We start from the raw sequence: 135,456 nt of genomic DNA, 5'->3' as shown, positions 1-135,456 counted from the left end.
GATCTCCAGACTCGGGTTTATAGTAAAACCTCAAAACCACATATTTTGCCAAAAAGAGTAACAGGTGTACATTGAATCATTCCATGGAATTTTATACAAAAAGAGAATGGCACTATATTTTAATTACAGTTAATGATCACTGTCAGATTTTTCACTATGATTGTCCTGTAATAGCATTCCAATTGGAATTGATCAGAATTATGAGAAGGAATGCAATTAATAAAATAACAAAAAAAATATTTTCAAAAATATTTATTTTTAAATTTAATTTCATTTATTCAACTTGTTTACTTATTATTTCCTATATTTATTTGTTCTGCTATTCTTAGTTTTTTTTAAAAAAAAAATTTGAGAGAATCATTTTGAATTTATCTTTCCCAAAGTTCAGGTCCACAGGTGTCACAGGCAGCGTAATGTGTGTATTGTGGCAGAAGGGAGCGTTTTGTCCGTGCACATGAGCCCAGGGACAGAAACACCTCCAGGGCATGATGTGAGGGTGGGCAAGTCTGACAGGCAACTCTTTGAGCTTCTGTGTGTGTGTGTCCTTGTGTGTGTGTGTGTGTGTGTGTCCGTCCGTGCACTGGAGGAGGGGTGGTCAGCGTTCCGTCAGGCGATCTTCAAGTGGCGAAGCTTTTCAAAGCTTTGTTATCCACTTTGGGATGCCCTCCCTGACCTTAGTGTGGACGTGCTTAGCCCTTCAAGGAAATGGAGAGGGGTCCTGGTCGTACTTTATTGTTGGAGGGGGGAAGCAGGGTTCAACCGCACATGACCAGCAGTCCCTGAGGAACGGTAAGGGTGAAGACCCAGCACAAAGGTGAATCAGAGGAGTTGTCGTCGGATGCATGAAAAGGGTGGAAAGGCAGGAAGATTTAATGTCCACAGGCGACCCCCTTGTTTTGCGAGCCTGTAATACACAGTATCCATTCTGCTCGACTCTTTTGTCTTAGTGCTCCCCTCTGGTATAAGGTCCACATTCCTCATCAGCCCTGGAATGAGCTCAACCACCTATACGTTTTGGGTGGAAATTGGGGAAAGGGCTCAACCACCTATATGTTTCCTGAGCTATTTGGTGAGATATGAAGACATACAGAGTTGGGAGCAGAAAGACGTGCGGGCTGTTGAGATTGCAAAACAGAGTCCACTGAAACCTCCTATAACTGCAGATTCTAAATGCCTACAGAATGGCAAATATAGTTTGAGTTTATCTTTATTTTTAGACCAATTTCAGACTCTTCCAAAACCATGTGTGTAATTATGTATCTAGGCTGAGGCACTGAACCAGAAAGACCTATTCTTCTTTACTTTGTAGCACTGTGCTCACTTGCCTAATTCGTTCCCAATTAGATTGTGTCCTTCTTAAAGGGAAGCCTATTTTTATCCAATCAAATGCATATTGGGATCATGGCACTGAGACACAGTTTGTTCGTTTCCATGCCAATATGAATGGAGGTCTCGCAGGAGGATATGTCTAGAAGCAGGTGCAACACATATCCCTCTGTGACCCAAAGCAAACAGTCTCACACTCTCACCCAGCAGGACAAACGCAAAGTTACAAATATCTAACCGTGAACTATCAGGACAGATAGTGCTGAGCACATCCCAGTTTCCATTAATCATCCAGTTGTTTGAGAAAAAAATCTGTTGTTTTCAGGAGTTTTTTATTCACTCCCTGCACTTTGAGATGTTTTATAGGCTTGCTCCATAAGTCCTGGCTGCATATAAAAATGCAATTAAAAAGGGGGAGGGGAGGGGTGTGTTTGTGGGGGGGTTCCCTTTCATTCGGGGTCCCAGACACTTTCTCTGGGGCTTAATCCAACCCCCAGCCCTAAGACTCCTTATGTGATCTGGGGCACACGGCTCCCATTCACGCCGCTTCATCCCAGCCTTTTGTGTTCTTAATCGTTCCTCGGTATTAAGCGGCCTCCGCAGCCGCAATCCCCTTCCTAACACTTGGCCACTGCGCTTTGTTCTTCGGCGCACAGCCTCTCTCCACGACCAGCATTCTCAAGCCCCACACACACACACACACATAAACACATAGACACACACACACACACACACATACACACACACATGGACACACACACACAGTGGCCCTCTGTTGTCTCTCCCCCTGCCTGAGGAGACCCTCTTCTCACACGGCTGGTCTGATCCCGTGTCGCCTCGCGTGCCCCAAATGTACCCGCACGCACAGGGAGGACCCCAGATTGACTGAGGCAAGGACTCCTGAAGGGCTGGCAGCCCAATGATGTCCCATTATCATTCCACAGAGCCTCACACAGAGGGACACAGAGGGCAGAGACACATCTCACCAGACGCAACATGTCCATGCAAAAGATGTACAAGTGACTGAATGCTAACTACGTTGGAAGGAGATAGCATCAATGAAGACCCCAAAGCAGGTCATATACAGACAAAAACATAACACTTTGTATGTTGCACCTGTTACATAAAGGCCAAGAAATATCAGTTTGATACAGCATTTCAGATACAGAAAAGTTTAGCATTACATTAAGGATCACCATGCTGGTCCATTATTCCAGTCCTTCATGGCTTCTTTTGTTTGTTTGCTTCATAAAAGAAAATTGTATAATGTATTATGTTATTATGTTGTTATGTTATGCTATGCTATGCTATGCTATATAATGCTATGCTATATCATGCTAAGCTATGCTATATGTTATGTTATACCGGTATTATGTAATGTCAAGTCATGTCATGTCATGTCATGTTATGTTCCACTAACTGACTTTCATATACTTTCGTTTAGATGATATTGGAGTGAGAAAGCAGAAATGGGACCAAATGTACCGGAACTAATGTCTATTATCATTCTTGCTTACTAACATTTACACAGAGATAAGATAAAAACATTTATACTTTAAAAGTTTTAGTCATGGTGTGCACTTGCATATAGACAGAATTGGCCATGATATATAGGCTTCATATCACAAGAAATCTTTATTTTGTGTCTCATTCCATTGCATGTATTTCTTTATTTCGTTCTTTCACATTTTGAGAGCTGTTCACTTCAACGAGAAAGAAAAACAGTGTAGAACACTGCAAAAGCCATTAAAAGAATATTTTCCCTTCTTATTGTCGTCTATTTCCCTCTGTCTCACTCCAAGTGCTCCTCAACACTAACCCCAGCCACACAAACAAATGCAAATGGCTCCCAAAACTACATAATGTAACTTGGAGCCCTATTTTAGACACAGGATGAATAGCTCTTAAAGGAGGCCTAATTAATCTAAGTACAGAGGCAATGGGCCCACTTGGAATTTTTTCACTCCTTTATCTGAGAGAAGAGAAAGAAAAGGATCAAGCCACCCCTTTTTTTCTTTCCAGAGAGGGGTCTGCCTCATTCAGCCATTTATGTTAACATTTCTGAATGTTATACCCCATGGGTAAGCAAAATCAATCAATCCTCCTCTCCCCTTCTCCCCGGCATATTCCGCAGTTGTAAAATATGCAGGATGGGGAGAAGGGGGAAAAAAAGAAATATAGTGATACTCGCGGTTGTTTAGGGCCTACACAGTTTTTAAGGAGCAAAAGAAGCCTGGTCCTAGAGTTGTCAGGTGCTGGGGTGGCACAGAGGAACAATGGGAGGGGAGAAGCAGAAGGCTGGAGATGAATGCTTTGGGTAAATCAGTAATGGAGCTAAAGGCCATACGCCTGTGGGGAATTTGCTGGCTTATAAAGGAGCTTTAAGAGGCCTCCATTCATATGGACCCAAAGAGATTTGAATTGCCCCCTTCACAATCACTTGAAAGGCTGAGCTCAGGGTGTTCCGAAACAAAGTGGGAATCACGCTGCCTTTCAATGGCTCTAATAAGCTTTTAACTATTTTACATTATGGCGTTACCCTCTTCTTCTCTTCTCCTCTTGGCATTGTTTGCTGGCCATGCAGCAGGCCAACTTAAATGTCTGATTTATACTTTTCTTCATGGTGAATTTAAACAAAAAATCTTTCTGAATGCAAGGGAGAGGTCCAAATGAAAGGGAGCGATTCAGTTTTATTATTTAAGGTGGAAAATGGGATCCATTATTTAACTGGCAGCAGGGATCGAGCTATATAAGATATAGGGGGAAAAGTTTTTGCAATTCAAATTTTAAAACTCATTTCTTTCACATGCAACATTAACTTTTCGGCTATTGTCTTGTTTCTTGAATTGCATGCTTCATTGGACGTTTCTCACTAATAGTCTCACAAGATATGCATCCAAACTAAATAGCATTTTTCCCCTCAAAGATTGAACCAAAGTTGCAGGCAATATATCTGCAGGGTCCTAAGTACGCTAGGCTCTCTAAAAAAAGCAAGACAAAAGAAAAATCAATGCCGGTAGGTCCGATAGGCAGCCAGAGGCAAGCGCTCTTGTTGCTAGGGGTTGTTTTTACAGCACTGGAAATTGCCTCTTCTGCGCTGTCTGACAGAGGTCAGGGGTTCAGCGGCGGAAGCTCCGCTGCAGCTCTTGCTCTCCTGCGCCTGCCCAGCGGCCTGACCCAGGAGGACGGGTGGAGGGGCGGGGCGGGGAGGAGAGGAGAGGAGAGGAGAGGGACGCACAGCCAGAGCCGTCGCCCTCTCGATGACACTTTTAAATTTGGGTTTCCCTCGGCTGTGTCGACATTAAGAATTTCATGGTAATTGTTGAAGACAAGGAGGGGGTCTTGACCTCTGCAGCCCTGATTAAGTTCTCATAAAAAAGCCCTCACTCCCAGGTCCCAGTAATAGCCCCGGATAGTAAAACAGAAATCATCCCTCGCCGTGGGAGGGTAACCATGGAGCCAGCCCCTCAGAGGCACTACGTGTGTGACAGTCGGTCTACTGTGAAGATCAGTGATTTCATCATTTCTATTTCCATTTCCATGTCATGTTTTCTATCCACCCTGCTTCTATTTTTCCTATTTGAAGATGTCAGCCTAACATTAGCTCTGAGAGAAGATGAATGACTTCTGTTCTCCTATGGCCTGTCAGGGCATAGTGTTGGAGTTTATGCTAATGCAGACTGATTTGATTTTTATCTGTTTCAGTTATCACCCTCACTGCCTACTTTAAATCCATTAGGATGCTTGTCATTCCTTGAAGAATAATGCGTATCGTTATATTATAATTATAATAGTATTTAACCACAGTGTTTGTGTTTGTTTTTATGCCATTTCGTAACCTTAATCTGGTCCTTTCTGATATTGTTTTGGCTCTGGTGAATAGTTTTAGCGTAACATATAATTCCCAGCTCATTGTCTTAAGTCTTTACAAATCCTGAAACAAAAGATAACTTGTATTGTTTAGGCTAAAAAAGAAAAAAACTAAACAAAATAGAATCTATTACAGTGTATACAAACACTGTATTGTTTTTAATCACCAACCTAAATCGCTAAGAAAACAGACCCTCTGCATGTGCATCATGCATTATGATGCCATTGCTAAAATGTTCTATGCCCACATCCAGAACACGATATAATGCCATTAAAGTCATTATAATTATTGTTATAATAATTCACAGCTACAGGCCATTATGCAACATGAGCATTGCTATAGAGTCTCATGCTTGTTTGTAAACGATTATAGCCATTATTATAATGACTTATGATCATCATATTATTTCCTCTTTAAATTAAGAGCCTCTTCTTGGTGTGGCAGAGAGCTATTGCTCTTTGAGAGAGGCATGTCAGCAAGCCAATTATTCATACAAAATGAATTAATGACTTCACCTCAGAGACTGCATCAAATAACAAGTGTCTGAGACAGAAGCTCTGCCATCAGTCTTGGCATGATGGCATCGCTACAGGTGCAGCAGCAGCAGGAGATGGAAGGAGAGGGGGAGAGGTTATCTTGTGTCGTACCGGGAGAGCAGGGGGAGAGGGAGAAAAATCACATCTGTTTATCTAAAGCCCTGAATGGGATTGAATTTCCCTGATTTTTATCTCTGCTGTCTCTGAGGACCAGCTCCTAAAAGTGGGCGCGAGGTGAAGAAGTCATCTATTTTGGAGGGGGGTGGGGCACTGCTCCTGGAGGAGGTAGTGGTGGTGGTGGTGGTGGTGGTGGTTGTGGTTGTGGGGGGGAATCAAAGTCTGGAAAAACGGGCAGCTGCATGGCTACCCTTTTGATTGACACTTTCCTGTGACTCGGTTCTGCCTCTGTGGGCATGGGAGCATCTGGTTGTTCCTCTGGCCCTGAAGAGAAGCTGCACTCAGGAGGAGGAGGCTGGGGGTGGGCGGGTGTGTCGGGTGAGGCATAGGTGACAGTGCGTATCAACTCAGGTAGGCGCATCTCCACCCCCTGTCACCGGCCCCACTCCGGGCCACTCCAGGCTAATTAGCCAGCACTTAACATGGTCGAGAGCACTCGAGACCTACTGCCACACTCCACCACCGGGGTTGGACGTCCCTTTCAAAACTTTTTTTGTCAGGAAGAGTGCTTCAATTACAGTGCTTGTAAGAGAGACAAAACATGTCAATGGAAACTTTGGATTGGATTATCTTGTCATACTCTTCACACTGTACACTGGATATGTCTCGTGTGTCTAAATGAGATGTTTCCTAATGAAGCCTATATAGCATAATATATTTCATGATTAGTTATTTACGGACAGTTAAAAAAAACATAATTTAAAAATGAATGAATCGTCACCTTCTGTAACCTCATTGTTTCACATGTCAAGTTGTGTCTCTACCTGTGAAAAAACAATACCTCTCAGAATTGCTATTTATTCCTTACACCTCCTAAAATGAAATCCTCTTAAATAGGTATTATTTATTATTCATAAAATAGTACCCTAAGATATACCTTTTATATGCATAAGCTACATGAAAACATTGAATACTCAGCAAACATGACTTGCTCTCAGCTCTTACCCCTTTTTGAAATGAGTCATTGAAAACTTATACACAACCCAATACCCATGACAAGTCTATTTGAAAATATTCACAGCATCACCATTGGATAGGTTTATACCTGCTAAGGTGTGTTTATATTTATGTGCATGCATTTGTATGTGCATGTGTGTATGTGTGGTTGGAGGTGGGGCTGTGTGTTAGTGGCTTTCCATTACAAATGAATACAAGATATCTTTACATACTGCAGGCAGCCACTCGGAACCACCAGCCCTGGGGCTAGAGCCCTCTCTAAGCCTTTGTGTCTGTCTCGCTCCTAAGTGGACAAGTGGTCTCAAAATGTTGGCCTCTACCTCAGGTTATTGGTGACATATGCCTAATCTACCTGAGAGGAACATCTGCGCTCAGGGTCTGTGTCTTAGGTGGAGGTGAGGCTCAAATGACCGGGCAGATGATGCTGTTACAGTGGCAATGCATCACTGTGTCAACAAGGAAAAGCTTAATTCAATCTAAATGAACTTACCTGATTAACTGAGGCACACTTCATTTATCATTTGCAATATGCCAACAAACCCATCGCAAAGACAGATCAAATGTCTTCAGATCCAAATAAGACATGTTCAAACAAAGGCCATCACATTTAGCTTTTGCTTCAGCCTCTGCTCATAGTAAAGATGGGTGCCATAGAGAGTTTACTCTCAGGTCAGCCCGACTCTACAGGAGCTTGGCAGAACTACTTTCAATTCAAAGGACTGACGGATGCTTGTTTTCAGAGCATTTGCAAATCAAAGTTAGCAGGCACCCAGCATTACCATCCAAAATGGCTCTTGTTGATTTGAGTGAGTGGGGTCTGCTTTTGGGGCGAGAGTTACTGAAGTGGCTGCATGCAGCACCCCTGTGCTCTGCCCTGAGAGCACCCCTTGGGCCCTCTATGAGATGTCAAGCACTAATAGACTTATTTCCTCCTCATAAACACTGTCAGGGAGGACAAAGACAGTACACTGGGCCTGCTCACATGAATGCAGAATGCGGCTCAAGGCCAGTGGCCTTATACAGGTGGGCCGGGGAGGAAATAACTTGACACAGGAGGAGAAAAAAGGGCAAAAGGTCCTCATTGACTTCAGACATTCCTGCATCACTGTGGGTGGACTTCTTGTACAGGCCGAGACAAAAAGCTCTCGCCCCGTCATAAAAGTCCCCTGCAGTAGGAGGGCTTTGGTAGAGAGGCCTGTGATGTAGAAGCTTTATTCCCAACTGACAAAACCTATACAGTGGGTTTACAAATTGAGAACAATGTTGAGGAATTTACAATGGGGATCAGTTCTGCTCTATTGTTGGGACTGGGAGTAATTATTAATTTCAGTGGTAATGAAGACATAGGATTTTACTGCTGGGTTGCTTATTTTGTAAGTGAGCATTTCAGATTAATATATAGTAAATCATTATGTTATATTATATTATATTGTATTGTATTGTATTGTATTGTTTTATATTATATTATATTATGTTATATTATATTTTTCTTTCTTGTCCAAACTGTTGATTGTCATGTCAAGTCTTTGTGTTGCTTGCCATCCCAATTAGACTGAAAATAAGCCTCTATTTTATCAACAAATCATTAGCCACCTTAATCACCCTCCATTGCCGTGAGGGATCTCTTCCAGGACTTCATCATCAAGGTGTGAAGCCTTCTGTCGAAATGCTGAAGGGGAGAGAGGATTGGCCTGATCTTAAGCAGCACTGGGAGAGGCTTGTTCTCCACAGTTGTCAGCACTCACCTGCTAATCTCTGTAGGGGTTGAGTCCACAAACAGATTTAGTCTCACCGCTATGTGGTTCAAGGCGAACAGCCGACAACCCAAAACAAGCAATCAGGGTAAGGGCTCACTCAACTGCTGGCAGCACAGAGGATCCACATATGAGCACTGCATTAGGACTGTAGCGTTGCTGCAGGCTGACCACCTGATGGTTTGGCCTCTAACCTTCTGTTGACTACACTAATATCCCTCTTAATGAATCACCTGGATAGCCAATGCTGCATTTCATAATGTCTTAGAAATTAACTAACCACAGAAGCTGAATGTATCCTTGGTTTGCACAGACTCAGTCCAGATAATCAATGATCATTATCATATTTAAAATGCATACACACAGTCAGACTGCAAAGGCTCCTATATTATCTTTCTACTTTTATGAAGCTGCCACTGACACAATACACGGCTTATAATCTGTGCAGAATTTCTTTGCTGAAGTAGCAGCAATGCCTCCTCCCTTATCCAAGCCACTTCTGCCACCCTACCAGCCCACCTTCTGTTTGTCATTAACTTGCAGTTATTGTTTAATTGGTCCCTGTATTGTCCCCCACAGCCGTGCCGTATGACTCTCTAGGTGTCCGGTCTAAGTTTGGTGGAGGAGGCTCATCCATCTTACGGGGGGCTCTTTCCTCCCCTGTCTCCTCCTACCCAGCTGAGCCCTCTCCCCCCACAGGGTACTGTGCCCTCATGCCAGCATCCGCAACGTGACAATTAAGCCCAGAGACTCCATGGAACAGAGATGGATAAAGTGAAAGAATGCAAAGCAAATAGTTTGAACTGCTTTTTGTTCGCTGAAGTAGACATGATGCAAGAAATGATTTGTGTTTTTAGCCCAAGCAAGGTTTTATGGCACTTTTATTACACTTTAGGAAGGCCACAGGCAGCCACTGAAATGTTGCCTGTAGAGTATCTTCTCTCCTTCAGGCAACCTACTGCCTCCACCATCGTGCTACGATCAATATTTAATGTCCCAATCAAGTCTGAGGAGAGCTTATAAACCATACAGAAAATGGAATCTAAGTCATTGCCTGTCTGGCTTTTGTGAGGTTTGCTTGACAACATGCAAGGGCACCGACATTTATGAATTAATTTAGTTGTCTCATCCTGTTGTTGAAATATTTAAATGCAGGATATTATGTCAGACAATGTAGCCTATAGCTTTTTATAGCCTACTCCTTAAAGACGTGAACATCTATGCCAATGTTTAGGATCCACTTAGATATGAACGACTGTTTCATTATGCATCAAAGAGGCCATTTGGACATGATACCACTTGATTTGTGGCTGGTGCTGTAGCCAAAGGCTTGCCTTGGACCCAAGCGTAACCATGCCTTAAAATCAATATTCCCATTTATGTATTGAGCATGACTCATCTCGGTGGAAGATCAGTGGAAGAGGTCAAGGATACACATCTCCTGAGGCCTGGGGTGGTGGGCGGCGGGCAGGGTGCACCAGAGACGGAGGGACACATACGCGTGCACATGGCTGTACACGGAGAGCGGGCGGCTGTTTTGATGTTTTTGTGCCCGTTGACATGGGAGGCCGTCTCCCTGGGAGGTGAGGGGTCTCCTACCCCGCTGTGGCCCCTGACCCCTGCACAGGCCCTGCAGTTACTAGCTTTCAGTCTCCCACGTGAGGGGGGAGGGGACCACATGCAAGACAATGTCGTTTTTTTTTCTCCCCGTTTTCCAAACTTTGAATGTTCTGCCATAGTAACTACTGCTCAGAGGTTTGCTACTCCAAAGTTTAGAAAAACAAGTGGGGGAAAAAGTTTTTTTTTTTTTTTTTTTTTTTAAATAAACAAATAAATAAATAATATACAAAACAAAAAGGTATAACATTGTCTGCTTTGGTTGACATGTTTTGGGGTGTTTACAAATAGGAAACTGTTAATAACCCAACTTGTCTGGAATTGGAACATTAAAATATGATTAAGCAAATGTGTTTATACTATTGTTTATTATTATATTTATAGTAGTAGCTTAGTGAATAATTATTGTGTTGAGTGGACAAAAGTTCCACAAACCACAGTAAAACTGGGAGCTACAATTCCCTCCCAACTTCATACAACTGATGATGAGCCCTCTTTTAGTGAAGTATTGGAGTGGCAGTAATTAGTTTGCAGGTGCGAGCGCAACACGTAGCCCAGTCTCGGCGTTCATGTTGGGAATTGCTTATGGTCCTGTGCTTACGAACAAAGGCATATATTCATACAGCATACACAGATTATTGTGACTCCCTGCAATGAATTGGCACTCATTAGTTTAGAACGCGCAACCAAAACAGGTGCCATTAACGCACGCAACATTACGTGATGGTATCAACGTCATGCTTTTAATCTTCCTATTTCTTCAACAAGTACAGTAAGCCTACTTAAATTTAAGCAAACTATTAATGATGTCAAAGTTAATAGGCTACGTGAATGCGAATTCAACGTTATTATATTGGAATGATACTCAGGAGACGTTGCACACATAATCGTCTTATTGCACAGGGACAGTTTTTAGTTTTGTGCTTGTGTTTTTTTTTCTTTATAGGATGCGAATCATCACCCACCCCCCCTTACATTAGTTGGCATGTGCTCTCTCCAAGACTGGCAGCACCCCCATTATACTTTTCTATCCTCGACACGTGCAGATACAAGAGGCTTGGCCGCACCATGCAAGCACAACTCAATGGAGGATTTAACCTGAGTCACTATAGAAATAAAATGATCATGGCCCAAAGGCACAGAATGGAAGTTGCTTGAAGGATGAGATGGGGAAAACGACTCTACGGGTATTGGGAATGCTTTGGGATATCTTGGGGTAATCATATACTGTTTCAGTGATGATGTTTTCCATAAAGAAAACAGCTTGCAGCCACAGTTTTGCCATTTAGAAGATATAGGCCTATGAGAAAATGTCAACAAATCTAACAACAAATCTAAATGTAGGCTAAGGCAATGAACGAATCTGAAGCCATTTCAGATTGTCCAATGGGTCCATTCCTGTTTGGATGCTCATCAGAGAACTGGACCAATTCATCCACCTGCCACACTCAACCGTTACTATCCCAGAGCGTCATGTCTGCTTTGTTTTCATCATGCGTGGATGAAAAAGTGAAGCTCTTAGCAGTCCTGCATGACTACTTTTAAGAGACTATCGGGGATGTGTAGCCTAATTCAATTACGCAAAAAGAGGAATAATATGGATGACAAAATATAAACCTCTTTATCATTAGTGAGCACCATTGCTTTTGATTCATTTGACAGACACAACATATTATTATAAACATTATAGTTTTATTTGTACAAAAATGTTTGCAACAAATGTATAATTTGAGGTAAATACATAATAGAATAAATCTCTTTATATACAATAAAAATACATTTCATATCAAAACCACATGTTGAATAAATAAAAGGAAAAGTATGGAGTGAATGTAAAAACGAGAATCTATAGGACTGTCTAAAAGGTTAAGCAGGACTCAACAGCGTTCTTGGGGTCAACATACATAATGCATTAGACCAGATCCTTGTCTTTTGACGGCCTTTCAGTCTTTTGTCAGAGCGTTGAAACCGAATTTCCACGCTAGTTTTTCTGCATTATCACTCTACAAATTGTAAAATTGACTTTTCACCTCCGGCTGCAAACGAAAATTCGTCGTCCTCTTTTAAATTATAATTTATTTTAAATAGAGGCAGAGATCAAGATCTGTGGAGTGGACCTTGTATACGAGCTGCAAAAGTGCAAAGGCAGTGAAGTCTACAATACCAAAACAACAACAAAAACATAATAACAAAATAATGGTGAAAATATATAAAAACACAAACCATATGAAAATACAGTCAAGGCAAACAGTGAACGCGCATCTTGTCTTAATCTGGGCTTTTTGCACTAAACTGAATCTCAAACATTCTCTCCTTTACTAGCCTATATCAGACATTCTGCTACCGAACATTGACGACGATGTCTAAAAGTTTAGAAGATGTTGGGGACGAAGTTGCGGTAACTATACACCACGTCTGTTTGCAAATATCCATAGTCATCCGCAGCTGCCGGGCTGCTTGGGTTGGAAGTGCAGTATGAGGGAGAAGACGAGGAGGACGCGCCCGATGACCAGGAGCAAGCATCGCTCCCGGGGCTTGGGGCATCTGCCACGCAGGGTAGTGGCGGTAGAAGAAGCGTGGAGTCCCTGGGCTTGGTCTTGTGCTGGTCTGCAATCCGTATGGTCTCGGAGAGAGCCCAGATGTAGTTGTGGGCAAAGCGCAGAGTCTCGATTTTGGTAAGTTTGGTGTCATCTGGGAAAGCGGGGAGGATGGTCCTCAGAGTGTCTAGAGCGTCGTTCAGGTTGTGCATTCTGTTTCTCTCGCGGTCGTTTGCTTTCACACGCCGGTTCTTCTTGACCACATGCACAGTGGCATCGTTCCTCGCCCGCCCCCTGCGCCTCTTCTTCTGCTGTGGCTCGGCGCACGCCTCCTGCATGGCGGCCGATGATGAGCCAACCGAGCAGGCGGGGGATGTGGCTTGGGTGCTGCTGCGAGAGTCTTCATCGTCCGAGTGAGAGAATGAGTAGTCACAGCTGGGGCTGTCGATGTCAGAGTAAACGCTCTCCATTGCTGGGCTTGAGCTGAATGTAGAATCTGGAGGGGGAAAAAATAGGGAAAAGGTTAGATGCACATCCAATGCAATACACAAGCAAAGCACAAAGTGTTGGTTTAAAGTGTAGACTATCTTCAAATTTCCAAGGGACTTTGAAACCTACCCATATGAAGTTTGGTGAGAGGGATGTTTTGAGGAGCTTAAGTCCGAAAGTGGTGGAAGTTTAGAAGTGTGAGGCACGCGTCAGTCTTGCTTTTGCTCTCAAGTCAGCTCGTGTGAGCCAGTGAGCTTGGCACACGACTGGCCTCAGATACCTTATATACCCTGGTGGAACAATGCGCGTACCCCCCTTGCCTGGGCATTTTGGGAAGGATGAATGAATAGCTTGCATCAGGTCTGCCCCGTGCCGCACGGACATCCTATTTGCATAATTTATGCCCGTTGTTTGTCCTCCCTTCGAAGCGTGCCTGTAATCACGACTGACCAATCAGAGCGCTCGACTGCTGGCCAGCCACGCGAACAGTGCTGTTGCTATCTCCACTGCAAAGACCGTGCCCACTTAAAGTTAAACCTCTGGAGGAAAATGAAAAGGGAGGGCCTCATGACTCACGCGTTTAGCCCCCAAGGCAAGGGCACACTCCACAAGTTCGGCAGGCATTATTTTCTTTCACAGCCAGGGTCTGGAAAACCTACATTGGCAAAAGACAACCTTTACTGCAGCCAGGGTCGGCAAATAACCTATCAGTGTTGCGGTGGCACACCATCTTTTTAGGGAAACACAACTATCTTTTCGTTTTAAACGTAGGCTAATAATAAGTTCGACTTATGCACAACATAGCCTAAGTGTCTGCAGAGTAAAAGTCTCGCAAAGAGAAACAAAAAATGTGATGTTAAGTTGTTTGAAGATAAAAAAAAAAATTATAAATCCAAATTACTAACTCTTCATAAAGATATTGTTAAATTCCAAATGAGAAGATTTTACATATATTTTTTTTACAAGAACTTTTGATGAGGTCTATTAAGATTCGTATCACGGGGTGCTCTGTTTTAAAATTATACAGCGCCGTTAGGCGCATTTCTTTAGGTTTATTTAAAAGCAACTTTATGAGACAACCATACAATTGTCCATTAATTATTCCATTTATTCCATTTCTAGCATCTCGCCTCTCTTTTGAGAAATCTAGATGGGGGCACTATTTAGAAATAGTTTGGAGAGAGACCTGCAGCGCCTTTCTCTTTGCTGAATTATGTGTATAGCGGGACAGTCATTTATAAATAATTACACAATGTTTAAAGTCTTCAGGCATGTATAATATATCAAAGCGATTATAAGGTGAATTGTTCCATTGTACGCTTCTCCCCTCTCTTCTTTTCAGTCCTATACGCCTTGTCCCCCTTCCAAATTCTGCACCTCTGAGCTTTTGTCACTCATTTTTTTCGGCCTGCGACACTCCAATGGCATTATTCTTATTCAAATACCCCAGCGTGAACAAAAACACCCCTGTTCAGTGCATGTTTAGATTTTGCTTAGGCTACTTAGTGAAGACGAAATGATAGAAACTCACAAAACAACGTTGCTTCACTTTTGCGAAAATAAAGTAGGCTAATCAACGCACAGATATTAAATGGATGTAAACGTTAGTTGTTTTCGTCAGTTGCATACCCGGATACTTCCTTGGGGAAAATGAATTTTGTGGCCCTTTTAGCATAGTGTGTTTTCGGAAACACAGACCTGACGGGTAGGAGGAGATCAATTTTATTATTACAACACCAACCTGTCAGTAATAACATCAAAGACAAGAAACAGCTTGGATGCCCATTTTGCTTTTTACTGGCGGCATTAGTAACCCGTCTTGGCGACACGCTTATTGCTCTTATAAAGTGATAAAATGTAACACTTTTACCAGAGAACATATTTCCGTGTTTCTGCAAGAAACCTACAGACTTGATTATTTGGGAGAAAGTCTCGGAAGGGGGAGGGGGGGGGGGGGAAGAAAGGGTTTGGATGAAGCTTTTCTTGCGCACACTCCAGAGAGGTTTCCAAGGAGATTCCCTGACAGGATTAGGCACAAGGGCTGGAGATGGGATTGCATTTCAATAGCACAAACACGTGAGAAAACACAACAACACAATCGACTCTGGAGGGTCCAGTCTCATCCACGAGACCACATTCACACTGAGATGACCAACGACATATCATTATTTTGGAATGAAAGCGTGCGCAATGGTCTTGCTGAACAGCATTGATGCATTTAGGGAAGCGACTTGCTCTAAATACAATCCATACCAATTTAACACATTTTATTTGTATTTGCGCCACAAATAGGCTATAACATGCATTTGCATGACAGGTGCTAAACTCGCTCTGAAAACCTTGGACAGCACACTTTTAACAGAGCCGTATCCCTCCATTGAGAATTGTGAATGGGACGTGTGGAAGGATTGATTCTATTCTGTGGGGGTACATTCAGCAATTTATTTCATATCTATTTAAATACAATTTGAATTAAATTCAATTTTGCAGTTTGCACAGCATTAATCCCTGGGTATTAACGCGATTACTGTTCGCAAAAGATCTTTGAGTCAGAAAGTCTAATAGGAGTTTTCAGATGGTAATCCGTAGAATAATCCTTTCCCTTGGCGCAGAGGCAGGACCGCAGCCAGCGGACCTTTTCTACTGGTTAAAAAAGGGCAGAATAGGGCCATTACTTTTGAATGATAATTAATTCCTTGCTCCAGTGCTTCAATTGTACCAGGTTACTTCTCCCTATATCCCAAAGCTCTATTTCTTCATATGGACATTAAAACAGGAAAAGGGGAAAACTGCAAAATATTAGACATTTTGTCCTTTTAATCAGATATCTAAATATATTACAATGTTATGTAGGCTATATGTGTGTGTGTGTGCGTGCGTACGTGTGTGTGTGTGTGTGTGTGTGTGTGTGTGTGTGTGTGTGTGTGTGTGTGTGTGTGTGTGTGTGTGTGTGTTTGCATGTGTGTGTGTGTGTGTGTGTGTGTGTGTGTGTGTGTGTGTGTGTGTGATTATGTCTGTGTATGGGTCATTCCAAATACATTTTTATTATGAGCTCAGAAATAGCAACATTTCCAAATGCAGGTTCAATTGCAAGGATTGCCTGATTCTTATTTTTTTTTTAAATGCAATTTAGGTTACTTTTCAAAACCTGTCCCATGGTTGTGATGTCATGGAATCTCATTAAAGCCCAGCAGAATGCTAATTTTATGTCTTCATTGTTAGCTAGTCACAAAATGTACCAGTTCGTGAACCTGGCACTATCAATCAGATGTCCAGGCCGAAAAGCAAACCCGGGGCGAGCCATTCACTTGTCTTCATGTATTTGTACAAGTGCATAATTTACCTCTAGTTTACCCTACATTAGTGCTTACAATGAAACTTGTGTCTCTAAAGACTTTATAATTCAAAGTAACCAGGGCAACTTTTTGGTAAAACGTGAAGAAGCTTTGCCAATGTTATCCTATCGTTAAAAGAAAACAAATGTTCAACAATCCTTTAACGCTGACAAATGGTCACTACACTGACCTCACCAATCTCATTCAGTGGAACATCCGGACTACAGACAGCAAATCTGTCCTCTATCTAGTCCATTATTGTCAGTGATTTTGTTTTGTCTTTTATCTCATTAGATGTCCTTGTCAGCATGAAGGAAATAATGATTCTTCTGTTTTGCCTCTCCAATTTGTCCTCTTTTTCAGCATTTCTTCCCATTGTTTCTTTCCTTTTTGGCCACTGCACTTGTTGCTGAACTATCCTCACTGGGTAGCATTTGGTCACCTCAGTCGGCTCTGGTCATTTTTTTCCAGTAATCAACTTTGGAATAAAACAAACGGATGATTTCCATCGGTTGTCTTTCTGATCTCCGGCTTGTGGCACTCGATGCCCACATCTGAATGTGGGCGCAGGCAGTGGCATCACTTGTTGGAGACGCTCAAATGAGCCATATGGTTTGGAGTGCAATAACTTGAAGCCAGCGCCAACAATGGAGTAATTGAGAAGGGGAAGGGGACTGAGCTTGACTCGACAAAGCTGCAAAAGCAACTCCCTCTTTCACTCTAATGAAGCTGTTGTCTGAGAGACTGGGGTGGGGTGGGGTGCTGGGTCCGGTGGTGGACGTGATTTGTCATACAATCTGAATCTTTAGGAGGGCAGGAGAAAGACCTCCTCCCCATATGTCCTCTTATTTTGCATCTGAAAGCTACGGGTGAGGAGAATTGGGGGGCAGAGAAGGATGTAGGTAGCAACCAAGACAGTTCGGACGCCAGAGCTCTCTCCTTAGTTTCAGTTCAGGCAATTTTAGCACCAATCCAGGACATTTTTTTTCCATTTGTGGTAAAGGTCAGTGAGAACAGTTTAAAAATGAATACAAATAAAACACTTTTATGCACAATCCTGTTTACAAGAGTCGCAAGAAACTAGAGTTTGGGAAAATAGGCTTACCTCGTTCATGTTGGCTGATAGTAATTGATTCTCAAAAATAAAAACAATCTGATCTGATGTGAGGGTTTCACTGCTGAAACGTATGTGTGGGAAAAAGTAGTCACTGACAGCTAAAAGATTTTCGTTCACATGGCCTACTTATACATTAAGGAAAAAAAGAAAAAAGAGAAAATGTCAAAGAACCTGTCACTTTTTTTGTTGCAAAAATTGCTGGAGTGCTTTACAAATTGCCTCTGTCATACCATCACACTGTTGTCCTCAAGTGTTTATTATTCTTTAAACAAAAAAGACCCCCATGTTAGATTAGAACAATCAAAGGTCCAAAGCAGTCCTGTTTGATGGAATGCCACAAACAAAAGGAGCCTTGGAAACAAAAGCACTGCTCTTGCATTAGGTGTCCACAGTGAAGGAGTTAGACCACCAAGCAAAGAAGGTCCTCTGACTAGCTTGGCAAATGCAATTATGAAATAACAAAGGCAGCAATAGTTTCAGAAGTGTGGGCCTACTCTATTACAGCGTGGCTCCAATAACGTCCACATAGGGAGCAGGTGTAAACTACTGCTGCCGAGTGGCACTCAATCTCGGAGGGCTTTGAGATTTGGGCTTCTCAGTGAGGTGATCCGCATTGAGTGGAGAAGTTCTTTCATCCGCAAAAGGCTTCAAATAGATGTGTTGGCTGTGAGGCCCTCATTGAGATTGGCTTGCAGTGGAGCTGTATGTTGTTGCCAGTGTTGTAGCTGTTGTAGCATTATTGAGATTATAAAAGGACAGTACACTTCAAAGTTCTGAAAGAAAATGCCTTAAAACCCTTATGCCAACTAATTATCAGTTTGTGCTTTCAACATTTGTGCCATGTTATTGCTTAAGATCACAGTAACATTTTGATATTTAAACATAAAGATAGATCCTTTATGGGAACTTTCTATTGCATTCTAGTTGCACTAACTTGTATCCAGTCTCAGAAAGGTAAACTCATCCATTTATGATGACCTTTGAATGAGTATAGTTGAGTGAAATAGTGAGACATGCTAGTCAGCAGCCCTAGTCTGTTGTGATACAAGCATTCCAATGAGCATCCACAATGCCAAACAATGCTCTGTCTCTGATTGAACTGGGAGGGCATCAGGGGCCGGGGTTATATCTCGCCTCTGTCTACAATACACAAGGGCCGTGAACTTGTGACTGCAGGGACATCTGCATGCATTCTCTCATTGTCCCGTTCTTCTTTTTGATATCAAGGTTAATGATATGAGCGCCCAGCTCTGCACAAGAATGCAGCGCAGGCTAAATGAGGAAGTCCCAGAGGACGTTCCTCATGTTGGATAACTCTTTTTGTTGGGAACACCCTCGACCAACCCAAAATATTCGTGGACATCTGCCCAGGCTCATCAATATGCATAGACTCAGTCTGGGGGTATCTGACCTGCCTGAGCAACAATAGAGTAGCAGTCTGATCTATGGCAGACCACTGCTCCTGTCTTTATGCCCCAGTCAAAGAACAGCCTCTGAAAACTGTCCTTTTCAGCACAAACTTGTAGGACCTCTTTTCATCAAGAATCACTAGGACCCACAGACGTTCTCTTCACCCAAACGGTCCAGTCATTTGCCATTGTTCCTTCCTTTCACAAGACATAGATTTAGTGCACAAGACCCTATGGGGCGCAGCAAAATGACATTAAGCAAAATGGTAGCTTGATGCAATAATTCCACCTGCCAAAAATGGACACTGCAGTAGTTTTCTTATCTGGAAAGCACAGAGTAGACATATATTTTGTTTATGTTGTTTTGTTATTTATTGTAAACAAATTATAAGTATTTCTTCCAGTTCTTCTTATTTGTTGTTAATATATGACTGGAAAATACAAGAACACAAAGGCTGCCCTGACAACAAGTTAGATTGGTTAACATCGCCACCTAGTGGACAATAAGAATACAGCAACCTCAGTTTTTCAGGGCTTGCTCGAAGTTCAGACTTGATTTTCTCTAGACTCCTTCACGGTCCACGTCACAGAAAAGGTGTGCACATGTTGGAGTCAGAAAGCTTTCCATCCCATTGAACTGTGTGTGTGAATTGACTGAAATGTCAAGGAAACGTCAAGAGAAATGCTTTCTTGTACTACTTTTTTGCATGTACACTGGGCTTGCCAACCAGATAGACGTAGATGTTGGCCTAATGAATCTCTGGCCACTTGCTAACTTCGTCTACCCATTCTGTTATCAACTCAGGATCAGGCAGACAATCGCGATTAGAAAAACTAGTTTATCAAGGTACAGTTTGCGCTCCCTTGGGTAACAATGACCGTGCATAGCTTGAAAGCTCAACATGCTGGTCTACCAGCTGGGCCATTTTTCGGACCTCATGCTAGACGTGCACCCAAATAGGCTCTGGATGATTACAAACATTGAAGGTGTCTATTTGGATATGAATACACTAAGTAGAGATGCAACACATTATAGTTCAAAAAGGACCACAAATATTTATTTATATATGTATTAAAATATACATATTTTACAAAGTTTTATGTTTTTTTTCAAGCATTTCAAATATACTACATGGCAGTGTCAAATGCTCAGTTGAAACATAGAATAACAATGTAACAAATGTCACAAAACCACAGAAAAAACTGTAAACTGTAAACTGCAAAGCAATAACCACAACAAAAGATAAAAGTAAAAATGGGAGATTACCAAAAAAGAAACAGTAGCAAAGCATACTTGCTTAACAGTAGCTTTAAGGTATCATTTCTCTGCCATGTCACAAATGGCACAAAATGATAACCAACATATCTTAGCTAGTGATAGTTTCATGCCTCAACATTTCACTCAAGAATACTGAATTTAAAATGAAGAGAAAAGCAAGATGGGATATCTTCAATAGTTTTGAAAAGGTACAAATATCGCAAGAACTTTTGCATTACATATGAGTAGCATCTGACCAAACTGTACTCCTGTGCCCAGAACAAAATAGATATGGGGATAGTCGGTCACGTATACTAACTACTTCAGGAATACACACAATTACTGCTTCAAAATTGTATTTCCTCTCAGTATATACTTTTTGTTATATTTCTTTTTATATCTGAACACATTTCAATGCTTAAAATGGGCAAATGCTTAGTACTGATGTAATATTATGTAAAGTAATTAATCTGAGTTAATAATTTGGCCTCCGTGTTATTTGTGATCAACAGCTAAAGAAAAGAAAGCATAATCAAGACTGTAATAGTATTTGCCTATAGCATAGGCAAACTTTGGCAAAGCTTTAAGTGCAACAGGTGACAGACAAGTTACATTCTTCACAGGCCTGTAATCAGTACTTCATCCCAGGAACAAATTCTTTTGCATTAGGATTCAGATTGCTGTTTACCTGAAAAATAGAAGAACAGACAAAGAAAGAGACTTTAACGTTTTTAAAACGTGCTAATAGCATCAGTGAGAAGCTGTTAAAGGTACACTAGGCAGGTTTAGGTATTTATTTTTGCCGACTGTAGAGCTCCCTCTAGAGCAATATATTTTACTCTGCTGTTGTAAATAGTAAACTTCTCGTGACTTATCCCCCCTGTACACAGAGAAAATGCTTTTGTTGTAGAGGTGAAGGATTAACAAATGGCAAAAAAAACAGAGGCAGGCATTTCTGGTTCCAAAGAGTAAAAGTCCTGCCATATATTCTTTCTACCTGTGCACTTAACACAGGTGATATATATTATTTGATCTACCTATGATGAGCTGGATTCCAAAATGGTTGGATCAAATACTTGGCAGGATTTTTACTCTTGGAAACAGGAATGTCCGCATCTGGCAAAAATCTCCAAAAAGTTATATCTACTGACAAGGTAATGTTTCCCAATTCTCGCAAGATTTGTCGGGCCGCCGTTCTTGAAGCTGCATGACTAGTTTTCTCGGTAGCAACTCGCTACATCTATGCTGTATAGCTATGGTAAGTGAACAATTAGCCTATTACAAGTTCATTAACTATCAAGTTGGCTTCATAACGGTTATATTAAGGTGGGAATCTACACATACTGTATGTACATAAAGAATAACTACAAGTAAACCACACTAGTACAATATGAAAAATAGCAACTAGTATATACTCTGGTACAACATTAAGAATAACTGCAAGTATACCACACCACATTTGAAGAGCTGACTTACAACAATGTCATCTAACATGCATCCATCACCAATGACCAGTGCACTGAGTTGGTCCTGCAGTTGACTGAGGGGCTGAGGGAGATCACGTGCTGGTATGAACCAGTCCTGTTCTTCCTCCTCCAGCATCTCCTGGAAGCATCTCTCAATGAACTCTTCTTCCCACAACTCCTCTTCAATCTGATAAAAAAAAATCACACATATACCATTAAGGCGGGGCTGGTGGTCAAAGGGAATCACAAACACTTGAGATGGTGAAACAACGGCATCACACACCTGTCTGTTGAATTCTTCTTCATTTTCCATCCACATGTACTCAGCAAAGGGATCCTCTTCACTGTTCAGCTGGCCATTAAGGATGATGTCGCTTGGCCTAAAGCCTTGGCTGTTGCTGCTACGGCCTGGGTCTTTCATTTTGACTCTTTGACAAGTAATAAGATATACAGAGCAAAAATAAACACAACATGGTAGTTTTTCATGAGCTGAAGTAGAAGATCTAAGACCTCTTCCATAAAAATCCACATTATTGTTTGGACACCTTTACATTCAGTTCATGGACATTCAGCATGTACAACACGCTTCTACAAACTGTGACCTTATTATATTGGCTGTGTTCTAAGAGAAGACTGCTCATTTTCGTGCAGAGTGGCCTTATGACCATCTGAGCGGAGGGCTGAAGCGAAGCTTTCCATAGATATATCTATGGGATCTTTTGTTATATTCGCGGTTTTTAATCAGCATCATTTCATATGCTCAGGGCCCACCAACACAAGTTTGAAGAGAAATAACCTATTACACAAAATAACCCTCAAATATTATTTACTTCAGTTCATGGAAAATGAGACTGGTTTCAGTATTTTTGTTGAGTAAAATGTCAGAGCTGTATACTTTATTTAGGGCCCTATATTAATAGACTACAACTCAGCTGTCTCTAGTTTAAGACATTTTGTTTTGCAAGACGTAGCCTACTGAAGTTAAATTCTTTGCTTCGAAAACCAGTCGGACCGGATTTCACCTCAATCAAACATGTTGGTTGAAAAAGATAGGAGATCAGCTACGCGATATGCGTGATGACAGACTGATATAAAACGTTTAGAAAGAAAGCAATACAGCACAGGAAGTAGGCTACCTTGATAGTTTCAAAGGGAAACGGTCTGATGCAAACCGTCGACAGAAAAAAACTGCAAAAGCATTGAAAAGCGTCGAGTAAATTGTCTTGTGCTACACTGCATGCTAACCCAACTAAACTGAGGCACACAATGGGCATTGTATTAACCAGAAATCTGTAATGCATGTCATTTTTTTTTCAGTTTCTCTTATACTTCAGAATTTCAAAAACTACCCTTACTTAACCCACTAACCACTTACGTTAATATTTCCAGATATACTGTTTTGTTATTAGCACCACAACGGTGATCTTGCAAATCGCTTCAGTCCAGACAGACAAGTAGGCAGCGTAGCTCAGTCAGGGTAATGGCGACGACTTTCTCTCTGTTTACATTTTGAGACTGAACGAGAGGGGCCGAAACTCTTTGGCTGAAAGCCTCGGATTGATTGGTTAAATGGCACGACACTCACAGCCGCGCCCTCCTACGAGCCACTTTGCGTCAAACCAGAGAGATCTTTGGTCAAACAGCACTTCGTGCCCCACGTGAGATTCTCACAACCCACACTTTAGGCACACATAATGCAGCCAAACAGTGAACATAATTTTAATGGCTAAACACTCAACTTATTGCATACATTAACATGTTTACTGCATTGATAGAATATGCATGCCAAACGTGTATGATGTTGCATTAGAGTGCTATAGGCCCACATTGTAAAAATAACCCAATAAATAAATAGTTTGTGAAACGTTTTCCACGTCAGTGTAGCCAAATACACTCATAGACCTAAAAGAAAGGAACGTAGTTGCTCCAAAGCTGTAGAGGGCGCCAAAAAAATCAAAAGGTTGATGTTGAAGGACAAGCGCGCTCGCATCGCTGTACTGCTAGAGACTCCGGGCTCAGATATAGAAACTCAGTAAGTTTTTAAGTTTTATTGTATATTGTTGTGTGGTTGTGTGTTGTAATACTAACATCGTGAATGTAGTAATAATCTGTGTGATGATTTAGTCGCTGTTCCCACAACTTAAGAAAAACTATCGGTAGCAGCTAACTCTTCAGGTTAGGCCTTTTTCTCCCAAACGTTGCTTCGGCCAAGTTAATGTTAGGTTAAATGGCGGCCTTTAGCGTTAGATTTAGCTGGCTGTTAGAGGAATAACGCAATGCAACATAATGTGTTTGAAGTTTAATCGGCACTATAATTGAATAACCTGCTTATCTAGCATTGCAATTGTTTGTCAATCTAAATATAATCGTTAGCATCATGTTTGTCGTGCAGGTAGCTAGTTTGCTAACATTCCTAACAAGCTGGCTAATTCGGTTGACTAGCTAACATGAATCATGCCGAATGTAGTCAAGGCACAGCTGACCTGGACATAATAGTGAACGCCGTTGGCTTTTGTGGAATCAATTGTTTTATTTTATTGAGTTTTGTCCTCGTCAAATCTTGTGCATAGATTGTTGGCCGTCATATTTAAATGTAGCCGATGTTAGCTAGCTGAAGTTGATTTCATTAGCCTACAGTTACCTTTGAACCTTGCAACCTAACTAATGTCGAGGTCGATCAATTGACCAGTCAATGGCCTATCGCCATTGGTTTATCAACAAGTCGGTCAATAATATAATGTTGTTTTTATGAACATCACGTTAGTTGTATTAAGACTATCTATCGCATGTTTTTGTCTGCCTACAGCAATGTCGAAGGTATAGGTTTAGCAGACTGGTTTTCGTAGTAGTTAACGTTATGCTCCTTGGCATGCCTCGCATGCGTTTCCTGTCTTTCTTTGTATCTAATGCACACATTAGTGCGCGTCAATGCTGTTGAGCTGTCTCATTGGGCTGTTTCCCAATCCTCCCAGTTTTCCGTGGGAATCATATGTTCTTAGCGGTTATTAGATTGAAGTCTTCCCGTGCTTTTCCTAGTTATGTTAAGTTGATGTTTCAGATCTGCTTTAGGAAGTGATAATTTCTAATACGTTTATGATACTGGCTGAATGTTCATTTTGCGGGATGGGGGTGTTGGTTGGTCATCAAAACTTTCTTTTGATATAGACTTACAAGAATACTGACATCATTTGGCCTATCCTGCCTTATTCCCACCAAGCAGTCTTTGAGATCATGATGGTCATATATGCTATTTAAAATATTATTTACAGTTTTGCATTTTTCCCATTATGGAATTACTCTTTCCATAGCCTCATTTGTAGTCCTTTCGAATCTGTGATCCCTCTCAGTAGTATCCTCTCCTGTCCTGTGTTCTGGCTTTGAAAGTGATTCTTCCAGCTACGTTTTCCACAGGAAAATTCTTGAGAGTGTTATTATTGACCATATATCTACTTATTGAATTGTTATCGCTGACCTATGCCTCTGATGTCTAAATTGAAGGCATGCTAGAATTTATTGCTTCATTGTGTTTCTGCAGACTAATTTCATTTTGCCATAGAAGAGGAGTTGTCCTTTCACATCACTGATTTGTCTTTCGGTCTTTGAACTGAATTTTTCCCTTGGATCTCACTTTTGAGGACTTTCTTCAGCGGTCTTACTCTGCTCTTGCCATCCAGAGCACAACTCTTCCTCAGCAATGTCCCAGAAGATTCCGGGCGACAGTGCTCAGAAAGGCTTTGCGGTAGGGCGCGGGCTACTTGCCGCTGCTGAAACGTTGAATTACAGCATGGGTGAGCATAGCTCCAACAGCCTTTATGGCTCCACTTCCCGACCAATGAGCAACATGGCTAGAGGCCCAGGAGGCGGACAAGGAAAAGACCATGACCCTCAGCTCTCCCGTCGTGTGGGCAGTCACCTTAGCAACACTATGAAGCTGTTCGCCAGCCTTGGTCTGTCGCCTACAGACTTGGATGAGCTGGCTCAAGTTCCAGAGGAGAACATCAGCGTGGAAACTTTGCCCAATCTTATCATGCAGCTTAAGAACCGGAAGGTGGAGGCCAACCGCCGCATGTCTGGCGACCCTAGGGACATGTCTGCCCTCTCCCCAGAAACCTCGTACCGAGCAAGTAGAGACAACTGGGGAGATATGCAGGAAGGGCACCTGGACCCCTCCATGGGGCAATCATCAGGCCGCGGTGCACAAGGCGACTTTGGTTACGGTTCCATGCAAGACATGTCCTCTCGAGGGTACGACCGAATCGATTACGGCCACGCAGGTGCCAGCAATGGCAACCGAGACCGTCAGTATTCCGAGCTTTCCCATGACTCTTACCGTGGGCTTGGCATGGGCTCCTCTTCAACACCTGACAGCATGCTTATGCAGAGAAGAATGGGGTCCCCTTCCCAGGGTAAAGTGCAGGACTTCTTGGGAGTCATGCCCCACATGTTTCCACATGTGTGTTCCCTTTGTGACTTTGATGTGCATTCTACCATGGTGAGTAATCCACACCACTTTGTATTCCATATACACATACCCTAATACTCTCTGCATCGACTTCTTAAAGTGGGTGACTTCATTTCTTTTATTGACATTGGCCTAGCTGTTCAACAGAAGTCAAAAATCTGTTCTCTCTTTCATTCAACTTCACTCCTTTTTGAGCAATCATGCTACAAAATATAATCTATTCTGTTATGATTGTCTAGGTTGTCATTGGTATCTTTTCAAGTGATTTCAAGTTAAAATTAATTTCTTGTTAAGTTACTTGTTACAAGTTTTGGGTTTGAGCAGATATTTAGCAGCCTAGTTAACCAGGGTATTTTGGTATAATTTAAAAAAAGATTAAAGATAGCCTAAAGATAACATTATAATTGTTTGCGAGAACAATACACTAGCAATGGGGTTTTTTTTTTCGGTTACATGATGTCAGTTTTGCCACAGACTTGTATATGCCAGTCTAGAAGATCAACTGGAGAATGCACTGACAATCATAAAAGCTGAAAGAAAATCTGGTACCTCAACTAAACTTGCGCATCATTTCCCATCATATCTCATCAAGATGTTTTTTTAAGAGCAGATTCTCAAGCTGTGAGATGTATTTACAACGGCAAAGTGAAACATATTCTTAGGGACTCTGGTTGGAGGCCATTAAAAGATATCCAAAACAACATTGGATACCCGAGTTTTGTGCTGTTTATCTTGTACAACAGACACAATAGCGAAAATCTAAGCATCTAGTTTCTTTACCGGCAGCCTTTTTGTTTGCGCAAAATCAACTCAAGGATGCTCAGATGATGTGGATGACTGCACTGTTGCTCATCTGTCCTTCCTCGTGTAAGGCCCGCCCAAACTATTTGATTGACTCGAACATCTCTGGTAATGGCACATAGACTTCTCAATGGAGTGACAGACCGAACTTCTCAAACTCAAATTTTGTGGGCAGAGACAGAGTAAATGTGGGCAGGCTTCTATGCTAAGACACATTGCTAGCAACAAACAAACTCTGCCAAGCGAAAACATAACCGCCTCCTGGAACCAGGCGATGATCCGGATCTCTCCTAAAATTTCCTGAAAATTTCATTGAAATCCATACATAACTTTTTGAGTTATCTTGCTAACAAACAGACAGACAGACAAACAGTGAAACAAACAAACCCCAATGAAAACACAACCTCCTTGGCGGAAGTAACAAAGTAGACCAGCTCAGTTTGCTCTTGATAAGTGTGTCAGCAAAAAATGGAAGTTGTTACAACAAATTGTTGTGTTTTATTTAGCTTAGAATTAACCGATCACATCTATGTACATAGGGACTGAATCTACCTTTTGTGTTAAACAGGCTCTGTGGACAGCCCATACTCACATAAAACGTAACAAACTGTTCCAGCCAATGACCAACAAGATGTGTGTTTAGGACTAAGTTTTTTAAGGACTAAGACTTTAGGTTAAGTTCAAATTGCACAGGAGGGTTGAGGGTTGCGAGCTAGCTCTGTGTTTTGTTTGAACATCAACAGAAGTGAAGTTACCCAACATTGCTTAGAGCACATGTACACAAAAAAGCATCCTATTTATTGTACACGTGGCCCTAAAACAGTGGTCAATCTCTTTAGGAAGGTCATGAAACAAGCCGAGCTCCTTGACAATCTGAAAAGAGATTTTATTTTGTTACTGTGATAGAATAAAGAAATCAATGTGAATGTTAGCCTAGCCAGCTAGACCAACATCAAGATGTAGGGTCTAGAAACTCACCATAGCAGGGCTCAATTGGAGGGGTGGGATAAACGGTTGTCTTTCAAATTCCCTCTCCACGCAATAGGATAGCGCTAAACAAATCATCATCTTTTTTTCAAGTAGCAGGATGCTTAACGGTCGCAACTTTTGATCGTATGTCAGTCATCATTATGTTAAGCCCGCCCACCGACTTCTGCTACCACTCGACTGTTTTCCCCAAAGGCCAAATTTGATCACCGTTTTATGCTTCAAGAGAACATCAACCGACTGCAAGCACAGAGAGTATGTGGACTTTGTGGTTTTGACCTGACAGCGAAATAAAGAAATGGTTAGGGTTTATGGTAATGGGCCATATTGAGATCAAATAGCTGAGCAAACCCAAAACTTTTAAAACCTTAATGAAATATCTGCCTGTTTCCAGTCATTTAATAGCCACGTCATAGCAGTTTGAAGGTTAATCATGTGCAGATGTCAAAATAATTTTTCTTTGCTCTCCCACAGGAATGGAACCAGCATACCAATGGCTTACGCCATTCAGAAAACTGCAGACTCCTCTTGCAGATGTAAGGATTTAGTATGATTTATATAAAGAACTAAATGTATGGAGTTCATATGTTTTTTGGTCACACTGCACAGCTGTCAACCGACTAACAATGGAAAACCTGCCGTTTTTTTAGGTATCCAGATTGGGATCCTCACATGCCCTCCACCAGAATGTACGTACCTTTAAAATGTATATGTCATTTTTAGCTGATCTGTTGACGACTGAAAAAAATAAAACGTAGAAACTCGCTTATATTTTGAAGCTCGGGACCACATCCAATGGACACACCCAACCGTTCCGATGGCCTTCTAGGGGCTGCCCCACGAGGACCTGGTCTACAGAGAGGGGGCATGAGTTCCGGCTGGGGTAAGTCCATAATATCCCACCTGTTAACCCGAGGCTTAAATGTTGATTTGGCAGGCATGGTTGCGGTCAAGGCACGGTTTTGTCTTTTTTGTAATTTGCATATAGCACCGTCGTGCCGTTTATACACAATGCGGCCAGTATACAGGAAATCACTCTGTCTGTGTGTGTTCAGGCGAGGGAAAGGGGGAGAAGAAAGGCCGACTGACCGACATTGAGATAGAAAGTCCCCCCTATAGATAATGCCTCTGATCTGTTCATTGCAGGGTCTGATTCTGGCTATGGATTTTCAAACAAATCTCAGTCGCTTCCTGGACCTGGAAAGGTAGGACATGACATGACTTGTAGAACACTGTGAATGTGCTACTATTTTCCACAATATTACAGAGTTAGTATCAGGCAGTCATGCAATGCACTTGTCAACCAACAAATGAATTATGTATGTGAGCCACAAACAGTTTGGTACTTCCCATTTCTTATCCTCATTCAATGGCACTCTGACCTAGGATGACCCACAGTCTCAGCATTATTCTTTGTCTTCATGTGTCATACAGATCGATAGATAAATGGATGGATAATCAGTCACAGGGACTTAATTTGTCTTGTTAATGTTTGTCACCTTTTCCCCTTTTCTTTTCCCCCTATAGGTCAGAAGAGGCAGAGTTGTGGTGATAAAATATGACAGGAAGCCACTGTCGTCAAACAGCCTTTTTGCTCTAGCAAAACCTTTTGGGACTATCCGTGAGCATCTAGTGCTGAAAAAGAAGGTACCTGGCAAAAATGTTATTTCATATTGTGCCACATAGCCATGACATTCTCAGCTTGTCATCGTTCATATTTGAGCCATTTGAACTGGACCTGCTTTTAATCATTGTACATCTGTGTACTCTCTCACGCCAGGCCTTCCTTGAAATGGCAACTCATGAAGAGGCTCTGGCTGTGGCGGAGTTCTATACGAGGAAACCTGCAATGGTGCATGCAAGAGAAGTCCAGGTGTACTTGTCCAGAGAGATTGCTGTGATTGATGTAAGACTTTTTTTGGTACATTTTAGATAACTATTATATGACTGTCTGGAATTTTGTCAAGTCTTTGTGAGATTGTGTTTTATTTTGAATGTTATGGGAAGTATGTAAATAGCCATAGCCATAACCAAGTATGTATCTGGATAGTTTTCATTTTTAAGCCCTAATTATGAAGTTCTTATTTACTAATCTCTGTTTGAAATATGTGTTTTCTTGTGTAGAAAAGTCAAAGTGAGAAGGAACCGGCAGACCCTAAAGGCAGACAAAGCCAAGTTGTTTTTTTCTCAAATCTACCAAGAGATCACGAGAAGAAGTCCGAGTTGCTCACAGTCGCCCGTCGGTTTGGCACGGTTGAGAAGCACCTGTTCTTGAATGGCGAGGTAGATTGCTCCGTCTGGATTTCAGAATGATCTTCCCCTGTGTTCTTTGCACATGATCAAGCAGTCAAATTCTCTGTGTTCATTTCCTCACAGGCATTTATTCAAATGGAAACTCCGGATGACGCAGAAATGTTAGTGAAATACTACACCTTGAACCCTCTGACCATCAGAGGGAAAAGCATCCGCCTGAACATCTGTACTAAATACAAGACCCTAACGTAAGGAAAAACACACTTGACTTGATTTGAAACAAAACGTTTCCATATATTTTTGTACAGGTTAATAACTCTGATGGATGTTGTTGTTACAGGGTGAATCCTGGCAGGGGTGGCCAAAGCAGGGACAGAAAGGGCAACAGCTCCGTATCCAAAACGTCATCTAAGAGCCAGAGGTCCTCCACTTCCTCCAAAGGCAAGGAAAGCACGTCCGAGAAGGCGGACACATCCCAGGCCGCCGAAGAGGACGATGACGCCCAGGCTGAAGGATCGGGAGACGAAGTGGCCGGGGTCATGGAAGGGGACGACCAAGAGGAGGGCGACCAGGAACCTGACCAGGACGAGCAGATGGAGGAGCCTGCCGAAGCAGAAGAGGCAGGCCAGGAGGAGGACGCCGAGGAGGGGGGAGATGCGAAGCCATCTGCTGAAGCGGAGGGTGACGAAGAAGCTGACGCCGTTGCAGCTTCACAAGAGGAAGCCCAGGAGGAGGAGAAAGAGGGCACCTCAAAGGACGACGCTGCACAGGAGGAGGAGGAGGCAGCTGAGCCATCCCACTCGACCGAGACGGGCAAAGACGCCGAGCCAAATGAGGGAGCTCAGGATGACAGCGTTGCTGAGGAGCCGTCAGAGGACCAGGCAAGTTGCTACATCATTTGTGGTGTTCATGACATGTACTGTAGGGCATGCACTGCTGTGTCTGAGTCATTCACTTGTACACTTAATGTTTTGTAGTAACACCTAGTCTTGTGTGTTGTAGTCTGGTGAGCCAGATTTCCCTGAGAACATGGATGAGTTTGTTACTCTGGACGAGTTGGCTGATGAAGATGATGGAGACAGACTTGATTCAAAGTCTAGAGGAAGGGACTCATCAGGTTTGTGATTGTGTCTTACGTTGCACGCTTACTGGAAGTCATTTAATTATGCATTTTGTGTTAATATGAGCACAGTGTACGTTAACATCTCGTGTTAATGTTATTTTTTATGTTTCAACAGGAAGCTCAAGGAAGAGTGGGGTAAGTGACATGTTTAGTGTAATAATACGATTTTTTGAGGAATCCTCTCACTTTCTGTGGAAAAACAATATATGTTTTCCTTGTAGGGACTGAGAGTCGTCAATGTCGTTGGATTTAGAAGAGGCATTGATTACCTTGACGAAATCCTGTCACTCGCCAAGCCATTTGGAAAAGTTGTCCGTCACCTGGTTCTGAATGTTCGGCCTGAGGTGAGTCAAACTGAACATTGCAAATGAGTGTTTTAAAAAAAATAATTAAGATGATCTGATGGGATTATAGTAACGGCTTGCTCATTTCTTCTCATATCAGGCTTTCCTGGAGCTCTCAAATGAGGAAGAAGCTAGGGCTATGGTCAGCTTCTACAACAGTAATGTGCTCCCGTCTGTGTGTGGCAAAGCAGTGAAGATTTACCATTCTCAGACTTACGCAACCATTCAGGTAAGGATTTCTCTCAGTGCATTGTTTTTGTTGTATTTTCAAGTAGACTCTCTACAGACAATCTCTTCTCTACACAGAGCGGCAAAGTCATATATGTAGGACAAATCCCATACTTCAAAACATCAGACGCAACCCTCCTGAAAATTGCCGAGCCATTTGGAAAGATCAGACGCTACTACATGAATCGATCTCGCAATGAGGTAATGCAATCTGTGTTTCACAGGTTGATGGTTTCAAAAACATTATTTGAGGAATTGAGCCGTGTGCTAAAGTTCCGTTTTTCCACAGTGTTTCATTGAAATGGAGAGGGGGGAAGATGCCGAGGCGATGGCAGAGGCCTACAAGAACAGTCCACCCAAATTCCAAGGAAAACGTCTGACTGTCTACATGAGCAGGAAATACAAACAGCTCAAACATGGGTGAGTTTCCAGACCCACCACAGCAGATGTGTGTCTACTTTAATGTTAAAGAAAGTAGATGTCCGCACACTGGAGACTCCAAACCGACAAGGTTTATTTAAAAAAAAAAACGTGCAACGTTTCGACCCACCAGGGGTCTTCTTCAGGCATCATCATCTACTTTAGAGTCCCATGGCATATGCTTACATGGCTCTCTTCTCTTCTCTTCTCCCACTCAGACACAGACCGCCGAGCCCGGAGCCTGAGGAGAAACGTCCGGCAAAGAGGGAGCGCGCGGCCACAGACGGGCAGAACACGGGCGACTCGCCCGGCAAGGCTGCTGCCAAGAAGGACGAGCAGCCTCCCACCAAGAAGCTGAAGGAGGAGAAGGAGGCCGAGCAGCCGGACGCCGTGGAAACGTCAACGGCAGAAGTGCCCAGTGAGCAGCCCGAGGAGAAGGAGGAAGAGGGGGAGGGAGAGGACGAAGGGCAAGCGGAGAAGGAAGAGAAACAGGACAGCACAGATGACCAAAAAAATAATACTGAAGAGGTACACATCTGCACTACTAGTATACATACAGTACACCCAATGAATCTGAGGCTTTTGTCATTTTGTTTAGGGGGTTTTTCTCCCCCTCTCTAATGTCCTATATTTTTGGTATCAAAAGGACCCCAAAACTGGAGCCGTTGAACCACCAGCGGCCTCTTCCATTGAGGATGCCCCAAAGGCTGAAGAGGCGGCCCCCACTGAGCCTGCTGAGAAAAAGCCTGAGCCTACCCCACTTACTCTTGGTGCATATGAGCCAAACACCCCTGTTGGTAAGAGAGATTTAAAATATGCATGGACGTGTTTTTGAAAAGGAAAAACTTACTCCATACCGAAAATGATTATTTGTGTGTACAACTTCAGGTGTGGAGTTTGTGAAGATGGGTTACTACTGCCGAGTGTGCTTCCTCTTCTACTCTAATGAGGAGACCGCTAAGAAGACTCACTGCAGCAGCAAGGCCCACTATGAAAAACTGAAGGTATGGTGAAACATACACTCTTAAATTCATTAACTGATTTGTTAGTTAGTAGTCACCTTGAGATTTTTTTTGCCTTGAAACTAAGTTATGTTATTATGCTGCCTGGCTGTTTACTAAGCAAACTTTGTTTTCCCTCTTTATATCCAGAAACACCTTGAAAAGGATAAAGCAAAAGCACTGAGCTCTGGCGCGAAGAACTGAATTCCTATTTTTCTTTATTATTTTTGTTTTTTTTGCAAAGGTCTAGATTTTTTTTTTTTTTTTTTTTTTTAGAATTGTGCTCATTCAGTTCCAGGGGAAGTATTCTTTTCCATTTTATACCTGTCTACTTACTGTGATGAGGTAAAAAGGCTTGCATAAATATTCTGAGCTTGTTATAAAAGTTCTGTTTTGCATGCAGATTCCTTTGAATGTAATTATCATTGTTTAGTTTATTACAACCTTTTACCACATTTCTGTGTTTTGTGGCTTTTGTTTTCACATTTTATTAAATGCACCTCTATGAAATGTAGGGATGTACGTATGTATGTATGACAAATGCATAAAAATGGTCATTCATGAAATAGTCATTGAAGTCTTTGTACACTGGGTAACAACATGCCCAGGTTTGCCATTTATACATAAATGCATCAGTTCTCTGCCTGATGAGAGCCCTTAACACAACTAAAGATCAAGACTGGGCTGAATTTACCAGTCCCTATGTACATGTTCCTGTTTTGTATGAAAGGGGTATTAAATAAATGTTTAATTTACATTGGTATGCTTTTATTCCAAGTTGCTCTTGGTAACCATTTATGAATGCTTTGGTGTCCACATAGATTTTTAGGGGGCAAGTGTGCAAGATGAAACCAGACAGGGTTAGTAACCAAGGATTTTTGATGAAACTGCAGAAATGGATTTCAAAATGTACCAGGACTAGCCAAAATCTGAAACTTTTGGTCAGTCATATGGATTGCTGAGCTGCATTCTCTGTGCTTGTTAGATGAGAATGCAGTCCATCAGTATATCCGGGAACACCAGGCACAGTTTACTTGCAGGCCTTCTCTGAAGAGTGCAAACAGTTGAGATTGTGTCAAGTTAAAAGAAAATGCCAGGAATGAATTACTGCACTTGATGTGTGAAGCATATTTAAATCCTTTATCTATGCAATACATAGACATTCTACCAGAAATCTACATTTACTCTTCTGGGATTGTTTCAATTAATGGAACTTGTAATCCAACAATTTTATTCTTTTGGGGGAAAGAGCAATACATGCACACGCACATGCAATATTCAGAACTCTCTTGAAGATGTTACCTTTATATTAGCTTTATCAATCGTCTCAGATGTAGGCTATGGATTGAGAAGGGGCGAGAGGATTACATGGCTTTTGAGAACAGAACACCGCATAAAGATGTTGTCAAAGATTGTTGTCATTGTGTGTAGCTTTGCTCGTCTGTTACTCCAGGCCAGCTGGTGGCGGTGTGTTCTCCTGCAACGGTGGACACACCACAGCAGGCCGCTCTGTTGTCATTTGAAGCAACAGTAACGTGTTTTGACTGGTGAATTCGCCAACGAAAGGTAAATATCAAAGTATACATTTATTTCAAATCACAGTTTATGTCATGGGTAGCCTATACGGTTTGCGCCTTTGAGACAGCAAGCAGGCTGTATCTTCAGAGAACATTACAGGTGTTGCCCTGCCACTGATCTGTAACGTTAGCTAGCACTAGCTAGTTACTAGCTAGCTAACAGTTCGATTTGATATCATTTGCAATTTAGTTGGTCAACAAAAAACGTTCTTCAACCAGGTTTACAATACACAATAAAGACGTAATCGCACCCGCGCAATGTTGAAGTTAATTTGCGTTTTCACGTTAACGTTATTGTTTGGCAACTGTTAGCTGCCCGTCTTGGTAAGTCATGGCCAGCATAATGTTCCAAGTAACTCTAGTTATTTATCACAGTTAGCTGCTAACACTATCGAACAAGGATGCATTCAAGTGTTGGTTGGGTTCTTTCCTGCTGTACCTGTTGGGAGGACTTGCAAAGCTATCGTGAATAGTGATTTACTCGCACGTATATATAATGAACGTTGTCAAAGTTGCTCACTTCTACACTTCTGCCCACCTGCGGATAATCAGCGAACCTACACGATGAACCCTCTTGTGACTTCTGTAACGTTTATGTTTCGGCACTTAAAGGTGGTAGGCTATATGTCAGACATTTATTGTAATAAATTATGAGGAGGCGCCAACTTTCTCAAGTGAGAATGACCGATCCCTCTCAAGGCCCACACTATCTCAACAGAACATAACATGAATCCCAAAACACCTACCACAAATGCTAGACACAAATCACAAATCTCAATATCTCTAGTACATTTCCATTTGTGACTTGCTCACAAACAATAATATAGTGTAAATGAGCAAATATAGATAGCACACATGGTTCTTCACACACACCTCCTTAGGGTTAAAATTTCTTCCTAGAATGTCTTTGGGATTTTCGAGAACTCTCTCTTCAAATATGCTTCACAGGAACTCAAAAGAATGCAATTTACACAGACCTATTCTTCTCTCTCATTTTGCAACGTCAGGTTTCAAGCAAAGTGGAATTTTCAACAGATTTAATATGAATGCATAGGGACTGAAGTAAACGTACATTAATTGTGGGAATACTACGGCATAGATCTCTAAAGCAAGGTAAGACATTGCATCATGTCTCAGAACCATCCATATAGAAGTTCACGGACGGGATACAGGTCTCAAGATGACTTCTATGAAGACCCCGGTTCACTGTACACTGGGCAGAGAGATGTTTACCAAAGACCCGAAGACCTCCCTCCCCCCCAGAGTTACCAACCTTCCAGCCGTGCCATAGAGACCAACACATCCTTGAGACCTGATGTCCTCAATATTCTTGATAGCTGTGGGCTAGAGCCCAGTGACCTCTCTCTCCTCGCTGAAATGCCAGAGGACCTCATCACCGTGGAGACCCTACCTCATCTGCTGAAGAAGCTGAGGGACAGCAAGACCCCTGGAGCTGCGCCTCCTGCTTCTGCCTCCCATTTCACCACCAGCGCTCCAGCTCCATCACCAGCACCTCCGCCAGCCTACGAGAGGAAGCGGCTTTCTACTTCCACAGAGTACCGGCCAGTTCACGCGCCTCCTCATCCTGCTCCTGCCAGCGCACGCAATCTCAGAGAGACGTGGCAAGATCACGGCCATGACCAAAGGCATACCAGCGTTTCTGCTCACCATTCTCGACAAGGGGCCACTTCTAGCTATGCGGTAGAGTATGGTCATTCTAGACATGAGAATTTGCATCATGGCCATTCTGCAAGCTACAACGCAGAGCCAAGACAGAGCCGCATTTCAGCTTCTTCCCGGCGTGACATTGACTACCGACAGAAGCCAGTGGTCGATGATGGTCAGCCACCGTATCTCCAGAAGAAGGACGTGCGCCACACATTGCCATCGAAGAGAGAGGCATCAGATTTTCATGGCAAAACTCCATCGGTTTTCCCATACGCCTGCCAGCTCTGCAACATGGTTGTACTTTCTAACAAGGTAAGTAATGTCACTTTCATTCGTGCTTTCCCTCTCTCAGTGATCTTCATTGTGTTATCCTTTTGAGTGGGTTGGGCTCCACCGGCGAAGCAGGTAGGTAGCATAGAAGAGCTGTTATGTTCAAAACAGGTCATTTTATTATCTAGATGTTTTACAATGGGAAGTGTTTACGTTTCATATGTGTAAAAGTGTATTGTATTTTTTTTTTAAGGACTGGAATCAACACGTAAATACTGCTCAGCATGCTGACAGTCAGCTCAAGCTGCTGCAGAGGTTGGTCATTTTAATTTGTTTAACATATTATTAGAATTGGGTTAGATATAGAACACTAAGATTGTTGAATTGGACCATTTTCCGTTACAAGAATAATGGCAACATTCACGTTCAATTACTTGTTTTTATGCACATAAAGGTATCCAGCATGGGACTGCCACATCAGTTCAGTCAGAAGGTACGCGCCAAGATTTATTTCAAGTTGTTTATCTTGCAAGTGTTTTTTTGTTCTGAGTATTTTGTAATTCTGAACCTTTTGAATTTCAAAGGGGGGATGATGATCATCCTCCTACAAGAACAACTGCCCATGATCGTGCAAAAACTTCAAGACCACAGAAGAGATCTGGCCAGTCCATGGGTAAAATACAACTTCTGCTGTGTCAGCCGGCACTTAAATTGTGGAACTATCAGATGCACCAATATACATTGACTGTTTTTCTCTCAGTATAGGAATAGCTTCATCTCTACAGTCACATGCCATTTTGGCTAATTGATTTTGTAATCTTTCTAGTCTTGCGGGACCAGACCTGCTTCCAGAGTTCAGTCTGGAAATTAAAACACAAGTTAACATTACAAGGCTTTCACTCTTTTCACCTCCACATTAGCCAGTACTTTTATCAAAAGACTTCAAATACTCCCTAAGGAAACATTCAAGCTGGTTTAGATATGTCAAATGCCATTAATGTTGTAATTACTCCTACCTACATTCAGTCCACATTTCATCATTGCTGTCTACAGGCGTATGGTGGTTTTGTACAAATAAGTGTCGATAAATATGATGGGGGAAGTAATGTTTTGTAATGTAATGTAGCATGATTATTCACTCATGTTAATCTCTGATCAATTCTTTGCCTTTAGAAGGACCCTCAAAAAATGAAAAAAGACCCAACATGAAAAAGGTCAAAGAAAATCCCAAAGTAAGTATCAGTAATCCAGCTCACAATTTACTTACAGTTAATGGAAATGCGTTTGGTAACACTATTTTTTTTCCATGTCCTTGCTTCTGTACTTAGATTGTCGGGAAAGTTATTTCTGTCAAATATTCTGCCAAAAGTATTGATGAGGACTATATAAGGAGGCTCCTGGGACAGTTTGGGGCTATCGTCAAAATTATAATGTTCCCATCATTGGTAAGTAGCTCTTGCTCCTTATTAACGCCCATCACTGCTGATTAAGGGTGTCAAGTTGAAGGCCACTGGTCACTTGCTTGTCTAGCCAGACCATAGACTGGTCTATACATACACAAAAGAGTAGATGCACCGCGCTTCTGCAGCATTACATCTGGTGCTTCAGACGAGAAAAGGGACCATGTAGATATAGATAGATAGATAGATAGATAGATAGATAGATAGATAGATACTTTATTGATCCCCAAGGGGAAATTCAGGAAATATACTAAAAGTAAAAACTCGGAGCAGCACAGATGTACTATTTAGCTGGATTTTAATTAAGGTGCACAAAGGGACTAACGTTTCGATGCTTCATGCATCTTCCTCAGAGTCCTTGCATAGCATGGTCTATATACAGTCTATGAGCCAGACCAGGGGTTCTCAAAGTGTGGGGTACTAGGGACATGACCGGTGGGACGCTATGAATAGGAAGAAATTAGTTTTTCTGTGCCTATCTTTAATAACGCCTCTCTTTTTTGACAAGGAAGATCATAGATTCAAAACAAAATAGGCAGATACAAACAAAAGATTCATAAACAGACAAACATATGAATTAAAACAACATCTGATCCAGCAGACCGAGACGGGAAATGTAACGTGTAACACAAATGCGAAAAAAGATTAACACTACCATTTTGCCAGGTTGATGGGATCAGGTGAGGCTTGAAATATCCCCATCTCCAAAGTGGGGAATGACAGAGAAAGTTTGAGAACCACTGAACTAGACACATATTAAGCCCTCAATAAGACTGCAACTCTGTGCCAAAATAAACGTATCATCAAAGTTACCCTATGGAATCACTATGAAATCAGCAGTCTTCTGATATGAACTAGGGATGTCTTGGGATGTCCAGCACTTGTCCTGTTGTGTATCATGATTGTTGCCACCCTGCTAAGGTGTATAAAAGACCCTGACTATTCAATGTGGATCTCAACAACACAGGCATTTGTGGAAATGGGCTCCAACGATCAAGCTGGAGATATTGAAAAATACTTCGCTTCAAATCCATTGGAAGTGGAGGGAGGTCAGGTTGTCTTTGCTATATCAGAAGCATTTAAGTTTCTTAAGGTACGTTTTGTGTTTGCTTTTGTTTTGTTTTGTTATCAAATTAATATTTTGTTCAGGTTTTTTGTGAAGTAACCTCATGAAATTCATGAATGTGTTGTGTGTTCATTCTAGAGTTCCAAGGTGGTGTGTTTCTCGCCCTTACCTGCTGGAGAAGGACTGACCAGTGAGCTTACAGCTGTCGCAAAACGATTTGGCCCAGTGAAGAACACCCTGTTTTTACCTTCTCGGGTAACAGACACGTCCCAAGCAGCATATTAGCTAAGAGAAAAATGTGTGATGTATTTAAGCTTGATTATTTAGTTGTAGTTGGAACTGTTGTATTCTCAGTTATCAGTTGCTTTGATGCATTTCTCGAATCATTATTAACATTTGCACAACAGTTAAACTGTAAAGCAATGGAGCACTTGTGATTGATAGATATAACCATGACTGTGATTACCTGCAGCACTTGACTTACTGAGTGCCGTACCAACCCCACTTTCTCACAAGTGCAATATTATAGTAAACAATTAGTGATGTATCCATTCCTATAGGCCTATGCAGAAATGACCAATGCAGCAGACGCAGAAGCCATGGTAAATCATCATGCCTCCCAACCATTGAAACTGAAAGGGACTGTTATTCAAGTGGACTTCTCCTCAGAGTATGAAACACTAAAGTAAGGAAATGTGCCATTTTAGCATTGTCTCCTTTGGTTCTTTAAAGATTTTTGTTTTCTTTTTTCTACCATTTGCCTGTTTTTACTTGTACAGAACTGTCATTAATGTAAGCTAATGTAAGTTGAGACGGCATTACAGAATCATTAGGATTGTTTGCCTGATGTTGCATTCTGAGTTGCCTAAACACACTGAGGCCTAGATGTACTAAGAATTACTGCCAAATTACCATTAAATTATCGTATGTGGAAAACTGATCGCAGTGGATGAAATCGCATTTTGCGTGTCACTGAAGCGCAGAATGGCTATCTGTGCATAGAAGTGAGAAACGATACGAGGGTGCTCTGAAAATAGGTTAAAATGAAATTCTGCCAAAATTCTATACCCTATTTAGGTGTCTTGACATTTTTTGCATGTACACTTTTCACAGGGTGAAAGCGAGAATTCATGAAGTCCCTTAAAGGAAAATTCAGTATTGAGAGATTTATATTGTATATGTAAAATAGACCCGAACTGTCATTATTTTTAGCCATATCGCCCAGCCCACATGTGCTAATAGTGGTTGATTATGTATTTTGCCATATGTATGAAAACATATGTATCACTACATTTTTATTTGAGAGTGTTTGAATTTGTCATTTTTCTTTTCCATCCAATAACTGAGATCATGTGACATGTCCTAACAGACTTTTATTCACGTTGTCAATTTGCAATTAGTTAATAATGGCTGTCTTCGTCAGGGATTGTGCTACAAAATGTAAATCCCCTGAAAAGCACATAAGGAAAAGTCACAGCCCTAGGAGAAGTCACAGATCCAGAAGCCGATCTCGAAGTCCCAGGAGGAAGTCCAGAGACCGAAAAGACTCAAAGGAGACAACGCGTTCTTCTCAAAGCCGGAAAGATTCAAAGGAGAGAACACATTCATCATCACACCATCAAAGCAGCTCCGCTCCAAGAGAGGAGAAGCCCAAAGGGAAATCTCAAGATTCTCCCCCAAAGCCAGCTCCTCAGAACGTCCCTGAAGGGAAGGTGGGCACTGACAAGGAGGAGGGCAAAACAAGTGAGGAAGTTAAGGCGCCTGGACCCTTGGAATTACACGACTCTGATAGCGACTCAGACCTGGAGGGCGTGGCAGTGATTGCAGAGGACGACGAAATGGAGGGCGTGGAAATTCTCGATGCAGTGGATTCTGATGGGATCGAGGTGGAGGAGGAGGATGACGAGCAGGTGGCCTCCAGAGACGGAGACCAAGATGGAGAGCAGGAAGCGGAGGAGGAGGAGGCCGAAGTCCAGGAGAAGGCTGCAGGCGAGGTGGAGTCTCATCCTACAGAAGAGGGCTCAAGCAGAGCCAGTCGTCCAGAGAAATCAGAAGTGTGTGAAGAGGTGACTGACAGTGGGGTGTTGGCATCCTTTAGCAGTAAGGAGGAAGACGAGGCCCCACACGCTGCAGAGGTATCCGAAAAAGGCGAGACTCATCCTCAGTCTGAAAAAGAAGTCATAGAAGTGACTTCGGCAGGAGATCAGGAGAATGAGGAGTTAGATGAGAGCACAGCTCAGGATGTGGAAGACACAGCCGGAGACAAGGAGGAGACACCACAAGACGTGGAGGATGGGTCAGCAGAGATGGAGCAGGTCGCAGATGAGGAGGTAGCCTTTTTTGTTTGGTTTTGAGTGCAATTGCCTCCTGTTCATTTAGACGGGCTAATCAACTCTTTACTCCTATTCTACAGGACGAATTTGATTTTCCAGAGAGCCTTGAGAACTTGATTACTTTAGATGAAATTGATGATGAGGATTCATCAGATGAGCAAGGTATTGTATAACATATTGTAAACCGTGTGTGTGTGTGTGTGTGTGTGTGTGTGTGAGTATGTCTATAAGTATACAAGCAGCATATATACAAATTCACATGATGTTTTCATGAGACTAGAAGGGTGTACTACAAAGCAAATTGCTGCCTGCATCAAATTAAATTGCGTACAAAATTGTTGCTGGGTCAGCAACCATTTTTGAGAGCTTAAGTGCTCTCATAAAAACCTATGTAACTCCTCGGTCACTGCGCTCGAGGTCATCTGACATTGCCACCCCACTCCCACAGCAATCCAGACTTTTTTCATCTGTGGTCCCCCAATGGAGGAACAATCTGCCAAGCTCCATCAGAGCAGGGGCATCCCTCTCTATCTTCACAAAACTCTTAAAGACACGGTTCTACCTAGATCGAGTTGCTACAACCAACTACTAGAGCCCCCATGTTCATGCCCCAAGAGTGTAGCACTGCAGCTGCCTGGGGTTCATCATAGATCAACAGAGATCTATGTGAAAGATCGCCGAAATTGTCCTTCATGAGAACACCATCGAGGGTGAATTGTCTGAGTGGGTAATTCATGAAATAGATTGGTATTAAAATGGTATTACATTTATCCATGGGAACAACCATTTTTATATAGGCAGAATTCTGCAAGTAGCATATTTGACAGAAGCTTTCAGGTGTGGCTCCTCCATTTTCTGAGACGTTAGTAGGTGGGACTTTCATACGTTTGGAGCTCTTATCTCGAGCATAACCTGCTCAGGAGTTTGGCAAGTTTGCAGCATGCATGGCAATCAGGTTAAAGGAGAGCCACCGTCATGTCATTGTAAAGTTGGCATAACATAAACCACTAATCTTGCTTCGTAGTATACCCCCATAGGTTACATTTTTGTTGTTTCATCTGCATGCAAGTGTCTATAATTTGAACCAGACACTATGCTAACAACAATGGCTGTGAATGAATCTACTCCGTTTCTCTTTAGATTATTCAATATTAATGTAAAATACATAGATTTAGTACAGATTTCACCATTACAAAGCAATATTTAAAATATATATTGTGCAAAATGTGCTTTCTTATGTCTATCTATTTCTTTTTGTCTTGTCTTGCAGATGCAAAGAATTCACAAAGTTCGGTATGTCTGTCAGTCTCTTTTAATGTGTAGGCTCAGGGCAATTTTGTTAATGGGTTAATTTTAGAAATTAGTTCTGAAGTTTAAAAAATCCCATAGAGATGTCTTGGTTACATTTCCCTTCAATTTGCAATTGCCTCTAGCCTAAGACTTAGTTGAGGAGTTCTATACCGTATTGAACATGAAATTGAAGAATGGTAATGAACTAACCGTTGAATTCAGGTCTTCGATCAGAGAGTCATCTGCCTCAGGAATTTGCCACAGGCATATTACACAGATGAAGAGTTTTGGAAGATTGGGAAGAGGTATGGAAAGGTGGCACGCTACTTCCTAATTCGAAATCGATGTGAGGTGAGTAGAGTTCATACATGATGCAAACAGCACGTTTCACCAGGAAATTCTATCTTCAATCTTACATGGGAGCTACACCAGGTGCGTAACTGTAACTGAACTGAAGCGTTCCGTTTGCGAAGCGTATGCTGCAGCAGTTAATAATCACTATAATCAATGGAAGTAGCTACACCAGACGCGACAGTTGCGCGTACATTCGCAAAAAATAGACCAGTCTTCTAAACACGCCTGGTGTAGCTCCCCTGTTAGCCCATATGTTCTTTTTGTCTTTCCCTCTACATTCCTTCACAAAAGCTGCCGCTGCTCTCTGTCACTCAGAGCAAACGTCTGTTTTTAGTTTGATGCCTTAGACATTGTACAAAATGCTAAACTTGTTTACACAATTTTTTGTGCAGGGCTTCATTGAAATGGAGAATGGCGATGATGCGAAGAAAGCAGTGAGCGACTTGACACGAAGGAAATTTGTATTTCACGGTTACGCCTTGGAGGTCGCACTTTCTTGGAAATACAAGAAACTGGTCAACGCGTGAGTCTTGCTATTGAATCTCATGAAGTCGGGCAGTCACATGGATTTAAGATGTTCGATATTCATATCACCCCCCACACCCCAACCCACCCCCCTTCCCCCTCTTGTGTGCACTATGCTCTGGTGAAGAAAATCTGTCTGGCTATTTCTGATCTGTTTTACTCATTTTAAACTCTAGATGGGTTCCCGAACCTGAGAAAAAAGACAAGCAGCAGAGCAGTAAAAGAAGTGAGAGCAGAGAGCGGAGCCGGTCACGCTCAAGATCCAAATCTAAGTCCCAGTCGAAGCAGTCTCCAGCAGAATCCAAGGACAAGAAATCTGATCAAAACAAGAAGAATCTAGAGGATTCTGAAGCTTTGGCGGAGAAGTCCAGTGAGACTTCCAAGAACCAAGAAATATGTAGTCCACACAAGGATTCTTCGCAAACGGCCGGGGAGGAAAGCCAATCGCCCGTCAGAGAGGTACAAGTGAACAGAGTGTATTGTTTAACAGACGCTTTTGTCTGTGAAATGAGGAACAGCACAGTATTTATCTTTTGTTACCATGAAGCTCATTCTTATTTGTTTAGGAATCTGTGAGCACTGACAAGACAGCCGCTGACAAAGACGCCACAGTTGGACAACCAATCAAGGCAAAGCAAGACGAAGACGATGGTCTTAGCCAGTACCAGCCAAACAATCCCGTTGGTACGCCACCCCCCACCAATGTGCTTCCTGATTGATTTTATGATTGAACAGACTGAGTCACAGTAACTTAATGATATGAGTGGTGATGTGTGTAAAAGAAGTGTGATGTAATTGTCCACCACAGGGCAGGAGTTTGTTCGGCCTGTTGTGGGTTACTTCTGTAACCTGTGCAACATCATCTATGCCACCGAAGAGGAGGCCAAAAATGAACACTGCAGTAGCCCGTCACATTTCCAGAAGTTTAAGGTAAAGACTTAACTTTATTGTAATGTTTGATTACATTTTAGCTATTGATTGCATATGTTCATGTAATGGACATATTTGCTGATGAAATCTGAGTGCAGCGATTTTCCTTTTTAGTAATTTTGCAGGGCTTAATGACCTTACATTATGTAGATTTTGGCATTGGCAGAATTACGTTACAGCCTGTATATTTTGAGCATATTGGTGGTTTGTTCTGGTGTTTTCTGTGCATTTGTCACTAACAAGGAAAGGTAAGTAAATGTTAACCTGATGCAAAGTACTCGTGAATATCGGGGAGTTTTTCGTCATCTCTGACAATCACTCTTTAAAAGAAATTGTGCTGAACATTTTTACTTATTTCCTAAACATCAAAACATTTTCAGAACTGTATTTCTCTCCCATCATTTCATAGGAGCATTTGGAAAAGACCAAGACCTGAAAAGGAGTTTGAGTTGAGGATTTCTTTTTTACTGATGCATGTCATTTTCTAACTTCCAGCTTCATAATTGTTGTTCGCATACCATGAAGATTTTGCTATTTTGTTAAACTGAGCAAATAAATTGGCACATAATTCTATGTTGTGCCCTGTTTTTGTTTACATTACCATGTCTCATGATAACTGCCATTTGTGATTAAAGTTTAGAAAGCAGAACTGTTTCTGACTTTACTGTATTCATTGTACATATGTACTACAGTGTAAACAGTACATAGGCATAGACAGTAGCTTTAATATATAACAACCAGATTTTAATCGGAAATGTTAGTATCCATATTTACATGTAGCAGAACTACTCTCGCTGAGCAGCCCTTGACTTTTGGGTTGAAATGTTTCCACACATTGTTCAACACTTCAACAGCATCTCCAACAACTGAACCACTTTAGGTCACACTACAAATGAAATACCCGGGAATGTCTCCATATTTGTTACTGTACATTATTTCAATGTTAAGGGGGAAAAAATAAATCAGAGAGTCAAACTCTGAGACCTTATTTTCAATTATAATAGTATGTACTGTATGTTTGTTTGTATCTCAACTGTTAAAATTTTGATTAATATGAAATGTCCACAGATCTTTCCAACTATTTACAAAGCATATTTTATTCGTTCAAAGATATGCATATGTATATTTGTATAACATTATGATGAATATACATATTTTTAAGAGCATGGACCCTTGATGAAATGTATGTAGGTGTTGAGCCAGAGTACAGTTAGCAGATTTCAGTAGAGGTATTTTTAAAATGACCTTACTGAATATATCACCTATGTTCATTAACGTGATAACAATTTCATTCAAATGTAACCTGTGACTTGATGAACCAATATGCAAAGAATCCATATTGCTCACCACCTCCAAATTTAGAATCTCTGTGACGTCATCCCCATGCTCCAGGGTGACACGCGGTGGTAAATTTTGGCACTGACTGGAATATTCAGGAACTGTCTGGAACTTCAAAAGGCAGTATATAAAGTAGAGTGCTCACCGTGCTGAAACCAAACAGAAAAACCCTGGGCTACGCTACAAGTAGTAAACACAGCAAGAACTCCCGACTCTCACTGAAAATGTTGAGCCTTCACGGATTCCAGCCCTCCCTCAGCCCCTTTGTGGACTTCTACTGGCCCGTCCGCAGTATCTGGCCTCACGTCCGACCTCTTGACATTCACAGAGATCTTATGCTGAGAAACACGGAAGATATACCAAGCAGTCTGGAGCTCCTGAAGAAACTTCAGCACCACATCTTCCAGGAGATTGACCAAATCCCAGCTTCAGAGGAGCTTCATCCACTTCCTCTCAACCTTGAGAAGAAGGGAGATGGTTTCGCTCTGACACTGGACACTAAATACTTTTCTCCTGAAGAGCTGTCAGTCAAACAGGTGGGCAACAAGCTACAAGTGAGCGGCAAATCTGAGAAGAGGCACGAAGATGGAAAAGGCTCCTATTCCTACAGGGTTCAGGCCTTCAGGAGAGAGTTTGATCTCCCCGAAGGGGTGACTCCTGAGGCTGTCACCTGCAGATTGGCAGAGGGAAAGCTTCACATTGAAGCACCAGGAAAACAGAGGCCTTCCATCTCTGAGAGGGTAGTGCCCATCGACTGCAAAACAGCGGAATCCACAGAACAAGTAGAGAAGATGACAAAAGAGGACAACGCTGCAGATTCAGCCGAGATGAAGCAGTAAACCCACTGCTGAAAATTGACTTTTTTTGCATCCTTGATTTAAAAAGCTGGTCTTTTGAAATGTTACTCAATTTCTTATTGTGTCTCCATGAAGTTGAATGTGCTGAATCTTTTTTTTTGAATATTATGAACAACTGATTTGTATAATTTCATTTTTTTAAAAAAAAAAACGATGTGATGATATTAATTCATGTGATATAATAAACCTTTTCATACTAAACAACAATCATAAAACTTTCATTGTATGCCTTTTGTTACTGATAGAGTGTGAACACCAACACTCAAAATACAAACATTTTCAAGAGCACCAGAAGATCTGACAGAGGACACAAACAAATCTTTCGTTAGTCTATGTAAACATATCATATTCAAAACCCCAAATTAGGAATCATTCAAATAAAATCTAAAGCATAACATACAGGAATAAGTCAGTGAAATTGATGTGTGTATCAACAACAGCATCAAGTCAAAATGCAATTTTTCAAGAACAATAGTGCACTTTCTGATGAAATAGTGTGAGTATAGTGTGGTCTATTTCTGTTGGAAAAAGAGGAACAAATTCATTTCCATTTTCAAAGTAGCCTTTCAGTCAAAAACCCATCTTACTGAGGAATAGATATTTACTCCTGGACAGCATTTTTCACGTATTTGTTGTCGTTTTTTGGATCTATTTGTTCAGACATGAAAACAGCGGTCAATGCAAAATTGCTTTGAATCCACATGAACGTACACTTATTTACAAAGTTTATTAGATTCTTTCATGAGGTGAAACATGAAAATATCTTTGTGTATTTACCATCATGATAATTATGTTTCTTTTCAAATATCTTCACTATACTGTAAATGAAACGTACGTGTTAGGATACAGTACAGTTTGCACATTTCAATACGACCATGCTTGCTTTAAGCCTGAGTCATTTCAAGATAGGCTACTCAGAATATTCTGAGTATTTTTAAAATCACCTTACCGAATATCACCTCTTTAATAATAGGTGTTCATTAACGTGACAACAATTTCGTTTAAATGTAACCTGTGACTTGGTGAACCAATATCCAAGAATCCATATTGCTCACCACCTCCAAATTTAGAATCTCTGTGACGTCATCCCCATGCTCCAGGGTGACACGCGGTGGTACATTTTGGCACTGACTGGAATATTCAGGAACTGTCTGGAACTTCAAGAGGCAGTATATAAAGCAGTGAGAGCTCACCGTGCTGAAACCAAACAGACAAACCCAAGGCTACGCTACAAGTAGTAAACACAGCAAGAACTCCCGACTCTCACTGAAGATGTTGAGCCTTCACGGATTCCAGCCCTCCCTCAGCCCCTTTGTGGACTTCTACTGGCCCGTCCGCAGTATCTGGCCTCACGTCCGACCTCTTGACATTCACAGAGATCTTATGCTGAGAAACACGGAAGATATACCAAGCAGTCTGGAGCTCCTGAGGAAACTTCAGCACCACATCTTCCAGGAGATTGACCAAATCCCAGCTTCAGAGGAGCTTCATCCACTTCCTTGCAACCTTGAGAAGAAAGGAGATGGTTTCGCTCTGACACTGGACACTAAAGACTTTTCTCCTGAAGAGCTGTCAGTCAAACAGGTGGGCAACAAGCTACAAGTGAGCGGCAAATCTGAGAAGAGGCACGAAGATGGAAAAGGCTCCTATTCCTACAGGGTTCAGGCCTTCAGGAGAGAGTTTGATCTCCCTGAAGGGGTGACTCCTGAGGCTGTCACCTGCAGATTGGCAGAGGGAAAGCTTCACATTGAAGCACCAGGAAAACAGACGCCTTCCATCTCTGAGAGGGTAGTGCCCATCGACTGCAAAACAGCGGAATCCACAGAAGTAGAGAAGATGGCAAAAGAGGACAACGCTGCAGATTCAGCCGAGATGACGCAGTAAACCCACTGCTGAAAATGGACTTTTTTTGCATCCTTGATTTAAAAAGCTGGTCTTTTGAAATGTTACTCAATTTCTTATTGTGTCTCCATGAAGTTGAATGTGCTGAATCTTTTTTTTTGAATATTATGAACAACCGATTTGTATAATTTCATTTTTTTTTTTAAAAAACGATGTGATGATATTAATTCATGTGATATAATAAACCTTTTCATACTAAACAACAATCATAAAACTTTCATTGTATGCCTTTTGTTACTGATAGAGTGTGAACACCAACACTCAAAATACAAACATTTTCAAGAGCACCAGAAGATCTGACAGAGGACACAAACAAATCTTTCGTTAGTCTATGTAAACATATCATATTCAAAACCCCAAATTAGGAATCATTCAAATAAAATCTAAAGCATAACATACAGGAATAAGTCAGTGAAATTGATGTGTGTATCAACAACAGCATCAAGTCAAAATGCAATTTTTCAAGAACAATAGTGCACTTTCTGATGAAATAGTGTGAGTATAGTGTGGTCTATTTCTGTTGGAAAAAGAGGAACAAATTCATTTCCATTTTCAAAGTAGCCTTTCAGTCAAAAACCCATCTTACTGAGGAATAGATATTTACTCCTGGACAGCATTTTTCACGTATTTGTTGTCGTTTTTTGGATCTATTTGTTCAGACATGAAAACAGCGGTCAATGCAAAATTGCTTTGAATCCACATGAACGTACACTTATTTACAAAGTTTATTACATTCTTTCATGAGGTGAAACATGAAAATATCTTTGTGTATTTACCATCATGATAATTATGTTTCTTTTCAAATATCTTCACTATACTGTATATAAAACGTACGTGTTAGGATACAGTACAGTTTGCACATTTCAATACGGCCATGCTTGTTTTAAGCCTGAGTCATTTCAAGATACTCAGAATAGCCTGAGTATTTTTAAAATCACCTTACCGAGTATCACCTCTTTAGTAATGGGTGTTCATTAACGTGACAACAATTTCGTTTAAATGTAACCTGTGACTTGGTGAACCAATATGCAAAGTATCCATATTGCTCACCACCTCCAAATTTAGAATCTCTGTGACGTCATCCCCATGCTCCAGGGTGACACGCGGTGGTAAATTTTGGCACTGACTGGAATATTCAGGAACTGCCTGGAACTTCAAGAGGCAGTATATAGAGCAGTGAGAGCTCAGCGTGCTGAAACCAAACAGACAAACCCAAGGCTACGCTACAAGTAGTAAACACAGCAAGAACTCCCGACTCTCACTGAAGATGTTGAGCCTTCACGGATTCCAGCCCTCCCTCAGCCCCTTTGTGGACTTCTACTGGCCCGTCCGCAGTATCTGGCCTCACGTCCGACCTCTTGACATTCACAGAGATCTTATGCTGAGAAACATGGAAGATATACCAAGCAGTCTGGAGCTCCTGAAGAAACTTCAGCACCACATCTTCCAGGAGATTGACCAAATCCCAGCTTCAGAGGAGCTTCATCCACTTCCTCTCAACCTTGAGAAGAAGGGAGATGGTTTCGCTCTGACACTGGACACTAAAGACTTTTCTCCTGAAGAGCTGTCAGTCAAACAGGTGGGCAACAAGCTACAAGTGAGCGGCAAATCTGAGAAGAGGCACGAAGATGGAAAAGGCTCCTATTCCTACAGGGTTCAGGCCTTCAAGAGAGAGTTTGATCTCCCAGAAGGGGTGACTCCTGAGGCTGTCACCTGCAGATTGGCAGAGGGAAAGCTTCACATTGAAGCACCAGGAAAACAGACGCCTTCCATCTCTGAGAGGGTAGTGCCCATCGACTGCAAAACAGCGGAATCCACAGAACAAGTAGAGAAGATGACAAAAGAGGACAACGCTACAAATTCAGCAGAGATGAAGCAGTAAACCCACTGCTGAAAATGGACTTTTTTTGCATCCTTGATTTAAAAAGCTGGTCTTTTGAAATGTTGTTCAATTTCTTATTGTGACTCCATGAAGTTGAATGTGCTGAATCTTTTTTGGAATATTATGAACAACCGATTTGTATATTTCATTTTTTTTTCTCAAATGAATGATGTGATGATGTTAATTCATGCGATATAATAAACCTTTTCATACTGAACAACAATCATAAAACTTTCATTGTATGACTTTTGTTCCTGATAGAGTGTGAACACCAACACTCAAAATACAAACATTTTCAAGAGTACCAGACGATCTGACAGAGGACACAAACAAAGCTTTCATTAGTTCATGTAAACACACCATATTCAAAACCCCAAATTAGGAATCATTCAAATAAAGTCTATAGAATTACATACAGGACTTAGTCAGTGAAATTGATGTGTGTATCAACAACAGCATCAAGTAAAAAGGCAATTTTTCAAGAACAATACTGCACACTTTCTGATGAAATAGTGTGAATAGTGTCGTGTATTTCTGTTGGAAATAGAGGAACAAATTCATTTCCATTTTCAAAGTAGCCTTTCAGTCAAAAACCCATCTTACTGAGGAATAGATATTTACTCATGGACAGCATTTTTCACGTACAGTATTTGTTGTCGTTTTTGGATCTATTTGTTCAGACATGAAAGCAGCGGTCAATGCAAAATTTTATTGAATCCACATGAATATACACTTGTTTAAAAAGTTTATTACATTCTTTCATGAGGTGAAACATGAAAATATCTTTGTGTATTTACCATCATGATAATTATGTTTCTTTTCAAATATCTTCACTATACTGTAAATGAAACCTACGTGTTAGGATACAGTACAGTTTGCACATTTCAATACGACCATGCTTGCTTTAAGCCTGAGTCATTTCAAGATAGGCTACTCAGAATATTCTGAGTATTTTTAAAATCACCTTACCGAATATCACCTCTTTAATAATAGGTGTTCATTAACGTGACAACAATTTCGTTTAAATGTAACCTGTGACTTGGTGAACCAATATCCAAGAATCCATATTGCTCACCACCTCCAAATTTAGAATCTCTGTGACGTCATCCCCATGCTCCAGGGTGACACGCGGTGGTACATTTTGGCACTGACTGGAATATTCAGGAACTGTCTGGAACTTCAAGAGGCAGTATATAAAGCAGTGAGAGCTCACCGTGCTGAAACCAAACAGACAAACCCAAGGCTACGCTACAAGTAGTAAACACAGCAAGAACTCCCGACTCTCACTGAAGATGTTGAGCCTTCACGGATTCCAGCCCTCCCTCAGCCCCTTTGTGGACTTCTACTGGCCCGTCCGCAGTATCTGGCCTCACGTCCGACCTCTTGACATTCACAGAGATCTTATGCTGAGAAACACGGAAGATATACCAAGCAGTCTGGAGCTCCTGAGGAAACTTCAGCACCACATCTTCCAGGAGATTGACCAAATCCCAGCTTCAGAGGAGCTTCATCCACTTCCTTGCAACCTTGAGAAGAAGGGAGATGGTTTCGCTCTGACACTGGACACTAAAGACTTTTCTCCTGAAGAGCTGTCAGTCAAACAGGTGGGCAACAAGCTACAAGTGAGCGGCAAATCTGAGAAGAGGCACGAAGATGGAAAAGGCTCCTATTCCTACAGGGTTCAGGCCTTCAGGAGAGAGTTTGATCTCCCAGAAGGGGTGACTCCTGAGGCTGTCACCTGCAGATTGGCAGAGGGAAAGCTTCACATTGAAGCACCAGGAAAACAGACGCCTTCCATCTCTGAGAGGGTAGTGCCCATCGACTGCAAAACAGCGGAATCCACAGAACAAGTAGAGAAGATGGCAAAAGAGGACAACGCTGCAGATTCAGCCGAGATGACGCAGTAAACCCACTGCTGAAAATGGACTTTTTTTGCATCCTTGATTTAAAAAGCTGGTCTTTTGAAATGTTACTCAATTTCTTATTGTGTCTCCATGAAGTTGGATGTGCTGAATCCTTTTTTTTGAATATTATGAACAACCGATTTGTATAATTTCATTTTTTTTTTTAAAAAACGATGTGATGATATTAATTCATGTGATATAATAAACCTTTTCATACTAAACAACAATCATAAAACTTTCATTGTATGCCTTTTGTTACTGATAGAGTGTGAACACCAACACTCAAAATACAAACATTTTCAAGAGCACCAGAAGATCTGACAGAGGACACAAACAAATCTTTCGTTAGTCTATGTAAACATATCATATTCAAAACCCCAAATTAGGAATCATTCAAATAAAATTTAAAGCATAACATACAGGAATAAGTCAGTGAAATTGATGTGTGTATCAACAACAGCATCAAGTCAAAATGCAATTTTTCAAGAACAATAGTGCACTTTCTGATGAAATAGTGTGAGTATAGTGTGGTCTATTTCTGTTGGAAAAAGAGGAACAAATTCATTTCCATTTTCAAAGTAGCCTTTCAGTCAAAAACCCATCTTACTGAGGAATAGATATTTACTCCTGGACAGCATTTTTCACGTATTTGTTGTCGTTTTTTGGATCTATTTGTTCAGACATGAAAACAGCGGTCAATGCAAAATTGCTTTGAATCCACATGAACGTACACTTATTTACAAAGTTTATTACATTCTTTCATGAGGTGAAACATGAAAATATCTTTGTGTATTTACCATCATGATAATTATGTTTCTTTTCAAATATCTTCACTATACTGTATATAAAACGTACGTGTTAGGATACAGTACAGTTTGCACATTTCAATACGGCCATGCTTGTTTTAAGCCTGAGTCATTTCAAGATACTCAGAATAGCCTGAGTATTTTTAAAATCACCTTACCGAGTATCACCTCTTTAGTAATGGGTGTTCATTAACGTGACAACAATTTCGTTTAAATGTAACCTGTGACTTGGTGAACCAATATGCAAAGTATCCATATTGCTCACCACCTCCAAATTTAGAATCTCTGTGACGTCATCCCCATGCTCCAGGGTGACACGCGGTGGTAAATTTTGGCACTGACTGGAATATTCAGGAACTGCCTGGAACTTCAAGAGGCAGTATATAGAGCAGTGAGAGCTCAGCGTGCTGAAACCAAACAGACAAACCCAAGGCTACGCTACAAGTAGTAAACACAGCAAGAACTCCCGACTCTCACTGAAGATGTTGAGCCTTCACGGATTCCAGCCCTCCCTCAGCCCCTTTGTGGACTTCTACTGGCCCGTCCGCAGTATCTGGCCTCACGTCCGACCTCTTGACATTCACAGAGATCTTATGCTGAGAAACATGGAAGATATACCAAGCAGTCTGGAGCTCCTGAAGAAACTTCAGCACCACATCTTCCAGGAGATTGACCAAATCCCAGCTTCAGAGGAGCTTCATCCACTTCCTCTCAACCTTGAGAAGAAGGGAGATGGTTTCGCTCTGACACTGGACACTAAAGACTTTTCTCCTGAAGAGCTGTCAGTCAAACAGGTGGGCAACAAGCTACAAGTGAGCGGCAAATCTGAGAAGAGGCACGAAGATGGAAAAGGCTCCTATTCCTACAGGGTTCAGGCCTTCAAGAGAGAGTTTGATCTCCCAGAAGGGGTGACTCCTGAGGCTGTCACCTGCAGATTGGCAGAGGGAAAGCTTCACATTGAAGCACCAGGAAAACAGACGCCTTCCATCTCTGAGAGGGTAGTGCCCATCGACTGCAAAACAGCGGAATCCACAGAACAAGTAGAGAAGATGACAAAAGAGGACAACGCTACAAATTCAGCAGAGATGAAGCAGTAAACCCACTGCTGAAAATTGACTTTTTTTGCATCCTTGATTTAAAAAGCTGGTCTTTTGAAATGTTACTCAATTTCTTATTGTGTCTCCATGAAGTTGAATGTGCTGAATCTTTTTTTTTGAATATTATGAACAACCGATTTGTATAATTTCATTTTTTTTTTAAAAAAACGATGTGATGATATTAATTCATGTGATATAATAAACCTTTTCATACTAAACAACAATCATAAAACTTTCATTGTATGCCTTTTGTTACTGATAGAGTGTGAACACCAACACTCAAAATACAAACATTTTCAAGAGCACCAGAAGATCTGACAGAGGACACAAACAAATCTTTCGTTAGTCTATGTAAACATATCATATTCAAAACCCCAAATTAGGAATCATTCAAATAAAATTTAAAGCATAACATACAGGAATAAGTCAGTGAAATTGATGTGTGTATCAACAACAGCATCAAGTCAAAATGCAATTTTTCAAGAACAATAGTGCACTTTCTGATGAAATAGTGTGAGTATAGTGTGGTCTATTTCTGTTGGAAAAAGAGGAACAAATTCATTTCCATTTTCAAAGTAGCCTTTCAGTCAAAAACCCATCTTACTGAGGAATAGATATTTACCCCTGGACAGCATTTTTCACGTATTTGTTGTCGTTTTTTGGATCTATTTGTTCAGACATGAAAACAGCGGTCAATGCAAAATTGCTTTGAATCCACATGAACGTACACTTATTTACAAAGTTTATTACATTCTTTCATGAGGTGAAACATGAAAATATCTTTGTGTATTTACCATCATGATAATTATGTTTCTTTTCAAATATCTTCACTATACTGTATATAAAACGTACGTGTTAGGATACAGTACAGTTTGCACATTTCAATACGGCCATGCTTGTTTTAAGCCTGAGTCATTTCAAGATACTCAGAATAACCTGAGTATTTTTAAAATCACCTTACCGAGTATCACCTCTTTAGTAATGGGTGTTCATTAACGTGACAACAATTTCGTTTAAATGTAACCTGTGACTTGGTGAACCAATATGCAAAGTATCCATATTGCTCACCACCTCCAAATTTAGAATCTCTGTGACGTCATCCCCATGCTCCAGGGTGACACGCGGTGGTAAATTTTGGCACTGACTGGAATATTCAGGAACTGCCTGGAACTTCAAGAGGCAGTATATAGAGCAGTGAGAGCTCAGCGTGCTGAAACCAAACAGACAAACCCAAGGCTACGCTACAAGTAGTAAACACAGCAAGAACTCCCGACTCTCACTGAAGATGTTGAGCCTTCACGGATTCCAGCCCTCCCTCAGCCCCTTTGTGGACTTCTACTGGCCCGTCCGCAGTATCTGGCCTCACGTCCGACCTCTTGACATTCACAGAGATCTTATGCTGAGAAACATGGAAGATATACCAAGCAGTCTGGAGCTCCTGAAGAAACTTCAGCACCACATCTTCCAGGAGATTGACCAAATCCCAGCTTCAGAGGAGCTTCATCCACTTCCTCTCAACCTTGAGAAGAAGGGAGATGGTTTCGCTCTGACACTGGACACTAAAGACTTTTCTCCTGAAGAGCTGTCAGTCAAACAGGTGGGCAACAAGCTACAAGTGAGCGGCAAATCTGAGAAGAGGCACGAAGATGGAAAAGGCTCCTATTCCTACAGGGTTCAGGCCTTCAAGAGAGAGTTTGATCTCCCAGAAGGGGTGACTCCTGAGGCTGTCACCTGCAGATTGGCAGAGGGAAAGCTTCACATTGAAGCACCAGGAAAACAGACGCCTTCCATCTCTGAGAGGGTAGTGCCCATCGACTGCAAAACAGCGGAATCCACAGAACAAGTAGAGAAGATGACAAAAGAGGACAACGCTACAAATTCAGCAGAGATGAAGCAGTAAACCCACTGCTGAAAATTGACTTTTTTTGCATCCTTGATTTAAAAAGCTGGTCTTTTGAAATGTTACTCAATTTCTTATTGTGTCTCCATGAAGTTGAATGTGCTGAATCTTTTTTTTTGAATATTATGAACAACCGATTTGTATAATTTCATTTTTTTTAAAAAAAAACGATGTGATGATATTAATTCATGTGATATAATAAACCTTTTCATACTAAACAACAATCATAAAACTTTCATTGTATGCCTTTTGTTACTGATAGAGTGTGAACACCAACACTCAAAATACAAACATTTTCAAGAGCACCAGAAGATCTGACAGAGGACACAAACAAATCTTTCGTTAGTCTATGTAAACATATCATATTCAAAACCCCAAATTAGGAATCATTCAAATAAAATTTAAAGCATAACATACAGGAATAAGTCAGTGAAATTGATGTGTGTATCAACAACAGCATCAAGTCAAAATGCAATTTTTCAAGAACAATAGTGCACTTTCTGATGAAATAGTGTGAGTATAGTGTGGTCTATTTCTGTTGGAAAAAGAGGAACAAATTCATTTCCATTTTCAAAGTAGCCTTTCAGTCAAAAACCCATCTTACTGAGGAATAGATATTTACTCCTGGACAGCATTTTTCACGTATTTGTTGTCGTTTTTTGGATCTATTTGTTCAGACATGAAAACAGCGGTCAATGCAAAATTGCTTTGAATCCACATGAACGTACACTTATTTACAAAGTTTATTACATTCTTTCATGAGGTGAAACATGAAAATATCTTTGTGTATTTACCATCATGATAATTATGTTTCTTTTCAAATATCTTCACTATACTGTATATAAAACGTACGTGTTAGGATACAGTACAGTTTGCACATTTCAATACGGCCATGCTTGTTTTAAGCCTGAGTCATTTCAAGATACTCAGAATAACCTGAGTATTTTTAAAATCACCTTACCGAGTATCACCTCTTTAGTAATGGGTGTTCATTAACGTGACAACAATTTCGTTTAAATGTAACCTGTGACTTGGTGAACCAATATGCAAAGTATCCATATTGCTCACCACCTCCAAATTTAGAATCTCTGTGACGTCATCCCCATGCTCCAGGGTGACACGCGGTGGTAAATTTTGGCACTGACTGGAATATTCAGGAACTGCCTGGAACTTCAAGAGGCAGTATATAGAGCAGTGAGAGCTCAGCGTGCTGAAACCAAACAGACAAACCCAAGGCTACGCTACAAGTAGTAAACACAGCAAGAACTCCCGACTCTCACTGAAGATGTTGAGCCTTCACGGATTCCAGCCCTCCCTCAGCCCCTTTGTGGACTTCTACTGGCCCGTCCGCAGTATCTGGCCTCACGTCCGACCTCTTGACATTCACAGAGATCTTATGCTGAGAAACATGGAAGATATACCAAGCAGTCTGGAGCTCCTGAAGAAACTTCAGCACCACATCTTCCAGGAGATTGACCAAATCCCAGCTTCAGAGGAGCTTCATCCACTTCCTCTCAACCTTGAGAAGAAGGGAGATGGTTTCGCTCTGACACTGGACACTAAAGACTTTTCTCCTGAAGAGCTGTCAGTCAAACAGGTGGGCAACAAGCTACAAGTGAGCGGCAAATCTGAGAAGAGGCACGAAGATGGAAAAGGCTCCTATTCCTACAGGGTTCAGGCCTTCAAGAGAGAGTTTGATCTCCCAGAAGGGGTGACTCCTGAGGCTGTCACCTGCAGATTGGCAGAGGGAAAGCTTCACATTGAAGCACCAGGAAAACAGACGCCTTCCATCTCTGAGAGGGTAGTGCCCATCGACTGCAAAACAGCGGAATCCACAGAACAAGTAGAGAAGATGACAAAAGAGGACAACGCTACAAATTCAGCAGAGATGAAGCAGTAAACCCACTGCTGAAAATGGACTTTTTTTGCATCCTTGATTTAAAAAGCTGGTCTTTTGAAATGTTGTTCAATTTCTTATTGTGACTCCATGAAGTTGAATGTGCTGAATCTTTTTTGGAATATTATGAACAACCGATTTGTATATTTCATTTTTTTTTCTCAAATGAATGATGTGATGATGTTAATTCATGCGATATAATAAACCTTTTCATACTGAACAACAATCATAAAACTTTCATTGTATGACTTTTGTTCCTGATAGAGTGTGAACACCAACACTCAAAATACAAACATTTTCAAGAGTACCAGACGATCTGACAGAGGACACAAACAAAGCTTTCATTAGTTCATGTAAACACACCATATTCAAAACCCCAAATTAGGAATCATTCAAATAAAGTCTATAGAATTACATACAGGACTTAGTCAGTGAAATTGATGTGTGTATCAACAACAGCATCAAGTAAAAAGGCAATTTTTCAAGAACAATACTGCACACTTTCTGATGAAATAGTGTGAATAGTGTCGTGTATTTCTGTTGGAAATAGAGGAACAAATTCATTTCCATTTTCAAAGTAGCCTTTCAGTCAAAAACCCATCTTACTGAGGAATAGATATTTACTCATGGACAGCATTTTTCACGTACAGTATTTGTTGTCGTTTTTGGATCTATTTGTTCAGACATGAAAGCAGCGGTCAATGCAAAATTTTATTGAATCCACATGAATATACACTTGTTTAAAAAGTTTATTACATTCTTTCATGAGGTGAAACATGAAAATATCTTTGTGTATTTACCATCATGATAATTATGTTTCTTTTCAAATATCTTCACTATACTGTAAATGAAACGTACGTGTTAGGATACAGTACAGTTTGCACATTTCAATACGACCATGCTTGCTTTAAGCCTGAGTCATTTCAAGATAGGCTACTCAGAGTATTCTGAGTATTTTTAAAATCACCTTACCGAATATCACCTCTTTAATAATAGGTGTTCATTAACGTGACAACAATTTCGTTTAAATGTAACCTGTGACTTGGTGAACCAATATCCAAGAATCCATATTGCTCACCACCTCCAAATTTAGAATCTCTGTGACGTCATCCCCATGCTCCAGGGTGACACGCGGTGGTACATTTTGGCACTGACTGGAATATTCACGAACTGTCTGGAACTTCAAGAGGCAGTATATAAAGCAGTGAGAGCTCACCGTGCTGAAACCAAACAGACAAACCCAAGGCTACGCTACAAGTAGTAAACACAGCAAGAACTCCCGACTCTCACTGAAGATGTTGAGCCTTCACGGATTCCAGCCCTCCCTCAGCCCCTTTGTGGACTTCTACTGGCCCGTCCGCAGTATCTGGCCTCACGTCCGACCTCTTGACATTCACAGAGATCTTATGCTGAGAAACACGGAAGATATACCAAGCAGTCTGGAGCTCCTGAGGAAACTTCAGCACCACATCTTCCAGGAGATTGACCAAATCCCAGCTTCAGAGGAGCTTCATCCACTTCCTTGCAACCTTGAGAAGAAAGGAGATGGTTTCGCTCTGACACTGGACACTAAAGACTTTTCTCCTGAAGAGCTGTCAGTCAAACAGGTGGGCAACAAGCTACAAGTGAGCGGCAAATCTGAGAAGAGGCACGAAGATGGAAAAGGCTCCTATTCCTACAGGGTTCAGGCCTTCAGGAGAGAGTTTGATCTCCCCGAAGGGGTGACTCCTGAGGCTGTCACCTGCAGATTGGCAGAGGGAAAGCTTCACATTGAAGCACCAGGAAAACAGACGCCTTCCATCTCTGAGAGGGTAGTGCCCATCGACTGCAAAACAGCGGAATCCACAGAACAAGTAGAGAAGATGGCAAAAGAGGACAACGCTGCAGATTCAGCCGAGATGACGCAGTAAACCCACTGCTGAAAATGGACTTTTTTTGCATCCTTGATTTAAAAAGCTGGTCTTTTGAAATGTTACTCAATTTCTTATTGTGTCTCCATGAAGTTGAATGTGCTGAATCTTTTTTTTTGAATATTATGAACAACCGATTTGTATAATTTCATTTTTTTTTTTTAAAAACGATGTGATGATATTAATTCATGTGATATAATAAACCTTTTCATACTAAACAACAATCATAAAACTTTCATTGTATGCCTTTTGTTACTGATAGAGTGTGAACACCAACACTCAAAATACAAACATTTTCAAGAGCACCAGAAGATCTGACAGAGGACACAAACAAATCTTTCGTTAGTCTATGTAAACATATCATATTCAAAACCCCAAATTAGGAATCATTCAAATAAAATCTAAAGCATAACATACAGGAATAAGTCAGTGAAATTGATGTGTGTATCAACAACAGCATCAAGTCAAAATGCAATTTTTCAAGAACAATAGTGCACTTTCTGATGAAATAGTGTGAGTATAGTGTGGTCTATTTCTGTTGGAAAAAGAGGAACAAATTCATTTCCATTTTCAAAGTAGCCTTTCAGTCAAAAACCCATCTTACTGAGGAATAGATATTTACTCCTGGACAGCATTTTTCACGTATTTGTTGTCGTTTTTTGGATCTATTTGTTCAGACATGAAAACAGCGGTCAATGCAAAATTGCTTTGAATCCACATGAACGTACACTTATTTACAAAGTTTATTACATTCTTTCATGAGGTGAAACATGAAAATATCTTTGTGTATTTACCATCATGATAATTATGTTTCTTTTCAAATATCTTCACTATACTGTATATAAAACGTACGTGTTAGGATACAGTACAGTTTGCACATTTCAATACGGCCATGCTTGTTTTAAGCCTGAGTCATTTCAAGATACTCAGAATAGCCTGAGTATTTTTAAAATCACCTTACCGAGTATCACCTCTTTAGTAATGGGTGTTCATTAACGTGACAACAATTTCGTTTAAATGTAACCTGTGACTTGGTGAACCAATATGCAAAGTATCCATATTGCTCACCACCTCCAAATTTAGAATCTCTGTGACGTCATCCCCATGCTCCAGGGTGACACGCGGTGGTAAATTTTGGCACTGACTGGAATATTCAGGAACTGCCTGGAACTTCAAGAGGCAGTATATAGAGCAGTGAGAGCTCAGCGTGCTGAAACCAAACAGACAAACCCAAGGCTACGCTACAAGTAGTAAACACAGCAAGAACTCCCGACTCTCACTGAAGATGTTGAGCCTTCACGGATTCCAGCCCTCCCTCAGCCCCTTTGTGGACTTCTACTGGCCCGTCCGCAGTATCTGGCCTCACGTCCGACCTCTTGACATTCACAGAGATCTTATGCTGAGAAACATGGAAGATATACCAAGCAGTCTGGAGCTCCTGAAGAAACTTCAGCACCACATCTTCCAGGAGATTGACCAAATCCCAGCTTCAGAGGAGCTTCATCCACTTCCTCTCAACCTTGAGAAGAAGGGAGATGGTTTCGCTCTGACACTGGACACTAAAGACTTTTCTCCTGAAGAGCTGTCAGTCAAACAGGTGGGCAACAAGCTACAAGTGAGCGGCAAATCTGAGAAGAGGCACGAAGATGGAAAAGGCTCCTATTCCTACAGGGTTCAGGCCTTCAAGAGAGAGTTTGATCTCCCAGAAGGGGTGACTCCTGAGGCTGTCACCTGCAGATTGGCAGAGGGAAAGCTTCACATTGAAGCACCAGGAAAACAGACGCCTTCCATCTCTGAGAGGGTAGTGCCCATCGACTGCAAAACAGCGGAATCCACAGAACAAGTAGAGAAGATGACAAAAGAGGACAACGCTACAAATTCAGCAGAGATGAAGCAGTAAACCCACTGCTGAAAATGGACTTTTTTTGCATCCTTGATTTAAAAAGCTGGTCTTTTGAAATGTTGTTCAATTTCTTATTGTGACTCCATGAAGTTGAATGTGCTGAATCTTTTTTGGAATATTATGAACAACCGATTTGTATATTTCATTTTTTTTTCTCAAATGAATGATGTGATGATGTTAATTCATGCGATATAATAAACCTTTTCATACTGAACAACAATCATAAAACTTTCATTGTATGACTTTTGTTCCTGATAGAGTGTGAACACCAACACTCAAAATACAAACATTTTCAAGAGTACCAGACGATCTGACAGAGGACACAAACAAAGCTTTCATTAGTTCATGTAAACACACCATATTCAAAACCCCAAATTAGGAATCATTCAAATAAAGTCTATAGAATTACATACAGGACTTAGTCAGTGAAATTGATGTGTGTATCAACAACAGCATCAAGTAAAAAGGCAATTTTTCAAGAACAATACTGCACACTTTCTGATGAAATAGTGTGAATAGTGTCGTGTATTTCTGTTGGAAATAGAGGAACAAATTCATTTCCATTTTCAAAGTAGCCTTTCAGTCAAAAACCCATCTTACTGAGGAATAGATATTTACTCATGGACAGCATTTTTCACGTACAGTATTTGTTGTCGTTTTTGGATCTATTTGTTCAGACATGAAAGCAGCGGTCAATGCAAAATTTTATTGAATCCACATGAATATACACTTGTTTAAAAAGTTTATTACATTCTTTCATGAGGTGAAACATGAAAATATCTTTGTGTATTTACCATCATGATAATTATGTTTCTTTTCAAATATCTTCACTATACTGTAAATGAAACCTACGTGTTAGGATACAGTACAGTTTGCACATTTCAATACGACCATGCTTGCTTTAAGCCTGAGTCATTTCAAGATAGGCTACTCAGAATATTCTGAGTATTTTTAAAATCACCTTACCGAATATCACCTCTTTAATAATAGGTGTTCATTAACGTGACAACAATTTCGTTTAAATGTAACCTGTGACTTGGTGAACCAATATGCAAAGTATCCATATTGCTCACCACCTCCAAATTTAGAATCTCTGTGACGTCATCCCCATGCTCCAGGGTGACACGCGGTGGTAAATTTTGGCACTGACTGGAATATTCAGGAACTGCCTGGAACTTCAAGAGGCAGTATATAGAGCAGTGAGAGCTCAGCGTGCTGAAACCAAACAGACAAACCCAAGGCTACGCTACAAGTAGTAAACACAGCAAGAACTCCCGACTCTCACTGAAGATGTTGAGCCTTCACGGATTCCAGCCCTCCCTCAGCCCCTTTGTGGACTTCTACTGGCCCGTCCGCAGTATCTGGCCTCACGTCCGACCTCTTGACATTCACAGAGATCTTATGCTGAGAAACATGGAAGATATACCAAGCAGTCTGGAGCTCCTGAAGAAACTTCAGCACCACATCTTCCAGGAGATTGACCAAATCCCAGCTTCAGAGGAGCTTCATCCACTTCCTCTCAACCTTGAGAAGAAGGGAGATGGTTTCGCTCTGACACTGGACACTAAAGACTTTTCTCCTGAAGAGCTGTCAGTCAAACAGGTGGGCAACAAGCTACAAGTGAGCGGCAAATCTGAGAAGAGGCACGAAGATGGAAAAGGCTCCTATTCCTACAGGGTTCAGGCCTTCAAGAGAGAGTTTGATCTCCCAGAAGGGGTGACTCCTGAGGCTGTCACCTGCAGATTGGCAGAGGGAAAGCTTCACATTGAAGCACCAGGAAAACAGACGCCTTCCATCTCTGAGAGGGTAGTGCCCATCGACTGCAAAACAGCGGAATCCACAGAACAAGTAGAGAAGATGACAAAAGAGGACAACGCTACAAATTCAGCAGAGATGAAGCAGTAAACCCACTGCTGAAAATGGACTTTTTTTGCATCCTTGATTTAAAAAGCTGGTCTTTTGAAATGTTGTTCAATTTCTTATTGTGACTCCATGAAGTTGAATGTGCTGAATCTTTTTTTGAATATTATGAACAACCGATTTGTATATTTCATTTTTTTTTCTCAAATGAATGATGTGATGATGTTAATTCATGCGATATAATAAACCTTTTCATACTGAACAACAATCATAAAACTCTCATTGTATGACTTTTGTTCCTGATAGAGTGTGAACACCAACACTCAAAATACAAACATTTTCAAGAGTACCAGACGATCTGACAGAGGACACAAACAAAGCTTTCATTAGTTCATGTAAACACACCATATTCAAAACCCCAAATTAGGAATCATTCAAATAAAGTCTATAGAATAACATACAGGACTTAGTCAGTGAAATTGATGTGTGTATCAACAACAGCATCAAGTAAAAAGGCAATATTTCAAGAACAATACTGCACACTTTCTGATGAAATAGTGTGAATAGTGTCGTGTATTTCTGTTGGAAATAGAGGAACAAATTCATTTCCATTTTCAAAGTAGCCTTTCAGTCAAAAACCCATCTTACTGAGGAATAGATATTTACTCATGGACAGCATTTTTCACGTACAGTATTTGTTGTCGTTTTTGGATCTATTTGTTCAGACATGAAAGCAGCGGTCAATGCAAAATTTTATTGAATCCACATGAATATACACTTGTTTAAAAAGTTTATTACATTCTTTCATGAGGTGAAACATGAAAACATCTTTGTGTATTTACCATCATGATAATTATGTTTCTTTTCAAATATGTATTCCCTACTGTAAATGAAAAGTAGGTGTTAGGACACAGATCAGTTTGCACATTTCAATACGGCCATGCTTGCTTTAAGCCTGAGTCATTTCAAGATACTCAGAATAGCCTGAGTATTTTTAAAATCACCTTACCGAATATCACCTCTTTAATAATAAGTGTTCATAAACACAACACCAATTCCATTTAAATGTAACCTGTGACTTGGTGAACCAATATGCAAAGAATCCATATTGCTCACCACCTCCAAATTTAGAATCTCTGTGACGTCATCCCCATGCTCCAGGGTGACACGCGGTGGTACATTTTGGCACTGACTGGAATATTCAGGAACTGCCTGGAACTTCAAGAGGCAGTATATAAAGCAGTGAGAGCTCACCGTGCTGAAACCAAACAGACAAACCCAAGGCTACGCTACAAGTAGTAAACACAGCAAGAACTCCCGACTCTCACTGAAGATGTTGAGCCTTCACGGATTCCAGCCCTCCCTCAGCCCCTTTGTGGACTTCTACTGGCCCGTCCGCAGTATCTGGCCTCACGTCCGACCTCTTGACATTCACAGAGATCTTATGCTGAGAAACATGGCAGATATACCAAGCAGTCTGGAGCTCCTGAAGAAACTTCAGCACCACATCTTCCAGGAGATTGACCAAATCCCAGCTTCAGAGGAGCTTCATCCACTTCCTTGCAACCTTGAGAAGAAGGGAGATGGTTTCGCTCTGACACTGGACACTAAAGACTTTTCTCCTGAAGAGCTGTCAATCAAACAGGTGGGCAACAAGCTACAAGTGAGCGGCAAATCTGAGAAGAGGCACGAAGATGGAAAAGGCTCCTATTCCTACAGGGTTCAGGCCTTCAGGAGAGAGTTTGATCTCCCCGAAGGGGTGACTCCTGAGGCTGTCACCTGCAGATTGGCAGAGGGAAAGCTTCACATTGAAGCACCAGGAAAACAGACGCCTTCCATCTCTGAGAGGGTAGTGCCCATCGACTGCAAAACAGCGAAATCCACAGAACAAGTAGAGAAGATGACAAAAGAGGACAACGCTACAGATTCAGCCGAGATGAAGCAGTAAACCCACTGCTGAAAATTGACTTTTTTGCATCCTTGATTTGAAAAGCTGGTCTTTTGAAATGTTGTTCAATTTCTTATTGTGACTCCATGAAGTTGAATGTGCTGAATCTTTTTTTGAATATTATGAACAACCGATTTGTAGATTTCATTTTTTTTTTTCAAATGAATGATGTGATGATGTTAATTCATGCGATATAATAAACCTTTTCATACTGAACAACAATCACAAAACTTTCATTGTATGCCGTTTGTTACTGATAGTGTGAACACCAACACTCAAAATACAAACATTTTCAAGAGCACCAGAAGATCTGACAGAGGACACAAACAAAGCTTTCATTAGTTTATGTAAACACACCATATTCAAAACCCCAAATTAGGAATCATTCAAATAAAATCTCACAAATAACATACAGGACTTAGTCAGTGAAATTGATGTGTGTATCAACAACAGCATCAAGTCAAAAGGCATTTTTTCAAGAACAATAGTGCACTTTCTGATGAAATAGTGTGAGTATAGTGTATTTCTGTTGGAAATAGAGGAACAAATTCATTTCCATTTTCAAAGTAGCCTTTCAGTCAAAAACCCATCTTACTGAGGAATAGATATTTACTCCTGGACAGCATTTTTCACGTATTTGTTGTCGTTTTTGGATCTATTTGTTCAGACATGAAAACAGCGGTCAATGCAAAATTGTATTGAATCCACATGAATGTACACTTATTTACAACGTTTACTACATTCTTTCATGAGGTGAAACATGAAAATATCTTTGTGTATTTACCATCATGATGATTATGTTTCTTTTCAAATATCTTCACTATACTGTAAATGAAACGTACGTGTTAGGATACAGTACAGTTTGCACATTTCAATACGACCATGCTTGTTTTAAGCCTGAGTCATTTCAAGATACTCAGAATAGCCTGAGTATTTTTAAAATCACCTTACCGAATATCACCTCTTTAATAATACGTGTTCTTTAACGCGACAACAATTTCGTGTAAATGTAACCTGTGACTTGGTGAACCAATATGCAAAGTATCCATATTGCTCACCACCTCCAAATTTAGAATCTCTGTGACGTCATCCCCATGCTCCAGGGTGACACGCGGTGGTACATTTTGGCACTGACTGGAATATTCAGGAACTGTCTGGAACTTCAAGAGGCAGTATATAAAGCAGTGAGAGCTCACCGTGCTGAAACCAAACAGACAAACCCAAGGCTACGCTACAAGTAGTAAACACAGCAAGAACTCCCGACTCTCACTGAAGATGTTGAGCCTTCACGGATTCCAGCCCTCCCTCAGCCCCTTTGTGGACTTCTACTGGCCCGTCCGCAGTATCTGGCCTCACGTCCGACCTCTTGACATTCACAGAGATCTTATGCTGAGAAACATGGCAGATATACCAAGCAGTCTGGAGCTCCTGAAGAAACTTCAGCACCACATCTTCCAGGAGATTGACCAAATCCCAGCTTCAGAGGAGCTTCATCCACTTCCTTGCAACCTTGAGAAGAAGGGAGATGGTTTCGCTCTGACACTGGACACTAAAGACTTTTCTCCTGAAGAGCTGTCAGTCAAACAGGTGGGCAACAAGCTACAAGTGAGCGGCAAATCTGAGAAGAGGCACGAAGATGGAAAAGGCTCCTATTCCTACAGGGTTCAGGCCTTCAGGAGAGAGTTTGATCTCCCTGAAGGGGTGACTCCTGAGGCTGTCACCTGCAGATTGGCAGAGGGAAAGCTTCACATTGAAGCACCAGGAAAACAGACGCCTTCCATCTCTGAGAGGGTAGTGCCCATCGACTGCAAAACAGCGGAATCCACAGAGCAAGTAGAGAAGATGACAAAAGAGGATAACGCTGCAGATTCAGCCGAGATGAAGCAGTAAACCCACTGCTTAAAATTTACTTTTTCTGCATCCTTGATTTAAAAAGCTGGTCTTTTGAAATGTTATTCAATTCCTTATTGTGACTCCATGAAGTTGAATGTGCTGAATCTTTTTTTGAATATTATGAACAACCGATTTGTATATTTCATTTTTTTTTTCAAATGAATGATGTGATGATGTTAATTCATGCGATATAATAAACCTGTTCATACTGAACAGCAATTCAGAAACTGAATTGTGTGCCTTTTGTTACTGATCAGAGTGTGAACACCAACACTCAAAATACAAACAAATTTCAAGAACACCAGAAGATCTGACAGACACAAGTTTTCATCTATGTAATTAAGCAATGTTAAACACACTAGCCCTCACTTAGAGGGACATAAAACAAAAAGATAATTATTATGTAGGTTTTTTTCATAACCAACAGAAACCAAGGAGTTTATTTCCTTCTTTGGGGGAAAAGTGTAGGTACAAAGGCAACATGCAGCTGGCACTTTGGCCCTTGATAAACACTTCCTTATACAGCCTAACAGATCAATCAGGGAAGAAATCTACTCACATATGACCGAACAAGAACCAATCTAAAGTCCAAAGAGTAAACATCACTGCAAAGTAAAGTATCACAGTGAAGTAAACCAGGAGGGAAAAGAATATAAAGTGAGTAGCTGCCTCTCACCAGACTCTTGTAACTGAGCCAGGCAAAGGAGTGAGCATGGCTGTACCGTTGCCAAGGATCAGAAAGCGCAGGGAGACCATCACAGCACTGCCACTGTACTACAGTGGTCAGATGCAGAAGAAAGGCAAAGGAGAGAAGGTGAGTTTAAACGGCAGGATCACAGTAATCTGTCTGATAGTTTGACATGGTTTGATAATGTGTGCTACTGTGCTTGAGAAATACTGATGTGGTTGGGGACTTTATTTGGTCTTCACAGGAGTTCCAAATGTACCATGGAGAGCTCCGTGGCTCCACAATGTTCTTTTACACGGACGAGAAACAAGAAACGGTGAATTCTTCATGCACAAAACACACGCAAACACACACCAACACACAAGACAAACTACACACAAACACCCACAAGATAAACCATACGCAAACCACACACATACTGTAACACACAGGACAGAACACACAAAAGTAATGGAAGTGCTCTCTGGTCACCTGATTTACTATCTCTTGGTCTGATATACACATTCACACACATTGTTGTAAAAATGCCATTCTGTTATACACTGTCAATTTTCACATTTACTATTTTTACTTTAACTTTACTGAACTATTGCTGTTTTACAGGACTGTGAGAGGCTGGAGCTACACAACCTGAAATCCATGGAGCCAGTGTCCTCTTACTCAAAGAGCACCTGCTCTGTTTACAAACTCAAGTTCCCCAAGCAGGAAATACAACTTAAGGTCAGAGTCGTGATGACAGTGGCTATCCTCCTTAGAGCAGAAATGACCTGATTACTAATGATAAATGGTGCAAAATGTGCACTTATTTTTTATTGCTTACACTGTACAACTTTATTTATAGTTTCTGACTGTCTGTTATTATCATTTTACTGAAATGTTTGTTTGTGTTTGAGTGACTATGAATTTGTGTATACTCAGATTGATAATCCAGACACAGGAGAGTTGTGGAGAAGCTTTATCTTGACTGTGGCTAAAGTGAGTTTGCACTCATCCAACCAGTCACCCATCTAAATAAGCAACCCATCCACAGTGTCCCACTGCTGTCCTGATATCTCTGTGTGCCTTATTGTAGCTGGAGGTCCCGTGCCAACTGCAGCTCCTGCCTGGGCAGTTCATGGGGTTGGACGAGATGCGGACTGCAGAGAAACAGCGGCGGGCCTCGATGTCCTCCCAGACGACACCCATGATGTCCACAATCCCCTCGTGAGTTTGGTAACTTTTGTTGAGCTGGGTTTTAATGGTTCATCAAAGCCACACAAGATATTTGTTGTGAACACATGAAGTCTTCTCAGTATGGGGTTTGTGTGTGTGTGTGTGTGTGTGTGTGTGTGTGTGTGTGTGTGTGCTTGTGTGTGTGTGTGTGTGAGAGAGAGAGAGAGAGAGAGAGATTCTTCTGATTACAGTACATGCTTTGCCCATACCATAATGTTAAGACTTATGGCTGTATGTCAGAAATGTGAATATGTCATTGTTGTGAGGTTATGTTTCCACGTGTGTGTGTGTACTGTAGGAGGAAGAAGTGTGCTATGAGATGTCTAATCACTGATCACATGTCTCTAGTTGTTTTTTGCCTGTTACACGTGAAGAGGCAGAGAAGCTATTGGAACAAAACCCAGACAGTGGTAGCCTCATCCTGAGGCCAGCAACTGACAAACCACATTACTCCATCACAACAAGACAGCAGTTTCCCAGGTACAGTCAAATATGCGCGCGCGCACGCGCACACACACACACACACAGATCTTCAATTTGCTTCATAATAAGGGCTGTCAAAATAACAAAATAAAACATTTACGCAGATTAATCGATGACCTTTGACCTGGAGCCATTCTAGTCAGTAACCATTAGACCGTAAAATGGGGAGACGAGAATGTGCTGGCTGGATCATTGATTGGAACATTTACTTAAAAAAAAAACAGCCTGACGGTGCTAAAAAGAAAGTGTTGATTAAAACAAAGTCCTCTGCAATGTCTGCAGCACAGAATTTGCATATCACCGGAGTTCGTCAACTCTTAAGTACCACATTACTGCAAAGAAATAGTGTTGACATTGCGATTTTGCGATTACATTTTATATGCGATTAATTTAGATTAATTAATCACGGAGTATGTAATTAATTAGATAAAAAATTTTAATTGATTGACAGCCCTATTCATAATATGTTTTTATTAACCCTGCATTTGGTTGTTCGCAGTGGTCCAGTTATTAACAACTACAAGATTACATCCAGTGGATCTGCCTTTACTATTCAACTGGATAAGCCTGTAAGTCTGCAAGACTCCCCTGGTACCATGAAGTGAAACCCTCACCATTGTTTTCTTTGCCTGTACACTCCTGATGTATTACTATCTCATCATGTTTTATGTTTTTGTCAGGTAACTGTCCAAACCCTGAATCAAGTGGTGGATCACTTCTTAGAGAAAACAGCCCATCAACTAAAGCCTTTTACAAAGCCTCAACAGTAAAGCCTCACACTGACACAAGTCAGCTCGTACATCCAAATGTGCAGTACATTAAGGATGTGCCATATTATATTACTATTGATTTACATGTAGGCCTTATCCCCATGAGAAGATTTTGTCATAATGTGATATTAATGATATAATTGATGACATGTTTTACACACACAGACACACACAGAGAGAGAGAGAGAGAGAGAGAGAACAGGACTACATTACAGTCATAATGTGCATATGAGTGATTGTTTGTGTGAAAGTACATAACTGTGGATGTATCTGTAACCTAGTGAGATCTCTGTACACATTTCACTATGGACATGCTTATTGTCGGCCTGAATATTTTTTTAAATCACTGAATACATCATCTGTTCAATAATTATTGTTCATAAACATGACATCATTTTAATTTAAATGTATCATATGAGTGTGTAATCCATATCCATATAATTCGTATATGGCTCACCTCATCTAGATTTAGAACCTACAGTATATGTAATGTCATCCCAATACTCGAGGGTGACATATAGTTGTAGATTGTGGCACTGACCGGAACATTCTGGAACTTCAAGAGGCAGTATATAGAGCAGTGAGAGCTCACCGTGCTGAAACCAAACAGACAAACCCAAGGCTACGCTACAAGCAGTAAACACAGCAAGAACTCCCGACTCTCACTGAAGATGTTGAGCCTTCACAGATTCCAGCCCTCCCTCAGCCCCTTTGCGGACTACTGGCTCGTCCGTATTCTCTGGCCTGAAAACACTGAAGACTATTCTTTCTTGATTCAAAAGTCTGGACTTTTAAAATGTTATTCAGTTTCTTATGGTGATTCAATGCAGCCAAACAGTAAATATTTTTTATTATGAACAACCAATTTGCATTATGTTTGCAGGTAAAACATATTGCTGATGTTCAACACATATAAGCAGGAATGGTGCTTTTGAAAAACAGTTTGTTCTTTTCTAAACTGACATATGGTCTGCACGCAAAAAAAGCATACTGTTGATTACTGCTTCAGACTGTACATTCGGTGCACATAATATCCTGTACCAAATGGGTCTTTACCTGTAGGCCTACCCAGAGTTGTATGAAGTATCCGAAACCCACACTAGAGTAGAAGTACAGATATTTGAACAGAAAATTAAAACACACTTAAAGTATTGAATAAAGTACTAGTAAACGCTTTGGAGGCCAGGTGGGGTGACAACCCTCTCCCTTGTTATGCTTTTAATGAAAAAGAGAGCAGTCAGAACTTTGGATAAGCTACAGTGTTAATACAGTTGCAGTACCTTAAAACTTGGTGCACACTGCGTACACAATGTCTTTGAAGTCTGAACAAAGGTATGGCTGCCATTCATTTTTCACCGCTGCTTCTTTTTATAGGCCTACTGTATAATGAAGTTTATCCAACATGTTTAGAAAGGCATTTACATCACACCATTTTTTTTATTTTTTATTTAATTCAGTTCCTTACAACAGAAAGCCTTCGATATAACAAAGTTGCGACACTTCCATTGACTCCCGTGAACAAACAATGGCGGCACGTGACCGATCTAATCTGGCTTTAACATGGAAATCAACGGCTGTCGCAACTTTGAGATATCGATGGCTTTGCAACAGCCTACGTAGGCCTTTGTGTGCTACAGCATGCCAGGAAAGCTACACCAGCCGCGTAACTGAAGCAGTCGGTTCGTGACGCGTATGCTGCAGCTGTTAATAATCACTATAATCAATGGACATACTGTAGCTACATCAGACGCAACAGTGGCGCGTAAAGTACATAAAAAAATAGACCAGTCTTCTAAAATGGATTTTACGCATGACGAATGGAACGCTTCAGTTATGCGGCTGGTGTAGCTCCCCTGTTAGCTGTTTGTGCTAGGCCTACACTCTGTCACTTTGTCTTCATTCATTGCTGTGTCCTGTAATGACATCAGGTCAGAAAATCTTGCAGTTGCAAATATCTAACACAACATGCTGAATGGCTTTTGTCTTCATTTGCACATATTTTACCCTACATTGTAGGCTACTTATTGCTGCTAATGAAAATGTAGAGGAGTAAAAGTAGACATTTCATTTTAAAAATGTAGTAACAAAATTCAAGAAAAGTACAGATACTCCGCATTCATACATAAGTACTGTATTTGAGTATTTCTACTCATTTACTTTACATCCCTGCCTGTACACTCACATCCCTATTCCCTACATACTGTAACTACACACTGATGTTGAAACAGAACAATTAATAATTCAATTGCAATTTTATGTATGTCAATTGATCATCAACCAACATTTTGATTGTGTCAACTCGACTAGATAGGCTTGTGCTGACAGAGTAATAGAACAAAAGTGACTGTTAGCATTATGTTCTTAATGATCTATGAACGGGTTCATATAAGACTCGGGCCATCAGTCCAACAGTACACCATTCTCTTGAGAACACACAAGAGGATTATGAATCCTACCTCCCAGTTGCTGTTTGATTTTCACTTCTCAGAAACCGTATGCTGAATATTGCTATAGATGCAAGTCCACAAATGTAGACAAAAATACTGAAGGACTGAATCAGAACACCAAATACAAAACAAAAACAAAACTTAACAACCTCCCAAATACTCACAAACACGAGCCTGACACACTCAAACACCAACCACACACACTGGAACACCAGCCATATGAGAGAAGAGATGAGCCACCACACACACATGACCACACCCTCCACCAGCAGCCAAAGCCATCGCAGAGGAGCCAAGAGGAGGTAGAGAGGACCCGGGGAGACAGACACCTGAAACAGCAACCACAGGGGCGGAATGGGAGACATTTAGGTAGAAACTGAGATCAAGATGTGGCATTGTAATTGTAAAGGAAAATGAGTGAATATATTCTATCAAATTGTCCTACATAAAAAGCGGACCTTTCTGATGAAAGAAGAAAAAGAGTACCTTGTTTAGGTGTTCAGGTTGAGAGTCCGGCAAAATCTGAGAATCTTGAAAAACATCCTCGGTTCTTTCTAACTTTGCAGGGGAAACTTTGCGAAGGAAGTATTTAAACAACTTTTAATGCATTAAACTGTTAACCTGATGAATATGTTTCTAACAAGATTCTAAAAGAGTATCCACATTTTTACATGATTTATTCAAGTTTAAGATAACTTGACAACTGATAACTTGACTCGACATAAGGAAAGAACAAAAGTGTGTGTGTGTGTGTGTGTGTGAAAGAGAGAGTAAGAGAGAGAGACTCACAGGTCACAGGATGCGTGGAATCTGTCAAAATCTGAGAACCTTGAAGAGCCTGCTCTGTTCTCTCTAGCCGAAACATAGCTTTGCAGAGGGAGTATATGTAAACATGTTATAATGTACTAAATACAAAATAACAAAATGGTAATTTAAAACAGTCTGTCTTATCCTTGTTTTAACTTAAACAACAAAAGAAAGAAGAGAAATAGAGAGAGAGAGAGAGAGAGACTCACCATACACTGAAATGAACAGCAGCAGTACGATGACAAGAAGAATCCCGGGGTCTTGTCTCCCCAGCCATACTGTTGCTGAAGGTTGGCTTGTGTTCTGAGTAGGCTACATACAACATTCAAATCAATGAATACATTCACACACTTAATCACTAGACAAACACCATGTTGCTTAAAAACGTAATCTTACAATTTTGTAATGGTCTAATTCTGTATCAAAGCACATAGGCCTATCCAGACAAAAAGAAACATTCAAAAATCTTTTTTGTTTTGTTTAGTATTTCTATAGACAATTAAACTCAGTTTATTTAAGCTCAGTTTATCATCAACAGAAAATGTTGACAATTTTCATGTATTTCTATTCAAAACCTAACAACTATCCTCATGTCTCAGCCAAGTCCAATCTATGGGCAACTTAAGATACACTATATTGCCCAAAGTATTCACTCACCTGTCTTGACTCACATATAAACTTCAGTCACATCTCATTCTTAATCCATAGGGTTTATTATGATGTATTATGATGTCACTCTTTGCAGCTATAACCGCTTCAACTCTTCTGGGAAGACTTTCCACAAAGTTTAGGAGTGTTTATGGGATTTTTGACCATTCTTTCAGAAGCACATTTGTGAGGTCACACACTGATGTTCGACGAGGCGACTGGCTCTCAGTATCCACTCTAAATCATCCCAAAGGTGTTCCATTGGGTTGAGGTCAGGACTCTGTGCGGGCCAGTGAAGTTCATCCACACCAAACTCTGTCATCCATGCCTTTATGGATATTGCTTTGTGCACTGGTGCACAGTCATGTTGGAACAGGAAGGGGCCATCCCTGAGTTGGGCTTGGTCCTGTAGTTCCAGTGAAAGGAATTCTAAATGCTTCAGCATTAACCAAGAGTTTTTGGACAATTCCATGTTCCCAACTTTGTGGGAAGTTTGGGGATGGCCACTTCCTTTTCCAACATGACTGTGCACCAGCACAAAGCAAGGTCCATAAAGGCAAGGATGACAGAGTTTGGTGTGGATGAACTTGACTGGCCTGCATAAAGTCCTGACCTCAACCCAATAGAACACCTTTGGGATGAATTGGGACAGATACTGAGAGCCAGTCGCCTCGTCCAACATCAGTATGTGACCTCACAAATGCGCTTCTGAAAGAATGGTCAAAAAATCCCAGAAACACAATCCTAAACCTTGTGGAAAGTCTTCCCAGAAGAGTTGAGCTGTTATTGCTGCAAAGGGTGGACTGACGTCATCATAAACCCTACGGATTAAGGATGGGATGTGACCAAAGTTCATATGTGAGTCAACGCAGGTGAGCGAATACTTTTGGAAGCGTACTAGGGATTTCAATTTAAGATATTCTGTCTCTCACTTCACTGATCCGTTTTTGTCTGAATTAAGCTGCTCTTGAGATAACAGTAAAATAAATCCCACCCTCAGTTGATTGGCGTATAAATGCCAATGCACCTGAAATTTGTGATTGTGGTCAAATTAAGGGTACTGCGAAAGTTTTCTTCTGCTTCTCTAGTTAACCTGTTCTCAAATTGGACCGGACAATTTTCTTAAACTGATCTATTGTATTGCTCCTTATTTCTATTTCTCTTGAGAAATAAATTATAATCCAGTAAATTCTGATAAACTCTGTGGCAAGAGACAGCATTTTCCTCTGGATACACTTCCTCATGGTCATAAGTCACACGATGGTAGCCATACAAGTAGCCTACGTAAGAAAAACTAGATCGTATAGGTTTCAAGGCATGTCTTCGTTCACCGAACCACGCACCTCAACATTTCCATTTTGTCGATATGCTTCTAAAATATTCTTCAGTCTGAAGTCTCTGACGATGTCTGTCCTGTCTGGACAAGGTCTTCTGCAATCCGGGCAGGCATGTATCTCACTATTCCTAAGCGCATTGATACAACGAAGACAGAAACTGTGTCCACAAGGATAATGGTGAGGATCGTTTAAAAGATCCAAGCATATATTACAATTCAATTCCGACTCAATATTGGCCATAGCTGACCACGAACCTAAAGAAAAGCGAAATGAAAAATAAAAGTAAGTCCAATCAAAAGCGAAACTAAAACAGCCTGTCGGTATGGGGTTAGACAAATGGAGAGCGCGACCAATAGCAGTCGGTGCGCGACAGCAGTTGCCTGGGGTAGCCTAGCTTCAGGCAACACTACTTGCTCAATCTGGGGCAAAGATAAATTGGGCACTAGTCTGTAAAGTGATATGTACACGACTGTTTCATATGCTGTATAGCTTATATACCATGTGAACGCACAGGCCTACCCAATTCTGCCCTACAAAGCAAAAAGGCAGACTGCCAACTGAAAAAAAATGACCTTAAAACCCTTTCATGCGCAACGTCCACATGCGTGGACAGTAACTTTAACTCTGTTTTCTCCTTATTACATTGCATGTAAATGCAATGTACTGTTATCCCTGTTCTTCTTATTATCGTTATAATTATTATTCTGCTTCCGACCAAAATCAACTATCAAAGGCTCTAAAACCACTGAGCCGTTTGACGTCATTCAAGCACTCCTACACAGGACTTGTAACGGAGATTTGTTCTATGTATTTTTCAAATGTGTGAACTTTATACTTTTTGAGATATTTACGATAAAAGAAATTAAAATTCCCATAGAGTTTACATTGAGACCCTTTGGCGGCAAAGATTAATTGTTACGTCAGTGCGCAGCTGTCAGTAATCAAGGATCTCTGATCCAAAGCCATGCCACCGCCGATGCGCTGAACCAGGCTACGTGAATGTTACGTTACGTCTACTCATTAAGCTGTAACAGCTGCAGCTGCTGTAAACCAGGACGTTATCGTCTTGTCTCTTAGGCTACTCCTTACTTGATTTGTTTATATCGTTACAGTAGCCTAACCGGTTTGCTCTCGGTAACGTTATCAACAGCTAAAGACAATCTAACCTAACGTCAACGTAAACACTGTATTTAGTTAACGACAACCAAACTTGCTCCAGGCTAACGTTTAACGTCGGGGTAGGCTGCAAGGCGAACAGGGCTTACACAAGGGCTTTTAGCCATCTCTACAGAGCAGCGTTTTAAGTGAAGTCCAACCTGATAGACAGGCCTACTAGTTGATTTAGGTTCAAGCCTTCTCACAGTCGCTTATTCCTATTAGGACAATCACACTCACACACCTGGAAACGGTTTCGAAGAACATACTAGCTCATCCTGTAATATGTGTAGTCTACATAAATTATCCTAGTAAGCTAACGTTACATTTGCTAGATATCCTACCTGTTGCTGCATCATCGTTGATTGGCGTTGTTTGAGATTGTATTCCGTACAGTATTCCAATGGTGTCAGCCTAGGCCTACTTTTAACCTGCATTAGTGTAGATATGAAGGCTATGTAAGCTATCCTACCAGTCGTTTCACTGTAGGCTACTTAGTCAGCTCTTGCAACTTGAAGTTGGCAACTTCATTTCAGTCTTTTAAATTCTAATAAATGAAGAGTTATTTTCCAAAATAGCCTATATCCACAATTTTGATGCATTTTCATAAATCACTTTTTAAATGTGACTTTCCAACTTGGAATTGTAATTGTTATTTATCTATTCTTCAGTTTAGCCTAGTTGTCTTTTTAACTATAGGCCTAATATGTTTTACACAGCTAGCAACCTTTTTGCATTTACATGCAATGGTAATTACATTGCATGTAAATGCAATGTAGCCTACTGTTATCACTGTTCTTATTATTATCGTTATCTTTATTCTTCTTCCGACCAAAATCAACGATCAAAGGCTCTAGAACCACTGAACCGTTTGACGTCATTCAAGCACTCCTACAGAGGTCTTGAAACGGAGATTTGTTCTATGTATTTTTCACATTTGTGAACTTTATACTTTTTGAGATATTTACGATAAAAGAGTTTAAAATTCCCATAGAGTTTACATTGAGACCCTTTGGCGGCAAAGACTAATTGTTACGTCAGTGCTCAGCTGTCAGTAATCAAGGATCTCTGAGTCTGATCCAAAGGGATGGCATCACCGCTGCGCTAAACCAGGCTAAACGTGAATGTTACGTTACGTCTACAGCTGTGAAAACATTCTACCATGCCACTGTAGTTGTCGTCTTGTCTCCTGTTAGGCTACTCCTTACTTGATTTGTTTATATCGTTACAGTAGCCTAACCGGTTTGCTCTCGGTAACGTTATCAACAGCTAAAGACAATCTAACCTAACGTCAATGTAAACACTATACTAACGACAACCAAACTTGCTCCAGGCTAACGTTTAACGTCGGGGTAGGCTGCAAGGCGAACAGAGTTTAGCAAGCTAGTCATTAGACTTGCCAGCCAGGCAATCATTTAAAGCTTTCGGTATCATTCACAAATTAAAAACCTAAGCTTATTGTACATTCCTATTAGGACAATCACGCACCTGAACACACTTCGAAGAACATACTAGCTCATCCTGTAAAATGTGGTAAAATATCCTACTGTAAGCTATAACGTTACATTTGCTACCTGTTGCTGCATCATCGTTGATTGGCGTTGTTTGAGAATGAGTATTCCGTATTCCATGCTTTTAACCTGCATTAGTGTAGATATGAAGGCTATAAGCTATCCTACCAGTCGTTTCACTACTAAAGTGTCTGCTCTTGCAACTCGTTTGAAGTTGGCAACTTCATTTCAGTCTTTTCAAATTCTAATAAATGAAGAGTTATTTTCCAAAATAGCATATCCACAATTTTGATGCATTTCCATAAATCACTTTTTAAATGTGACTTTCCCAGTAATTTCAGTGGAATTGTAATTGGGTTATTGTTATTTATCTATTCGTCTGTGTAGCCTAGTTGTCTTTTTAACTATAGGCCTAATACAATGATGTCAGTAACCTTTTTGCATTTACATGCAATGGTAATTCCTTCCATGGAATTACATTTTCTAGTTTATCATGTTGATATACACCAATCCACTTCAGGGCAGTTTTAGTAGGTCATTGGCAATATGTTAACAATATGTGTCATCTTATATTTGGAATATTGACTGCTTGATGACATCATCAATTCAACATGAGTGACAGTAATGGCCATATGCTGAATGCTCCAGGCATATCTGTAAAAAGCTAATAGCCTACTCAAGAAGGCAAAATCATGTAAAAATTATTATGCTGTACAGGAGAGTGTGTTGAACAACTCTATGTTTTCAGAAATTAAATCGGATGTAAAATAGAGTTTGTAGACCCTAAAAAGCAACTGTCCACGTATGTGGACGTTGCGCAACAGAGGAGTTAAATGGCCAAAAATTAGATTTTGTAACTAGGACTTTTTTTTTTTTTTTTTTTTTTTCAAATATGATTTTAATTGCTTTAAATTACAAATAAACAAACATTTGGTAAACATATTTATAAATAATGACCTAATTACATGTGGTAATGCCAAGGTGGTATGGTAATATGGGGGTAGTAGAGGGGTGGGTGGGTAGTAGAGGGGTGGGTATGAGAGTACTAGAGGGGTGGGTGGATTAGTAGTAGAGGGGTGGGTAGTAGGGATGTAGTAGAGGGGTGGTTGGGTAGTGGTGGTAGTAGAGGTGGGTAATATGGGGGTAGTAGAGGGGTGGGTGAGGGTCGGTGAGCAATAATGGGGGTAGTAGAGGGGTTGGGCGGGTAGTATGGAGGTAGTAGAGAGGTGGGTGGGTAGTATGGGGGTAGTAGAGGGCTGGGTGGGTAGTATGGAGGAAGTAGAGGGCCATAGTTTCCACATTTTCTGTCATTACATTTTATTCTTTTATATAAAGTTAAGTTAAGTTAAGTTATCCTGCTGTCCAGCCTAAGTAATTGTAGGTGAATTATTGGACATGTGGAGGTTTTGTTACTTTACATTAACTTATTTTTGGTAAATATCAATCTTAACTAGAAATGCAATTCCAAGGAATTACCAGTGCATGAAATGCAAAAATAGATAGATAATGTAGATATGGTTACTAAGGTGTAGCTAGGGTAAATATGGTGGTTGCATAGTTTACAGAGAGTTGATAGTGTGAAGGTAGACAGTTTAAAGCTGAAACATTCCAGTTCTAACTTAACTAATGATTTCTATTCATGTTAAAATGTTAACTATGGTAACAATGATAACCAGGTTGATTGGTTAACTTAGCTACTGATTTCATGCAGTAATGGTAAAAATGTTAACTATGCTAACTATGCTCACAGTGTTAACCAGGTTGATTAGCTAACTTAGCTAATGATTTCTAGCAGTTATGCAAAAAATGCTTACTATGCTAACAATGCTAAAATTGCTAACAGTGCTAACCAGGTTGAATAGCTAACTTAGTTAGATGTTTTTTGCAGTTATGCTAAAAATGCTAACAATGCTAACTATGCTAACCATGCTAACTAGCTAACTTGCTAGTGAGGACTTTTATTTTGAAACATTTGTTGCTAGGGTATCCATGGTGGCCACTATCAGGAAACAAGAAGTTACTGCAGTATAATCATGTTGGTTGCTATGGAAACGGTCATAAACGCTTAATTTAAATGGTTGCTATGTTGGTTGCTAGGTACATGGAGGTTTCGTGTAGTTGACTGGAGGCATAGTTGATAACAGACAGTTGGAATGGTTGAACAGTTAAATAGTTGAGTAGTTACAATGGTTAAATGATTTAATAGTGTATTATAGCAGTGAGGACCTTTATTTTGAAACAGTTGTGGACAGAGGAAGTAGTGAAACAGGTTCTGTAGTCTTAATGAGATTGTATGCTTAAAGCCTGAGACAGAAGGTGCCTCTCATATAGCGAAACGCGTCCTCTCTCGCTCCTCACTGATCTACATAAAGAATGATGGAGCGGCAACAATGGGATAGTCTAGCCCTTCTATCTTTCTTTATGTAGATCATTGAGGATCGAGGAGCGAGGGAGGACATATAAACGCTGCTTGAGAGGGACCCACAGTAAATACTTTAAAAGTTGTATGTAGATAGTCTAATTAAGGCGAGACACGGCAGTTGAAAACATTGTTTTTGTGACCTCCGGTCAATTTCGAGATTTTGTGCTAGTTTGCTACCTTAGCATGTATTCTACCACCCTACTACAACAACAAAGTCCGATTTGCACATTTAGGTGTTTATTTCACGAACTTTTGTGTGCTCGCGCCTATGTATTTCTCCACATTTTCTCAAAAGTTCCCATTCTAAAATGTCATGTACTCCCGCGAACGTGATCCAAATCATATCGTGTCTCACACTGTTGGAAAGCCCTGTTCCTCCTGCATAACGCCATGCAATCCAAATATGGACATTTCCTTTGTATTGGCAACCAATCGCGAAAGTTCAAAGACGAGTCTAAGCTGAGAACGAATCTCATTGGCTGTGTTTTAAGGCTGTTTTCTCAAAACTAGTTATTTGCGGTTTTGAGTCATTTTCCGGTAGATACTTCTCAGCCTCTGTAGCACCTATCTACACCAAACGTTCCAGTTATACACTTAACAGTATTCTGAAGACATTTACAGAGGGATTTGTTAATACATCATTCCTGGCCTGATTTATGTGACATGTTAATCAAAAAAGCATGGCAAAAATCGTTTTTTTAAGGCTATGGACAGTATATTTGGATTTCCTAGGCAATGAAAGCAGATATCCTGAAATCCTTCTGTAATTTTATTGTAATCTTGTTTGTAAACAACATGAAAGAATAATTTTGCACCTGGCTTTATCATATGCTCAGATCTATCTACCGGAAATATATGCAAAATCATGCATATTTAATGAGATAATGCCTCATTTGCATAATTAAGCATACACATTTCAAAAACTTGTAATACATTTTTTTCTCATACTTGTGTAAGTAATCAACTGAGGAAGTTTCATGGTGATACCTATTATTTAAAAATTTTACCCTATTCAACTGTAGTGTCTCGCCTTAATGTTGATAGACAGAATGTTTAATGGATTTTGATAGGCAGATTGTTTAATAGCCTAGATATTGATTGACAGTTTAATGGTGGATGAGTGAATGGTCTGAAGAAGATGAATGGATAGAAGGTTGGATGGAATGTGCCTTATATTCTTGTTAAGAGAGACACTGATACAGCTCTCTGAGAGTAGTTGATACAGGTGTAATCAATTTAACTGGCTAGTCTTAAGAGAGCCAGAGTGTTTATGCTTAAAGCCTGAGACAGAGTAAATAATTTAAAAGTTGAATGTAGATAGTCTAATTAATGTTGATAGACAGAGAGTTTAATGGATGTTGATAGGCAGATTGTTTAATAGATGTTGATAGACAGTTTAATGGGTGGATGAGTGAATGGTCTGAAGAAGATGAATTGATAGAAAGTTGGAAGGAATGTGCCTTATATTCTTGTAGAGTGGAGAGACACAGCTCTCTACTGAGAGTAGTGGATACAGATACAGGTGTAATCAATTTAACTGGCTAGTCTTAAGAGAGCCAGAGTGTGCTTGAGACAGAGTAGATTGTTTAAAAGTTGAATGTAGATTGTCTAATTGATGTTGATAGGCAGACTGTTTAGAATAGGTGGATGAGTGAATGGTTTGAAGAAGATGAATGGATAGAAAGTTGGATGGAATTAGGAAGACTTATGTTGATACAGTTGATACAGGGGAACAGAAAATGTAGTCTCAAGAGAGCCAGTGTATGTCTGAAAGAGAGAGAGAGCTGCTGCACCTGGACTGGCCACCTGGCGTAAGATTCTAATTGCTGCCGTGATGTCATAATGAGCAATGTTAAGTCTATGGGGGAAATTGTAATAGTTTTTAACTAATAGTTTAAAAAGTATAAAAGTTACAAAGTTGAAAAATACAAAGCCCACATCGCGTAAGTAAGACCTACGCGTAAAAATTTGAATGGAGTTTCTACGTTAAGCGGTTGAAGCTGAATTGCGTGTGTTAGAAGAAGAAGAAGAAGAAGAAGAAGAAGAAGAAGAAGAAGAAGAAGACCGAGGAAGAACAGTACAGTGCATTTTCATGCACTGTAATAACAAGTTGAATGCCATGAAAATTATAATTAAAAAATAAACCAAAAACGCAGTTACTGCCTTCTTGCTTTGTTGGGTAGAATTATTTTGTTAACACACTTTCAAGACATGCACCTGTGCAACAGTTGGTGAACACGGGTGGATTTATTGACATACAGCAGCCTACTGTGCAAACGGTTTTGTGTCAAGGAACATGTAAAACAATAGAACTACAGTTAAAAGTAATTAGCCTATGTTTTTAAAATGGCATTAATAGTTTTTGGTCATCAGTCAGCAACAAAGTCAATGTAAAAGAATGTTTGGTAGCCTAATCTAAATAGACATTATTTACAGCCTATGTAGGCCTAGTTTATAAAATAATTTAGTTTACACAAATTCCTAAAGCTTTTGCACAGTACAATATTTGCAGTTTGACACTATGACACTACCTGGATGAGGTAAGGAGGACAGAGCACTCTCCGTGCCCTACCAGCTGGTCTATCTAAACAGGTACAGGATGTGTATGCAGGTCACCCGGATGACACTAAAGACCTAGGGGAGTCTGCAAGGTACCCTGTTTTGTTATTAAAAATCCATTAGGCTACACATTAAAAGTGACATGGTTTAAATACCCCAATATTGCCTGGAATTGTGATTGAGTTTTGCAGATAGTGTTCAGCTAATTGGGATTAGGCTAATCGGGATTCAATGCTAAAGTTTGACTCTATGAAAGTAAGTAAAAGGTAGAGGTTTTCCAATAACCAAGGAACAGTAACCAAGCAATGCATTTCTTCCTTGGGGAAAAAACATGCAGGTACAAAGGTGCTAACAAAGCTTGCACTTTGGCCCTTGATAAACACTTCCTCATACAGCCCAACAGATCAATCAGGGAAGAGAGGCGCTCACATTTGACTACAACAACCAATCTAAAGTCCAAAGACTTCGAAGAACATCGCTGCTAAGTAAAGTATCACAGTAAAGTAAACCAGGAGGGAAAAGAAGTGAGTAGCTCTATCACCAGACTCTTGTAACTGAGCCAGTCAAAGGAGTGAGCATGGCAGTACCATTCCGATTGATTGGAAAGCGTAGAGAGGCCATCACAGCCCTGCCACTGCACAACAGTGGTCTGATGGAGAAAAAGGACAAAGGGGAGAAGGTGAGTTTAAACTGCAGGGTCACAGTAATCTGTTAGTTTGACATGGCTTGGTATGTGTGCTATACTGTGTTTGAGAAACACGGGATCATCTGATGTGGTTGGGGGCTTTATTTGGTCTTCACAGGAGTTCCGAAAGTACTATGGAGAGTTGCGTGGCTCCACCATGTTCTTTTACACGGACGAGAAACAAGAAACGGTGAATTCTTTATGCTCAAACCACACGCAAACACACACAAGACAAACTATACACACAAACACCCAGACCACACAAATGTAATGAAAGTGCTCTCTGTATGGTCACTTGATTCCCTATTCACTAATGCACTGTCTCTTGGTCTGATATACATATTGACACATACTGTGGCAGAATTACTATTGTGTTGTAGACACTTCTCAATTTTCAACCTCGATTGTCACATATTTCACACTCTAACTGAGCTGCTACTGTTTTACAGTACTGTGAGAGGCTGGAGCTACACGACCTGAAATCTATGGAGCCGGTGTCCTCCTACTCAGAGAGCTCTTCCCCTATTTACACACTCAAGTTCCCCAAGCAGGAAGTACAACTTAAGGTCAGAGTCATTGAAGTTGTAAATGACAGTGGCTATCTTCCTCAGAACAGAAATGACCAGAATTACCTCACACAGAACAGCTTTATTCATAGTTTGCTTGAGTCTGACTGTTATTATTCTTTTACTGAAATGGTTGAGTTTGTGTGTGACTGTATGAATCTGTGTATACTCAGATTGATAATCCAGACACAGGAGAGATGTGGAAAGGCTGTATCTTGACCGTGGCTAAAGTGAGTCATTCAACCACACATCTAAATAAGCAACACATCCACAGTGTCCCACTGCTGTCCTGATATCTCTGTGTGCCGTGTTGTAGCTCGAAGTCCCCACCAAGCTGCAGCTCCTGCCTGGTCACATCATGAGGTTGGACGAGATGCGGACCTCAGAGGAACAGCGGCGGGCCTCAAAGTCCTCCCAGCCAACACCCACTGATGTGCCGTCCAGCTCAGAATATGATGGCACTCTGTCCACAATCCCCTCGTGAGTGAACTTTTTATGAGCTGTGTTTTAATGGTTCATCATAGCCACAAGATGATATTTATTGTGAATACATTTCCAAGTCTTCTTTGAGTAAGTATTAGTATGAGGTTTGTGCGAATCTGAGAGAGAGAGAGAGACTTGCCCACAGCATAATGTTAAGACTTGTGGGTGTATGTCAGATATGTGAATATATGCCATTGTTGTGAGGATGTGTTTCCATGTGTGTATAGGAGTGAGGAGTGTGCTATGAGGTGTCTAATCACTGATCACATGTCTCTAGTTGTTTTGTGCCAGTGTCACGTGAAGAGGCAGAGAAGTTACTGGGCGACAATCCAGAACATGGTAACATCATCCTGAGGCCAGCAACTGACAAACAACATTTCTCCATCACAACAAGACAGATCTTTCCCAGGTACACACAGTCACACAGTCACACACACACACACACACACACACACACACCTCCAATTTGCTTAATAATATGTTTCTGTTAACCTTTCCATTTATGTTTTTTCGCAGTGGTCCAGTTATTAAGAACTACAAGATCAAGTCTAGTAAATATGGCTTTACTATTGAACTGGATGAGCCTGTAAGTCTCCAAGACTCACTCTGGTACCATGGAATGAAAACCCCACCATTGTTTTCTTTGCCTGTACACTTCTGATCACCATCTCATTATGTTTGATGTTTTGATCAGGTAACTGTCAAAACCCTGAATGAAGTGGTGGATCACTTCTTGGAGAAAACACGCCATTCACTAAAGCCTTTTAAGCCTCAGGCCTATGACACTCGCATAGGTGAGCTCATACATGCACATGTACATGAAGAATGTGCCATTATGCATTGCTATTGATTTACCCGTAGGCCTTATCCCCATGAGAAGAATTTGTCATGTCATATTAATGATATAATTGATGACATGTTTTACACACACACAGACACACACACACACACACAGACACACACACACAGACACACACACACACACACACACACACCAGGACCACATTACAGTTATAATGTGCATACGAGTGATTGTTTGTGTGATAGTACATAACTGTGGATGTATCTGTCACCTGTTACAGAGGTGCCTCCACCTCCAATAGCTCCGAAGCCTAAGCTCACTCCCAAAGCCAGGGTGTCGCCCACCATCCACACACAGCCATCGCTTGACAACGTTCCCCCCACACGCCCACTGCCAAAACTACCAGAAAAAAAGAGCCCGTATGAGAACGACGATGGTAAGCCCTTTATGAAACCCAATCAGATTTCATCAGTGGGTGGAACACTTTGCGGTCATGTTGTGTCATCTAGCATGCACTTAGATGACTGTAGCTCTGCCTCTGCCGCTTTGCGGCCTCAGTTTGGGATGGGCAGCTAGTGGATTGTGAGGAGATGTTCGCTGAATGTGATAAAAAATGTCATGGGCTTGAAATCATCACGGACTGCACCTTTAAATCTACTGAGATCTCTAAGGTGCTGTAGGTGGCAGCTCTGGTCACATGTTGTATGTTGGCACATTATACAGATTGATTATGTAGTTGGACAAAGAAGATATGATATTGCTGAAAGACTCTTGTCTAACTGATTTTATTGTCCTGAACAGCCCTAAAGAAGAGGACTTCCAAACCAGCCTACAACTATTAACACTCACTCACATTCACTCTCACACACACACACACACACACACACACACACACACACACACACACAGAGACACAGAGACACACACACACACACACACACACACACACACACACACACACACACACACACACACACACACACACACACACACACACACAAGCCAACGTCCTATTGCATTTTTAATTATACACTTGACAACCACTGCTTAAAATGCAACGTTAATGTAGGCCTATTTCAGCAAACTGTCAAAGCAACTAATTTGGATGAATCAATTTCATTAATAATTTAGATTTTTTACTGTCAATTATGCAACTATACCTTCAATATCTTAATATGACGATATAGCTGAAAAGGCCCTTTTTTATCATGGGGTCTAATTTCTCACAGACATAGACATCTCATAGACCACATGATATGGCACAGCTCTGACTGGAAATTGTAAATATCTGTAAACTTTTTTATATTTAGAGGAATATTTTAGAATGGTGGTATACATAGGAGTGTTATCGAATAGAATTGTAATAAAATAAAACTAATTTTGTAAAAAAGGAACTTCAATAGAATGTCTTTTTTAAGTTATTGTATACCCATGGGGTCATGGACTGTGAGGCTTATTTTTGCAGATTTCAAGTGTCAAAAAACACCCAATGGTATGTTATATGGTGTATACACAATGGTAGCCTGGTCATACCAAACCCTTTTACTATCGTGAAGGGAAATGAAAATTACCGAAGGCTACGCCTCAATGATACAGTATATTATGTGTGGTATGCAAGAACTGGACGAAAAATGCTAAATTTCCATTGGAGTGGCTAGCTACATCTTATTTGACATGCCCAGGCTCAGATGCCAAGGGTTACTGTATATACGTAGCATATTATGTAAGATTTCTAAATGATGATATAGACAATGAGTAAAATATAACTTTTTATTCTTCCTGAGTAACTTTCGCACTACTAAATATGAAATCCCTGTCATGATTATTGAACTTGTGAGTATTTTGTGAGTCAGTATTTCCACTGAATTTTGAATTCAACTTATTTGTTCAGTCTATTTATATACAAGTTATATTGTCTTTGGTTAAATCTTTCTCTCTTTTGTGAGGAAAGTAAACATCAAGATAGTCACATTTTGCGGAGAAAGATTATAACAGTAACAACCAAAGATTCTAGAACGTAGTGCTCTATGATCTTTGGTAAAAACAGTTAGAGGCAGATTCCTCTTTCACGTTCTTTCAGAAAATAAATGCTGCCATCACGTAAATGTTTCAAGAACATTTAATAGATTCATTTTTCGTGTCATATTCATGTGAGCCACCATGACTCCATTTCAAACATTAGAATTACTCATTTTATCCATAATTATATTCATCAGTTTTATCTTTATCTTTATCCATTTAAAGCTTGACGTTTTGTAGACTCAAAATGATGACAGCAGGATAGTGGATAACAGAAGGGATGCCATAATTCCACTGTTTTTTTTCTCATTTATTTCTGTCCTTACTCCCATAATCCATAATCTCCACCTTCTTTCTGTCCATCTTTTGCCACTTCTTCAAACCCATCTGGTACCATGTTATTTTTTTTGTAAAATAGTTGGAATGAAGGGGAAATAATAATTTAACAAGAAAAAGTAAAAGTGCAAATAAATTAACCCTTGATTCACCCCACACACCTACTCCCTTGGTGTGCTTATCACTGTTACTTCTCGGTGAGTGACAGCTGTAGTATCCTCTCCAGCTCCTCCTCTTCCTCCCTCCTCTTCCTGAAAGCGGACACAAATAACAGAGTTACACAAAACAGACTCAGGTCCTTATTAAGATGTAGGATTATGCAATAATGAGATCAAACATTTATCTCTTAAATCCATGCATGTGCTTGGTTTGTGAAATCCTACAATACCAACAGCTTTTAGAGACAAATGGTGCCATAAATGCTAGTAACAATTTAACAGGGTGCAAGCCAGCTATACATTCCAACAAGCTATACAGCTATACATTCCAACAAGTACATTGCCAGCTAGTAGTAGCAGCGCCATCTATACAGAGCCCAAGAGGGTGAAATAAATGCTAATGTGCATAGTTCTAGCTTATGTTTAGATGACACATAATTGGCCAATACATGGACGAAAGTTGGACGATAACTTCTCTTCAACTTGAACATACTAAGCCCAGATATAGGACACAGCCCTTCTGACTTTCCCTCCCTCTCCTAGACTCTTCCCTTTTCATCCCTCGGGTTTCTCTGACCTGTCGAGCTCGTCCTGCTCCCGGCACGAGAGCTCCATGGCGATGCGTAGCTGCTCGTCAAAGCTGCTTCCCATCGCGAAGGCTCCCGGCACCCTGGGCTCGGTCAGCGAGGAGTACGAGGGCGGGGAGTTGAGGGAGGGGTGTGTGGGCGAGCCGGACTCTGGAAGTGCAGGGTCTGTCGCCTCCCCTCCTTCTTCCCCACTCAGAGACAGGGAGAGAGACTCCTGGATGGCTCTTTTGAAAGAACAGAAGGAAGGATGTTAACTCTTAAACATGGAGGCCGTCTGCGCTACCTTCACTTTTGACCTCATTCACTCAGATATTCTTAAATAGGTCAACTGTGCTTACACTTACGCTTCTTTCACTACTGTCACATTTTTGAGTTGAATAACCCTCTGCGGGCGCGCCACATGTACTTACCGCTCCAGCTGAGAGTCGTCCTCATAGAGGGGCGGCTGGGAGCCGGGGCGGGTGTTGGTCAAGGCCTCCCATATGGTCACCTAACGTCACACAGGCACAACAGGAAGACAGCGGGAGAAGACGCTTTACATACTTAAAGCACAAGAAATGTCAGCTCTACGTATAGCCAAGATTCTCATTTGTTTTCACTAAGAAGTGTGATTGGCTTAGGGAGATGAGATCTTTTGACCATCTGAATGATTGTGTCTCACCTGGTCACTCTCTGTCCCAGCGTCCAGTAAACTCTGCTGGATGGCAAACTGCAGCAGGTTGTCATCCTCGTCTCTCATTGGCTCGCTGCGGCCTGGTCCAAGCGTAGTGTAGTCTGCGGGAGGCTCGAACACAGATGGGTCCACTTCACAGTGGAGGGGAGGGGGCGTTTGGCCTGAGTAGAGAGGGAAGGCTTGAATGTGCCGCTTGTGTCAAACACGTTGAATAGGAATAATGTGCCAAACAGTATTTTGTAATACTGGTGTGAATGAACTCCAAAGAACAGGCCAACCAAGAGGGAAACATGTAAAGTTGTGCGCTTACCAGCATCATCAGTTGCAGGTGGTGAAAGTACAGTGACAGAGCTGACAGGCTCATCACAGCCACAGAGGTTACTGAAGGTCACGCGAGCATTCAGCACATGGAACAGGGGAATCTCTGAGAGAGATAAGAGTGAGACCTGTTAAGACTACATGAACTAGAGGGGCACTCAGAGTGGGCAGACCTCCACAAAGACCATGTGTCCTATTTTGCAATGTTGATACCAGTGAAAACAATTAGCGGATCTGTCCATGATTCGGATCCCTTTTAAAATGTTATGGGTTCTACCTGGGCCCATTTTACACCCCTCCATCAATTTTCATGGAAACAGAATATTTTTTTTCGCAATCCTGCTATATATGCAGAGAAATAAACCAAACCAAAACTATACCCTCCTTAGCAGAAGTAATCAGCTGAATGCTTGTGACCAATCAGTCCTACAGTAAATAGATTGCGCATTTCTCTCACCTATCTTCACTGGGAAGCCTGGCGGAAGGCGCAAGGTGATGAAGTCGCGAAGTTTGGCAAAGTGAGCGTTGGAGATTGCCATGAGGTCAATGATGGGTGTCACCTGCTCAGCCAATGAGAGGGGATGTGCTTCACTCAACCAAAGGGTGGCCTTAAATCTGGGACATACAGAGAGGGAGAGAGTAAAAGAGAGAGCTGCAACAGAAAGACTAAAAGATACAAGAGGTCTACAACATGTTACATGATGGTTGTTTATTTCTGGTTGCTGAATGTATGTGTTCCTACAAAAGTGTGTGTATGAGCATCTGTATGCATGTGTGTGTGTGTGTGTGTGTGTGTGTGTGTGTGTCCTCACTTTTGCACTTTGCTGGTGAGCTCCACAGGTCGTCCTATGTCTCTGTCATTCAGAGCAAACTCTGGGTCAAAGTATTCCTCTGCTGTGATGGCCGTGGGATTATGCGGACTCGCACATTGGGACACTTGACTCTGCAACAAAAAACAATCCCCCTTATAAGAACACCAGCACATCCTCATAGAACACTGTCAATGTATAGATTTAGTATCCATATTGATGCTTTATTTATCTTTTCATTTTACTTCTCTCCATTTTATCATCTCATGGCTCCTGTATGATTACTGCTTTGCGTCTATATTACATGTTGAAGTATTCCTCTTCTAAACATCTCTTTTTCTATTATCTGATTATTGTTCATTTTGATTCACTTTGAAATATAAATAAAAGTGACTTGACTTTAGGTCTTAGATTCACTTATCCCAAAGGCTACACAACTAATGGCAGAGACCAGAGGTCATTGAAGTGACCAATGGAGGTCAGCGTGATAAGTGAGGCCCAGCAGACAGGTTACAATTCATAAACTGTGAGGCCTGAAGAGCAGCTGCACAGGAAGAGCCAAATAAGGGCACTGAATGCATCACTCTCTGACATAAATAGGGTGAAGCCGAGCATCACAAACATCAGTGGGTTCCATGTTTATCAGCACAAAGGAAAAGGGGCAAAACTATTGGTCTTGTCAAATAAGAATAGGATATGACCAGGTCTGAAAACGTGATGAATTCCGTCACATTTCACGCTTTGCCGTGTAATTTCGCAGAGAAGAGGTGCTTTTTATTTATGACAGCAAAGCTCTCTAGAACACCCTCATTTGAAACCCATGAATGAAAAATAAACTCGCTAGACTAGTTCCTGGCTTCCTGCTACTCGATATGTGTAAGGTTCCTGGCTCCTGCCCAGCTCCTGCCCAGTAGGAAAATCAACTCACTCCATTCTGTGCGACATGCTGCTCTGCTATACCCAGAAATGACTGCAGAGGCGTCTTGGAGCCTGAGAGGGGAAGGGCAAAAAGGCAAGTGTAAGGACCAATCTGCAGGTACGAAAACACACAAGACGATCCACGTTATGTACACTATTTCGCAACACATACCTTTACATCTAGACTTGTCTTGGTCTGATAGATGCTCTGTTCGAGACCGTGTCACCAACTCCACATTACTGGCACTGTAAACCTTACAGAGGAGGAAGTTCAAGTCGGTCTGATATCCAAGCTGTTAACATCTATGAATGACTATTTGAGGACGTGACTATAATAGCAATTACTCTAACACAAGGAAACAACTCAGGAAGAGAGTGCATCTTAAACTGACCAGTGTACTCTATTCATTACAGTCACTATAGCTACACATTCTCTAGGTGGTTGTCTCCCTTGGTGACTGTTTCTATGGTTACCTTGGCTTCGTATCCACTGACAACCTCGCTCTTCTCAGAGCGCCAGCCCCAGATGCCAGACTTATTCCTGTGGTGACACAAATAAGACATTAGACAACCACATCACTTAGCTTCCTAAACATCATTAAACTCATACAACACACACACACACACACACACACACACACACACACACACACACACACACACACACACACACGCACGCACAGCAATACAGCCCCAAACCTGTTACGCAAAGGAACTCCAGGGATAGAATACACCAAACAGCAGGCAAGTGAAATCCAGGCAAGTGAAATCAAGGCAAGCAGCCAGACTGTGGGTGTGTGTAGCTACCTCTCAAAGGCAATGTTGCGTGTGTTGAGGTGTGTAGACACAATGGGAGAGGTGAGCCTCTGTGCGGTATTCTCCTGTGAGGGCAGCATGGCATCCAGCAGAGAGGAGGCATCACGGGGAGAGAGGGACAGTGGCTCTGTGTACACCACCTGTTTGTCATGGTCCACTTCCATCACCACCGCACCACTCTCTGAGAATTTAAAAAAAAGAAAGAAAATAAAACATAAACAAACACATACATACTGTTAAGATGCTGGTAATGCTTGATTCAGAGGCTCATGGATTGTCTCACTGATGTAGTCAGATGCATAAGCCATTCAGTTCATCATCATCAGCACCAACCTCCACCCTTGAAGATGTAGCTGCGGTGGCCCTTTAACCAGGTCATGTGCTCAAAGCCCAGTAGAGTGGTGTCCACCCGCAGACATGAGCCACTCTTCCAAACACGGTACACATCACTAGGACACACCTTCGACACCAAAGGAACTGTTTGGTAGAAGGAGGAGCGGTAATAAGACACCTTAATAGTGATCAATCCTTCCATCATGAGCATCATCCTTCCCGGAGCTCAGTTTCCTGTCTACCAAGTAGCTACACACTTATGTATGCAAGTAAAATACATTTGGGAACTGTTTGCTTTGTGAAGCACTTCTGAATTATGCTGATGTAATAGAATTGCTATGGGTGGTGATAGTCTATTTCTTCATAATGGCCACTTCACAAATCAAAGCTAGATCTGAACTGTTTTGCATCTGTAGCGTTCTGTACGCTGGAACTCGCGTCCGTAGCATTATTAACTGGGCGCTGTCCACCGCGGTGGTGCTGAAACGGGTAAAGGAGGTTGAGGGGCTAAACTACGGGCAAATGCCAGGATTTAATTGGAGTAGTAGGTTTATGGAAGACTTACCCCAACTGGTGAACTCCCACTTCATCTCGACATAGAAATCTCTGGCCTGACAAATGTGAAAAGACACTGTCCATTACACAAATTCAACATCCAACATACAGTATACGCAACATACGAATATGACCGCGAACATTTCAGACTCAGAGGTGCACCTACTTGTCGCAGTTTGCTCAGTAGTTCAGGTATCCCAGCCAGCCTCTCTGTGGCCCTTTTGAAGTCTCTGAACTGGAGGACCAACTGCACTAGTTCAGGGTCACCGGTGCTGACTGCCTCCTGCAACACTGCACACCCAATTTATGTACAACTCGTATACAAGTCCGGGACTCACAACAAATGGCATTTGAGCTACTTTACAGCAGTCACCGAACTAAGTTCGAGATAAGGCTACCTGTCCAGTTGTTTGCGTTACAGTGCGTGGCGTCCGCATGGTGTCTGAGCAGTACGCGCGTTGATTCGAGGTGTCCCAGGCATATGGCGAGCTCGAGCGGAGTACGGCCGCGTGGGTCCAGCCGTTCCAAATCTCGCTGTTGTGGGCGCACACGCATGCAAGCAGGCACACACGCACACACGGAGAAAACACACACGCATGTAAGCAGGCGCACATACGCGCAAAGAGAAAACACATACACAGGATCCAGGTAACTGGAGGATAAACACAACTCTTGCAACCACAAGCAATAGTTGACAGGTGACAACAACGAAGAAAATATAGATCATCTCCCATGTCCAGACCAATCATTACCTGTTCACTCTGCAGCTCGCTGTCCAGCTCTTGGTACTGATTGTTCCACACCAAATAATGCAATGGAAATGATTCCTGTGCCATTGTTCAATAGCAGGTGTAATAATGTCCAGTATGACTTATGTTTAAGAGCGAGATAACACGGATTCCTCGTTCAGGTCGCCAAGTCAACGGTTGGTAAAATATAGTGCTATCACCACCCACCTTTCTATCCAGGCACGAAAGCTTGGAGAGGGAACTATGAGCTCTTGGACTACGGGGATGCTCCAGCTAGGTTACTACGAAGCTATGCTGCTAGCTAGCCTTCTGTGCTACCAGAGCAAAAGGCAGACATCAATGTGTCTTAATGGAAATTTATTAAATACAATAATATATAATTGCCAGCAGGTAACGACATGTGAGGGGGGAAGTACCTTGACAACGTGTAGTTGTAGGCTGCAAGTGGAGCACAAGAAGAAGCAAAAATGTAAACAGCTATCTAGCTAAAAGTAGCTATGGTCACTGGTGTATAACAAGAAACCAGCAAGGATTTTTTTCAAAATGTAAACTGTAAACAGTGTTGATACACACTAGCTAAACAACGACACGATGTAATTAACTAGTCGTTACCATGATGACTCGGTTAGCTCGCTAGCTGTCATTGGACTATTAAGTAAGATAATGTTACTTCCTACCAATGTCTCCATGTTAGCAAGCTAGCTGACTTGATTGTAAACATATAGAGAAGCAGTCGTGCTAGTCTCCATCAGTCAGGAAAACGTTTCACAGCACAAAACCAGTGCAGTTACTGAAATTCAGGATGAATCATAACTTATCAATGTCAGTCATTGGTTTGGTTTGCTAACTGTGGACTCCGTCTCCGTGCAATAGTAGATGACCAGGGAGCGGCCTTATTTCCATTTTGCATCCAGGTCGCTTGAGTTGGCAAATCCGAGTGCAGAGGTGTCAGTGACGGATGGGTTCTTCAAATATCTAGACAGTAATAAGGAAAGGAAGCCTTGGAATGGCTTTGTCTCATATCCCCTAAACAAATCACTCCCTGATGAATGCTTTTCAGCCGTGCAATGGTCCGGACATGGTGAATATCGCCGGGGGAGAGGCTTCTCTCTCAAGTTGCTAAGACTAACTGCATGCATTATTTATTTATATTAGTGACGGTTCAGCTTTGGTTCCAGGTTATAACAACTGCAAGGGATGGGGAGGGGGTGTATACAAATAAAATAGCTTGCTCGGTAGCAACCAATACTGAAATAAAAATAGATCATCTTTGTTCAGGACATATTCATTCAGCATAATTAGTAGTGGGAAAATAGACTCATTTTTTCTGTCCACCGTAGTATTTATTTTTCTTGGAAAAAAAAAAACACAAAAGTGAAAAAGGCTTCTGAAAATAATTACATTGCTACAGGACTGTTTTCTTTCATACTAGGGAGAATACATTTACACAAAAGTATATATTTATATATATATTTATATCCTTTTTTTAAAGATATTGAAGTGGAGCAAGGATGGATTTGGAACCCAAAGCATTCCTTATTATGTATATATATATATATAAATCAGGGGACTCATGAAAACAGTGAACAAAAAAAATACTAGGAGTGAAATGATACATCCTCAGAAAAAAAGAGAAATGGGAAAACTGAAAACGATGATATTACTATTAGGAGTGAGGACTATAGAACATGGACAGGGACCCTGTGGTTCTCTATAGAAAAAAGGGGATTGCAAAGGGATAGCACCTAGGTTCCTGTTATGGTCTCTGCCCCTCAAAGGAACCACTGGTCAGTAGATTCCTCTCGATTGGCTATCGCACCATCCATACTCCCTCCTCCCCATCATTGTGTGGGGGTGTGATGTGTCGCCATGGGTGTATGACACGCCTCTCTCTCCCTGATAGACAGCCACGTATTAAAGCACTTAAGACTCGGGTCATACCCCCGACACATACACATGCCTCCATTCCACCCGTCATAAGTTTACTTTTTCATCCATCCATCCATCCATCTACCCAGCCATGCTACCTCGCTCCATCTCTCCTGAGTCTTTAGTTTAGTTTGTTATATTGTACAGCACCACATCCCTCCCTCTATCCCTCCCCCCTCAACCCAACCACAGCCCAACCCCTGGAAGTGTCTATCCCAACCCAACCCCACCCCACCCCACCCCACCCCATCCCAAAATGCTTTGAGCCTCCCTTCTCTTCCTCAGCTTTAGCTTTCCTCGGTCATACAGAGGAAACGACAGACAGACAAACTGACAGACATTTACACACACACGCACATACACACACATCATATCCATCCCATACTTTCCCCCAACACCCTGCCCAAGCCCCTTCAGTCTATCCCCCCCAAATGTGGGCTTCATGATATCCTCTGGATGAGTTTGTCATCTGATAGGCAGTAGAGCGCAGTGACAGACAGTTCGGAGATAAAGGTCTCGCAGGCCTGACGCGACACTCCCTTGCAGCTGCGTAGGTCGAGCAGGCGCAGACACGACAGCCGCTTCAGGTACGCCAGACACCGATCCGACAGCTTACTGCATCCTGAGGAAAGAGAGTGAACAGGTCGAAAAAGGAGTAGAGAAGGGAAAAGATGGCGTGTTAGTCCGTTGGCTAGACGACCATGTGCATTATTACGTGACATCACAATGGGCACACAGACACGGGAAGGGGTCGGGGGGGGGGGGGGGGGGGGGGTCACGTACCGGCGAGGTTGAGGTGTGTGAGTGTGTTGCGAGTGGACGAGCCGACCGCGGTCAGCAGGTTGAGGGCCTGGTCGGTGAGGGGGCTGTGCGAGAGCTCCAGGCGCGTCAGCAGCGGCATGTGGTGGATGATGAGCCGCAGCGTGGTCTCGCTGATCTCCAGGCCGCACAGGCGCAGGCAGTGGAGGTTCCGCAGCTGCGACCGGTTGTTGGAGCCTGCCGACGGACGGACGGACGGACGGAGGAGGAAACAGAAGATGGTGAAGAGCACGTAGGAGGGAGGAGGAGAGACAGCACAGAGCATAGTGAATTGAGAGAAATGAGGAGTGATTGAGAGAATCAAATCGAAAGACAGGATGGAGTGCATGAAAGGCAAATTTATTACAATATTTCTCATTTGTTTTTCACTGCAGACATTTAACCCGTTATAAAGACAAAACAGCAGGCCGTGGAGTGAGCTTAGGGTACCTGGAGGACTCAGCAGCTCTCTGATCTGACCATCTTTGACCCCATCAGCCCAACGCAGGTCCAGGGAGCGCAGTAGAGGACAGGTGGAGGAACTCAGGGCAGAGAGGCACATGGAAGAGACTCCCGATAATACCAGGTCTTTTAATCCTAAGAGAGCAATAACGACAACAACTGATCAATAGTAGAAATACATAGAATAATATTGGCCGTGTTTGACCAGCGCTTAACACAAGGCATCTGTAGGGGGTGCATTACAGTACACACAATATATACTGTATGTACATGTATATATGTATCTATGTGTGTGTGTGTGAGATACCTGGTAGTCTGTTAATGAGCCAGGTGAGCTGCTTCTTTGAGATGGCGGTCCAGGAGAGGTCCAGGTTGACGGGCTGGCGCTTAATGATGCCTGAGAGCGCCTGGGGGCTGATGGAGCGGCACCGCCTCATGTCGATCTTTGTCCACAAGCGCTTGTCACAGCCCCTGGAGAGGCCCGGAATGGAACGCCATCAGAATACAGCCCACAATTTGCATTCGCATTTCTATGTCCTTCATTTCTACGTCACCATTCTGGAGGATCACGGCTATGGTTATTTCTATTTAGCAGACGCCTTTGTCCAAAGCGATAATAGATATTTAGCTGCAGTAATAATACTGCATATTGGCCAGCCTTTGACCAGTTGAGCCAAATCAGTGGTATTACACAACTAATACAACTGACAGGTTTCAGATGCAGAGAGTGTATTCCCGGCATTGAGTCAATCAGGCCTGGGCTTTTTATGCTTAACAGGTGAGCAATCTGCAGCAGGATCTTGTAAATCTGTAACTAAATACTAGTGTAGATGTGCACAGGAAATTTGATGTAACGTTACTGAAACAAAGGCTGGGACTCACCACTTGTACCAGCTCTTGCAGACGGCCATGCAGACACAGAGCTCGGCCTGGCTCAAGTAGCGGAACACGGACACCCACACCTCCTTCTCACAGCCTGGTCCAGTGCCCCCGTCCCGGGCCGAGGGATGGAGCGCCGAGGGAGAGGATGAGGAGGACGAGGTGTTGCGGGTTTGCGAGTGGCCTCGGGAGCCCTTGCCAGAGTGGGACAGCCCTCTCCCGTTGCGGGCGGCGCTGGCCGACGAGGGTTTCTCGGTGCGCGGGGCGCGCGACGTGGCCGACGGCGGGTGAGCGCTGGCGTGGGAGGCCCCGTTGCGGAGCGGCGGCCGCAGCAGGGAGACGCGCTGCTGGGCGGCGGCGGTGGCGGGCGGCGAGCGCTGCGTGATGGCCGCCTCCAGCTTGGGGACGATGGCGTTGGGGTCGCGCTGGCCGCGCGCCGGCTGCTGCAGCTTCACCGTCAGGCAGGAGCTCTGCTTCCGCGCCTCCTCGCCCAGCTCCTCCGGCCTCCGCGCCGCGCTCGCCTCCTCTTCCTCCTCCTCGTCCTCGTTGTCCTCCTCTCCGTCGGTTCGCTCCCCGCCGCCGTTCTTGCGCTCTCCCTCCTCGCTGTCGTCGTCGTCGTCATCGTTGTCCTCCTCCTCGGACTGCGACTGCTCCTTCCCTCGCCGGGCCCGCTGCTGCGGCCGGTTCTCCTTCCTCTCCTCCTCTTCGTCCTCCTCGTCGTCGGTGTCGTCGGCCGTGTCGTCCCGCTCGACCCTGCCGCGCTGTGCGTCCCCGCTCCCTCTCCCTCCTCCGCCTCTCCCTCCTCCCCGAAAGCGGACGCCCCGCCCCCTTCCGCGGCCCACGGGCGGATGGGCGGAGCTCTGCAAGGCCGACGCCCCTCTGCCTCTGGAGGCGCCACGCCCGGTCCTGTCCCCGCCCCCTCTCTCTGCACTGCGCTGGCGCAGGAGCTTAGGAGAGAGAGAAAGAGACGACGGCTTCTGATACAGGGACAGATAGCGTGAACAGAGCAGGTGGCATTCAAGTTGGAGAGGAAAAACAACAAAAGAGAACAGAAAAGAGAGAAATGGAAAAGAAAAAAAGAAGAAAACGGAGGGAGGGGTGTAAAAAGAGTTGGTGAATAAACTAAGGGTAGCATGTTTCGACACGATATGAATCTTGCAACATTTCTTCAATCCAGCAAACTGAATTGCAAGAATGGTCAAGATGATCAACATCGGAGGATAGAACACCGACAAAACTGATAAAAATAACTAAACAAAAAGCAAAACAAAACAAAAAAAAAAGATACCAAAACTCACCGACTGTATGATCTTATTCCGTTCCAATTTAATCTGCAAGAAATAGATCAGAAGACAACTTAGTACTTAAAAGAAATTGTATCCCTCTAGGGTAATCAGGCTTTGTGCAGTATGTATGTTTTCCCAGTTTCTATGTCTGTACTTATGTGTGAATGTGGGAGTGAGTGAGGATTAATGAGCCTTGAGCACTGCGTGATGTTGCGTGATGTTGCATGATGCCCTCACCCGCTTCCTGAGCTGTAGTTCCAGTGCTCCGGCCCTCTTCCTGTTCTGCTGTTGCTGCAGCAGCAGCCTCTGGGACGGGGGCGGCAGACGCCTGGAGGGGGTCAGTGGGCGCCGTCCTCTGCGTCCCTCGCGCACCCCGATGCCCTCCCGGTGGGCACGCTTAGCTGGGGGCGACGACGAGACCCGGGCGCCCTCGAGTGTGCTGTTTTTTTCCTCGTCGTCATCATCGCTACTGCTGCTGTTAGCCGACTGCAAAGGAAGAGGGTCAGGAATGTAATGAGCGTTCCCGTCTCAACGACCCAGCGGTGAATGTGAGTGATTGTTAGGAAAGGACAGAGCACAGAGAGAGAAGAGAGAACAGTCACCTCAGTTTTTTTCTCCTGGACACACTTGGGACACTTCCAGTAACTTGGCAGGTCCTTGTCAATCACACCCTCTGTAGGCTCCTGACGAAACACAAACAGACACGCTCACTTTAATCAAACGCATTCTAACCTGCAGGCATAGGTAGAGGTAGAACATAGTGTCCATATGTGTGTGTGTGTGTGTGTGTGTGTGTGTGTTGTACCTTGAGGCACTCGGGGTGTGTGATCTTGGCACAGGCAGAGCACTCCATGAGTGTCGGGGTGGAATTCTCTCCTGGGGGATTGCCCTCACCACACACAGCACACACAGCTGAGTTGGGCAAACCCGGCTACACCGAGCAAGAAGAGAAAAAGAGATTAACACCCTCAGTGATCCGGCACAAACCTGACAGCCTCCATACAAACACGGCACCAGCTCAACCTGACTGACCGTCAAGCACACAGAAATGGCGAGCGGGGCTCAGCCGAGCTCGAGTGCAGGCGGACTCACTCACCGCGAGACACTGGCGTCGCAGGCAGGTCTGCTTGAGGCGGCCGGGTCCACCGAACTTCTTCATGTCGCGGCAGAATATGCAGTCGCCGCACTCGCTCCGCAGGCAGGCCTCGCAGCGCTTGCAGCGCACGCGTCTTCGCCGCAGCGCCTCGGCGGGCCGCCTGGGGGCCCGGGGCCCCGACAGCTTGGGCGCCGTCCCGGGGGGCCGCGGTCGGTACATCAGGGCGGGGGGAGGGGTCGGGGGGCGGTACCATGAAGGCTGGAGGGAGAGGAGATACACTGCGTTCATGGAATACTCTAGAAACAAATTTGCCATGAGTGACAGGTGACTACATTTGTGGGCAATAGAGTACCGAAGTGTGATGCTGCTCCGTTTCCATGACGGCAGTGTCAATGGATCTAAACAAACTTTCAAAGTGGCCTCAGCAGCATTGAATGTAGACACGTGGCATCGTATACATTTTTAAAATGTAGGCTATAGCCATTTAAACCTGTTTTACCTGCTAGGCAGCTGCTTAGCCACGTAACATGGATTCCCTGTCTTGCGTAATTGAAAGAAACTAAATTCCAGTGGATATCTCACGTCTTATCAAAGACTGGTGACTATGAGACTGACATTTTTTTTTCGCCTCAAAAATAAAGCCAATACACATTCGTGAATTTAAGGATTTTAACCATGGCTGTGAAGTTTAATGCTGTGAAATTGTTGCCTTGACAATTCTACGTCAAGGCTTCGTTGCTCTATAAACCTACCCATGTAAGGAGATCCAGGTACCATCTTTGCCCATGTAAGGAGATCCAGAACTCCTTACATGAGCAAAGATGGCAGCTTTGGGTCCTTTTTTTAAGCAAACTTCAGAGGTCTATTAGAATGTCTCTATACTACAGTCATGTCAATTGTAATGTAAACTACAAATAAATGATGGGATTTGAGAGATTTTAATCATCATTCCTAATAAGAATGGCAACCCCATTCTTACCCGTCTGGGCCACTTCACAATGGGTTTTCCAGTGTAGGACAATTTGGGTTCATCTTCAGCATGTTCTTCCAGCAACCTCTGAATAACAGACACATAATAACAACAACATTACTAACCACAAAACTGAAACTGCACAGCTGCTTGTGGTCATATCACAACATCACGCCACTTCCAGATTACTGTGTGTGAAAGAGTGCATTATGTACTTTTCCCATCTACCTCACGCTTATGCGGTCTCAAATACTAGTGCATGAATGCATGCGTGTTATTGTGTGTGTGTGTGTGTGTATGTACAGTGAGGAGAACATGTATTTGATACCATGCTAAAGTTGACTAAAAAGAGGAATATAAAATCATCATTTGACAATTGATCTTAATGTCTTAATTCAAAAATTGAGTAAAAATAAAACCGCTAACTACCCCAATTTTCTTTGTGAATGAAGAATGTTTCGTAAATAAATAAATGTTCTTCCTAAATGCTAGGGGGAAGGAAGTATTTGACCCCCAATGTAACCCTATGGGAATTTAACACATAGGGTTAACATTGGGGCAGGCAGATTTTTATTTTTTAAGGCCAGCTATTTCATGGATTCAGGTTATTATGCATCCTGATAAAGTTCCCTTGGCCGTTGGAATTAAAATAGCCCCACGTCATTACATACCTTTCACCATAGCGAGAGATTGGCATGGTGCTTTTTGCAGTAGGCCTATTAGCCTGTTTGATGCTCATTGAGCTCAATGCAAATCAAACAGGCTAATAGGCCTACTGGAAAAAGCACCATGCCAATCTCTAGCTATGGTCAAGGGTATGTGATGATGTGGGGCTATTTTAATTCCAAAGGCCAAGGGAAATTTATCGGGATGCATAATATCCTAGATTCATGAAATAGCTGGTCTTTAAAAATAAAAATCTGCCTGCCCCTATGTTAACCCTATGTGTTAAATTCCCATAGGGTTACATAGGGGGTCAAATACTTCCTTCCCCTAGCATTTAAGGAAAACATTTATCTATTTACGATACATTCTTCAATCACAAAGAAAATTGGTGTCCTTGGCGGTTTGATTTTTACTCATTTTTTAAATTAAGGCATTAAGATCAATTGTCAAATGATGATTTTATATTCCTGTTTTAGCATGGTATCAAATACATGTGCTCCTCACTGTATATGTTAGGGCTGTGATTTCGATATAGACATTTTCATACATCATATTTCCACTTGCACAATATATCGATATTATTTATCAAAGCATTAGGCTGTGCAGAAATGTTGACTATTTTGACATTTTTATTATCATTTGTCTGCTGAATTATAAGCATAATGCCATCTACATGTCAAACTGCCCAAGTGGTAGACAGCAAATTGTTTGTTTGTTTGTTTGTTTGTTTGTTTGTTTGTTTGTGTGTGTACTGCTCACCCGTATGTCACTGAGCAGGGCGTGGGCGTTACGAATGCCAGAGGGAACACACTGCTTGTGGGCGGGGAGTTCCTCCAGCTTCTTCAGCAGGTGCCACAGGCCCTCCCGCTCCAGCGGAGTCAGGTGCACCTTCCCGCCTGGAGATGCTGCTGCTTCTTCCTCTTCCTCCTCCTCCTGCTCCTCTTCTTCCTCCTCTTTTACTTTGATTTCTTCTTCTTCTTCTTCATCATCTTCTTCTTTGTCTTTTTCTTCTTTGATATCGGCTTCCTCGCCCTTATCTACATCTGTCTCCTCTTTGGTGTGGCCATTCTGTTTCTGCTCCTCGAGGAAGTCTTCTCGATTCAGGCCTACAGAGAGGGAAGACAAGAGAAGGGTTAGGTGGCGAGGGGGGGGGGGGGGGGGGAGTAGTCAATTCCCACGAAAACGTTCCAATCTCAAATGTCTGGGGTCAAGAAACATGTCTGGTCAGACTGACTAGGACTTTCCAGTCTCAAAGACATTTAACGGGACCTGAGACTATCTGTTCACTTTGTAAACACCATTTTACACAATATGTTGTAATGAATGTTATGTAATGTTACTTAGAAAAATGGTTTACTAACCAATACCGAGGGAGTGCTTCTGAAACTCTGGGGTGAGGTGTGAGACATTGGTCAAGCAGTAGAGGTACCGTTCCAGCACATACCAACACATCTCATAGTAGAAAGGGTAACGGAACTTAGCCGGCACCTGCCAAAGGAAGAAATGAAGAAAGAAAACAAGGGAGTGAAGAGAACAATATAAAAGTATATTGGGCGTCATTTGAACAGCTATAGCCTGTACAAACAGGGTGAAATGCAAACATAGGCAAGAGATCAGACGGTAGGCCCACCCTTGTCCTGTCCTCAATATTATAGATGTTGAGCTGCATGGGAATGTTGAAGCTGTGGAGAAAGTTTCCTCCGAACACCAGAGTGTCCACAGGAGTGTACACAGCATGAATCCATCCTTAAAATACACACAGAAACACAGGACACATTGAAATGTTACACATAGGCATCATACTGTATGTCCTGACAAGGTCCTTATGGTCTCAGACAGCGCTGGACGGTTAGAAATATATTAAATCCACAATCATGGTGGCAAGCCTTTGACATACAAAAAAAGGCATGGGTATCTCCGTCTGCTGTGAGTGAGCATTTACCTGAGGGAATCATGAAGGTGTATCCCTGTTTGAGCTCAATGCGCTGGCACTGTGATGCTTTGTCACCCAGGAAGATGTCCCCTTGTTTCCCTGACAACACCCAGTTCTCGTACAGCTCCAGGTTTTGGCGCGTGGGTGGAATCAACCAGAACACCTAAACACACAACCCCTCTGCCAGTTAATTCTGAATTTTGAAAATGGGCGGGATAAAAATCTGAATCCTGAAGGGGTTTGTGTGACACTGATATTAAAGTGGCAAAGACACAAACCCACTAAACTATGTTGTACCAGAAACTCCCTCAAACGCTCACCTTTCCTCCTCGTAGGATGTGGTACCACACAGAGGTGCCACCAAAATCAATGTGGAAATCAGTGAAGGAGCCTTCGACACTCATTAGACAATACCTGAGAGGGAGGAAGAAGAACGAGAAAGAATGTCACCTCTCACAAGTACAAGGGAATATGAACGTGAATGTGAGTGAGTGTGTGTAGGCTTGGACAATATTATGCTTATAGTTTTGTGTACACCAGTCCTTCAGACACAGCATCAGATATTACAAGACCTCCAAACAGCTCTTAAATAAGCAAAACAAAATGTTCATGACAAATACTTGTCACAAATGTACAGTACCCTCCAGAATTATTGGCACCCTTGGTAAAAGTTGACTAAAAATAGGTATAAAAAATAATCTTTAGGTGATTTATTGTACTCCCACAATGAAAACAATGAGGAAAAATACACTCTGCAAGGGAAGCAAATTTATTGTGAGAAAAAGGAAAATCTCATAAAGAAATAAATGTTTTTAATAAAAACACGTCACTCACAATTATTGGCACCCCTACTTGTAATACCTTCTTAAACCTCCCTTTGTCAATCAAACAGCATGTAATATTCTTCTCTGACACCCCATAAAGATTGAGAATACAAAGTAAGGGATTTAAGACCATTCATCTTTACAAAACCTCCCCAGATCGTCCAGATTGCTAGGTCCACACTTGTGCATTCTTCTCGTTGACTCATTCCACTGTTTTTCTATGGAGTTTAGATCAGGGGACTGCTATGGCAATGTCTGAAGCTTGATTTTGTGTTCAGTAAACCATATTTGTTTTGATCTGTGCATTTGTTTTGGTTCATTGACCTGATGAATGATCCAATCATGACCAACTTTTAGGGCCTTGGCAGAGATTGTTTGATTTTCTTTGAAAATGTTCAGGTTTTTCTTGGTGTTCATGATGCCATGCACCTTAATTAGGTTCCCAAGGCCTTTGGGAATTAAAACAGCCCCACAATAGCACAGCCCCTCCACCATAATTCTGATTAGGCATGGGGTTCTTTTTAGTATAGTCATTCTTCTATGTACGCCAAAGACACCTTAAGTGTTTTTAGCAAAAGAGCATCATTTTATTTTCATCTGACAATAGACCACACTCCCAGACATGTCATGGTACCATTCAGTAACTCTTACATTGTTCATTAAATGACTCTACTGGCTTTAACCTGACATGCTGTCTAAATAATCTATTAGCAGTGAGGTCACTTTTGAAGATTTTTTGGGGGGACTTGGTGACCCCAAGATGATAGCTTTGTCTGTAACTCTCAACAGTGGTTCTTATGGATTTTTTTGCCTATCATACCATCCTCCATACTGTGCGTGGGAGCAAAATAGCCATGGGTCTTTGTCCAAGCATGTTTGCCACATTTCCAGATGATTAGAACCTTTTAGTCATCATTTTAACTGGAAATATAGGCATCAACAAAATACCTAGTTTCCATAGACATTCTCTTACTTACAAATGTCAACACAATTTCTTTTTATTTCAATTTAGTGTATTCTCTTGTCTCTCCAATGTTGAAAAATGACTAGAGGATTTAGCCTCTGAGTGACTTCATTTTCATACCATAGTGAGAAAGAACGTCATGAACTACTTCTGAAAGTTCACAGACACCCTGATTTACTTTAAAACGTTGCATTTACATAGGAAAATGCTCCTGTTAAATGTTGTACATAATATGTTTCAGGGGTGCCAATAATTGTGAGCAAGCTGTTTTTGTTAAAAATATTTATTTCTTTATGAGATTTTCCTTTTTCTCAGAATAAATTTGCTTGCCTTGCAGGGTATATTTTTCCTCATTGTTTTCATTGTGGGAGTACAATATATCAACTAAAGATTATTTGTTATACCTATTTTTAGTCAACTTTTACCAAGGGTGCCAATAATTCTGGAGGGTACTGTACATGCCCAAAATGTACATTGGCTGATAAATACAATGGAAGCAAAGAAAAAATTACATCTGCTGGGCAAAAGCACTGACGTTCACCTGCCGAACTCACATGAGGCATCATGCATATCATGTATTGCTGGTCTAGTTTGCCGTAGTGAAATTTGGGACTCACTTCTGTACTTTGGGATATTGCATGTCTATGATGGCGTTGGTCGAGTCCCGCTGTCTCTCCTTCAGATGGCGGGGCCACATGTTGTCCACCCAGTCGATCACGTCCACCTGTGGGAGACAAGCTTTCAGTTAGTCACGCACGCGCGCACACACACACACACGTGATGGCGGTAACTAAATCGTGTTGCTTTGTCTAGCACACTGGTGAGGGTTGGAGGGCAGTGTACCGATGCAGGCCTCTTGACCAGGTTCTCCAGTTTGGTGTGGCTGAACTCCAGGCTGATGACATTGTAGAGCTTCTCCCTCTGAGAAGGTGGCGTCTCGTAGTAGCGCCTCCACTGGCCCATGGACATCTCGATGCCTTTTTGAGTGTTCACATCCATCACATCGATCATTCTACGGCTCCCTACAAGTCAGAGCAGAAGAGGGACAAGTACACAGGATTTGAGAGGACAGTCAATAATGTAATTTTTCCTTCTCAGTTCATTACTGGCTGCATACTAATGCATACACATCTTTTCAGCTATAAAGAGAAGAATACAACACAGTTGCTTTTGTTGCATTGCACCATTTGTGAAGGGCAAAAAGTCTCCCAGTTGACAGAACATTACTGACGAGTAAGTTGAATAACACTAATAATAATACTAATAAGTAGGGAATGATACTTGCCAACAAACAGCTTCACGTCGCTCACACTGAAATCCGGATCTGGCATTCTGTCACAAAGATAAATAGCAAATGAATACCTTAAAACTCATCACCACTGATTTACAGCAGACAAGAGAAAATTAGAGAAAAGGGGGGAAAACCTACTGGATTCCAAGACCGTCTGACTTCACAAAGACCAGGGGTTCTCGGAGGCCTTCTCTCTGGATGAATTCAAAGGTGAAGTCTAATGCAACACACAAAAACATACATGGGGTGAGCACAAATTCTGCCATTTTGGTATGAGAAGTAACACTGTTTTGCTTGGGCGGTTTCCTCACCTTTCCCCTCCATGTATTTGACCAGATTACAATTGAATCTTTCGCAATTTAGCTTCTCTTCCAGATCAAAGGTTCTCTTCCCTTCAATCTCGTCATCAGAGATTCCATCATCTTGGTATCGCCGGCGTGTGCCCTCACGCTGCACAAAGAATTAAGCTCAGAAAATACCTACACTTATGTAGCACAATGATTTAATTGACTGTGACAGTGATAGTAGTATAGCATACTGTCTACCCTTGTCACTGGAACTGTTCAAAATATACAGCTACAAACCAAAATGCTTTACAATAACACTAAAATGTAATTATCATTAAATAATTAGAAGCTCAATCCCCATCAATACCCGTATGACATAATACATGCATAAAGAGAGGAGGAAATGCAATTATGTCGATATCAGATGTAAGTCTGTAGGCTATGCTATTTTCTATGCTGTGTGTTCATGCTCTATCAGCTTTCCAAAACAAATCCACGCGCTCCAAGATAAACTGAACTTGAACTTGTCACTCACTGCGCCCCCGACCGCACGTGCGTCTATTGCCATGCCAACACATCCGCTACACTGACTGTACAACCATTCATTTGTCCGTCAGGAGAGACAGGCTAAAGGCTGACAGAAGTCTTTGAAGCCACGCAAACTTCCAGTTACCCCACATTATGGAAATGATTATGCCGTTATTGTGGTACTTACCAGGCGCTTGCTGTATCGTGTATGTGAGTCCTCCATGATCTAAAGCAGAAAAAAACGTACATAAGAACTAAAGCTAATGTAAACGTTAACGTTATGGATTGAGGGAATGTTAACGTAAAGTTACTTGAGTTGACACCATTGCAACAGTGACTATCGGTATAAACACTAAGTTTACGTCCCCTTATATAATACTAACGTTAGGTAACAGCTAAAGCCGCATGAGACAACGTAAAGATAGCTCTTTATGTGAAAATTACTCAATTTGCTCTATGGTAGTATTACCCACACTGACTACAAATACGCTAAGTAGCTAGCCAATAGCTAGGTTACCTAGCATCATAATCTCCTTTGCAGTGACTGACAACGTTATCGCCTCAATTGCAGAGGACAAACCCTGCAATCTACATCATACATATAACCTAATAATTTATCTACACTACACAATCGTGTCGTAGCTGTAGCAAAATAGTGCATAAAATTACTATCCAACGGGGGCTAGCTTTGGTCATGTAACGTTAGCACCCCTTTGTTATGTATCAAGTTAAGGTATTAAGCTAGCCAGCTAGGGTAGCTTACTTAGCTAGCCACCATAACAAAGGTTTAAAGGAACGAAACACTTGTTCGTTGACAGCAACCGCTAATTTGGCATGAGCTGCATCAGTCAACAAACGAAACTACGGAGACATATATAACTAATTATTCCCCAAAAACTGCTCTTGCAAAAATAATAATAACTGAATGCTGTATTATATTAAACGAAGACTAGCTTTCAGATTCCTTTCGGCGAAGAATACATTGGCACCAAGCTAACACACGCAATGAAGCTTTTAAATGTAATGTTAATGTTAACGTTAACCTCGCGACTAAATTAGTTAATAGGACGCAGCTGACAGCTGTCCACTCCAAATTCTGATAACGTTAACTATCCAACAGCAATGCATAGTCTGTTATTGACAATTTAATCCAACGACACAAAGAATTCACGATAGGAACGATACAGGAATTATAAACCTGAAATGCTAACGTACACCAAATATTACAGCTAGTTAGCCAAGTTTAAAATAAGAACCATGCCCAGCTAACTGAATATTAAATGCTTAGCTTAAATTATCGGTGATTTTAAAACGACATAGTTTTAGCAGCTCAGAATTAAATGACTGCTTACAATGCTAGCACCAACATATTCAACGGAACATCATATCCAAGCTAGCTAGCTAACATGATTATATAGAACTTTCAGCTGTAATGTTACCAGTTGAGGCTATTGAAGTGTGATGATCACTGAGCACTCCAGAAGGCTAACCAGGGATCTTTCAGGAATTCCAAGAAACGTTGTTCATTTTCATCTGTTATCTTTGTTATTGTGCGATAAAGTTAGGGCGATTCGCTGAAGTCCGCCATTTTCAACTTGTCACTGAACACACACACACACACACAAAACCATACAATCCACCTCTATTGAAAAACCTATGCATTTAGGAAAATTTCATTGGTCGTTAGAAATGTCAATCTAAGAAAAGAAGGGCGACATGAAACTGCTTGACCACGCCCAAACATATATAACCTCTCATAGAAACCTATAAAAACATGGATTATGAGATTGCTGATACACTATTCGCTAGCACATAAAAATGGGGTCACGGAATGAACCTATCATTTGGATCGTAGAAAGGATTTGTATGGATGGATTGGCCAATAATAAAAAGTACTCAAGAAACGTAGCCTTTCATTGGATTGCAGTGACAGCGCTGCAGAAGTACAGTGGTCTGTCTTTTTGAACTACGCGACAGAAGCATTATGAAATCAGCCTATATGTTTTGATATAAACACATATGTTGGCATATTAATAAAGATTTGCAGGCTAGTTGGGCATAAAAACTGTCACACAGTGAGAATGAGCCCAAGATGGGCATTTTCGGGGAAGGGAGGTACAAATAAAACAACGCAGGATTTATTGCTGTGCATTTGCAGCCTTGCGAATGAATATTTTATTACATAACATGCACTGACACGCCACCACACCTCAGAAAAAAAAATGTCTCGCTCACAGGAGAGACATCGACACAAACAAAATATGACTGTACAGACGATAGATTGCTTACAGTTAAACGCACCAGAAACAAAACATTCACACAAGCAGACATCTTTAGACTATGGCTATGATGGGCAACTATGGTGGGAATGTCAAGGTAACATTGGAATTGTGAATTGTGTTAAAGTTGGTCGAAAAAATGTGCAAGTTGTAGACAACAACCAATGCACATAATGTTATTTATTTTAAGAATGCTTTACAAAAAATCTAATTATGGGAGTCTCTTCAAGGAGACATGAGAAAAGGTTCCAGGCAACCCATCTCACTCAAACACAAGACTACAGAACATCTGCTACTACACACTGAGGGGGAAAAGTAGTGATTTGGACTCGACAGATCATGGAGACACCAAGCGATTTCTTTGTTTCTTTCCTGGAGAGAGAAAGAGAGAAAGAGAGAGAGAGAGACACAGAGAGACAGAGAGTTGTCAAACTAAGTCTAACAACTGACATTTTGTTCTGAAATTGTCAGTGTTTAGTAAAAAATTATTAATGCGCAAAAATATAACAGAACAAGTCATTTGAAACAACGAAAGTGCACAGAAAGTCAACTTATGATATGAATGTTAAATACCTGTAGTTTCCTCTTTATGAAACGAAGCTGTAGAGATACGCAAAGCCAACAATCCCAAGAATTAAACAACAAAGCATAATCATCATTTTTTTCTACAGGGAAAAAGAGAAAAGAGAAAGACCCACAAAGAAATGTGCATTTTTGCTATAATCAAGATATTGGCAATATGATCAGTTCTCGGTTCCACAACATAATTAGGTGGGAGGGAAAATCAGGAGTGAGAACAGGGTAAATTGCAGGAGAGTGTGTATACTGTAAACTGCATGGTGTGTCTGATAGGGAAACAGATTAGACTCATCCTTTAGTTCCAAGTAGGCCTAATGATCTGGGATCATGACTGGGGATATCCTCGGATTGAGGAGCGGTAATATGATATGAATGGCAGTTTGCGCGCAAACTTTAAGGAAAAATGATATTGACATGTACAGATGAGGTGTAAAGAACAACTCTGTAGGACAGCATTATTACAGCAAAAGTTCTATCAATATTATTTTTAGTTTCCTAATCTAGAGCATTCTGATGTTTTTACAAGACTATGGCTAACATTTCGCAAAAAAACAACAGCCAGTAATTTAAAAATATAACATCTTTTATTACTTTTAGTTAAAATCTTTGGCATTCACCGACATACATGATTTAATATCACATTCATCATCTTACAAATCCCTTGTCTATGAAGAGGGATATCAGGGGAGCATCGTTTGTTCATTTATACTTTGGGTTCTGCAGAGCCAATCAAGGAAACAAACAGCCCTATTCTGAGACCAACCGCTAAAGTCTAAAGAAGCCAACCACTCTTCATTTCAGCATACCTAGCAGGCAAAGGTAATGCTTTGTGTATTAGTTTCATATGTAAATCATGTTTGGAACAGTGTATGTTATGGAAAGAAAACCCATTTGCCCACTAAAATCTACGGCCCAACCTTGCCCCCCTGTGGCAGTCTAGAGTCATTTAGTCCTATTTGTTTCACGTCAGTGGGCAACACTTTTTTTCAAACAGCCACGACAAGATCCCGCTAATATGAGAACCACCGGTGAGCCGGTCACCTTTGGTCTTGAAATGTTCAAGGAATTCAAAATGAGTGCATTTTCACGGTGTTAAATAAGGAGTGTAGGCTACCTTTAAAATAAAATATATAACATTGTTTTTACTTCTTAAAAATAACAGGTGAAATGCTTCTTTGGCAATTTGGTTTAAACTTAAAAGAGTCAAGGACGTCAGTCAGAGAGTTCAGTCCCAGTTAAGATTGAAATTTTGCAGACAAGATATTTTAGTCTCCCTTTTTTAAACTCACCTGTATAACCCTGAATGCTCTCTTGTTTACCCATGATCCAATTTTCACATCCATGTCTTGAGCAAGACAGTTTTCAAGTAAAAAAAAATGCATTCATCCTCTATGTCCCTCTAATCAAGTTCATGAGCAGCTTCAAAGACTGGTTTCCATAGCAGCTACACGTTCCCTCACCATGCAGACATTCCATTAGTCAGCAGTGGTGGGAGGGGAGGGGAGGGGTCATGTCTGTGACAAAGCCTGGGAGAGGACTTCTCTTTCCCTTCCTTTGTGACTTGTGAATGCAGAGGAGTGATGTGAGGATGAAATGAAGGAGTTGTTGAGATGACCGGAAGGTGGGAGTGTCCTCAGACTGTTTGGGAGATGATGATGCTGACAATTATGACAGCCAGCACAGCACAGACCACGACCAAAATGATCTTCTTCTACAAAGAGGAGTAGGAAACAGAGAGTCAGCATGTATGGAACATAACCTTGTTCTAGTGCTGACCTATGAAAACCACAGATGCACCTCAATCCTCCACCCATAGCAACTAGGGATGGAAAAAGTAAACATGTTTGCTCCACCTAGGCTGCTGGATGAACTTACAATAACAGGTTTTGCCAGTACGATAACTACTTGATCCTTGTGCTATTCCACAGACAGCTGTTCATTACAGCGGGAGTTCAGTTATCCACTGATTCATCAACACTCTGAGCAGAGCAAACATGAGGATTGTGAAAATTCACAATCAACTCATTGAGGGTACTACAGGTCAAACACCGAAAACCTTGTATAGCATATTCCCAAAGCAAATCAACAAAAACAGACTAATTGCAATGAAAGGACAAATTAAAAATGACAAAAATGATTAAATTAGAAAAACTCCAAAAAATTACATTCCCGTCTAGGACTACATGATAGCCCAACCAGCTTGCGCAAATAAAACATGTAAGCCAACACACCACTGAACATGCAACCCCACTCCAAAGACAAGCTCAAATCCTTTACCCACACAGAGGCACACCCGTGGCCTAGACTAAACACGGTAAACACCCTGCACCCCTGATAAAATGGCAGGCGTGACAAAGACTTACTCAACAGTCAGCTGTACTTAGGCTTGCTTGAGGCCCACAGACAGGCCGATTATGAGAGCCACAATGGCCAGAGTCACCACTACAACACATACTATAATTATCGTTTTCTGGAAGACACAAACACACCAACGCAGCTGTGGTTATTTCCAGTAATTGTGTAAAACAAATAGCACTCCTGCCTTTGAGGTCAGACTGTGGGACAACCCTATATTATCAGATGAGATATTCATCAGTCAGTTAAACACTCTCACCGAGTAGAGATAACCTTGTAAGAAGACTGATGCACAGACACACCTATTGGCAAACACATGAAAATAAAAGGCAGACAGACAGATGCAATGAGTTTTCTGTATGTAAGGGTGAGCTGTGGATGTCTGTGAAACGTGTGTATAGGTAGTAACCAGGTCTCACCACAAGGAGGCAACATCCATCTTTTAACAAGGATCAGGCGATTAGGAGAGAAGAAAGCTTGAGGAGAGGTTTGGCAAAACAGGAGATGACAGGAAGAACAGGAGAAAAGGGAGCAACGAGGGCTTTGGTGTTGGGTCTTTGGGGACGGAACCGTTCTCCACTGAGCGAGCAACTCACACGCCGCGCCTCCTGCTGGTACTTGGCAGCCTTCTTGGTGTCTGCCACGGCCCTGTCCACGAAGCCCACTGACTGGTCCACGTTGCTCTCGATCCGATCGATGATGCCACCCTGACCGCGGCCCGGGCAGAGCAGCAGCGTGAGAGTCACAGGAAGTGAAGACAGAAAGACAGAAAGGAACAAAGAAAGAGCAAGAGAGAGAGACAGAGAAGAGAGAAAAGCAAGTGGACACAGAGGAACCAGAAGAAGAGAAGAAAAGAAGGCACACACTTCTCATTAAAGCGGTGATGAAACAGAGCAGCCCAGTTTGGGGAAGCATGAGACCTGTAACCTGTACCTGCATGTGTACTTCTGTGAATGTGTATGAGGCTTTGTGTGGGTGCATTTACTGAAGGCAGAAATACTGCTTCTGTTAGAAAAAAGAGAAGTGACTAACAGGATATTACACCTAAATCCTCAAAGCTGTGAACAAGAAGAGTTGGTAACATGAAAGACAGATAACGTGAGAGAGAGTAAGAGAGGTCCGTAAGAGACAAAGTAGGTCTTGACCTACAACATACATATAAATACCGAGATGTTCACATACCTTTCTAGCTTTGCTCTGATACCTGACTGCTTTTTTGGTCTCAGTTTTAGCCACTTCTATGTGATCCACTGCTTTGGATACATTCACCTCAATGTTGTCTACGACATCTCCCTGAAAATAGACAGATTCAATGTCATTATTTTCCAATTCTCACAGTAAAATGAACATGCACTTGCCCACAAAAACAATACATACACATACACTTACAAACAGACACAAACACAAAATGTCAATAAAAAATTAAATGCACAGAAAAATTGTCAGTTTGTTTGGGAGGCCTTACCTTGTTGTGTACTTTCCCTCAGATCGCATGAAATCAATTAACATAAAGCTAATTAAATCTCTCAATAAAAATATCCAAATCATGTCAAGAAATATTGACTGGTAACCTGGTAATATAATGCCATTGACGGACACAATGTTTACAATGATGTTTGAATGGACTGATATGGAAGAAATCCAGAGACAGAAAGCATTATGTCCAATCATCTGACCACTCACTTTCAAGGGTTTGGATGAAGATGTGACCACCACAGCAAAAAAAGCTCAGGAGCCCACAGACAAGATGAATAGCACGTCTTGAAGAAAAGAGGGCTGAGGAATGGGGGGGGGGGGGAACAGAGAGAAAGACTAAAAAGAAACAAAAAAATAAAGGAAAAGAGGAATACAGCACGAGTGTGGGACCGGACAGTAAAAAGAAGGAAAAGAGTGAAAAGAAATGAAAGGAAGATGGGGAGAGGAAAGAGGAAAAAAGAGAATGCAGACAGATTGATTGATGAAAAATAAATGAATTAATATGGAGATGACTGAAGAAGGAGGAGCAAAGAGAAGGTGGGTGTACCTGGCTCTCTACGAGCATGGCGATGTCTACAAACATGTCGTGCAGCTCCTTAATGCTGCTCTCCAGGCGTACAATGTCCTTGTGTCGCGCCTCGATCTCACTCAGAGCCTGCTTAGACATGTTGGAATCTACAATCTACACACACACACGAAAAAAGATCAATATATTAAAAAATGGAATGCCAATAAGTTGAGACAGAGACAGAGACAGACAGAGTAGACCCATGAACATGGATTGTTTTTTTGTCATTCCGAATAAACTATTCAGAATGAAAATGTTGTGTTCTCTGTTTATATGGGGCACTCTATTCCACTCTAAAATCTGATTGGAATAGCCAATGCTACTTTACTTTTACTCAAGAGGCCAGAGGAACAGAAAACCCGATTGACGGTATACATCGCTGTTCAATCTGAATGAACATTCCCGAAATTCTATTCAGATCGGCAGTTTATTCTGGGGGTGTTTATTCTCGAGGTGTTTATGTGTCGTTTGTGTCATTTATGTGTTTATGAGCCATTGTTCCCATTCTAATTGGATTAAAAGCGTCCATGTAAACCCACCTATGACAAATTGATTCAAATGTAGCAAATGTCAAGGGCAACATGTATGTTTTTTATGGACAATTGCAAAAAAATATATCACTCAGTTTTACTTTCAAGAAAAGGGTGGTACAAATGTTATGGATTTGGCCATGGTGTTCCTCTTTAATTTATCTTAATACATACTTTAATTTACACGTTGCACTTCAAACACTGTAAACACATCAAACTTTACCCCTGCAGTGAATACTGCTGCGTTTCCACTCTCCAACATCTCCTCCAACTCATCATCAGTGGTAGCTTTACCAGCTGTAAGAGAGTGAGTGGGGAGGGAGGAGAGAGAGAGAGAGAGAGACAGAGACAGAGAGAGAGAGAGAGAGAGAACATAGTTATGGTAACAAGTGAAACGGGAATAAGAAAATTAGGAAGTAGGAAACGTATGACTGATAAGGCTGATCATTGTTCCTGTGTTCACAACCACACCAACAATGTGTTTCAATGCATTTCACCACATGACCGTGTGTGTACGCACTGATCTCTAGCTGCCTCTGGATCCGTCCTTTACTCCTCTCTCTGAAATCCACCTGAGCCTCGTTGTACTTCGTCATCACCTCGACAAACTTCCGTGATAGAACAGCATGCTGCAGACGGAGGAGGCATGGTTAGATTTACTGTCCTGTCCAGTGACGACAATGTGTTTGACACTTTTATGGCAGAGATAAGGGTGTCAGTGGCCCACCTGTGACTTGCGTATCCTCATATCAGCAGAGACCCTTTCTTCCTGGTCCGTTTCCAAATTCCTCTCAATGGCTGAAGAGACAAACACAACAATCTTATGGATGTAGGTCATTTAAATGTAACAAGTTCAATACATACTACTATCTACACAGTAGCCAACATGACAATTCAGCTTCTTCCGTTGATTGGCCCATGTTCAGTCATCAGTCCAAGTTCTTCACCAGTAATTCAAATTTATTGGCCGAGGACACTTTTAACAACACTTCAAGGACTTTTCCCTAACAGTGTTGTTAAACAAATCCATGCACACTTGTATTGATACGGTAGGCATTTCCACTTCTATACTACATTTCTTGCTATATTAAACACTTGTTTACAATGTTAAACACCAACACCATTTTTTGAGTGTGAGCTATTGCTAATATTACTGTCTGTTGAATGGATAATGTGTCGTGGGTGCCCTACAGCTTAATCTGGAAAATCCCTGTGTCTCTTCACATCTTTTGGCTTGCAGTGAGTCTTGAGTATAGGTGATACTGAGCTTGGTACTGATCAAATATTGACAATAATGTAATGATTATTGTATAATATCCTCTACTAAATGAGAGATGCCGTTTATGGTCAAGATTGTAAACTGCTGTAGTCACATTTCCTTCATTTAGTTGTGGGGAAGGGTGCTGTGCACTTACTCTTAAGTTTGTTTCGGGCATTGTTAGCCATCTTTTTAATGTCGTTCGTGAGAGCCTCAAGGTCATCTTGTGTTTCTGGAGGGGAGAGAAATAATGTGAAAGTCAAATACAGTCTACATCCTCCAGTGTTTACCTTACATTTGCATATGCCCACATTGTTCTTTAAATAAATATTATTTCCTTTACTCTCAAATCATCCTCAAGTCAATTCCCGCCATCTGCACCATGGCACATTTTCCAGGAAGTTGAGTGCAGATCCCTGCAGCGGACTGTGTTCTGGACGATAACATTTACCATGCCTAAATGAACCCTCAGCAGGAAATGACTGGGTTCACTATGTGCACCCAGCGGTATGAAAGGGAAGTACAAATAACCCAAGGAAACCCAACTGGTGAACAGTATGTGCATATCTTACTCTGTTCTGATGTGGGAGCGGAGAGTATAACTGAGTAAAGCTTCTTCACTTCAACAACGTTTTCATCTATCTTGTCAATGCTACCCCTGATGTCTTCAATCTGAAACATAAAGACACTGATGTTAGTGAGGGGAGAAATAATCTTGTGATGCAATTCAAGATGCAGCCGAACACACGCATATCTGCACAGATGAAGAGGCATATCTCAACGTAAGCAAACTGCTGAGTTATCTCATGTGAAATGACTAACTCTTTATATCACACAATTGATAGAATGTGAACGCTACTCCTGCGTTCTATCAAGGTTTTTCATGAAAATAAAAAATACTAGGTTTCATAGTTCTAAGTTTCAAGGACCAGATATATTTATGCCCAATACACTCAAGTAACCATTATACGTTTATTAAATGGTCATTATTGTGATGCTAAATGTCATGGATAAGTCAATACATGCACAATGTACATACGTTTTACAAACTGTACATTTTGTAATATCTATGACGTTTGATTCTGATTTCTCAATATTTTGCAATTGCTCTCCATTTAATATTACAATTTGATTACAAATTATTTTGAAAAAAGTCAAAACAGTGCCCGTGCAGGTCTTTGAAGGCCAATAACTGTCGAAGACCCATTTTTTCCCCAGTCTCTTCTAAGATTTATTTGTTTTTGGTCCACCAAGTGGTATGTCCCTCATGCTCAGTGGCCCTCACATCAGAGACACTCCAATTAATGTGTAAGGAACTCTCCTTAAATCAATGATAGATAGATAGATACTTTATTGATTCCCAAGGGGAAATTCATGACTTTGCCCAACACAAATCCACAAACCTGGGAAAAGAACTCGTCCATAAACGCTGCATTGTCCACAGCAATCTCCACATCATCAGCATCATCAGTGTCACACGTCTGAGGAAAAAACACAGGATACCCATTTAACTATGGCACTTTCTGTTAGCTGTGTGTTCCCTGTTATTTCTGTGATGTACATCGAGGCGGTCATTGCCATAGTTCAGGAGGAATTAGAGTTAGAAACTCTAATTAGAATAGCAAAGTTAAGACTTCTACTACATACGGTGACATTTTTCTTATTATTTCTCATACATAACATACTTTTTATGATGGCTTCTGAGGCTGATTATTACAGGCAAGATCATTCAGATATCACCAATTGCTAGCATTCCTCCAATTACACAGTTTATTGTAAGGCTGTTCTGCAGTCCCACTACCTCAGCTGTTTTTAGAGTCATATTTTCTCTAAGGAAGGTTTTAATCGTCTAAGCTTATTTTTATGACAGTCCTTTGCCACACACTCATCATTGAAATCAGCTGACCTGTGACGCGTTAGTTTTGGCTGAGCAAGGCCCTGTCTTGTGCCTTCCTGTACTCTCTGTGCTAAGAGCTAGGGTTAAAAAGTTCACTCCCCAAGTTACAAGTCTTGTCATAAACACAGCTAGTCATATGGTAAATGTGCCTGCCGAACACATACAGTGTACACACAGATAAATCATGCACACACTATATATAAGACATGGTCTATCTGTTTACCTTATTTCTAATTCATTTTCCTGTCATTGTAGGTCTCTTTGGACAAAAGTGTCTGCAAAGAACCACAAACAAAAACTAGATAGGCCTACTAGATATTTAAAGCTTGGTGAGAGCTCAAAGACATTACCTTTTTGGTTGTAATACAATATACAATGGTGATTTTAAAATATCTTGTAGGCTGCAATGAGGCTAAAGTTTGTTAGTGGTATAACAGTCATGATGAGCCCACACAGGATGCTGTCCGGTCAGAGATAAGTTCATACAGTAGGTTCAACTTTCTATTAACTCTTTCAGACACGAGCCCTCCTTCACTGAAAATCCCACTGCTCAGCTCATAGTCATGTCAAAACTCAAATAAGCCCTTAAGTCATCTGTCATGAACCTTTGAGACATCATTTTGACTACCAAATACATGCCCATCATTTGCATGTGAAGCTTTCCCCTACGCAAGGCCGTAACAGAGTCCCCATAAGCTAGGAAGACAGCACGTCCAGGCCACACCAGCTTCCAGGCTGAAAGCTCTGAGGTAGTTCTCAGTCGTCCTTGTTTAGTTGAGGACAAGAGAGACGGAGGAAAGCACAGAGAATAGACTGTTTGACAGTTTAACCACGAAGCTGTGACATCCTTTGCTAACATAAACGTGTGACTGTCGTGATCTGTGAAACCAACTATGACAGCCATGAATAAAACAACACAGAAAATGCAATTGATAGTGCAATGTTACCCTATACTACAAATGATCATACTACAAGTCTTACATCCAGTCAAACCTATTCGTTATTACACTACAGATGTACTAAAGGAACTGACACAGAAACACACTAACTGTTTTCTTCCCCGCACAATCATGATAACAACCAACGGTGCAACAAGTCTGCTGTTTGCTAAAACCATCTCTGACAGCCACAGTATATGTGTGTGTGTGTGTGTGTGTGTGTGTGTGTGTGTGTGTGTGTGTGTGTGTGTACGCGCACTCTCCTTTTAGAACCATAAGAAACACTAGGAAACAAAACAAGTTGCCCCACCAGCTAGTTAAACATTCAACAAGCGAGGAGGGGGGGTAAGGGATAAGGAGAACCGGGTAGAACTCTGCACAATGCTCAAGTCCTCCTCCAACAAACACAGAGGAGTCAAACAAAGTTCCTTAAACTCCATACTGGTACTAGTCAGTCAGCAAATTCAGTAAAGTAGCCTACTGTTTTATGCGCAAATTGGAGAATTTTAGTGCCGGTTAAGTACACCTGTAAAGTAGGCTGTCCTTGCTATCTTTTAACCCCTCGATCACCACCCACTTATGTATGACAGTGCAGAGGAAGGTAATAACATATACATGAATACATATAAATATATTACTGTAGACACAACAACAAACAATACAAACTATATTTGTGTTTTTGACTGACTCATATTTGTGGTGTAAACTAGGTCTGTCTTAAACTATGCTAAAAAGGGTGACGGTCACGGTGCAGTGGCCTAACATACTTCCTTCCTGGATTACCTTTGGTTTCAGGTAAGAAAAAAAACACACAGTCAATACTGTGTCACTATGGTAATAAATCCAGGCTGTATAAGACTGGTTCAAAGCCACAAATGAGAGAGAGAGAGAGAGAGAGAGAGAGAGAGAGAGAGAGAGAGAGAGAGAGAGAGAGAGAGAGAGAGAGAGAGAGAGAGAGAGAGAGAGAGAGAGAGAGAGAAAGAGAGAGAGAGACTCTCCCAGCAATAATCTCTCTGCATCCTGGTTCTTTCCGTTTAAATATCCTACCTCTCATCTACAGCTGGTCAGGAGAGCTGTGATGATGCCGTAGCCTAACCCTTTGCCCACCCTGGCCATGCCAGGCCGAAGGCCCATATTCTGGTGACCTTTAGGCCTTACGAATTTACGCACACAAAACATTTTCATTTTTTGTAATGGATTCTGTCTGTGACAGACTGGCAGAAATATATAGGCAATGAGATTTCACAACATCCTGCTCACAAGATCCCATCCTGCCCCATCCCCCCCTCTCTAACAATCATCCACGCGATCAGCTGAGAGAATCATCTGTCAGCGAGCGGGGTTCGAGTTGGCACCTAGTGATCCTGTGGCAACCACAGACACTATATTGAAGTCAGTCCCATCGTCATTTTCTAAATAGATGTGAAAGATGTTCCCTACGTTTGTTAAAAACATAAGTCTACGTTCAAATAGGCTACCTGCCACATAACATGTGATACCATAGTAATCGCGTTCTCAAACACCCCCGAGTCGCCTTGACCACCTCTGCCTTGCCAAGGTCGACTTCTCTTGGGAATGACGTAATTTAACTTCTGGGTCTTGCTGAAGTCGTTAAGCCAAAGTTTATGTCAGGTTAAAAGTATCGGCTACTCATTGAGTTCTACAACTGTTCTACAACCGTGTTCAAATAACACAATATGTTGAGACCGTCCAGTAGGCTATCCATGATTATAAACTCACCGCTTTGAGTTGCTCCAATCGGTCCTTCATGTCTGAAACAACCAGCTACACTAAAAAAATAAGCAAAATAAAAAATAAGTTAATATCTTTAAAAACTGACAGGCAGTGTCTCGCACCAAAACCTGCGCAGTGTCAGTATGCTACGTTGAAATCGGCAGCCAGTTTAATAGCTAGCGGTAACAGGTCCCGCTGCCTGAGTTCAAATATGCTGCCCAAGACGCCGTGGTTGAAGTTTGAGTTCGGGCTTCAGGCGTAAAAGTGGGAACAAAATACTCCAGGAATATTCCATACAATATGGCTGCTGCGTTCCAGGGCCGTTTTTCCTTTTTTGCTAAATCTATCCGCTCAGGGGATTAAGACAACAGTTGTGTGCAGTCCGCTTAATCTCTTCCCCCGTTCTCTCCCTCCCTATCTCTTTTTCGCAGTAATCATTCTAAAACGCACTTTTCACTTCACGCATGCTCAGTGCTCCGCTCGACAACACTTAAGCACTTGTTTGACAAGGGGCCTCGCCCTGCAAAGGGTTTGGCTACCTGTCTGTGTATGGCAGGTCTTAAAGGGGCGATATCCACCTGTCGTTTCACCCAGATTATTGTAGGCGCAATAATATCCACTCGCCTCTAACATGCCCATACACATCAGGATCAATAATATCGACGCCCAGGCTACTCCGGAATGCACCAGGGCAACTCCTATTGGTACTTGTGTCATAAAGTCACAATTAATGAAAAAAGTGTGTTAAATTGGCGTTGTTATTTACAAGACTTTAATCCACTAAGTAAAGATGACGTGAGCTATGTGAAGGAGTTCAAGATTATGTTTATGATTATGTTATGGTGGTTTCCAATAGTAGGGCCTATTGGTAAATTATTTGTTCGACAGATGAAGCCTAAACACTAAATTGAATTAGAATTGCATTCGTCATAGACCTCCATAAGTCTTGTAAATGTAACGTTAATGCAAAAATCTCAAAATTGCATGCACTTTATATCCGTAAATAGGCCAAACGCATCATTTGAACCACAAATGCATTGCATTTCATGTGAAAAATCACACAAAGTGACGTTAAGTTGTTGGCAATATGGGCATTTCTATCGAGTGTATCACCTGGGTAACTCATGAGCCCAGCCCTCGTATTATTTTGAAGGCTCCATGCTGCCATCTGCTGAATTAATTCAGTGGTAACAACAATTACTCATCTCTTGTCTATCAACAAAGCCAGCGCTGATAGGCCTGAAATTTGTGCCCTTCACCCACAACCAACTTAAATGATATACTTGCAGGCAAGGCTTTTTAAAACGAAGTAGGTCTACTGAACTACCAATGTTAGTATTCACTACTAGAGCTAAATTCTGATCATGTTTTGCAAAGTGATTGCAAGAAGTGGGGAGGAACTTGTAATCTTGATAAATGTTAAGACATACACAGCACAGGGGTATATGGAGAACAGTAACAATACATAACATCCCAGTGATGATCTTTCCAACCCAAAGGCAAAAAAATAAACAAAAAACACATACATGCTGACTGTGCACATACTTTAAAAAATCAACACAAAAAAAAAGCAGCATTACACTTTGCTGCATAACCAGACATTTCTTCTTGAGACAGCATTAATTATACATCACAGGGACACATCCAAATCACAAAGGCAAGCCAAATGTATTCAGAATGTTTTTATTCAAAGTTTAATTCTAAGTGCTGGGAGTCTTACAGAGTTTAAGTTCTGTATAACACCATGAAAAGCTCTCATCTTTTACCAGCGTTTACACTAGTGTATTTGAGTGGGTGCATGTCTGTGTACATATGTATGTGTAAAGTCCGCGCATTGGTGTTTTTACTGTTAGCGAGTCTACACTGAAATCCGAGAACCACACAAATTCACTTTTTTCATTTTGAAACACAAAAACAAAAACGAAAAAAGTTGAAAAATAAAAATAATCTGCATCGGGATTTTACAGTAAAAGGGCCAGGGGGAGGAGGAGGAGAGGGGGGCAAACTCTGTCGCCACTGAACAGCCTGATGACTTCTGGCCACCAATGGCAAAAGAGAGAGTACAAGAGTCACATGTTAAAGATCGTCATCCTCATCTGGCAGAGCTGTTTCTGATGCCACCTGCAGAGGGGATGAGGGATAAAGACAAAGGTCAGCAACTCCATCCAAACAGGGCGGCTATGGTTATGTACCGTGCTGTGCTCCAACTGTGGCCAACTCACTTTAAGGTCATGCTCGTACTGTGCAGCGAGTGAGGGGTCCATGGCGATCTCGGGTGGCGCCAGAGCAGGCATCTCCACAAACTCCAGGTTGGGGTCGCCGATCAACTTCCGCGCCAGCCAGAGGAAGGGCTTCTCGAAGTTGTAATTACTCTTTGCAGATATGTCGTAGTACTGGAGAGGAAGACAAGCAATGCAAGTAGATCAACACAAACTATTGATAGACACGGAGGAGGAACAGAGGCCAGTTGAACACCAAATGAGTCTGGCTAGCCAGGGAAAATCAGCTAGATTAATAATCCTTATACAGCTTTCAGCCCATCACTACAGGGAATTTGTAGAGTACTGGACCGACAGACAACTGGATTCTCCTGCTCACCTACTTTAAAAGGTTTAAAGCTTCCAGTGTGTTATACAGTCAGAGAAATGTGCATCAGCCTTAAGCAATGTGTATGAGGTTACTTGGAACAGAATAAAGGTCAAAGCATCCATCTCAATAGAGGAACAGCTTATCTGTCATCTACCCCAGAGTTTGATAAGATGCAGCACACCAGCTCTGTGCAAGCAGCAACTGTGACACTGTTAGCCTATCTTAGCAGAATTCACTTAAATTGGGTCTTTCACATTATCCTATAGCAAGAAGGAAAACCACCCATTACACTAAAATGTACTAAGACTAGTTAAACATGCCGACTTTTGGGACTTGAGCTTATTCACCACATTCCACAGAGTTCGAAAAGTCATCACAAACCCTTCTCATCTCTGTGCATGTAGTTACTGTCAGTCACCAACCCTAAGCACATACTTGGAACCATGTTTTCTTTCAGGGAAATCAGTGCTCCTTTTTGTTGTTTTCAGGTGCTGCCTGCAAGTCACTCCGCCCAAGTAACAGTGCTTTGCCGGAATGTGAACATAGTGCCAAGTATGTGCAAGCTTGCAAAATGGCTGTGTCGTGACATTGTACATGTAACTATAATGTTGCAGTGGGAGCATAAAACCGAGTCACTACATGCACGGAAATGAGAAGGGTATGTATCGACTTATCTAACTGAGTGGAATATGATGAATAAGCTAAAGCCCCCAAAAGTCAGCATGTTCCTTTCATGGTGTCGAACAGGGTTATTTATTTATTTTATCTTTAGCTAACTCTAAGGATAGATAACCAATAAGATGATTTCCCAAAAAGTTGGCATGTGCCTTTAAGCACCTCCGCTAACAAGAGTGTACCGTCACACCGGTGTGTTTGGAGTGTTGGAAAATGAACATTCTAAAGAATGTCTGGGTTCATTGAATTCAACATAGAATTTTAGAATGTTGAATTGTTGCGGAATGGAATCTTGTGTTAGAATGTTCAAAACCCACCCTTTTAAAGGTTAAGGTCAAACATCAAGATCCCTGATAGATAATGCCACACCCATCAGGAACTATATCTAAATACAACAAGCTGGGTGTGTCAAAAACATACTTAAGACACATACACATTCAATTACGAGATTACAGAGTGTTGACAGGTTACCTGCAGATTCTTCTTGCGGTGAAAGACAATGCTCTTGGCCTTCACTTTCCTATCTTTGATGTCCACTTTGTTGCCGCACAGCACAATGGGAATGTTTTCACAGACGCGCACCAGATCACGATGCCAGTTGGGCACGTTCTTGTAGGTCACTCGAGATGTCACATCGAACATGATGATCGCACACTGAGCTGGAGACACAAAAAGGGATTAGTAGGGTGAAACATGACAAATTTCAAGAATAAAAGCATTATGGATCTAGCCAGTCCAATTATTCATTTTGTAAAGGTATGACAAATAAACACCTACCTTGAATGTAATACCCATCTCTGAGGCCTCCAAACTTTTCCTGACCAGCTGTGTCCCAGACATTATACTTTATGGCTCCTCTATTAGTGTGGAAGACCAAAGGATGAACCTCCACCCCAAGAGTGGCTAGACAAAGAAGGAAACATGACACACGCACACTGTAATTACACACAAGTATACACACCCACAAAACTCATGATCATTTATGCGAATGTTCTGGAGAAGTTCCTTCCAAGACATGTCACTACTCACCGACATATTTCTTTTCGAACTCCCCCGTCAAATGTCTCTTCACAAATGTAGTCTTTCCGGTACCACCATCACCCACCAACACGAGCTGTAGACAAGGGAGGAGGGACAGTGAGACTTCACTCCCATCACATCGACTGGCCGCAATGACGGCATCCCAAAGAGTGATGATCCCCAAAAGTTAAGCATCACTCGTCATCTTACCTTAAACTGTACTTGAGGTTCGGTTTCTGCCATGGTTGTCTAGATTGGTCTGCGTGTCGCAGTGTGTCGGGCTGAGAGACAGAAGGCGGGAGGGTTAACAAAGATAGGGGAGGACACTATCTTGCTTAATGAGAGCCACCATTGACACGGCGGATCTAAGCTTTATCGCTGGGCTTTTGCGTAAACCGCATGGCTTAAAAAAATCTCCGCATCATTGTTAGGGCCTACATAGCATAACTAACTAAAGTTGCTAGCTAGCTAACGTTAGCGTCAGAGTGATTGTTGACTAGCGCGCTAAGTTAACTTAACGTTTCAACACAATATCCCTCTTCCATAAATGCACCGCCCGAAAACATCGCAGAGCCTCCATAAAACCAAGGAACATACCAGGCAATAGGTAACGTTAACACCGTGCATATAATAGGGAAACATCATAGAAAGTCTAGGCCATTTTGAATCAACTATTAGGCATCGATGTTAGCATCTCGATGCATAGCGCTGTTGGATGGCAAAACGCCATGTTGCACTGCCGCACTTTTCTAGTTTCGACTGGAACAAAACCTGTCCAGCACCGAAATCTCTTCCCTCGCAAATCGCCCACAAATGGCGTCACTAATATAGATTCCATTTAAGACCTACATAATACTGTACATAAATAAGATGGCCCATTAACACATATGCAATGAACAATAACACCTTACCAACAATGCACGACAATCGAAGCAGACAAAACGAGGGAAAACCCAGGTGGCTAACAAATTAGCCAGGGCCTACAGACTAGCAAGCAGCACCCACTGTAATGGTAGCGTTAGCTAGCCACCACGATAGCATGCAATTTCCTAGCACATTAAGATGCCCAAACCTTTGTATGCCCAATAAATAGGCAACACTCACAACAAAGCTACGCTAAATACGATCTGAGAAGTTTATGGAGATTTATACTCATCACATAAGTCCAACTTATCAATGAATTACGACAAATGTTACATCAGCACTTGTGTTCCGCACTTACCCGGCGCTGAAGTGATAGGAAAAGAGCAAATGGCGACGTCCACGCGGGATTCAGCGTGGGTCAACTGGCTATATGTTTCCGCCCTTTTCACGTGACTTAAAATTTTCCTCTCCAAATTGTCAGCTCGAGGGTGACTCTTAGTGGTAATAGCTGGAATAACACTCTTTACCCTTGTTCTTTTCAGCAGTAGACTAATAAATATTAACAACACAAATATTTATGTAGGCCTTGGATGGGTTTTTTTGACACAAGGCTTCACATTTTCCCTAGCATTCTCAAAGGGGAAAGATGTGTCGCATGTAGGCTATAACCTGCAGTCAAAGATAAAAAATAAAAAAAACAAAACAAAGATTATGTTCAAAACTTTATTGTATTTTCCAAAATCACTCTACATTCATTTATCAGTTGTTATTCAAGTGTTGTGGACAAAATGTGTCCATAGTTTTAGCCAGCTTTTATTCTAGTATTGTGCGTATAACTGACATTGGCGCGGACTTGATTTGTCTATTTCTGACATAATGTGTAATATTATTCTGACATAGGTTAGATTTGTGTGGCTTAAAGTTGGTTAACATAGTGTTGTCAGTAGCCTATCTGAAATATAGGCTATATGTTTTGACTGTGTGTGTGTGTGTGTGTGTGTGTGTGTGTGTGTGTGTGTGTGTGTGTGTGTGTGTGTGTGTCAGTGTGTGTGCATGTGTGTGTTGTAAAACATGAAGTTATTCATCTATATAAATAGTCAGCCTCAATATTAGCGGCGATCTCAGCTTCCCAGCGATCACCATTATTCAGCAGCTTCTCTTTGTTATACAGCAATTCCTCATGAGTCTCAGTGGAGTACTCAAAATTAGGCCCCTGAGTGAAAGTAACACAGAGAGAAAGAGAAAGAGAGAGAGAGAGAGAGAGAGAGACACACAGACAGACAGACAGACAGACAGACAGACTTTGTAAATATTAATTGAGAAACTAGAAAGTACAGGTCTGCTCTCTGCTTACTGAGAATAATGAGCAAGTTTGCTGTCGTTACTTGTGGCTAAGACACAAGGCCAAAGGGTCTTTACCTCTACGATGGCATCAACAGGACATGCCTCCTGGCAGAAACCACAGTAGATGCACTTGGTCATGTCAATGTCGTAGCGGGTTGTCCTCCTGCTTCCATCTGCACGAGTCTCAGCCTCAATAGTGATGGCCTGAAGCACATGTGAAAGATGTCTGTTCTTAAATTGTTCTCGATACGTCTCTTCTCAATTCTCAACTGTGTCCTGCCTATGGACCGCAAATGTTAATTAGCCTATGGCTAACTCTGGTGCAATGCATCATGGGAACATTTATGTCAAAAACATGTGCATGGTTCCTAATAAATAACATGAATCAAATAAATACATGTATTACGCACAGCCTGTGTGTGTCAGTTGGGCGTTCCCTATATGTTTGTACTCACACTTGTGCTTGTGTATGCGGTTTGCCTTTACCTGTGCAGGACAGATGGCTTCGCAGAGTTTGCAGGCAATGCAGCGCTCTTCTCCATTGGGGTACCTGCGCAAAGCATGCTCACCACGGAAACGGGGTGACAGGGGTCCTTTTTCAAATGGGTAATTGATGGTGGCTGGCTCACGGAACAGGTAACTCATTGTCATTCCTAAACCTACAAGGACCACATGACGTATACCATCAGTGCACCCACAAATACCCATTCAATTCTTCTGAACTTGCCATAAATGTACATAGCCCAACCCTGGCACACAGTTTCATTAATGCACTTGAGTCATAACAACGTATGGATACTTATTTTAAGACACTGAATTGACTCACCTCTGAAGAGCTCAGTCCATAAGAGTGTCTGAGCAGCACGGTCTGTTATTGACTTCATATCAGTGGCCTCCTCCTGTGCATTTACATACTCTACACAAGGTAAAGAACTGCACTGTCAAATTTGATATGTGTAAGTCATGATAGTGTTAAAAAATAGGCTATAATGGCTGTGTAAGAGTCTGAGAGAGAGAGAGAGAGAGAGAGTGTGTGTGTGTGTGTGTGTGTGTGTGTGTATGTGTGTGTGTGTGTGTGTGTGTGTGTGTGTGTGTGTGTGTGTGTGTGTGTGTGTGCAATACTTACTGAATGCCTCTCTCTGGACTGACAGACTGAACGGTCGGACAAGGCCAGGATTGACTCCAAAAGTGCCTGATTAAAATAGAGAACAATGTGGAATTAGCGTATGGCTCCCAAACAGCAGATGCTTTGGCCAATTCAGGTCAACCTGAACAGAAGGAATGATTTTTAGTGCAGCAGTTCATTCTATTTCAAAATTAGATAGTGGACACTGAATCAAATAGGACAAACATCAACTGAAAACCTATTCAGTCAGTTTTGTCTCTCTATCTCTTAACTGCGATCAGGGAGAACTGCAAAGCAGAAGCCATCTATTTGGCAGGCAAAGCTTCATTGAACTCAAGTTCTCTACAGACACTGCTGTATAAACAGTGAATAACACACAAATAAACACACTTACCTGGTCTAGACGTACAATAAAGAAGTCGCAATGCAGTGGACATTGTTGCAAAATGACACTAGAGAGAGCGAAAGAGAGGTCAGCCTAACCAGATTTCCTCTCCTCTTAGTCCCTCCCTAATCACTGTTCCCAATCCTACTGCTTACATCACAGATGCACTACACTCATAACATTGCAAAACATAGCTGAGTCATACAAAGAAGTGCAGTAGAGGCTGGTGGGGTATTTTATGGTCTGCTGAAATGCAAAATGGATTACATAATCAAGCAATATTATACACGGATTGATTTCCATGATTAATTCTGTCACCACAATTCAATGTCAGTGTCTCAAATCATTGGTGGTATGTAGGCTATGGGGATGTCTGTCGCACGTGTTGAATTAGAATGATCAATATCATGATAATAACCAGAAGTCGTCATCAGAGCAGGTTTCATCTATGTAGATCTACACTTTTTGACTTTATATTGCGTTATACATTTAGTGCGTAATTTAGGCTACTAACTCTGCGAAATGTGCGCACATATGTAAAATGTCGCAGTTATGACCCTGTTCCTCAACAATTATGAAGTTATACCATAGCCTTTTTTATATCAGCAACTTAGGTGAAATATTTCAACAAAATGCAAAAAAATGTGTCCCGTTACATCATAATTACCAGTGGCCTATCTGCTGTCGCCTAGGCTATACGAGCTATTAATTATGCTGACAGGAAGTTTCAGTGTACCGACAAGAAACGTACAGGTGAGACTCACTAAAAAGGCTCGTCAGAGTCGAATAAAAGGCGAATGACGCAGTGCTAAAACTTACCGTGACTATCGCAGTCCTGCAACTGTCTGGCCGCGCAAGACGTCAGAACCAAGGACCAATCGTGCACACACGCATTGACCAACACAGGAAGTCGCGGCTCCCTGTGGCTAATATTTGGTTTTCGAGAAGAAAAAAAACTGTAAAACAGCACTTGGCTGATAGGCTTAGGTTTTATTCACATTATAAATACATCAAATATAATCAAATAGCAATATAATTCCACAACAATCACAACTTGACCATTCACATAGGCTACTTGAACTTGGACCAGTGTTTGGCCCCTATGGCAACTAGCCTACTGTTGTGAGTAAAGTGTCATTTGAGGCTCCCTGATTAAGTCTCAGTCCCTCTTGCAGAAAGCACGGAAGTCCCTCCCTCCACCTCTCATCTCTGTGTCTTTCTGTCACTCTTTGCTCTTAACTCCTGCACAGTGGAGAGGAACATCAGGTAATTCTACTTTTACCAACAAAAAGCTTTGTTTTGAACTATTTGAGCCATACATTTTGCCTGGTAAATTAATCATAACCTCTCAATCGCCCACAAAGATATGAAAACGGTTGGTTATGTCACCCCATGAAACTGTCGGATGATCAGAATCTTTCAGTTTTTTGAGTTGTGCTTAGATCAATAACTAAAAACATTTTTCCTGACGTAACTTGGCCTCTCTCTCTCTACCAGCGATGGAGGTCCAACAGGACCATACAGGAGACAAAGCTGACTTGGAGCCATCGGGGTCCTCAACAGAGACAGATCGCTTTGGATTCATATTGGGGAATGGAATCAATGCTGGGTTAGTGACCTGAGTTATGTTGAATACCCCTAGCCTCTGTTTGTAAAACCTCTGTATGAGATGAGGTGAGGTGAGGTGGGAGACCCTTGAGGCATTAAGATTAAGAGTTAAATGATCTTGGAAATGTAACTGTTAACTCACTCTTTCGCTCTTTCTTTTTAAACCAACTGTCACCCACTCAACTCCCTCACGATCTCACCCTACATCCTGCCTGTTGCCATAGAGACCTTTCTTCCGCCTGTGTGTGGTTTCCTGTTGTTTGGTGTTTTTGGTGTCATTCTTCCGGTGATGAAACTGTGTTGTTTTAACACTGTTGTTGATTTGAAGCTCATATTTAATCCATCATCATCTAGTCTACTTTTACATTTAAAAGTAGCCTTTATTATATAGAAGACAATTGTATGTGTGCAGAACCATTTGCTTATAGATTACCTGCATGCCTTAAATAAGTGTTATACCACAGAAACATTCAGACACATTCTGTTAATGACAATCTTGGTGGGTCTACACAACTTGATGTCTTGAAATGACTTATTGTTATGGCCTGACTGTCATGTGTGTCCGTGTGTGTACATATGTAGGGAGGGGCCCTCACCTGTCCTGGTGAGGCACAGGGAGGTGAAGTGGCTCAGCATTATCAGTCAGTGGGACGATGTCTCTCAGCGGAGGAGCAGCAAGGTGCGTTTGTGTGTGCCCACACTTGTCAAATCTGTCGTGAATTAAAAGTGTTCTTTAGATTGTGATTAGCCACACATTAAAAAGTAAGTACCATCCTTTCATTCATTTGCCTGTATGTTATATATATATATATGCTCTCTACAAAGTATGTCACGGCTGTCACAAGCAATGGCTGTATGTGGTGTATCAACATGAGGACGTATCCCTGATAGCTACCAACTTCTTCCTTAGGTCAAGGGTCAGTGTCAGAAAGGTATCCCAGCATCGCTCAGAGCAAAGTGTTGGCCACTGCTGTGTGGGGCCATGCAGAGGATGGGCTACAATGTAACGCTGTATCAGGTAAGAGGATGTCTCCAAAATTCACATTAGACCGCACAGGGGCAAAGTAGGTATGTGCATTTTATTAGCTTAGATTAAAATATATGTTACATCTCAAGGGCACTTTTTAATATTTTGAAGGCATCTTTGTCTGGCCCCGCAGAAATACTATGTATACAACTGTGTTGTCAACCATCATGACCATCCTACACTCTCTCTTTCCCTTAGACTCTGGATGAGCAGGAGGCCTTGCAGAACTGGGTGGACGTAATAGAGAGAGACACAGACAGACAGTTTCCCTTCCATGAGATGTTTCTGTCAAAAGACAGTCATGGGTACAGTCCCTTCTTTTCCTTCCCACTTGTTTTAATCCACCCACCTCTCTCCCTAGAGTAGAATTAGTCACTCTAATTACTGTATGCTGTAATACTGTCCTTCTTCATAGCCAAAGACTAATTAGTGTTGTTGATGTTGTGGTTTGGGCAGGCAGCGTGAGTTATTTCGAGTGCTGAAGGCGTACACTCAGTTCCGTCCTGATGAGGGCTACTGTCAGGCCCAAGGCCCCGTTGCCGCGGTGCTGCTGATGAACATGCCTACTGAGGTGACAATTATTCTATTACATCATCCCTGGCTGCCCACCACATCAATACCTGTCCCGGATGCGGCCTCTAATTATACGTTTGTGTTGAGTTGTGTTGAGTTGAAACTTCTGCTGCACCATGGGTGTAGTCAGTCCAGTTTTATACAGTATGTGTCTGTGTTTGTTGGTCAATTAATTTGACATGTTGGTCGTATTAATTTTGATAAATACTAAAGAAGTTATTCACCTGTCACTCTTCTGCTGTCTCAGGAGGCTTTCTGGTGTCTAGTGCAGATCAGTGAGCTGTACCTGCCCGGCTACTACAGTCCTCTGCTGGTGAGGAGACATCGCTGCATGTACACTCCCCGCACATAGACCACACTCGCCCAAATGGAAGATGTGGAATGGAATCTGTGTACCAGTGCATTCCTGTCCTTATACGGTTCTGCTTGTGCCTGCCTGTAGGAGGGTGTTCTGTTTGATGCCGCCATGCTCCCCTGGGTTCTGAAGAGGGCGTGTCCGGCAGCCCACAGGCACCTGCAGCGGCAGGGCGTGGAGCCGCTGATGTTCGCCACCGATTGGCTGATGTGCCTCTACACCCGCCACCTGCCTTTCAACACGTTGCTGCGGGTCTGGGACCTGTTCTTTTGCTCTGGTACAGCTCTCTCCTCATCCGGTGTTACCTTGTCAAACGTCACTCTGAAGTGCATGTAATCATCCTTCTTTCTCCTCTCCATTTCCTCCCATTTTTACTCCTGCGATGCTCCCCGCTGCCGTTCCTACGGTCTCCTCCTGGATGTCCTCCGTCAGGCGTGCGGGTGCTGTTCCAGGTGGCGGTGGTGCTGGTGCGGCGGGTGCTGGGCCGCGGGGACCAGAGGGAGGAGTGTGACGGCCAGATGGAGACCCTGGAGCGCCTGAGAGGGGTCAAGGACTACCTGCAGCGTGAGGACACAGACGCTTTCATCCAGGAGGTGAGTTGGGGAGATATCAGACATTGTGACATGCTGAGTTGTATTAAGTTAACCCCATGAAACTGGCCATGACTTCAGCCATTAATGCTACAGTGTGTGTGTGTCCAGAACTGGATGTAGATAGATTGTACAGGGCAGAAAGTGCACAATAATGTTATGGCCTCAGACAACCCTGGCTGTCGCAATGCTGGCTTTTTAAATTTGTATTGTTCTGAGGTTGTTGGGCAGGATTTAAATATGAAATACTAATAAGAAGCTGAACTTCAATATATATACTGTAAATTATGGTTTAACATAAGTTTGGTTTAATATATATAACAACAGGTCCTGTTGTTCTCTGGAAATGTACTAGTGTCAAAATCTTTTCCAAATACTGTCTACAGGTATGCTCAGTGTCCCTCTCTGAGAAAGACCTGCAGCGAAGGACCGAGAGAGAGCTGGAGAAATGGAAGAAGGAGCGGCCAAACTCCACCTTTGACCCCCGTGGCCGTTGCCATGGATACCTGATGGCATGGGAGAGGGTGAAAGAGTTGGAAGAGAAGAGAGAAAAGAAAGAAAAGAAAGAGGAGAAAGGAAACCTGTCCCTATCCTTGCCCCTCCATCGATCATCATCCTCCCTCTCGCCGTCGCTCCTACGGAAGAAGTGGAAAAAGAGAGGTAGCAAGGTCACAGACGACAGCGAGGGGAGTACATTAGATCTGAGGCTCTCCCACGGAGATAAGCAAGAGAAGAAGCCCAGAAATGACAGTATTAGCAGCATCAGCAGCATGGTGGGTACTCACAGGGCTAAACCTGACATACGCACGGAGGAACCTGGCGTAATTACACAAATTCCGGATCCTTCAAAAGAAGGCAGACACTTCAGATCCTCCTCAGATGGAAGCAT

The 135,456-nt window shown here is 41.8% G+C and overlaps 25 protein-coding genes across 36 annotated transcripts in view; 16 read left to right on the top strand and 9 right to left on the bottom strand.

Moving 5' to 3' along the window:
• Positions 1-12,609: 12,609 nt before the first annotated feature.
• On the bottom strand, positions 12,610-13,439 carry neurog1 (neurogenin 1). Its single transcript, XM_062523881.1, has 2 exons — positions 13,394-13,439; positions 12,610-13,271 (listed from the first exon to the last, which is right to left on the bottom strand). The coding sequence occupies exons 1-2, from the start codon at positions 13,395-13,397 to the stop codon at positions 12,610-12,612; spliced, it is 666 nt and encodes a 221-aa protein (XP_062379865.1). The 5' UTR covers positions 13,398-13,439.
• A 6,716-nt stretch (positions 13,440-20,155) lies between these two features.
• On the bottom strand, positions 20,156-23,374 carry LOC134069054 (polyadenylate-binding protein-interacting protein 2-like). Its single transcript, XM_062524900.1, has 4 exons — positions 23,225-23,374; positions 22,133-22,277; positions 21,860-22,036; positions 20,156-21,071 (listed from the first exon to the last, which is right to left on the bottom strand). Exons 2-4 carry the CDS (start codon positions 22,268-22,270, stop codon positions 21,015-21,017), a joined length of 372 nt encoding a protein of 123 aa, XP_062380884.1. The 5' UTR covers positions 22,271-22,277; positions 23,225-23,374; the 3' UTR covers positions 20,156-21,014.
• A 435-nt stretch (positions 23,375-23,809) lies between these two features.
• On the top strand, positions 23,810-34,225 carry matr3l1.2 (matrin 3-like 1.2). 2 transcript variants are annotated; one of them, XM_062524357.1, is made up of 21 exons: positions 23,810-23,881; positions 25,385-26,341; positions 28,574-28,635; positions 28,750-28,788; positions 28,879-28,982; positions 29,246-29,304; positions 29,627-29,746; positions 29,880-30,005; positions 30,224-30,382; positions 30,476-30,600; positions 30,693-31,233; positions 31,355-31,469; positions 31,591-31,610; positions 31,697-31,819; positions 31,920-32,048; positions 32,126-32,248; positions 32,337-32,467; positions 32,686-32,995; positions 33,114-33,264; positions 33,356-33,471; positions 33,619-34,225. In XM_062524357.1, exons 2-21 carry the CDS (start codon positions 25,544-25,546, stop codon positions 33,670-33,672), a joined length of 3,405 nt encoding a protein of 1,134 aa, XP_062380341.1. In that variant the 5' UTR covers positions 23,810-23,881; positions 25,385-25,543; the 3' UTR covers positions 33,673-34,225. The 2 variants fall into 2 exon arrangements, with proteins under 2 accessions (XP_062380341.1, XP_062380343.1); XM_062524359.1 differs by lacking the exon at positions 25,385-26,341 and having other exon boundaries at positions 23,817-23,881.
• Positions 34,226-34,967: 742 nt separating this feature from the next.
• matr3l1.1 (matrin 3-like 1.1) lies at positions 34,968-45,877 on the top strand. 2 transcript variants are annotated; one of them, XM_062525296.1, is made up of 19 exons: positions 34,968-35,034; positions 36,053-37,025; positions 37,237-37,298; positions 37,438-37,476; positions 37,568-37,656; positions 38,157-38,215; positions 38,312-38,428; positions 39,411-39,536; positions 39,648-39,764; positions 40,070-40,194; positions 40,933-41,839; positions 41,923-42,004; positions 43,113-43,135; positions 43,355-43,483; positions 43,879-44,009; positions 44,188-44,470; positions 44,578-44,695; positions 44,820-44,941; positions 45,351-45,877. In XM_062525296.1, exons 2-19 carry the CDS (start codon positions 36,174-36,176, stop codon positions 45,375-45,377), a joined length of 3,408 nt encoding a protein of 1,135 aa, XP_062381280.1. In that variant the 5' UTR covers positions 34,968-35,034; positions 36,053-36,173; the 3' UTR covers positions 45,378-45,877. The 2 variants fall into 2 exon arrangements, with proteins under 2 accessions (XP_062381280.1, XP_062381281.1); XM_062525297.1 differs by lacking the exon at positions 36,053-37,025 and having other exon boundaries at positions 34,985-35,034; positions 45,351-45,583.
• A 152-nt stretch (positions 45,878-46,029) lies between these two features.
• Positions 46,030-47,240, top strand: LOC134069339 (heat shock protein 30-like). The gene has a single exon (XM_062525298.1). The coding sequence runs from the start codon at positions 46,504-46,506 to the stop codon at positions 47,116-47,118; it is 615 nt and encodes a 204-aa protein (XP_062381282.1). The 5' UTR covers positions 46,030-46,503; the 3' UTR covers positions 47,119-47,240.
• Positions 47,241-48,325: 1,085 nt separating this feature from the next.
• LOC134068618 (heat shock protein 30-like) lies at positions 48,326-49,020 on the top strand. The gene has a single exon (XM_062524304.1). It carries the CDS (start codon positions 48,409-48,411, stop codon positions 49,018-49,020), a length of 612 nt encoding a protein of 203 aa, XP_062380288.1. The 5' UTR covers positions 48,326-48,408.
• A 1,160-nt stretch (positions 49,021-50,180) lies between these two features.
• Positions 50,181-51,090, top strand: LOC134069337 (heat shock protein 30-like). Its single transcript, XM_062525295.1, has one exon. The coding sequence runs from the start codon at positions 50,306-50,308 to the stop codon at positions 50,918-50,920; it is 615 nt and encodes a 204-aa protein (XP_062381279.1). The 5' UTR covers positions 50,181-50,305; the 3' UTR covers positions 50,921-51,090.
• Positions 51,091-52,129: 1,039 nt separating this feature from the next.
• On the top strand, positions 52,130-52,841 carry LOC134069336 (heat shock protein 30-like). The gene has a single exon (XM_062525294.1). It carries the CDS (start codon positions 52,213-52,215, stop codon positions 52,825-52,827), a length of 615 nt encoding a protein of 204 aa, XP_062381278.1. The 5' UTR covers positions 52,130-52,212; the 3' UTR covers positions 52,828-52,841.
• A 1,146-nt stretch (positions 52,842-53,987) lies between these two features.
• Positions 53,988-54,803, top strand: LOC134069335 (heat shock protein 30-like). Its single transcript, XM_062525292.1, has one exon. The coding sequence runs from the start codon at positions 54,113-54,115 to the stop codon at positions 54,725-54,727; it is 615 nt and encodes a 204-aa protein (XP_062381276.1). The 5' UTR covers positions 53,988-54,112; the 3' UTR covers positions 54,728-54,803.
• A 1,084-nt stretch (positions 54,804-55,887) lies between these two features.
• LOC134069334 (heat shock protein 30-like) lies at positions 55,888-56,717 on the top strand. The gene has a single exon (XM_062525291.1). The coding sequence runs from the start codon at positions 56,013-56,015 to the stop codon at positions 56,625-56,627; it is 615 nt and encodes a 204-aa protein (XP_062381275.1). The 5' UTR covers positions 55,888-56,012; the 3' UTR covers positions 56,628-56,717.
• A 1,070-nt stretch (positions 56,718-57,787) lies between these two features.
• On the top strand, positions 57,788-58,697 carry LOC134069333 (heat shock protein 30-like). The gene has a single exon (XM_062525290.1). It carries the CDS (start codon positions 57,913-57,915, stop codon positions 58,525-58,527), a length of 615 nt encoding a protein of 204 aa, XP_062381274.1. The 5' UTR covers positions 57,788-57,912; the 3' UTR covers positions 58,528-58,697.
• A 1,062-nt stretch (positions 58,698-59,759) lies between these two features.
• LOC134069331 (heat shock protein 30-like) lies at positions 59,760-60,532 on the top strand. Its single transcript, XM_062525289.1, has one exon. The coding sequence runs from the start codon at positions 59,820-59,822 to the stop codon at positions 60,432-60,434; it is 615 nt and encodes a 204-aa protein (XP_062381273.1). The 5' UTR covers positions 59,760-59,819; the 3' UTR covers positions 60,435-60,532.
• Positions 60,533-61,594: 1,062 nt separating this feature from the next.
• Positions 61,595-62,504, top strand: LOC134069330 (heat shock protein 30-like). The gene has a single exon (XM_062525288.1). It carries the CDS (start codon positions 61,720-61,722, stop codon positions 62,332-62,334), a length of 615 nt encoding a protein of 204 aa, XP_062381272.1. The 5' UTR covers positions 61,595-61,719; the 3' UTR covers positions 62,335-62,504.
• A 998-nt stretch (positions 62,505-63,502) lies between these two features.
• On the top strand, positions 63,503-64,368 carry LOC134069329 (heat shock protein 30-like). The gene has a single exon (XM_062525287.1). It carries the CDS (start codon positions 63,628-63,630, stop codon positions 64,240-64,242), a length of 615 nt encoding a protein of 204 aa, XP_062381271.1. The 5' UTR covers positions 63,503-63,627; the 3' UTR covers positions 64,243-64,368.
• A 1,102-nt stretch (positions 64,369-65,470) lies between these two features.
• On the top strand, positions 65,471-66,361 carry LOC134069328 (heat shock protein 30-like). The gene has a single exon (XM_062525286.1). It carries the CDS (start codon positions 65,531-65,533, stop codon positions 66,143-66,145), a length of 615 nt encoding a protein of 204 aa, XP_062381270.1. The 5' UTR covers positions 65,471-65,530; the 3' UTR covers positions 66,146-66,361.
• Positions 66,362-67,337: 976 nt separating this feature from the next.
• On the top strand, positions 67,338-68,202 carry LOC134069327 (heat shock protein 30-like). Its single transcript, XM_062525284.1, has one exon. It carries the CDS (start codon positions 67,421-67,423, stop codon positions 68,033-68,035), a length of 615 nt encoding a protein of 204 aa, XP_062381268.1. The 5' UTR covers positions 67,338-67,420; the 3' UTR covers positions 68,036-68,202.
• Positions 68,203-72,112: 3,910 nt separating this feature from the next.
• Positions 72,113-76,793, bottom strand: LOC134068848 (uncharacterized). The gene is made up of 5 exons (XM_062524634.1): positions 76,437-76,793; positions 74,655-74,757; positions 74,428-74,505; positions 74,125-74,210; positions 72,113-73,967 (listed from the first exon to the last, which is right to left on the bottom strand). Exons 1-5 carry the CDS (start codon positions 76,668-76,670, stop codon positions 73,644-73,646), a joined length of 825 nt encoding a protein of 274 aa, XP_062380618.1. The 5' UTR covers positions 76,671-76,793; the 3' UTR covers positions 72,113-73,643.
• A 7,469-nt stretch (positions 76,794-84,262) lies between these two features.
• Positions 84,263-87,293, top strand: LOC134068617 (signal-transducing adaptor protein 1-like). Its single transcript, XM_062524303.1, has 10 exons — positions 84,263-84,756; positions 84,881-84,952; positions 85,212-85,328; positions 85,502-85,558; positions 85,645-85,808; positions 86,089-86,220; positions 86,328-86,397; positions 86,506-86,605; positions 86,894-87,049; positions 87,172-87,293. Exons 1-10 carry the CDS (start codon positions 84,655-84,657, stop codon positions 87,291-87,293), a joined length of 1,092 nt encoding a protein of 363 aa, XP_062380287.1. The 5' UTR covers positions 84,263-84,654.
• Positions 87,294-88,718: 1,425 nt separating this feature from the next.
• ankrd13d (ankyrin repeat domain 13 family, member D) lies at positions 88,719-95,985 on the bottom strand. Its single transcript, XM_062525129.1, has 16 exons — positions 94,888-95,985; positions 94,534-94,669; positions 94,302-94,426; positions 94,146-94,191; positions 93,581-93,724; positions 93,239-93,428; positions 92,906-92,972; positions 92,604-92,685; positions 92,442-92,503; positions 91,517-91,647; positions 91,162-91,319; positions 90,697-90,810; positions 90,375-90,547; positions 90,124-90,203; positions 89,704-89,937; positions 88,719-89,219 (listed from the first exon to the last, which is right to left on the bottom strand). Exons 1-16 carry the CDS (start codon positions 94,969-94,971, stop codon positions 89,156-89,158), a joined length of 1,890 nt encoding a protein of 629 aa, XP_062381113.1. The 5' UTR covers positions 94,972-95,985; the 3' UTR covers positions 88,719-89,155.
• Positions 95,986-97,070: 1,085 nt separating this feature from the next.
• LOC134069503 (lysine-specific demethylase 2A-like) lies at positions 97,071-107,713 on the bottom strand. 2 transcript variants are annotated; one of them, XM_062525479.1, is made up of 18 exons: positions 107,535-107,713; positions 107,309-107,415; positions 105,224-105,317; positions 104,913-105,066; positions 104,601-104,716; positions 104,332-104,458; positions 103,730-104,076; positions 102,314-102,391; positions 101,335-101,592; positions 101,044-101,169; positions 100,841-100,921; positions 100,476-100,724; positions 100,251-100,283; positions 98,956-99,929; positions 98,381-98,544; positions 98,062-98,208; positions 97,597-97,809; positions 97,071-97,435 (listed from the first exon to the last, which is right to left on the bottom strand). In XM_062525479.1, the coding sequence occupies exons 1-18, from the start codon at positions 107,700-107,702 to the stop codon at positions 97,254-97,256; spliced, it is 3,618 nt and encodes a 1,205-aa protein (XP_062381463.1). In that variant the 5' UTR covers positions 107,703-107,713; the 3' UTR covers positions 97,071-97,253. The 2 variants fall into 2 exon arrangements, with proteins under 2 accessions (XP_062381463.1, XP_062381464.1); XM_062525480.1 differs by having other exon boundaries at positions 98,956-99,899.
• On the bottom strand, positions 107,704-110,420 carry LOC134068616 (lysine-specific demethylase 2A-like). Its single transcript, XM_062524302.1, has 6 exons — positions 110,237-110,420; positions 108,985-109,023; positions 108,294-108,432; positions 108,121-108,199; positions 107,919-108,023; positions 107,704-107,713 (listed from the first exon to the last, which is right to left on the bottom strand). Exons 2-6 carry the CDS (start codon positions 109,018-109,020, stop codon positions 107,704-107,706), a joined length of 369 nt encoding a protein of 122 aa, XP_062380286.1. The 5' UTR covers positions 109,021-109,023; positions 110,237-110,420.
• Positions 110,421-112,217: 1,797 nt separating this feature from the next.
• Positions 112,218-122,881, bottom strand: stx3b (syntaxin 3b). Of its 6 annotated transcripts, none has more exons than XM_062525482.1 (11): positions 122,418-122,880; positions 119,246-119,323; positions 118,415-118,514; positions 118,000-118,074; positions 117,312-117,382; positions 117,105-117,213; positions 116,808-116,881; positions 116,034-116,168; positions 115,193-115,303; positions 114,430-114,717; positions 112,218-113,366 (listed from the first exon to the last, which is right to left on the bottom strand). In XM_062525482.1, exons 1-10 carry the CDS (start codon positions 122,445-122,447, stop codon positions 114,463-114,465), a joined length of 1,038 nt encoding a protein of 345 aa, XP_062381466.1. In that variant the 5' UTR covers positions 122,448-122,880; the 3' UTR covers positions 112,218-113,366; positions 114,430-114,462. The 6 variants fall into 6 exon arrangements, with proteins under 6 accessions (XP_062381466.1, XP_062381469.1, XP_062381470.1 ...); XM_062525485.1 differs by lacking the exon at positions 114,430-114,717 and adding an exon at positions 114,019-114,125 and having other exon boundaries at positions 122,418-122,879; XM_062525483.1 differs by lacking the exon at positions 112,218-113,366 and adding an exon at positions 114,019-114,125 and having other exon boundaries at positions 122,418-122,881.
• Positions 122,882-124,078: 1,197 nt separating this feature from the next.
• Positions 124,079-127,996, bottom strand: ran (RAN, member RAS oncogene family). 2 transcript variants are annotated; one of them, XM_062524627.1, is made up of 7 exons: positions 127,918-127,996; positions 126,906-126,976; positions 126,705-126,789; positions 126,453-126,578; positions 126,147-126,334; positions 124,634-124,804; positions 124,079-124,532 (listed from the first exon to the last, which is right to left on the bottom strand). In XM_062524627.1, exons 2-7 carry the CDS (start codon positions 126,936-126,938, stop codon positions 124,488-124,490), a joined length of 648 nt encoding a protein of 215 aa, XP_062380611.1. In that variant the 5' UTR covers positions 126,939-126,976; positions 127,918-127,996; the 3' UTR covers positions 124,079-124,487. The 2 variants fall into 2 exon arrangements, with proteins under 2 accessions (XP_062380611.1, XP_062380612.1); XM_062524628.1 differs by lacking the exon at positions 127,918-127,996 and adding an exon at positions 127,607-127,629.
• Positions 127,997-128,268: 272 nt separating this feature from the next.
• ndufs8b (NADH:ubiquinone oxidoreductase core subunit S8b) lies at positions 128,269-131,280 on the bottom strand. 3 transcript variants are annotated; one of them, XM_062524561.1, is made up of 7 exons: positions 131,234-131,266; positions 130,424-130,481; positions 130,030-130,095; positions 129,730-129,819; positions 129,390-129,562; positions 128,979-129,107; positions 128,269-128,772 (listed from the first exon to the last, which is right to left on the bottom strand). In XM_062524561.1, exons 2-7 carry the CDS (start codon positions 130,464-130,466, stop codon positions 128,641-128,643), a joined length of 633 nt encoding a protein of 210 aa, XP_062380545.1. In that variant the 5' UTR covers positions 130,467-130,481; positions 131,234-131,266; the 3' UTR covers positions 128,269-128,640. The 3 variants fall into 3 exon arrangements, with proteins under 3 accessions (XP_062380545.1, XP_062380547.1, XP_062380548.1); XM_062524563.1 differs by having other exon boundaries at positions 130,424-131,280; XM_062524564.1 differs by having other exon boundaries at positions 130,439-131,280.
• A 335-nt stretch (positions 131,281-131,615) lies between these two features.
• The window catches only part of tbc1d10c (TBC1 domain family, member 10C), a 6,684-nt gene continuing 2,843 nt past the window's right edge, over positions 131,616-135,456 (top strand). Inside the window, exons 1-10 of the mRNA XM_062524374.1 lie at positions 131,616-131,680; positions 131,912-132,023; positions 132,605-132,701; positions 132,933-133,040; positions 133,248-133,354; positions 133,506-133,620; positions 133,870-133,935; positions 134,065-134,254; positions 134,410-134,570; positions 134,954-135,456. The exon at positions 134,954-135,456 is cut by the window's right edge and continues 2,843 nt beyond it. Of these exons, the coding sequence (XP_062380358.1) occupies positions 131,914-132,023; positions 132,605-132,701; positions 132,933-133,040; positions 133,248-133,354; positions 133,506-133,620; positions 133,870-133,935; positions 134,065-134,254; positions 134,410-134,570; positions 134,954-135,456 (1,457 nt within the window). The 5' untranslated portion in view covers positions 131,616-131,680; positions 131,912-131,913. The remainder of the gene's footprint in view (positions 131,681-131,911; positions 132,024-132,604; positions 132,702-132,932; positions 133,041-133,247; positions 133,355-133,505; positions 133,621-133,869; positions 133,936-134,064; positions 134,255-134,409; positions 134,571-134,953) is intronic.

This window comes from Sardina pilchardus, chromosome 21 (genome assembly GCF_963854185.1).
Source record: "Sardina pilchardus chromosome 21, fSarPil1.1, whole genome shotgun sequence".
Taxonomy (NCBI): Eukaryota; Metazoa; Chordata; class Actinopteri; order Clupeiformes; family Clupeidae; genus Sardina; species Sardina pilchardus.
Note: the sequence above shows the minus strand (reverse complement) of the source record. Positions and strands in the feature narration are given on the sequence as shown.

What these genes read in the sequence shown, in the direction of transcription:
- LOC134069054 (XM_062524900.1), bottom strand. Translation starts at nt 22,270, where the DNA reads ATGAAAGACCCAGGCCGTAGCAGCAACAGCCAAGGCTTTAGGCCAAGC. An exon ending in AAGAAGAATTCAACAGACAG is followed by an intron (nt 22,037 to 22,132) that starts GTGTGTGATGCC and finishes TTTTTTTATCAG; the next exon opens with ATTGAAGAGGAGTTGTGGGA. An exon ending in GCATGTTAGATGACATTGTT is followed by an intron (nt 21,072 to 21,859) that starts GTAAGTCAGCTC and finishes TCTATTTTTCAG; the next exon opens with GTAAACAGCAATCTGAATCC.
- matr3l1.2 (XM_062524357.1), top strand. Translation starts at nt 25,544, where the DNA reads ATGTCCCAGAAGATTCCGGGCGACAGTGCTCAGAAAGGCTTTGCGGTA. An exon ending in ACTAAATACAAGACCCTAAC is followed by an intron (nt 30,601 to 30,692) that starts GTAAGGAAAAAC and finishes TTGTTGTTACAG; the next exon opens with GGTGAATCCTGGCAGGGGTG. An exon ending in TACAAACAGCTCAAACATGG is followed by an intron (nt 32,468 to 32,685) that starts GTGAGTTTCCAG and finishes TCTCCCACTCAG; the next exon opens with ACACAGACCGCCGAGCCCGG.
- matr3l1.1 (XM_062525296.1), top strand. Translation starts at nt 36,174, where the DNA reads ATGTCTCAGAACCATCCATATAGAAGTTCACGGACGGGATACAGGTCT. An exon ending in AGGTCAAAGAAAATCCCAAA is followed by an intron (nt 38,216 to 38,311) that starts GTAAGTATCAGT and finishes TTCTGTACTTAG; the next exon opens with ATTGTCGGGAAAGTTATTTC. An exon ending in GGATTCATCAGATGAGCAAG is followed by an intron (nt 42,005 to 43,112) that starts GTATTGTATAAC and finishes CTTGTCTTGCAG; the next exon opens with ATGCAAAGAATTCACAAAGT.
- LOC134069339 (XM_062525298.1), top strand. Translation starts at nt 46,504, where the DNA reads ATGTTGAGCCTTCACGGATTCCAGCCCTCCCTCAGCCCCTTTGTGGAC.
- LOC134068618 (XM_062524304.1), top strand. Translation starts at nt 48,409, where the DNA reads ATGTTGAGCCTTCACGGATTCCAGCCCTCCCTCAGCCCCTTTGTGGAC.
- LOC134069337 (XM_062525295.1), top strand. Translation starts at nt 50,306, where the DNA reads ATGTTGAGCCTTCACGGATTCCAGCCCTCCCTCAGCCCCTTTGTGGAC.
- LOC134069336 (XM_062525294.1), top strand. Translation starts at nt 52,213, where the DNA reads ATGTTGAGCCTTCACGGATTCCAGCCCTCCCTCAGCCCCTTTGTGGAC.
- LOC134069335 (XM_062525292.1), top strand. Translation starts at nt 54,113, where the DNA reads ATGTTGAGCCTTCACGGATTCCAGCCCTCCCTCAGCCCCTTTGTGGAC.
- LOC134069334 (XM_062525291.1), top strand. Translation starts at nt 56,013, where the DNA reads ATGTTGAGCCTTCACGGATTCCAGCCCTCCCTCAGCCCCTTTGTGGAC.
- LOC134069333 (XM_062525290.1), top strand. Translation starts at nt 57,913, where the DNA reads ATGTTGAGCCTTCACGGATTCCAGCCCTCCCTCAGCCCCTTTGTGGAC.
- LOC134069331 (XM_062525289.1), top strand. Translation starts at nt 59,820, where the DNA reads ATGTTGAGCCTTCACGGATTCCAGCCCTCCCTCAGCCCCTTTGTGGAC.
- LOC134069330 (XM_062525288.1), top strand. Translation starts at nt 61,720, where the DNA reads ATGTTGAGCCTTCACGGATTCCAGCCCTCCCTCAGCCCCTTTGTGGAC.
- LOC134069329 (XM_062525287.1), top strand. Translation starts at nt 63,628, where the DNA reads ATGTTGAGCCTTCACGGATTCCAGCCCTCCCTCAGCCCCTTTGTGGAC.
- LOC134069328 (XM_062525286.1), top strand. Translation starts at nt 65,531, where the DNA reads ATGTTGAGCCTTCACGGATTCCAGCCCTCCCTCAGCCCCTTTGTGGAC.
- LOC134069327 (XM_062525284.1), top strand. Translation starts at nt 67,421, where the DNA reads ATGTTGAGCCTTCACGGATTCCAGCCCTCCCTCAGCCCCTTTGTGGAC.
- LOC134068848 (XM_062524634.1), bottom strand. Translation starts at nt 76,670, where the DNA reads ATGGCCAATATTGAGTCGGAATTGAATTGTAATATATGCTTGGATCTT. An exon ending in TTCCACGCATCCTGTGACCT is followed by an intron (nt 74,211 to 74,427) that starts GTGAGTCTCTCT and finishes TCCTTCGCAAAG; the next exon opens with TTTCCCCTGCAAAGTTAGAA. An exon ending in AACCTGAACACCTAAACAAG is followed by an intron (nt 73,968 to 74,124) that starts GTACTCTTTTTC and finishes TTGCTGTTTCAG; the next exon opens with GTGTCTGTCTCCCCGGGTCC.
- LOC134068617 (XM_062524303.1), top strand. Translation starts at nt 84,655, where the DNA reads ATGGCAGTACCATTCCGATTGATTGGAAAGCGTAGAGAGGCCATCACA. An exon ending in CTATTGAACTGGATGAGCCT is followed by an intron (nt 86,398 to 86,505) that starts GTAAGTCTCCAA and finishes TGTTTTGATCAG; the next exon opens with GTAACTGTCAAAACCCTGAA. An exon ending in GGCCTATGACACTCGCATAG is followed by an intron (nt 86,606 to 86,893) that starts GTGAGCTCATAC and finishes CACCTGTTACAG; the next exon opens with AGGTGCCTCCACCTCCAATA.
- ankrd13d (XM_062525129.1), bottom strand. Translation starts at nt 94,971, where the DNA reads ATGGCACAGGAATCATTTCCATTGCATTATTTGGTGTGGAACAATCAG. An exon ending in TACTGAGCAAACTGCGACAA is followed by an intron (nt 94,192 to 94,301) that starts GTAGGTGCACCT and finishes CACATTTGTCAG; the next exon opens with GCCAGAGATTTCTATGTCGA. An exon ending in GACGACTCTCAGCTGGAGCG is followed by an intron (nt 89,938 to 90,123) that starts GTAAGTACATGT and finishes TTCTTTCAAAAG; the next exon opens with AGCCATCCAGGAGTCTCTCT.
- LOC134069503 (XM_062525479.1), bottom strand. Translation starts at nt 107,702, where the DNA reads ATGATCGATGTGATGGATGTGAACACTCAAAAAGGCATCGAGATGTCC. An exon ending in GCTCATTAACAGACTACCAG is followed by an intron (nt 98,209 to 98,380) that starts GTATCTCACACA and finishes TTGCTCTCTTAG; the next exon opens with GATTAAAAGACCTGGTATTA. An exon ending in CACACACCTCAACCTCGCCG is followed by an intron (nt 97,436 to 97,596) that starts GTACGTGACCCC and finishes CTCTTTCCTCAG; the next exon opens with GATGCAGTAAGCTGTCGGAT.
- LOC134068616 (XM_062524302.1), bottom strand. Translation starts at nt 109,020, where the DNA reads ATGGAGGACTCACATACACGATACAGCAAGCGCCTG. An exon ending in CACGATACAGCAAGCGCCTG is followed by an intron (nt 108,433 to 108,984) that starts GTAAGTACCACA and finishes TTCTTTGTGCAG; the next exon opens with CGTGAGGGCACACGCCGGCG. An exon ending in CAAATACATGGAGGGGAAAG is followed by an intron (nt 108,200 to 108,293) that starts GTGAGGAAACCG and finishes GTGTTGCATTAG; the next exon opens with ACTTCACCTTTGAATTCATC.
- stx3b (XM_062525483.1), bottom strand. Translation starts at nt 122,447, where the DNA reads ATGAAGGACCGATTGGAGCAACTCAAAGCG. An exon ending in CGCTCCCACATCAGAACAGA is followed by an intron (nt 118,075 to 118,414) that starts GTAAGATATGCA and finishes TCTCCCCTCCAG; the next exon opens with AAACACAAGATGACCTTGAG. An exon ending in TGAGGATACGCAAGTCACAG is followed by an intron (nt 117,214 to 117,311) that starts GTGGGCCACTGA and finishes CTCCGTCTGCAG; the next exon opens with CATGCTGTTCTATCACGGAA.
- ran (XM_062524627.1), bottom strand. Translation starts at nt 126,938, where the DNA reads ATGGCAGAAACCGAACCTCAAGTACAGTTTAAG. An exon ending in AACCTCAAGTACAGTTTAAG is followed by an intron (nt 126,790 to 126,905) that starts GTAAGATGACGA and finishes CCTTGTCTACAG; the next exon opens with CTCGTGTTGGTGGGTGATGG. An exon ending in AGTACGAGCATGACCTTAAA is followed by an intron (nt 124,533 to 124,633) that starts GTGAGTTGGCCA and finishes TCCCCTCTGCAG; the next exon opens with GTGGCATCAGAAACAGCTCT.
- ndufs8b (XM_062524563.1), bottom strand. Translation starts at nt 130,466, where the DNA reads ATGTCCACTGCATTGCGACTTCTTTATTGTACGTCTAGACCAG. An exon ending in AGTCCAGAGAGAGGCATTCA is followed by an intron (nt 129,820 to 130,029) that starts GTAAGTATTGCA and finishes TACCTTGTGTAG; the next exon opens with AGTATGTAAATGCACAGGAG. An exon ending in ATGGACTGAGCTCTTCAGAG is followed by an intron (nt 129,563 to 129,729) that starts GTGAGTCAATTC and finishes TGGTCCTTGTAG; the next exon opens with GTTTAGGAATGACAATGAGT.